This window comes from Hibiscus syriacus, unplaced genomic scaffold (assembly GCF_006381635.1).
Source record: "Hibiscus syriacus cultivar Baekdansim isolate YM2019G1 unplaced genomic scaffold, ASM638163v2 tig00011761_pilon, whole genome shotgun sequence".
NCBI lineage: Eukaryota > Viridiplantae > Streptophyta > Magnoliopsida > Malvales > Malvaceae > Hibiscus > Hibiscus syriacus.
In genome coordinates this window covers 474,747-618,925 of record NW_024062256.1, presented here as the reverse complement: position 1 = coordinate 618,925, position 144,179 = coordinate 474,747, and the positions used below count along the sequence as shown (strand labels likewise).

The 144,179-nt window shown below is 33.1% G+C and overlaps 2 protein-coding genes, 1 long non-coding RNA gene and 2 pseudogenes across 3 annotated transcripts; 3 read left to right on the top strand and 2 right to left on the bottom strand.

Moving 5' to 3' along the window:
- Positions 1-47,738: 47,738 nt before the first annotated feature.
- On the bottom strand, positions 47,739-49,257 carry LOC120204954 (caffeoyl-CoA O-methyltransferase). The gene is made up of 5 exons (XM_039204935.1): positions 49,146-49,257; positions 48,834-48,913; positions 48,495-48,639; positions 48,284-48,415; positions 47,739-48,203 (listed from the first exon to the last, which is right to left on the bottom strand). The coding sequence occupies exons 1-5, from the start codon at positions 49,236-49,238 to the stop codon at positions 47,910-47,912; spliced, it is 744 nt and encodes a 247-aa protein (XP_039060866.1). The 5' UTR covers positions 49,239-49,257; the 3' UTR covers positions 47,739-47,909.
- Positions 49,258-78,392: 29,135 nt separating this feature from the next.
- On the top strand, positions 78,393-80,137 carry LOC120204926. Its single transcript, XR_005523987.1, has 4 exons — positions 78,393-78,745; positions 79,269-79,439; positions 79,519-79,580; positions 79,936-80,137. It is a non-coding gene; the product is annotated as an uncharacterized LOC120204926 (long non-coding RNA).
- A 348-nt stretch (positions 80,138-80,485) lies between these two features.
- LOC120204953 lies at positions 80,486-85,197 on the top strand (annotated as a pseudogene).
- A 15,165-nt stretch (positions 85,198-100,362) lies between these two features.
- LOC120204951 (U-box domain-containing protein 26-like) lies at positions 100,363-123,378 on the bottom strand. Its single transcript, XM_039204934.1, has 3 exons — positions 122,002-123,378; positions 102,925-102,931; positions 100,363-100,377 (listed from the first exon to the last, which is right to left on the bottom strand). Exon 1 carries the CDS (start codon positions 123,255-123,257, stop codon positions 122,004-122,006), a length of 1,254 nt encoding a protein of 417 aa, XP_039060865.1. The 5' UTR covers positions 123,258-123,378; the 3' UTR covers positions 100,363-100,377; positions 102,925-102,931; positions 122,002-122,003.
- Positions 117,211-119,433, top strand: LOC120204952 (annotated as a pseudogene).
- Positions 123,379-144,179: the final 20,801 nt, after the last annotated feature.

The following is a 144,179-nucleotide window of genomic DNA, read 5'->3' as shown; positions in this document are numbered from 1 at the left end:
TCACAAAGAAGCACACATAGCATCATATAATTCTTGTAACATGTTTCATAGCACAAAGCATATAAATCATATATAATGTATTTATTGTTCTCTCTTTATTAGCCCATGTACACATGTGAGAACCAAAGATATGCGAGTACATAGAGGTTGTGCACATATGCTGTCACCACAGCTCGTATAATTCCCACTAGGGCCACTTAGAATTTGTCCCGAATGACCACTATATCCCGAAGGACCACATAGAACTCTCGACTCTTGGCATACCAACTATACCCCTAGCTCTCATATCACATAACATGGGCATTTATGATAGTTCATATCACTTATATTGCTTAGACAAATTCACATTACATGTAATCATGTAGCTTATTTTCATGTAGTTCATGTCATATGATTTCATATTCATATGTCACATAGCTTATATCACTTCTCATGTGTTCATATAAACATGTATGTCATATCTTGTTCACATATATTACCCATATATCACATAGCACATAAAATAACATATATACTTATACATGTACTAATGTGCACATTTTCACATAATTACATAGACCATATCACATAACATTTAACTTACATAGTGCATATTATATGGCTTATAGATATATTCTTATATCTTTTTATAGACATATAAACACCTAGATCATCATTCCCTAATCTATATTACATGTTCATATGATCATTTATATTTATACCACACAGTTTATATTTTGTTCTCTTATGCTCACCTAGATCACATAACATAGATCCCTTATATAACTTCATTTATATACTAGTTTCCTTATATTTCCCTTAGTTCATTTTCATATAATCACATAGATCATATCTCATAGAGCTCATAATCTTTCTTCTGAAATCACTTATACCGTATCATATAGCTTACCCCTGGGTTATCTTATGTTCACATATATTATATAATTCTTTAGTTCGTAGCTTATGTCACATGTTCATATCATTCCTTATGTCCTTGTCATATCTCTTATTTCATATTCTTATATAATCACATAAATCATTTATACTATTTCACCTAGCTTATCACACTAACATGTATTTACACAAATCATGTAATATTTATACACTAACATGTATTTCACCTAGCTTATCAACACATATACTCATGCACACATATAAATCATAACAAACATAACTTATATATTTGAACTCATACATTCTACTATAGGAAATATACTTGTCGCAAGTCTTATTTCCATTAAACATCATAAATTGACTAATATGCACTCACCTGGCCTCACTAGTCAATACCGATCTCTTACTTCTTCCTTGCTCAATCTTATCTCATTGATTCATCAAGTACTCGCTTCCAATCAATATCTACACAATCATACATTTGATATGCATATCAAAATTCTAAGTGTTATAATTAAATCCTAATAACTCAAACTAAACGAAATACTTAATACAATTTCCACTTTGAGTAGTATCGGTAGCACTTGAATGGTACCGATACTTCACTAGCTATGTATCGATATCAAGCCTGGGTATCGATACCCTTTTTCTATTTTGGAATCCTTATTTAAAATTGTATCGATATTTACTTAATGTTATCGATACCTCAAGTATCTATATTACTCCTTTGGTATCGATACTCTTTCAATATTTAATAAATATTTGCCTTAGGGTATCGATACTCATTCAACCAATATTGATACCCATACCCCAATTATCACTCATTTCGTCATTGAAGTATCGGTACTAAATGAACAGTACCGATACCCCTTGCCCAGAATTTATTTGTTTTACCCAAAAATTTACCAAACTTACTTAATTTTTATACCATAACCTCCTTTTAGTCCTTTAAGCTCAACTACACTTACCCAAATCATTTTATGTCCATATAACCCATCATCATCTTTAATAACTCAACTTAATTCTTGAAACCAAGAATCTTACGAAATTTCCAACATGATTGTAATTCATTTCTATTACTTTTATCTTCTTAATTATACATTTGACAAGTCAAACATGACTTCTAAATCCATTTAATCCTTCTTTTTCAATAATTCACTTAAAAACTCCTTTTACTTAATCTTTCATAACTTGAAATTCTTTTAGTATTAAACCATCCTAAGTTTCCCTTAAGCTTACTTAACATCCCAAGAATAAAACCAACTCAAAACTTGTAAGAATTAGCCAACTGAAAGCATTCTCACCTTAGCTATGGAGACACGAGAAGAGAATGAGAAGAAGCTTGCATTCTCCAGACTTTTCCTTTTTTATTTTCCATTTCCACGTGTTATATCCCTTAAAAAAAGGAAAATAAAAATCTTCTCTTAGAAAAGACATAATACCTTTATTACTTTCAAACTTTACTATTAAATCCAACATCAAAATTCTCTAATTAAATCCCAGAACTTTTCAATTTTTTGAAATTGAACACAAAGTTTTCAAAAATTCTATATTAGTCACTAGCCCTGATTTTGGGTTGTTGCAAATCTCCCCTCCTTTAAAGAAAATTCGTCCTCGAATTTTCACTGCACACATAAATGAGAATACTATTCACATATATATTCTAATGTTCACATACAGACTTAACTTTTCTCTTACTCAATTCTTCATCTACATTCATCCTTATAAATCCAATAATATCACCCATCACATCGTTAATAATCCCAATTCCTTATTATTCACGATCATGATTCAGTTAATTTCTTTTGTCCTTTTCTAATAGCTTTGTTATCTATACCAAACATTTCGCCTATTATCATTCAAAATAACATGTTTGTCCTTGATAACTTGATCAAAAAGAATATAATCATTCGACCATATTTCGAACTTCCTTAATACATATACATAAATTCCTATCTTTCTCTGACTACGTCTACTTGACCAATCTCTTTATATAACCTTACGTACTTTTCTTACTTCTGTATTAAACTTATAGTATACACCTCCATATAATCCTTGTCATATGTAATCCTTTAAATTCCGTCTCTTAACTTCCCTATTCATTTATTACTCCATAAATCAAAATCTCCTTATAATTTAAGTTATATATTTTCCTTTATACTCTCATACTCTTTCATATCACTTATACTTATTCCTGATCACCAATCTTTATTACATTTTCATAACTCTGATAGTTAACACTACTTGCATAAATCTTATTCTTTGTAAAATCCTTATTCGAATCACCATACACATATCTCTTTTTATCAACTTAAACTTTTACCAATCCTTAACTTCCTTCAAACATACTAATCTTTTTCTCCTTCATTACAACACCTTTATATGATCAAAATACATAACCATATCTAAATCCATACCATACTTGGTTAACTTAACCTGGCCTCATCTTCTAGTCTTTAACTCAATACACTTACTATCTCATAACTTTGTTAGTTAGTACCAGCTTTTTCAATCATGTATATTTTTTTCTAATCAGAATTAACTCAGCAATAATTTGTTTAAATTATCAAACTCGCTTTTTTACTTATTCACAATAATATTTCATGAGTTCAAACTCAAACATTATAACTTCCTTTATCTCACAAACAGATCATCGATGTACTCATTCTTAAACTTCTTCCGAAACAATATCTACATCACTTGATTCATTTTAAATACTTCTTCTACTTCAATTTTCATAATTTCTAATAGAACTTTTAATCGAATCCACCATTTTTATTTATAAACTTAACTTCATATATATTCTTAACTCCTTATTTAATCTTCCTACTACTTAAGTGTGTCTGACTTTCATCAGTTTTGATCTTTTGACATGGAATAGAACTAATTTAAACCAAGTCTGTAGTTGAAAACCAGAATCTCTGTCTCTCTTTGATAGTGTTGATCTCTATGAAAGATCAGTTCTCCTAATCATTCTCAACTCTCTCTAGAACTTTAGTACAATTAACCACTTCTTCAAAAGAGAACAATTCTAACACCAATAACACTCTTTTAATCTAAGCACAAGCCTTCTACCAACCAATTGCATACATCATTTTCATTTAAATTAGCTTAACAACAATTCACTCAACTTATCAAACTGCACTCTTATCCATGCACATTACGATTCCCCTGTTTCAAACCCCTGGCTTCATTTATCTGATAAACTTATACCAAGATATTTATTATCGAACTTTTCTAAATTAATAACCATAACACTGAATCTTCTATCATTCCCATGATAACATCTGTTCATTATAATTCAACTCATCCGCATATTAAGTAAACTACTTCATCTAACTTCTCCTCTTCAGAACAATGGAGACCCTATAACATTATTCTAACATTTTTTTAACTTTCTGAAAACAACCTTTGCTTTTCCAAAGCATTTCCTGAGGTGTCCCCTCTTCATCCTGGCCAGGGCAGGTAAATTACTACCACCATCAGGTTTATCATCTATTGATTCACTTCGACAATTCTTATAATCAAATTTCTACTATATCATACTAATCGTATTCTATTAGCAAGACAACATACTCCTTACACTATCAGATCAGAAATTTTTCACTTTGTGTTGACATGTACACATTTCAAAACTCATTTAACTTCGGTTTAAACCTAGAATCGATTAAACCTTAGTTCTGCTACCATTAAGTGTAACACCCGACCCTTACCCGACCCAGATACGAGTCTGAGGTGTCACATTGACTTTTCAAAATCTTTACTTTTACTAAATAATGAAAAGTTTCATCTTTCATTATAAAACTGCATAATTATTTCATTTCAATCCAAAAAGCTTACAAAACTTATCAGAGCATATTCCATTCAAATCTATCAATACATGCCAACTACATTTCATATAACAAAATACATATGATTCAAAAAAAAATTCTGATCAGATCTTCGGAAGGAGAGGCTAACCTGTCTTGCTCCTCTTTGTTCTTAACTCTTCTCTAACCTATGTGTGAAACATTCACACACTAAGTCGATGACTTAGTGAGGCATAAAAACTTATAATGTAAACTCTAACTCCTAACAATGCATGAACATTTCATAAAATAACATCACACAAAATCATATAATATTTCATATCATCAAATATATTCATATACATAACTCGTCATTTCCATCATTACCTTATTCCATTATCATTCATATGTTTTATTCATTCTTAATCAAATAATACACACACCAATGAAAACATTTTGATGTTTCGATATAACAAATAAAATGTAAATGAATTTTAAGATTTTATATTATATTTAATTATTCGAATATCAAAAATATTACTCCAAGTTGTCAAATGTCAATTTTACTCCTTACTTAAGTGTAAAATTGTGTTTTAATCTTAAAATATTTTTGAAACAATTTTTACAAAGTATTCGAACCTTAATCGAGCCAAAAACAAGTTTTATATAGGGAGGTACGATACACTCCTCGGATGTACTGATACACCCCGATTTTGAATGAAATAAGGGTACCGATACATAGCCGAATGTACCGATACCCTTATGTCTAAATTGGCTCCAAGAAACATCGAATGGCAAAAGTGTACCGATACACCTGGGAGGTACCGATACAATTGGTCAAATAACGATCGAAATATTTGAATTTTACACGGGAGGTACCGATACCCCTACGCTCCCAACAGATTTTTTAAATGGCATTCACACCACAACGGTTCTATTAACTTCACCAATGATCCCCAACGTTCAGAAGTGATCCAAGATGTATTTAAACAAGTTCTGAAGCCTATGATCAACATGAATTAACAAGAATTGAGAGATAATCAAATAGAAAGCCTTAAACTTATTGTTTGAGGATTTTCAGCCTATTTTTCATTTAATATTCATTTTTCTTTCAAGAACACCATTTTTGCTCAATTGTACTTATCCTTGAGTGTTCTTTCTTTGTTCTAGAATTGTGCAAACATCTTACCTTGTGAGGTTATTTTGTAAGTTTATGAAATTTGGAAGTTTTCTCTTTAGGAGAGAGTGTTATCAAGAATTTGAAGTATAATTCTTGAGGGAGTTGTAAGGTTACTCTTTGTCCTCAAAAGAAAGACAAATTAGTGAATTTATGGAAAATCCTTAGTGTGGATAGCTAAGGTAGGACGCAAATTTTATTGAGAAAGTCGAACCACTCTAAATCGCTGTGCAAATCTTTTTAATTTTCTGTCAAAGCTTCCACCGAAATTTTAATTACCAATTCACCCCTGGCTATTTTGTTGATTGATTAACTCAATAATTGGTATCAGAGCTACACTCATTTGAAGGTTTTACCACCTCTTGAGTAGATTCAGGAAGAGTTATATCGATATTCAAGTCATCAATGGCCTCTACTTCAAACTTCACTTCGTTATTGATTCTCAGCTGTCAACAAGCCTCTTTTCTTCAATGGAGCTAATTATGCTTATTGGAAGAATAGAATGAGGTACTTCATTCAAGCAAGTGACATGGGAGCATGAAAAATTATGATGAACGGATACTCAGAACCATCCACAAATCCAAATATGTGGAGTGAAGAAGAGAGGAGAATATTTCAGCTCAACTCAAATGTTATCCATACTCTTTTATGTTCACTTGGAGTAGATAAATACGAGAGAGTTTCATCTTGTACAACCGCCAAGGATATATGGGATAAACTATAAGTCACTCATAAAGGCATCAACGAGGTAAAAGAATCTAAAATCAGTCTTCTTACTCATAGCTATGAAAATTTCAGGATGAAACCAACTGAAGACATCAAAGCTATGACAGATAGATTTTCTGTGATTATCAATGGCCTCAAAGCATATGGAGAAATCATTCCAAATGATAAGATTATAAGGAATATAATTTATTATCTTCCAAAAGTTTGGCAATCAAAGAAGACGACGATTATCAAAACTAAAGATTTAAAGTCTTTAACTCTCGATGAACTCATCGGTTCTCTCCTCACTCATGAAATGATGATTCAAGATGAGGTAGACGTTGAAACGAATGACGAGACAAAGAAGGAGATGGAGAAAAAGAAAAACGTTGGAGTTACTCTCAAATCCATAAAAGATTAGAGTGATTATGATGATGATGATGAAGAGATGACATTATTTGCCAAATGGTTAAGAAAATTAATGAAGCCCAACAGAGGAAGAAAAATCAAAAGATATGAAGGCTTAAAAATGAACCAAAAGAAAGGAACCGATCATTTGCTATGAATGCAAAAAGGCCAGGCATGTCAAATACGATTGCCTGCAATTAAAGAAGAATGGTCAATCAAAGAAAAAGCACAAGGCACACATGGCTACTTGGAGCGATGATGATGAATCAACAATTGAAGAGGAACAAGAAGTAGTGAACCTGTTCTTGATGGCCACGGGGAAGATTCTCAGGTAACCTCTAACTCATTTGATTTAGAAGATTGTTATTTTGATGAGTAATTAGAGGAATATACTGGGTTGACTTCAGATTATGAGAAATTATTTTCGAGATACAAGAAAATATTTCAAAATTGAAAAACGAAAATAATCTCATATCCAAGACCAATAATGATCTTGAAAGTAAAATTAAAGAATTGCAAATCAAAATCGAATATTTTGAAAAGAAAAATTCTGATTTGCATAATTTACTTTCAAGAGTTCATGATGATCATCAAAAGAAAATTGATGATCTTAAAGATTATTTTAATAAAGTTGAACAAAAACATTTTGAAAAAGGAAAATTCAAAATCCAACTATATTAGAAAGAATTTTAAATTTTACAATCATAGAGGTCCCCAAAGAACCTCTAATGGAAAAATCGTTAGAAGTATATAGGTTCCTAAAGGACTCAATACTACTAAAGATAAGGATATCCTAAATAATTGGATACCCAAGGGGACTAGGATTTTAGGGACTAATGAATATGGACCCAAAAGAATTTGGGTACCAAAAATAAAAAATTAATCTATGTTTGTAGGAAAATGAGCATTGCTACAAGGCACAAAATACAAGTTCAAACTCATGGTTCCTTGATAGTGGATGCTCAAGACAAATGATCGGAGACAAGAGCCGGTTTATAGAGCTTAACAACAAAAATTGAGGACTGATAACCTTTGGTGACAACTCAAAAGGTTACATCGAATGTATAGGTACTATAGGTAATACCTCTTCCATACAAATAGAAAAAATATTATATGTGAATGGGTTAAAGCATAATCTATTGAGTATTAGTCAATTATGCGATAAAGGATACAATGTCTTATTTGAATCAAATGGTTGTAAAGTCATTGACATTGCATCTAATCGGATTATGCTTATTGGTCATAGAATAAGAAACATATACATGGTGCATATAGATTCATTAAATATGACTAATTTATGCCTAGTTGCCAAGGATGAACATGATAGTTGGTTATGGCATAGGAGACTAGGACATACAAGCATGAGTGTTTTACAAAGACTAATTCAAGAAAATTTAGTAAGAGGATTGCCAAAACTAAAATTTGATAATGATAAAATCTGTGATGCATGTGCTAAAGGAAAACATAAAAGAACTTCCTTTAAATCCATTAATTATGTATCAACTAGTAGAGTATTACAATTGATTCATATAGATCTTTTTGGGCTAATTAGGATTGTTAGCTTGGGTGGAAAACAATATGGTTTTGTATTAGTTGATGACTATTCTAGATATACTTGGGTTCTATTTTTAATTACTAAAGATGAAGCATTAGAAAATTTCATCACGTTTTCAAAAGTAATCCAAAATGAAAAGGTTACTCCATTTCAAGTGTTAGGAGTGATCATGGTACGAAATTTGAAAATCTTGGATTTACTGAATTTTGTAATTCAAATGGGATTAACCATAATTTTTCAGCACCTAGAACCCCTCAACAAAATAGAGTTGTTGACAGGAAAAATTGAACTTTAGAAGAAATGACTAGAACCATGCTTTGTGAAAATAATTTGCCAAAATATTTTTGGGCGAAAGCCATAAATACCGCTTGTTATGTTATTAACCGAGTATGATTAGGTGAATTTTAAAGAAAACTCCATATGAAACTTTCAAAAATAAAAAGCTCAACATTAGTTATTTTCATCCTTTTGGATGTAAATGTTTTGTTTTAAACAACGGTAAAGACAATTTGGCAAATTTGATGCTAAAAGTGATGAAGGAATTTTTCTGGGTTATTCCTTAAATTCTAAAGCTTATCGGGTTTTTAATAAAAGAACTTTAGTGGTAGAAAGGTCTATACATGTTGTTTTCGATGATAATCCCCTTCCGAGGAAGGATTCTTGTGTTGATGATGACGTAGGTATTATAAATACAAATGACGTTGGAGAACCATCATCAAAGGAATAAGTGAAAGATGAGGAAACTCAAGATGCCTTCAAGAATCTAACCATTGAAGAAAGGGAAGTCACTTACCCAAGAGAATACAACTATGTCAATGATGGTGAGATTATAGGTGATCCATCCAAAGGGGTAACTACTCGATCTTCTCTTAGAAATATATGTAATTATGTTGCATTTATCTCATGCATAGAGCCTAAGAATATCCAATAAGCATTAGATGATGAAAATTGGATTATGGCTATGCAAGAAGAGTTAAATCAATTTGAGAGAAGTAAAGTATGGACATTAGTTGAAAGGCCTAGTAATAAATCTACTGTAGGTACTAAATGGGTATTTAGGAATAAGCTTGATGAAAGTGGTAATATAGTGATGAACAAGGCTAGACTTGTTGCTCAAGGCTATACTCAAGAAGAAGGAATAGATTTTGATGAAACATATGCTCCCGTAGCTAGGATGGGAGCAATTAGAATGGTATTAGCATTTGCATGTTTCAATGAATTTAAATTATATCAAATGGATGTTAAAAGTGCATTTTTAAATGGTTTTATAAAATAAGAAGTGTATGTGGAACGACTTCCTAGTTTTGAATATTCAAAATTTCCAAATCATGTTTTTAAATTGACAAAAACTTTATATGGTTTAAAACAAGCTCCTAGAGCTTGGTATGAAAGATTGTCAAACTTTTTAATAGAAAAAGGTTTTTTCAAAAGGAAGGTTGAAACCACATTGTTTTTAAAGAGAAAAGGTAAAGATTTATTAGTAGTTCAAATTTATGTTGATGATATAATATTTGGTTATACTAATGTTGCTCTTTGCCAAGAATTTTCTGAGCTAATGCAGAGTGAATTTGAGATGAGCATAATGGGGGAGCTTTCTTTTTTCTTGGGGCTCCAAATCAAGCAAAGAAAGATGGCATCTTCATAAATCAAACAAAGTATGTCAAGGATATGCTCAAGAAGTTTAGATTGGAGAATGTCAAACCTTAAACCACTCCAATGAGCTCATCTACAAAGCTTGACAAAGATGAAGGAGGTAAATGTGTATATGTTAAACTTTATAGGTCTATGATTGACTCTTTGCTTTATCTAACCATAAGTAGACCAGACATTATGTTTAATGTTTGCTTATGTGCTAGATTTCAATCATTCCCTAAGGAATCTCATCTACAAGCCATTAAGAGAATCTTTAGATACCTTAAGGACACTCCTAGTTTAGGACTTTGGTATCCTAGAGACTCTAGCTTTAGCTTGCATGCCTTCTCTGATGCGGATTATGGAGGATGCAAAATAGATAGGGAAAGCACCTCCGGTACTTGTCAATTCCTAGGAAATATGTTGATTTCTTGGTTTTCAAAGAAACAAAATAGTGTTGCATTATCTACCACTGAAGCGTAATACATTTCAGCTGGTAGTTGTTGCGCACAAGTTTTATGGATGAACCAACAACTTTTAGACTATGGAATTGAAGTTGGTACAATTCCTATCAAGTGTGACAATACTAGTGCTATTTGTCTCACTAAAAATCCCATCCAACACTCTAGAACTAAGCACATTGAAATAAGACATCATTTTATTAGAGATAATGTCACTAAAGGAGATGTAGTTCTAGAATTTGTAGATACTTTGCATCAAATAGCTGACATTTTTACAAAACCGTTAGATAAAGAAAGATTTTGGACACTTAGAAGAGAATTAGGTTTAACTGACATTCCTTGACTTAGTGTTTAAAATAATTTAGCACTTTTAATTAGAAAATTAAAAATGCTTATAAAAATAACATTTTTGAATGCATTCTATGCTAATAGTTAGGGGGAGTTTATGATCTTTAGTGAAAATTAATAATATGTTCAAATAAAATTTAAGGGTAGATTTAATTGATTGAACATAATTAATTTTTTATATATGAGTTGCAATACCACTAGAGCTGATTAATTTAGCATTCTAAGTGTATAAATACAAATTTTAGACAATTTTGTACAATAGGTATCGATACGTAGGTACCGATACATGTATCGATACATTCCTTGAATGTGTATCGATACCCCTCAAGGGGGTACCGATACCTCTCGTCGGGTTTTGGCTTTAAATCCCTAAATTATCATTTTACCAAACCCCCAAAACAAAATACTCACGCCGTTCGTTCCTCTCTCTCACCCAAACTCTCCATTTGCTCAAATCAACGAATTTAAGTCAGATTTCACTCGATTTTCACCTCCTAATCCTGCTAGCATCAACAAATTAGTGTAAACAACTCAACATTCCACTAAATCTTCGATTTTTCAAGGTAAATTTTTCTAAAATACTATTTTATTGATTTTTGAACATATGACTAGTTTTAGTTAGTTCTAGTTCGAAATAGTTACTGGGCATTTGTTAGATTATAGTTTAGAACTAGAATCTACAACTAATTTCATCAAAAACACGAAATATCTTCAATTTTAAAAAAAATTCGAAATAAAAAAATGTTTTGTTTTAAATTGTTGTTTTTTATTTAATTATTTTGTTTTGAAAACTATATAATGATTTTCAAACTTAGTTTTTCAAATAATTTTCAAAATTGCCCATTAGGTTAGTTTTTAGAGAACCTTGAATATTGATGACTCGTATTGAGTTTTGGGATTGATATTGTTGCATACATATGTTTTTAATGGGAGGTATCTTATCCTATTCCGATTCATGTCTAAAAACCCTAGGTCATCGTCTAGTCGATCAAAATAACCACCAAACCGACCTCCGATTCCAACTCCAAATCCTAACCCAAATATATCCTAGATGACAATTAGAAACTCATGTTTTAGCGAACCTGGCCATAGAGATCTTTACATTAGGTTTGAACATCTATTCGAGTCTTATAACATCCGGAAGAACATATCCCTTCTATTCAAGCCATGATTGATATGAAATTTAGATATCTTCCTACCCTTCAATCTTGGTAATTTGATAAACTATTTCAGCTTGAACCTATCATTTATCACCAACTCGCCGCATTTTCTATTCCAATGCGGTTTGTGTCCAAAACGAGTCTCAAACTGCCACCGTTAGTATTCGGTCTTTTCTCCTAGGCCAATACATTCATATTGACTCAGACTCAATCGCCAACACCTTTGGTTTAGATAATGAGGGCTTAGATAACGAGATAAAAATTGTGGCTACTCGTTATAAGACCAAGTCGAGTGCGAGCGTTCTAGATCATCATGAATGTTTTCTTTATTTGATCATCTTTGGTGGTTTAAACCATCCGAAGGTAGATACTCTACTCTTAGAGCACTTGACCTTTGGTGGATATATTGTATCCAGAATAATAAGAAAATAAACCTGCCACAAATCATTTTTGTTGAACTAGTTAAAACCGTAAACAATGTCCCGTCTAAACACATAGAAACCTTAGTTTACGGTTGTCTTCTTAGTAATATATTTATCAAAACCAAGCTTAGGGTTCAGCTTGATGTAGTATCCCTCTTAAAAGCCAAATAAATCTTAAAACTTTACGCAAATCGAGATGGTTTGGGGATAAAGATCAATGGGTTCGTTCAACCCCGAAAACCGATAGTTAGCTCTTCACGAGCTACTCCGCACCGGCTACTGATGATCCAGAACTTGAAGAAATTCTACGGGATATCGATGACCCCGTGTTAACGTAGCCGAGGATGAGTCGTTCCAGCAAGAAAGTCATATGCCTCCATATTTTTGATCGTTCATGGAGACATTTGACATGAGGTTTAATCCATAGAGTCCCACTTAACCGCTATGGGGGCTTAACAATTGGAGAATCAACGGGAGATGTGAGCTACCAATGAAACAATGAATCATCGACTCATTGCTATGGACGTCAGACTCAATGCACTTACACTCGGTATAGCTGCTTTACGAGCACATTTTCCTCCTCCCGACCCACCGATGGATGACTAAATCTTTTCCTGCTTGTTTTCATAGGTTGAAGATGAACTTAAAACAATTGTTAAAACATTTTGAATGATTTGGATGATTTGGTGAATATTTGGTTTGAATTTTTATGTGTTTGAATTTATTTGTTTGATTTTTGGTTTGTTTGAATGATAGTTAGTTTTTGAACTTAAATTGAATTTTCATGTTATAATATGCATCATTACATCTTAGAGCAATTATGACCAATTCCCAATTTATATATTGTTTATGAATATTGATTATGGACTAATGGCTAACATTTCTCTTGACTGTGATCTTAGCAACTAAATCACAATAAATCAATTGGATATTTTCCTTAATAACTTGTTTAAACGTTTTTCATATAGTCTTTTTGATTTTACCAGAAGGGGGAGTAATTTTTCAAAATTGATTTAAAAAAATGATTTTTCAAAAAGAAAATCTTAAAATTACTAAAATGTTTTGTTATATAAAAAAGGGGGAGATTGTTGAAAACATTTTGATGTTTCGATATAACAAATAAAGTGTAAATGAATTTTAAGATTTTATATTATATTTAATTATTCGAATATAAAAAATATTACTTCAAGTTTTTAAATGTCAATTTTACTCCTTACTTAAGTATAAAATTTTGTTTCAATCTTAAAATATTTTTGAAACAATTTTTACAAAGTATTTCGAACCTTAATCGAGCCAAAAACAGGTTTTATATAGGGAGGTACCGATACACTCCTCGGATTTATCGATACACCCCAATTTCGAATGAAATAAGGGCACTGATATATAACTAAATGTATCGATACCCTCATGTCTAAATTGGCTCCAAGAAACATCGAATGGCAAAAGTGTACCGATACACCTGGGAGGTACCGATACACTTGGTCAAATAATGGTCGAAATATTTGAATTTTACATGGGAGGTACCGATACCCATTGAAGGTGTACCGATACCCCTACGCTCCCAACAGATTTTTTAAATGGTATTCACACCACAACAGCTCTATTGACTTCACCAATGATCCCCAACGTTCATAAGTGATCCAAGGTGCATTTAAACAAGTTCTAAAGCCTATGATCAACAAGAATTAACAAGAATTGAGAAAGAATCAAAGAGAAAGCCTTAAACTTATTGTTTGAGCATTTCAAGCTATTTTCCATTCAATATTCATTTTGCTTTTAAGAACACCATTTGTGCTCAATTGTATTTATCCTTTAGTGTTCTTTCTTTGTTCTAGAATTGTGCAAACATATTACCTTGTGAGGTTTTTCTGTAAGTTTACGAAATTTGGAAGTTTTCTCTTTGGGAGAGAGTGTTCTCAAGAATTTGGGGTATAATTCTTGAGGGAGTTGTAAGATTACTCTTTGTCCTAAAAAAGACAAATTAGTTGAATTTGTGGAAAATACTTAGTGTAGATAAGGTAGTGGATGTAGACTTTATTAAGAAAGTGGAACCACTCTAAATCGCTGTACAAATCTTTTCAATTTTCTGTCAAAGCTTCCACCGAAATTTTAATTCTTAATTCACCCCCTCTTGGCTATTTCGTCGATCGATTAACTCAATACACACAACAACTTATATTCTGTCATGCCACAATTATCCACCTTTACATATATCATCATTCACATTCTTATCATTATCATATATTATTATTATCCTTAATTCTTTTTAACATATGATCTTGTACTTCTTATTTTGTACACCAAATAACAAACATATCATTTCACAAAAAAAGCACACATAGCATCATATAATTCTTGTAACATGTTTCATAGCACAAAGCATATAAATCATATATAATGTATTTATTGTTATCTCTTTATTAGCCCATGTACACATGTGATAACTAAATATATGCGAGTACATAGAGGTTGTGCACATATGCTGTCACCACAGCTCGTATAATTCCCACTATGGGCACTTAGAATTTGTCCTGAAGGACCACTATGTCCCAAAGGACTATGTAGAACTCTCGACTCTTGGCATGCCAACTATACCCCTAGCTCCCATATCACATAACATGGGCGTTTATGATAGTTCATATCACTTATATCGCATAGAAAAATTCACATTACATGTAATCACATAGCTTATTTTCACGTAGTTCATGTCACTTTTAATATGATTTCATATTCATATGTCACATAGCTTATATCACTTCTCATGTGTTCATATAAACATGTATGTCATATATTGTTCACATACATTTCCCATATATCACATAGCACATAAAATAACATATATACTTATACATGTACTAATGTGCACATTTTCACATAATTACATAGACCATATCATATAACATTTAACTTACATAGCGCATATTATATGACTTATATATATATTCTTATATATTATTATATCTTCTTATAGACATATAAACACCTAGATCATCATTCCCTAATTTATATTACATGTTCATATAATCATTTATATTTATACCACAGTTTATATTTTGTTCTCTTATGCTCACCTAGATCACATATCATAGATCCCTTATATAACTTCATTTATATACTAGTTTCCTTATATTTCCCTTAGTCCATTTTCATATAATCACATAGATCATATCTCATAGAGCTTATAATCTTTTTTGTGTAATCACTTATACCGTATCATATAGCTTACCCCTGGGTTATCTTATGTTCACATATATTACATAATTCTTTAGTTCGTAGCTTATGTCACATGTTCATATCATTCCTTATGTCCTTATCATATCTCTTATTTCATATTCTTATATAATCACATAAATCATTTATACTATTTCACCTGGCTTATCACACTAACATGTATCTACACAAATCATGTAATATATATAATAAATGTCAACACATATACTCATGAACACATATAAATCATAACAAACACATGCTTATATCTATGAACTCATACATTCTACTATAGGAAATAGACTTGTGGCAAGTCTTATTTCCATTAAACATCAAAAACGGACTAATATGCACTCACCTAGCCTCACTAGTCAATACTGATCTCTTACTTGTTCCTTGCTTAATCTTATCTCGTTGATTCATCAAATACTCGCTTCCAATCAATATCTACACAATCATACATTTGATATGCATATAAGAATTCTAAGTGTTATAATTCAATCATTAATAACTCAAACTAAAAGAAATGCTTAATACAATTTCCACTATGAGTAGTATCGGTACCCTATGAATGGTACCGATACTTCCCTAGCTATTGTATCGACACCAAGCCTGGGTATCGATACCCTTTTTCTATTCTGAATCCTTATTCAAAATGGTACCGATATTTACTTAATGGTATCGATACCCCAAGTATCAATACTACTCCTTTGGTATCGATACTCTTTGAACATTTAATAAATATTTACCTTAGGGCATCGATACTCATTCAATCAGTTTCGATAAACATACCCTAATTATCACTCATTTACTCATTGAAGTATCAGTACTGAATGAACAATATCGATACCCCTTGCCCAGAATTTATTTGTTTTACCCGAAATTTTACCAAACTTACTTAATTCTTATACCATAACCTCCTTTTAGTCCTTTAAGCTTAACTACACTTATCCAAATCATTTTATGTCCATATAACCCATCATCATTTTTAATAACTCAACTTAATTCTTGAAACCAAGAATCTTACGAAATTTTCAACATGTTTGTAATTTATTTCTATTACTTCTATCTTTTTAATTATACCTTTGACAAGTCAAATATAACTTTTAAATCCATTTATCCTTTTTTTTCAATAATTCACTTAAAAACTCCTTTTACTTAATCTCTCATAACTTGAAATTCTTTTAGTATTAAACCATCCTAAGCTTCCCTTAAGCTTACTTAACATCCCAAGAATAAAACCAACTCAAAACTTGCAAGAATTAGCCTACTGAAAGCATTCTCACCTTAGCTATGGAGACACGGGAAGAGAAAGAGAAGAAGCTTGCATTCTCCAGACTTTTCCTTTTTCATTTCCCATTTATATCCCTTAAAAAGAGAAAAAATAAAAATCTTCTCTTAGAAAAGATCATAATACCCTTATTATTTTCAAACTTTACTATTAAACACAAAGTTTTCAAAGCTTTCATTTTAGTCACTAGTCCTGATTTTGGGATGTTACAGGTATAATTTCATATATTTTTGCACCGTATCAATTTTAATTGAGGCAGAGATTGATATAAGTTTAGTGTGTAATGGAAAATTGTGAATGTAAAAAATCATACTCGCCGTAAGTAGTGGGTAGGTGATGAGTTTAAGACCTTACCTGTTTTGCATCTGTCCGTCCACTAAATATACACCATATAAAATTTGGATTATTATGAATTTAGATATAATTTCAAAAACTATTGTATAAATCTTAAGATTTTATGGGACGTGACTTATAATTTAACCAAATATTAGGATACAAACTCAATTAATTCTTAGTTTATTTTATTATACTTCTTAATAGATGTTTTTATTTTATATTTTTGCTTGTGTAGTCTGTGAGACATGTACGAGATGAGTAGTGAGTATCTAATTGAATAGTAGGTATAGGTGGATTTAAGAATGTATCCGCGTGGGTGGGTGACTGTGAATTTAAAAAATTTACCAGTCGGGAGTGATCCGTAAGTGATAGATACAAAAATATTAGATGAATGTGAAGATGAGGAAAATGATATTGCATATGTTCCACCCGTTTACCATCCCTAGTTAAATATGAAATAATAGACAAAAAAAATTCTAATTCAACATTACTAAGAAATGATAACATTTTAATTGTTGTTTTCCCCCTCAATTTCCAGCGTGGCACCTCTGCTCGATTCATTCTCTCTTCGTTAACGGACAGCAGCACTAGCTTAGCAGTGGTTATCGGCTGTCAATAATCTTTGCTTTATTTATATTTATATCATATTTTTCTTTGTTTTTATACGTTTTTACTCTTTTTTATTAGTTTTTAATCATTCTTTTCGTTTAATTTTTTATTATTAAATTTAATATCACTTTGATTGATCAAGATAACATTTATTTATTATTATTTTAATATTTTCTACTTTGAACTCTCGTATTGACACTAGTCATTGTAAAATGGTGTTGGGTATTGACACGGGCAACCCAAACCCACACTTAGTTTTCTAAAACTTTTCACGGGTTCCCCAACAATCCCTAAGATTTATTGGCCCAATTTCTTCTTCACAAAATTAGAAAGGCCTGATGATATTTTTCTCTCTCAAAATTTTAAAAATTGTTTTTCATCCTTAGACTTTTAATTTTATCAAATTAAAACAACAGACAGAAAATAATTTTTATAATTTTTAAAATTCAAATTTTGCTACCATTTTTTTATATTCTATATGATTAAATATTTTTTAAAAAAATTTATATAAAAATAGAATTAAACTAAAAAAATAAAATAATTGGTGTCAATTCAACAAATTCCTAACTTTTTATGAGTTGATTTAATTTAATAAAGTTTAAAAGTCTATAGAAAAAGGTTGAGAGTAAATGATAAGTCGTATAATTTTATATAAATTATATTTATTTTTTTATATATTTTAGTGTCATAATTTATCTACAGGTTCATATTTTATTAAGAATTTATAGTGCATGTATTTGAATATGTTAGATATAATTTCCACCTTAAACAATAATTTTGATGGAATTAAGATATTGGAGAAGAAAATAGCTACAAGGCAAATACAACATCAATTTTAATTCTAATAATTCTTTTGTAATTTGATTAAGATAAAACTAAAAATATGTTAATTTTATATATTTTTTCTTTTACTTGATGCGAATAACCACTATTATAAATATGATCATTAGAAGAAGATAAATATATACTTTATTTTATATAATTTTATTTGTTAGTTGTTGATTTGTGAATTACATAAATACTTTATTTTATATACTTTGAATCATCCACGCTGGTGTGACTTAATTAACGGTTGAATCTCTTTAATTCATAAAACTCTTAAGAGTGTCTCTATAATCTAATTAACAAAAAGGTAAATTATATCATTTTTCATAAACTTTACTCTCTTTTTCTCATATTTTTTTCACTATACTTTCAGTTTTTTTTAATTTACTCACTGAACTTTTAAATTGTTCGTATTTTGATTATTCTGGATTATTTTATTATTATTATTTTTATATGATGAAATTTTTTATTAGGGTAAATTACAACATTCCTCACTGAACTATACTCTCTCTCTTATTTTACTCACCGTACTTTCAGTTTTTTAATTTACTCACAAAACTTTCAAATTGCTAATGTTTTTACCACTCTAAATTATTTTATTATTATTTTTAGATGACGTGTCATTTTTTTTATTATTTAACATAAAATAATTTTAACTTTACCCTTATATTTTAGACAAATACTAATTCGAGCATAAACTTTAAATAATATATCAATTTAACCTCTAAATTTTAGATAACATGTTTTAGTTATAGTTTAGTGGTTAAATTAAATTTTATCTAAATTTTAGGGTTAAACTAGTATTCTATCTAAAATTTAAGGGTTAAGTTAAAACTTAATCATTTTTAATAACCTATCACATTAGTAAACTAATGTCAATCAACTGTCTAGTTAAAATAAGATAGATCGAAAATAAAAGTGACTAGAATGTAACTTTTTTAAAATCATTAACCAAATTTAAATTGTCCAAAAATTAAGGGGGCACTAGTATCATTTATGCTTTTTTTCATTTGAATTGTATTCTAACTTATTGGAGACCTCTACCTGTCCTGTTTTCTAAATTTTTTTCCTTCAGATTTACCATATTGACAAAAAAAATCGCTCATTCTATACTCTATAAAATACATAAATATTTTTATATAATGTTTATATTGTTTAGATAATTTTCATTTATAAATTGATATTTTATTCTCATGTATAATAAATTGATAATAATATTAATACAATTAATTTTTTTTAAATGAGAAATACCATTTAAAATTGAAAGTCCATAGCTTCTTGAGAAATTAGTCCGTTTGATTCTAAAAAATATTTTTTATTTTCATTTTCTATTTTTGTTTACAGAAAATAGTTTTTATTTTTAACTTTTTGAAAATTAGAAAACATGTTTGGTTAATATAAATGAAAACTTTAATTCAAAACTAAAATAGTAAAATGTATGTTTTATCTAATTTTTTAAATAGAAATAAACAAATAGTTATTAAATAATTAAATTAAACTATAATTATTAAAAAATCATTACATAAATTTAACATGTGAATTATGAAAATATAAAAAAATAAAATTAATAAGAAATTTTATAACATAAATTTATTTTAATTTATAATAAAAATATAATATTAATGCATATTGGACATCAATTAAATTTAAAAAATATACAAAATTTGTTTTAAGCAATAGCACAAAAAGTGTCATTAACATAAAAAAAATATGTTTAGTGGTAATTGAGACTCTCAAACTTTTGGGGGAAAATAACTATAGTATAGTCTCTGAACGTTTTTTGCACCAAAATATGATTCTTAAACTTAGAAAAAAATTAACCTAACGCTTTAAATAGAGGAATCAAATATTAATAGTCACGACACTTACATGATAGTTCGTAAACTTACATGATAATATACTTAATGCTTTAAATAGAGGAATCAAATATTAATAGTCACGACACTTACATGATAATTCAGAAACTTGCATGATAATATGCTTAATGTTTTAAATAAATGAATCAAATATTAATAGTCACGACACTTACATGATAGTTCATAAACTTATATGATAATCTACAATTTTGACTTGACAGTTTATGATAATATTGTAGTTGTACTCTATGTACGATGATGTGATTGATGAACTTAATTGATTATTAAAAAAATTAAGAAATTATTTGATTTAAAGAAATTAAAAATTTATTTAGATTAAAAATATAAAATATAAACAATTATTAAGATACTAAATACATTAAATATAAAAATACTATAAAATTAAATTATTAAAAAATTTGATTTAAAGACTATATTGAATGTAAAAAATTTAAGGATCATATTAATTTTTTTTTTATAAAAGTTTATGCCATTTTAAATATCATTAAATCAAAAAGTTATTGTTAGAATGATTTAAATTTGTATAAATTAAGTTAAAAATATAGATATCATATTTCTGTCGCGACCGTCTTTCAGGTGGGCCCGTAATTAGGCTTCGACTTGGATGAATTGAGTTGGAGTCGCCACCGACCATTTAAAACGAATTTATGTGGGTCAGACACCATCTTACCTGATCTGCGTTGTACTAGAAACGTGTCGGGTTCGGGAGTCGGTTACAGTTAAGGAAGGATTAGCACCCTTGAACAACTCTTTCAGGACCAATTAATTTATCGGTTGTTTTAATTGCGAAAATTAAAAATTAAAATTAAAATTAAAATTAAAAATTTAAAAAATCTAATTTGAATTGTTTACCTTTAATTGGTTGGGATTCTTCTAGAAAAAGATCGAAAATGTTAGGGAACAAAAAATAAATAAATAAATCTTTAAATAAATAAAAAAACATAAGAATGAAAAGAAAAAAACAATAGATAAACAATAAATTTTAAAAAATAAAAGAATAAATCAAAATAAGAAAAAAGGAAAATAAATAAAAAAACGTAATAAAACAAAACAATATATATATATATATATATATATAAATTTAAAAAAAAATGAACAGTTAAAAATTAAAAGGACTAAATTGAAATAAATAAAAACTTAATTCCAAAGCTACAAATGAGGAACTATTTAATGACTTGTGTCCTAATTAAACCAAGAAAGTCTATGAAAGTTAAAAATCCATTCATTTTCACGCGTGTTTCATTTGGCATTTCTTTTTTCCTTTTCATTTTCAGACATCAAATTTTTATCACCACTGTTGATGGAAATGACGTAAAGCAAAGCAAAAAAAAAAAAACTTAAATCACAGCCATACATAGTTTCTAACCACATCAAACAATCAGGGACGTTTCTTTGTAGCCCAATTTGCTCACGGCAGTGTCAATTTAAACTAGTTTAGGGATCATTTCAAGACTTAAAATATTACAAGAGTGACCAGAATGAATTCAGTGAAACTTCAGGAGGATTACATGCAAGATTTAATCATAAAATATTAAAACCACGGGTAAAGCTTAAAACAGTGCCGCTTAAAATACCCAATTTTAACCTTGTTTCAGATTGATGGAAAATACCTTGTCTCATTTCATTTCTCCTCTCTTTGTCGTTCTCTCCCTATTCCCTCGTTACTCATTTTCTTCAATCGAGGATGGATTTTCTTTCCTCCGATAGACGAACGATGGCCGGTTTTGAAGGTAAAGGTGAGGTACTTTCTTCCTTTGTATTTTTTTCGAATGGGTTTTTGATGGTTTGGTAATCTCTCTCTTTTTGGTTTGGTTTCTCTGATCGTACAATTTGGTTTATTCGAAAAAAACTTCTTTTTTCTTTCGAATGCTCTCCTCCTTTCTCATATTTCTCTTTTATTTAGCTTCGAAATTGGTACAAAAGCTTCGATTTTTCAAGTATTTCACCGAAACTTTGTAGTATGTCTTTCGTAGGATTTTTTTGCCTAGTAATCCTGTATCTTCCGAATGAAAAAATGTGTTGTTTACAAGTCTTATTTATAATCCTATACATATCCTATTTTTAGGAGTTTAACTCCTAGTGAAATACTAATTTTCTTGTTTGTTGATGGCCTCGTGTGCTTCCTTGTGCCGGTGTTTACGGGATTGGTGGTTGTTGCGCTGAGAGAATCAGGCTTGTTGAGCGGCTGGAGACTCATGTGAAGAGAGACGTGCGAGAGGAGGACTACGACGCTGGTAAGCAACTGCTAGGGTTTGAGAAACCCTAGCTGATTTGGGTTGAGGACTTGAAGCGGGTCTCGGGTGCCAACTGGGTTCGGGTTTCTCCACCGGGTCTGTTGTAAGTGGGTCATTACTGGGCCACGGGTTTGGTTTCGGGAATGTTGGTATTTAGTCTTCAGGCCTCGAATATGTAAAAGGAAGAGAAAAAATATTATTTAGTTAATATATATATGATATATATATATAATAATAATAATAATATATGGTCAAAATTGGTGTCTACAGTTTCTCCTCTTTGTTCTTTTTCGTGGAACTAAAAATAGGGCAAAGATAAAATGTCGTAAATTTTCGTTAGGTGAAAATTGAAAACTTGACTCTGATAAATTAAGAACAACTCCCTGTCGAGTTGTATTGCAGATGACCATTCGTCGTGAAGTCGAGTCTATCTTGAAATGGAACTGAAGCCTCAGTCGAAATTTGAATTGGAATGAGGTTTCTTGTTGCCAAATTGTAGTCAACTTCGGTTTTCTTCTCGGTTTAAAGATCTCGGTTAAAAATTCGAATGGAAAGTAGTTTCTCGACTCCTCCGTGTGGTTGATAAGCCCTTGATCTGAATGAAATCGAACCCGGAAGGTCTTCGTTGATAGATAGTTTCTCTCGACTTAAGTTATGCTGTCAGAAAACAGTTTCTTGTCACTAAGGCACGACTAACACAGGTCTTCTTCTCGACTACAATCGGACAGTAGTGTGATTGATGTATCATCGAGCTGAATGAATCTAACTCGACAATTTTATTGACAGATAACCCTTCTTGCCTTGAGCTATGCTGTAAATGATGTGCCTTGGAGCTGAGTGTAATCGAACTCGAAGGTCTTCGGTGACATATAACCCTTCTAGCCTTGAGTTATGCTGTAAATGATATACCCTCGAAGCTGAGCGTAGTCGAACTCGAAGGCCTTTAGTGACAGATAACCCTTCTTGACTTAAGTTATGATGTAAATGATGTGCCCTCGAAGCTGAGTGTAATCGAACTCGAGGGTCTTTGGCAGATAGCCCTTCTTGACTTAAGCTATGCTGCAAATGATGCGCCTTGGAGCTGAGCGTAGTCAAACTCGAAGGTCTTTAGTTGGCAGATAACCCTTCTCGACTTAAGTTATGTTGCAAATGATATGTCTTGGAGCTGAGCGTAGTCGAACTCGAAGGTCTTTGGTGACAGATAACCTTCTTGACTTAAGTTATATTGTAAATGATGTGCCCTCGAAGCTGAGTATAATTGAACTCGAGGGTCTTTGGCATATAGCCCTTTTTGACTTAAGCTATGCTACAAATATGCACCTTGAAGCTGAGCGTAGTCGAACTCAAAGGTCTTTGGTTGGCAGATAACCCTTCTCGACTTAAGTTATGCTAAATGATATGCCTTGGAGCTGAGCGTAGTCGAACTCGAAGGTCTTTTGGTGACAGATAACCCTTCTAACATTGAGTTATGTTGTAGATTATGTGTCCTCGAAGCTGAGTGTAATAGAACTCGGGGGTCTTTTGGTAGATAGCCCTTCTCGACTTAAGCTATGCTGCAAATGATGTGCCTTGGAGCTGAGCGTAGTCGAACTCGAAGGTCTTTATTGGAAGATAACCATTCTAGCCTTGAGTTATACTGCAAATATTGTCTTTTTAAAAAAATGGCTTCCCTTCACAGGTCTAAGCTGGTCATAGTTCTTCAGGTGGTTCTATTGAGCTAGTTTGAACCAAATGAGACGATCTTTGAATACTCCCTTTTTACGGAAAGCCCAATGATAAATTTTGACAACCGAATATCTTCTGTTGTGGAATTGAAATATGGCTTGAAGATATTAACTGGAAACATGATGCTCATTGTTGAGTTGAGTTGAGTTGAACTGGATTTGTTATGAATTGGTTCTCGAACTTATCCAAAATTGACTCTGAGATCTGTAGATATATCAAGTCGGTTGAGGTGTAGCTTCTCACTGCTGAGTTAAGCAACCACCATCATTCTTTAAAGGAGCTTCCGAATTGAGTATCCTTCATCTTGAAGTCGAAACTTGACTCTAAAAGCTACAAAAATCATGTATGCTAAAATGATGAATGTGATGTACCTAAGTATGTCTAAGATGCATGCAACATGAGTGAAATATGTGTTATCTCTTAGATGGAGTCTCGTGTTTTGTCTGCCAATCTGGTCCATGGGATCGATCGTGCCCCATCTTTTTTCAAGCTCTGGCTTTACATACCCTTCATATCTGAGACTGTTCTGTTTGAAAATGTTTTTTTTCCTTTTTCTTGTTTTAGGAGGGAAAATGATAGAAATGCTGTAAAATATTGTTCGCAATTGAATCAAATTGTAAACATGAGTTCAAAGAATATCAAAGGAATCCAGAGCTCTTTTAATGCTTTCAGAGTTACAGCACTTTGACAAATTTTCAAATGGATGAGTTGGCTTTAGGTTGGCATCTTTTCTAAGGTTTCGGTAACCCAAAATGTCATTTTTTTGAAATATCGTAACATGCTTTGGTATTTCAATTGGGTGCGGACAAAATGACGCAACTAGCATGATCAATTACTAGACCTTTTTTCGATCCCTTGAAATATTCCATTTGTTCAAGTTTTATAAGTTCCTCTAACTAAGGTAGTGCAAAAATATCGGTCTAAAAATGAAATTCTTGAGTGCCCGTGTGAATTTAACTATAACAGGTGTTCCTTAACTCCCTTAGTCAATCATTACCGAAAATTTATTGCTTAAATAAATTTGATTTAATTTATCATTGTCTGGCTAGCTAAATCCATAAAGCGGGGCGTTTAACCAATTACTTTAGAGGGAAAGCTTAATATTATAATCACTCTTATCAAGTTAACTGAAGGGTTCATCTCATCACAAAGTCTTCAGCCTGACAATAGCAGTGGAGCAAACACCGAGTTGCCAAGTGTCCGAGCAATGTCATGGTTTGAACGTAATCTATTCATAAAGCCAGGGCTTTCGAGTTTCCTCTATAACCAATTGCCTTAGCGGAATAGCTCAGTTTTTATGGATTTAATTTCTTAAGATTGTAAAGAAGAACCTGTTATAGTCTAGGTGTTTTTTTTTAAGTCAAGGAATCTCATCTTTAGAGTTCAATTTCCAAGCAACTGATCTAAACTAGATTTACCTACTCGACTATTCCATATGTGAAGATCATGATCATCACTGAACGTCTTAAATAAAAAACATAGTAATTGTCATATGCAAATGATGCCCTATGTTGTCCGCACCTTATGAAAGGAAAATGTTGTATTGGTTAATTGTAAGAGCAGGGTACGGTGTTTGAGGGTATATTCTAGGTAAGGTCAAGATCCTTGTTTTAAAACATGTTACTTTGTCAAAGATCTGTAACTTTGAACCATTCAAGAGTTTCTTAATTCAAATGATATTCAAAGAATTGCAAGTTTGCAAATGTGATTCATTGCTCGTCATCATTAAAGTAACATAAATTTATTCAAATATTCTTACAAAAACTTGAAAAAGTGAAAAAAACAAGTTCAAACAGAGTATCTCAAATGATGAAATGATATTCCTCACTTGGATGCCCCCAAGTTGTTGAAGTCGATCCAGTTCTGGTTACGCATCTTCTGTACGACTCTTTTGAATGTGTAACAGTTCTCAATTGTGTGCCCTGGGACACCGCCGTGATATTCACAATGCGCATTCTCATCATACCACTTGGGGTATGGGGGCTTCATGGGTTCCACCGGGTATGGTGACACTATATGGGTGTCAAGTAGTTGCTGATAAAGCTCTTTGTAGGTTATCGAAATAGTGTCGAAATGCTCCCTTGCCTTCCTGGGTTCTCTGGAATCTTGTTTAGAAGTGCCTAACGGTACAACTACAGTTGATTTCGATTTGGAGATCATAACACCTTTACTGGCATGGTTGATGTTGTTAATCTCTCATCCCGCTCTCGTATAGGAGGTTTCCTATAATTTTGCCTTGCTTTATGGCCGACTCAATCATTTCTCCAGCCATAACCAAGTCTGAAAAGCTTCCTGATGTGATCGCAACCAGGTGCCCGAAGTATGGAGCCTTCAGGGTCTGTACGAAGAGCTTTCGGGTTTCCTTTTCATCCTACGGTGGATGAACTTGCACACCAAGTCCCTCCATTTTTGTGTGTATTGCCTGAAACTTTCATTATGCTTCTTTTCCATGCTTTGTAGCATAACTCGATCTGGCCTTATGTCATTAACATGCTTATATTGTTCCAGAAATGACTTGGCCAGGTCCTTTTAGGTCTTGATATTTGATCGGCTTAGCTGGTTGTACCACCGAATGGCTGAGCCTACAGACTCTCCTGGAAGCAGTGGATCAGATTTGGTCGTTTCCTCCATATCCTGTCATCTTTCGGCAGAACATGGTGATGTGAGCGGATGGACAATTGTTCCCATCAAACTTCTTGAATTCCGGGGACTTACATTTCGGAGGAAGAATTAAGTCTGGGACTAGACTGAGTTTCGCAACATCAATTCTAGGGTAGTCATGGTCTCCTTTAACTACCTTTATTTGCTCCTCTAACTGCTTGATTTTTCCTCCATCTTCTTCGCTTTGTCATCCTCATCCAAATCCGGTACATGGTAATAACCCGGATTATTCTAAGGTTAAATACAGAGGATGAGGGCTTCGCTTTTGCAGCAGATGAGTCCCCTCGAAGTTCTGGTAAGATTTCAGGTGAGATAACCACTTGTGGGTAGGTTGTATAGTTACCCTTTCCGGTGAACCTGCCCCAGGCGCACTGGTCTGTTGTAGGCCAACTAACTTGGCAATGATCTGATCAACCAAGGACTCTTGGTTCTTTGTGATTGTTTCCAGAGTATTTCGACTGCTCTAGTTTATCTTGTCTTCTAGCTCTTTCTGTAGTTTCAACATATTCTCCTCGATTTGTGTAATTTTGACTTCCATCGTCTTCTTCTTCAAACGGGTGTTATGCGGATGGGGTGTGTCCAATGCTTGAGGTGGTGTATCCAGTATGTGTTCCCTTTTGATGAGACATGCATATGTTAGTTAATGCGAATGTAAAGAAAAATAACAAAATGCAAAATATGTCTAGATGCATAATGCATGCAATGTTCGAGGCATTAATCCAAAAATGTGTCTGTTATTAGAAATAATCCTTATTGGGGACAAAAGTGTTTTATCTTTTAAGAGACAAAAAATATTCTGACATCTTCTGACATGTTGACTAGTCTTCCGCCTTCATTCGTCACCGGTTGAATAACCTTGTCGAGCCGCTCTAGCTTCTCTGGATGAACCGGGCAAATGACGAGTTGTTTACCCCCAAAAAAATCTCAAAGGACTGCACCTCCGACATTTATCTTTTGTTGAGCCTGTTCCCAACGAGTACGTCATTGGATCCCTTAATTGATAGGAACTATGTGAAGTCCATTTGTATGTTTCTTGAATTCGTCAGCAATGGTCTCCAATTTCAGTTATCGTTTTGCCATTTTCGTCTTTGAAGTGACTTCTAAGATCAGTGGTCTTCATCTTGCCCCTGCAATTTCTGCCAGTCAGTTCTTCAAAGATAGACTTTCATTGTGTTTGATGTAGACCCGGTTCATTGAGTCCTTTATAATGCAGTATAGGGATATACTCTTCAATTACAGGCACCACGTCTTCTGGATTAAACGTGACACATAGTCTCCTTGTAGACTGTCCTCTGCATTTTCATCTCTTGTATTACAACCCCTTTGTCCATTAATGCAATTATTCATGTTTAGCAAACACGTTTTTGGTGTATCAACACCTCCTTTAAATGATGTAAGTGATGAAAATAAAATGAAAGAAAAAAAAAGAGTTAGTGAGGTAAAAATAATCAAAAATAATCATGAAAAATAAAAGTCCTACCCCACATGATATATACCCGGACATGCTTAATATTCCTACCCGACATGATTTCTATCCCGCATGCTAATTTCAAACAAATCCTAACCGCATATTTGTCTAGTTCGCATGCTTTGAACAGAAAATAAAGCAGGAAACAAAACAACCTAGGGTTTGGAATGAGGTTTTGGGGTGGGCTCTAAATCCTTGTACTCTCCCGATTTAGGTTTAAAAAAAATGTACTCGAGTTCTCATTGCCGGTGCCCCCACGGGCTTGCCAGACCCTTAGTCCTAAGCCTATTACAAGCTATGTGGACTAAGTTAAACTCGAGAGGAAACATTACCTTATACCCATACGGAGAATAAATTCACACGAAGGCATAAGGTATATGAATCCTGAAGGTTACTTGCTAGGCTCATACGGTGAATAAATTCACACTAAGGCGTCGCTTTCACCCCCACTTAAAAGGGTTCGGAGCTCGGGTATAGAGCTAGAGATGACAATTTTGAAAAATTTGAAATCATTAAAAAAAAGTCAGTACAACTATTTACTTGAAAAATAATCAAAGGTAAATAATTAGAATCGAATAAATAAATTTAAATTTATAACTTTCGCTAAAAAGACAATCAAAAATTAATTTCAGCCTGACTCACTTACATGTCCCCAGCAGAGTCGCCAAGCTGTCGCGGCCGTCTTTTGGGTGGGCCCGTAATTGAGCTTCGACTTAGATGAATTGAGTTGGAGTCGCCACCGACCATTTAAAACGAATTTATGTGGGTCGGACACCATCTTACCTGATCTGCGTTGTACCAGAAACGTGTTGGGTTCGGGAGTCGGTTACGGTAAAGAAGGATTAGTATCCTTGAACCGCCCTTTCGGTACCAATTAATTTATTTGTATTTAATTGCGAAAAATAAAAATTTAAATTGAAATTTAAAAAATCCGATTTGAATTGTTTATCTTTAATTGGTTGGGGTTTTCTAGAAAAAGATCGAAAATTTCGGAACAAAAAAATAAATAAATATTTAAATAAAGAAAAAACATTAGAATGAAAAGAAAAAAACAATAGATAAAAAACAATAATTTTAAAAAATAAAAGAATAAATCAAAATAAATAAATAAAAAAACAAAAAAAAAAAAACGTAATAAAACAAAACAATATATATATATATATATAAATTAAAAAAATAACAATTAAAAATTAAAAGGACCAAATTGAAATAAAAAAAAACTTAATTCCAAAGCTACAAATGAGGAACTATTTAATGACTTGTGTCCTAATTAAACCAAGAAAGTCTATGAAAGTTAAAAATCCATTCATTTTCACGCGTGGTTCATTTGGCATTTCTTTTTTCCTTTTCATTTTCAGACATCAAATTCTTATCACCACTGTTGATGGAAATGACGTAAAGCAAAGCAAAAAAAAAAAAACTTAAATCACAGCCATACATAGTTTCTAACCACATCAAACAATCAGGGACGTTTCTTTGTAGCCCAATTTGCTCACGGCAGTGTCAATTTAAACTAGTCTAGGGATCATTTCAACACTAAAATATTACAAGAGTGACCAGAATGAATTCAGTGAAACTTCAGGAGGATTACATGCAGGATTTAATCATAAAATATTAAAACCACAGGTATAGCTTAAAACAGTGCCGCTTAAAATACCCAATTTTAACCTTGTTTCAGATTGATGGAAACATACCTTGTCTCATTTCATTTTTCCTCTCTTTGTCGTTCTCTCCCTATTCCCTCATTACTCATTTTCTTCAATCGAGGATGGAGTTTCTTTCCTTCGATAGACGAACGATGGCAGTTTTGAAGGTAAAGGTGAGGTACTTTCTTCCTTTGTATTTTTTTCGAATGGGTTTTTGATGGTTTGGTAATCTCTCTCTTTTTGGTTTGGTTCCTCTGCTCGTACAATTTGGTTTATTCGAAAAAAGCTTCTTTTTTCTTTCAAATACTCTCCTCCTTTCTCAGATTTCTCCTTTATTTAGCTTCAAAATTGGTACAAAAGCTTCGATTTTTTCAAATATTTCACCGCAACTTTGTAGTATGTCTTTCGTAGGATTTTTTTGCCTAATAATCTTGTATCTTCCGAATGAAAAAATGTGTTGTTTATAAGTCTTATTTATAATCCTATACATATCCTATTTTTAGGAGTTTAAATCCTAGTGAAATACTAATTTTCTTGTTTGTTGATGGCCTCGTGTGCTTCCCTTGCGCCGGAGTTTACGGGATTGATGGTTGTTGAGCCGAGAGAATCGGACTTGTTGAGCGGTTGGAGACTCCTGTGAAGAGAGACGTGCGAGAGGAGGACTGCAGCGCTGGTGAGCAGCTGCTAGGGTTTGAGAAACCCTAGCTGATTTGGGTTGAGGACTTGAAGCGGGTCCCGAGTGCCAACTGGGTTCGGGTTCCTCCACCGGGTCTGTTGTAAGTGGGTCACTACTGGGCCATAGGTTTTGTTTCGGGACTGTTGGTATTTAGTGTTCAGGCCTGGAATATGTAAAAAGAAGAGAAAAAAATATTATTTAATTAATATATATATATATATATGATATATATATAATAATAATAATAATAATATATGGTCAAAAATTGGTGTCTATAATTTCTTTGTTTCTCAAATTTTTAAAATAATTTTAATAAAAAATTGAAAACACTTTTTTTATGTTTTCATATTTTTCACTTATTTTTTTTCATTTTTCATAATAATTTTCTAATTTTGTAACCAAACATATTTTTCAACATTTTCTATATATTTTATATTTTCAATTTTCATAAATCATTTTCTAATTTTATAATCAAACACATTTTTTCAACATTTTCTATATATTTTTATTTTCTAAAACCAAGCTGACCCTTAAGATTTTGTATGGGGATTTTGTATGGGAATATAATCATACTTTAAGTTACCAAATTATAAGTAAAAACCATATTAATATGGTACTCTACAATGATCATCCAACGTGCATTATGATTTAAAAAAGAGAAAATAATTTCAGTGACCGAAAATGTCTTATAATATACGATTTTAATCAATTTTTTTTGGATTAACCAAAATGATCAATAAATTCGCAATGCGAACTCCAAATTCGCAATGCAAACTTTAATTTCGCAATCATTTTTCAATTTCGCAACACATAAGTCAAATTCGCAACGCGATAGTTAAATTCGCAACGCGGAATTTTAAATTCGCAACTGAATTTCAAATTCGCAACTAGATTTTCGAATTCGTAACTCGAATTTAATTTCGCAACAGGTTTTAGTTTCGCAACACAAATGTTTTGGGTATATAACAACGCGAACTCCAATTTCTATATAATTTTTCAATGATTTCTCTCCCAAATTATCAACTATCAACTTAATAAAGGTATGTTTTTCTCTAAGTTAGTGATGATATCTAGTTTATAGCTCGTTTGTTTAGTAAATTAATTTACAATTTGTAGAATGAAATCATCTAATGTTGATCATGTTTGGATAGATTTGTGTTTTGGAGGGTCATGAAGAATGTTCATGGTGTTTTACAATATGTGCCTTTACCCATGAATCTTCAACTAAAACTGTCATTAAAAAAGTTAACTTATGAAACTTTAATATTACGTGTTGCAAAGAAATTGAATTTAGAGTCTCTAAGTGGATTTAGGCTATCTTATTAGAGAAAAGGTAAAATTTATTTGTTAACCGACAATGAAGATGTTGAACGATTCATTGCTTACATTAGTGTTTCGCAAGAAGATGATGTTACATTGTATGTTGTTGAACTTAGAAGTAGTGAAGTTGGGTCAGTAGCGGGTAGTAATCAACTAAGTTCTTCAACCCCAGTTTATGGTGCTCATAATGTACAACGTTGTTATCAACCTCAAAATTTAATGGTTCCACCACAATTTCATCACCAAGAAAATTTTGTTTCACCACATTTCCAATACCAAACACAATATCAAACACAATCTCAAAACCCACAACCTTTTCCTAATCCAAATCCCAATCAACTTTCAGCACCAAATTCTGGTTTTCGTATTGACTAGTTAGACGATTATGAGCCAACAAAAAAATTGTGAGTACTAGTCAGTATTCAAAATTTGATCTTGGTCAATACCCGGACTTTGATCTTGGTCAATACTCAATTTTGATGATGTGATGGAAGAAGAAACAAACCCTGCATGTAATGATTTTGATATTGGTCAATACCCGAATTTTGATGATGAAACAGCCGCTGCCAGGAAGATATTGTTGATGATAATGAGGAGGAAGTTACGACTGTGAATGAACATGTTGAAATTCATTCTGTAATTCAATAACCCTGAAGAAGAAAAAGAATAAAAAGAAGTCCCCGAAGAAAAGAAAAATAAGAAAATACCACGGGAGTATAACAGGAATATGCCAGAATTACTTCAGATACCGGAAGAAGAGTTGGTAAAGATAGCAGTTGATTGTTACACAAAAGTTATTCATATCAAGAAAGATGATTGTTTTGATACAAAGAAGACTTGTATTTTTAAATACAAACGTTGTATTATGTGTATTTTATGTGTGAATGCATACATTTTCAGTTAGACATTCATTAGTAACATGAGTTTGAACATTGCTATGATCTATTCAGTTGTTATCATGTTAGGATTTTCTCTTGGAGAAAATAACCTCAATGACCAAAAATGCCTTATAATATACGATTTTAACCAACTTTTTTTGGATTTACCAAAATGACCAACTAAATCGCAATGCGATCGATAATTCGCAACGCGATCTCCGGTATCGCAAATCAGTTTCCAGATTCGCAACGCGATTCTGACTATCGCATTGCGATTTTCCTAATTCGCAATGCGAATACGTAAATCGCAATGCGAATTTGGAAAATCGCAATGCGATTACGTAAATCGCAATGCGATTACGTAAATCGCAATGCGATACGTAAATCGCAATAAATCGCAACGAGATTCTGACTATCACAATACTGAATTTCAAATTCGCAACTCGATTTCTGAATTCGCAACAGGTTTTAGTTTCGCAACACAAATGTTTTGGGTATATAACTACGCAGCAGCAGCAACTCATAACCTAAATCCCTAAATCGCAACTCATTCCATCTCCATCTATCACTCTCTCCGGCGACATCCGTTCCTATATCCAACGACATCCTTCCCCATCCGGCAACAGGTTTTAGTTTCGCAGCTCGTTTGTTTAGTAAATTAATTTACAATAATGAAATCATCTAATGTTGATCATGTATGGATAGATTTGTGTTTTGGAGGGTCATGGGAGAATGTTCATGGTGTTTTACAATATACCTTTACCATGAATCTTCAACTAAAACTGTCATTAAAAAAGTTAACTTATGAAACTCTAATGTTACGTGTTGCAAATAAATTGAATTTAGAGCCCCTAAGTGGATTTAGGCTATCTTATCAGAGAAATGGTAAAGTTTATTTGTTAACCGACAATGAAGATGTTGAACGATTCATTGCTTACATTAGTGTTTCAAGTGATGATGTTACATTGTATGTTGTTGAACCTAGAAGTAGTGAAGTTGGGTCAGTAGCGGGTAGTAATCAACTAAGTTTTTCAACCCCAGTTTATGGTGCTCAAAATTTAATGGTTCCGCCACAATTTAATCACCAAGCAAATTTTGTTTCACCACATTTCCAATACCAAACACAATCTCAAAACCCACAACCTTTCCCTAATCCAAATCCCAATCAACTTTCAGCACCAAATTCCGGTTTTCGTATTGACCAGTTAGACGATGATGAGCCAACAGAAAAAATTGTGAGTACTAGTCAGTATTCAAAATTTGATCTTGGTCAATACCCGGACTTTGATCTTGGTTAATACTCGGATTTTGATGATTTTTCAGAAGAAGAAACAGACCCTGCGTGTAATGATTTTGATATTGGTCAATACCCGAATTTTGATGATGAAACAGCCGTTGCCGATGAAGATGTTGTTGATGATAATGAGGATGAAGTTATGACTGTAAATGAACATGTTGAACATCCATTATATAATTCATATAACACTGAAGAAGAAAAAGAAGAAGAAGAAATCCCCAAAGAAAAGTCCCCGAAGAAAATGCCACGGGAGTATAACTGGAATATGCAAAAATTACTTCAGATACCGGAAGAAGAGTTGGTAAAGATAGCAGTTGATTGTTATACAAAAATTATTCGTATCAAGAAAGATGATTGCTTTGATACAAAGGAAGACTTGAAGATAGCTTTGTATACGAAATGTGTGGAAGATGGCTATCAACTAAAAGTTAACAAATCAAGTAAAGATCGTTTCGAAACAAGGTGTATGATTGACAAAAACTGTACGTGGCGTATGATTGCAAAGAGGATAAAAGATTGCGAAATGTTTCAAGTTAGGACTTTTATTGATAAACATACATGTTCAAGAACCCAAGTTTTTCCTCACCATAGACAGGCAAACAAAAAGGTGTTGGGTGGTTTTCTGGCTGAGTTAATGTTTTTGAATGGCAGTGTATATCGGGGACATGAAATTATGACTGACATGAATGCTCGGTTCAAGATTAGTATCTCATATTCTCAAGCTTGGAGAGCCAAATGTAATGCCTTGGAATTATTGAGGGGGTCGTCAGAAGCATCGTTTGCCCAACTGCCGGCTTATTGTCACAATTTAAAGCTGAAAAATCTGGGTCGGTAACTCATATCAAAACAGATAGAGATGGACGCTTTGAGTTGTTGTTTATCGCCATTGGTGTTACGGTTAGTAAATCAATATAATTTTGTTGACTCATTTTTGTTAGTTACATGCATTTCACATTTAAATGATTATATTTCTTGTGTATATGATTTTGTAGATTCGTTCGTTTATTAATTGCATGCGCCCAGTTATTATAGTTGATGGAGCACATTTAAAAGGTCGATACCTTGTAGTAAACTTATTAGCAGTAGCCATGGATGCTAATAATGGGATACTGCCAATAGCTTACGGGGTTGGCAAATCTGAAACCTCTTATTCATGGACATGGTTTATGGGGCATCTTAGGGATTGCATAGGTCCTATTAGCAATCTGACAATCATATATGATAGGGCAAACTCAATTGACAATGCTGTTAGAAGGTGTTTCCCAGATGCTTTTCATGGACTTTGTGGTGTTCATTTGTATAGAAATCTAAAATCAAGAATCAAGGTCTGCTGGTATAAAAAATCACAAATGGACATATTGGAAGGCTGTAAAAGCTTATCGAGAAGTGGATTTTAATAAGAATATAAACTTTTTAAGACGTGTTTTGCCTCAGTGTGCTCAAACACTAGAAGATGTCGGGTTTGAAAGATGGTCAAGAGTACATCAACTTGGAGCAAGATATGGTTTCATGACGTCTAATAGTGCAGAATCAATCAACGCTCTAAGTCGTCATTCCCGAAAATTACCCATTACTATGTTAATGGAGTTTTTTCGAGCCTCTATTCAACAGTGGTACTACAAGAAAAGAAACCATGCAGGTATTATTTCTTTAAATTCGTAACTTATCATATATTTTACTAAGTATTATTTATTTAAATTTACAGGAACATTGGAACATCGTGTTACACCATGGATAGAAAAAAAGATAACGAAACGTGTTGTGAAGTCAACGTCATGGAGAGTTGAACCATGTTCAAACACTTTGTTTGAAGTACTGGATAATAACTTAAATGGGCTTGTCGATCTAAATGCAAAGACGTATAGTTGTATGAAATGGCAAACATCTGGTTATCCATGTGGCCATGTTATAAAAGTTTCTCTTCATCTAAACCAAGATGATTCAAGCGCATACGCTATGGATTGCTACACTACAGAAGTATATCGACAGACTTATGGCGAGATTGTCTACCCTATTCCACATCCTTCTGAGTGGGACATACCAGATGACTTACAAACAGTTTTTCCACCAGCCATGGACAGAAGGCTACCTGGCCGACCAAAAAGTCACGATCGTATACCGTCTAAGGGTGAAGAGAAGAAGAGATCAATATGTAGTCGGTGCAATGAAAGTGGTCATACAAGGTTGACATGTGGATCACCAGTGCCATCACAATCATCTTTTCCTCTACCAAAATATGGATCCTCATCAAAATCCCAATCACAATCGGCTTCACCTTTTGGAACTGTTAAATTAGGTGATTTTTAAATGCAAACGTTGTATTATGTGTATATTATGTGTGAACTTTTAACATTTTCAGTTAGGCATGTATTAGTAACTTGAGTTTGAACATTGCTATGATATGTTCAGTTGTTATCACTTATTAGATATTCATTTGACTATCGCAACGCGAATATGACTATCGCAACACGAAAATGACTATCGCAACGCGGAATTGACAATCGCAACGCGGAAATGACTATCGCAACGAGAGAATCGCAACGAGAGAAATTTCGCGTTGCGATTTTCATTTTCGCATTGCGATTCACTCGTTGCGATTTTCATTTCGCATTGCGATTCTCTCATTGCGATAGTCATTTCCGCGTTGCAATTGTCTGTTTTGCATTCAACATAATGCATATTGAAATCAACAAATCAACTTTTACATTTCAATCAATTAAACAAGCAAAAATATTATGTACACATCAATTAAACAAATCAACATTTACAAATCATCTTTTACAAATCAATTAAACAATCAAAAAATAATAATGAAATCAACTTTTGCACCCATACATCCATTTCACGCAGCTCACTTCAGTATTAACCTGCAGAAACCAAACATTGAATCAACAACACTTTCTACACATCTAAAACCTACAAACAAACAAATTATTGAATTCTAGCTACTTAACCAAACATTTTCAAACCAAAAAGAGTATATATGTTTAACAACACTTGCATTTGACTTACAAATTGTTTATGGACACTTTCATAACGCGGATGCAGGTAGGCAGCGTCTCGCATATATTGCTCTAGCCATAAAATGCCGAAACCACAAGTCTACTGCACCTCTATCTCTATCGGTGGGAGGTAGAAAATGTGTACTTCCTGTCGTCAAACGCTCCAAGCACATGCATACGAGAGGACCACAATCCCCTCTGGCTTCATTCGTTTGTTGTGGATCAGTCTCGTCTCTGATAACTGTAACATTGAACTTCTTTGTCTTCTTGTTTCCAGACTTAGTCCAATAATTAATTGCATCCAAGAATTTAGCCAAATTAGAGCTCCATCCCTTAATAATATCTCTCAAATCAGACAATGATATGCAATTTATCATGCTGTCATATACTATTATCTTTAGGGATGGGAGTTGAAGCTCGACGAGTAGCCAATGAGTACGGTCCAAAACAGGGATAAATACCTGCATCGAAATGTAATAATTCAAATTGCGCACTTATTTATGAACACCTTTAAAATATTTAAACAAATATACTAACCTTATCGACCTCCCACCATGCAGGATAAAGTTTAGCTTGTCCATTAGCCAACACATATGATTCATCTCGTTGATTCTTCAAGTGAACTACGTGAAAAGACGTCGGCATAATTGTATATCGCGTTTTTTTTATATTTTTCTTCAATTTCCTTACAATTAGAAGACGTGTCACCCATGCATCAATATGTGTTTTACAAAAAAAGACATATATTAGTGAATTACATAAATTTAAAAAAAAAATTAATCAAACTGAAATATAAGAAGAAATATAATACTTACCCCCCATCGAAATAGTCGTTGTCTTCAACCCCTAATAATACACCCCACCAAGACCATTCAATCAACAAATGCATATCATCGTTGAGTTTGTATATGTCAGCGTAATACCCTTGGCTCCGCTCATGTAGATAAAAATCAACTGCGGTCTTAGCCCAAAGGGTATTATCCAGAATTGTTTCCGGTAGTTGTTTCCTCTCCACTTCATCTGCCGGAATGGTACTGGCTGGTAACTTATACGAAAGCCAACAGTCATCCATCATGTCCGGCACGTGAGGGGGCTTCTCAATAATTCGATATATTATGCTGTGTGAATCGGGCTCTAGAATGTTGGGAGGGACATCTTCAACGATGAAAGTGGCCTCTTGAACGGTAGGAGGGGACTCTTGAGGGATGATAGGGGCCTCTTGAACGATAGGGGAGGCCTCTTGAACGATGACAGGTGAGTCGGGCTTTTTCTTATGGATTCTTCGCACTATTGGGGTGAACGGAGACGTAATAGCATGTGCACGCCGTCTGATGCGTGAACTCTGTCTTACAAGAAAAACCCGACGTAGAGCATCCACCTTAGCGGGCCGCTAAAAATAAATTAATACATAAATCAGTAAATAAACAGACATGATATTAAACAGTGAAAACAAAGACAAATATATTTCAAACTTGCACGGTATTCACCCAAGTCATTATTATATCATTGTTCACAAAATGCATCAGATAACATTCCAGAAGTAAGCACTTATATAAACATTTAAAATGACAACATATAGGTTTAGTGCAGGTTCAATGATAACATAAAGAGTAATAGTTTATTCTTGAAACTTAAATTTTCAACACTGTGAAGTTAGTATTTGTCTTTTGGTTGAAGTAATGCAATTCATTCAAGTTTCAATTTGCAGAAGAAGAATAGAATCTGAAATTTAAAATCGCAACGCGAAAATGACTATCGCAACGCGAAAATGACTATCGCAACGAGAGAATCGCAATGCGAAATGAAAATCGCAACAACAAAATCGCAACGCGAAAATGACTATCGCAATGCAAAAATGACTATCGGAATGCGAATTTGACTATCGCAACGAGAGAATCGCAATGCGATTTTCATTTCGCATTGCGATTCTTTCATTGTGATAGTCAAATTCGCATTGCGATAGTCCTTTTCGCATTGCGATAGTCATTTTCGCATTGCAATTCTCTCGTTGCGATAGTCATTTTCGTATTGCGATAGTAAACTATTCTTCTTCTGCAAATTGAAACTTGAATGGATTGCATTACTTTAACCAAAAGACAACCAAAAACAAATACTAACTTCACAGGGTTAAAGAATAAACAGTTAAACAGTATTGGCAGCAACCGAATGAATTTACTAAGCAATCTAAGTGAAATTACGAGTAAATTTATCATCAAGTTAAATATGAAAAATATTAAACTTACCACATTGCGTAGAGTATGAACCTCGTTCTGCAACGATGGTACAATCTCACGTAGAGCTGCTACCTCACCACGTAAAGTAGACACCTCAACACGCCATGCACCATTATCATCGCGTAAAGTACCGACCTCCTCACGCAAGGCATTGACCTCATTACGTAACTCCCCTAACTCATCCCGTGGAGGTGGAGAACAGGGAGATAAACGTCGTGGCATCTTTGCCAGTCGCTTATCATGAGGTGATGGTGGAGAAGAGGCTCGATTATGTGACAGAATAGGTGATGACTCTCGTTGTGGAGGTGTATATTCGGGTCGATCAGGTGATCGCTCTGGGTGAGGTGATAGCTCTCGAAGTGGTGGCTGCTCATCATCCGTGCTATCAAAAAAACGCTTACTAGCTTGCCACCAATCAGTGGCAAGCTCAGCTTCCGTGGGTGTCAGCCTCTGTAATGGAGTGTTGGCCTCCTAAAAATATAAAAGCTCAAACAAAGTTAAACGTGTAATAGTAATAACTTGTTTATAAACATATGGTAGTATTTGTGTTAACTTACATTATTTATTGTAGTATACGGTAGTAAATCTTCCCATTGATGTAAAGACCGTTTCCTCTTCCAGGAAATAGCCCTAGGAATATCATTAGAAGTTTTTAATGCATATGTCTGTATGGCGGGAAAGGTCTCAAATATCCAAATCTACAAACAATATAATAACAAACATTAGTAATTGTTAAAGAATTAATTATAATTTTGGAAACATTATATAAAAATTATTACCTTAAAGGCCCAAATAAAGCTTGACAAAGTGTATTTGGAACCATCGCCACGCAAACGTTTTCGATCATCAAAGGCAGACGACAACTTATTCCATGTAGCTCTCCATAGATACGAACCCCACGGAAACAGATTCCATGCATTTAGGTCCTCTACCAATTTAATTAGATCATTAGGAATAGGTTGTCAGGCCTCTCTACCTAAAAAGCCGGCTTGCAAAAGTATTAGAAGGCATACTCGGACAACATCGACGTCGTCCATCCGAGTAAAACCATCTTTCTTATTCAATAATCTCGTCAAGTCTTCCACGTGTAAATTCGGCTTCTCCGTTGACAGCTCAGGAAAAACCCGGGAAAACCATGATAGGCGGGTAATATGTCTAGTGTACCAATCTACACCATCATGTCCGAAGCGTAGACCGGTGATTAAGCAAACCTCCTCCCGCCCAAAACACGTATACGCCGGTGGAAAATCAAACCATATCTCTTCATCGTGACGTTGTATAGTCTCTGGTAGATCGGTAGTCATGGTTTAAAGAAACAGATGGGTCAACATAGCATATCCAACCGGATGTTGTACTTTCAGCCATGGCCCGAAGCAAGTATCCTCAAATATTTTTCTTTGTGCAGGTGAAAGCTTCGACACAATTGTTTTGGCCAGGCTTACTTTATTTCTTAAGGTCAATTGAGCCGAATAAAAGTTCTGCAAAAACAATAAACATACCAATTTAGATATACCAAAAACTACACTGTGAAGATATAACAAGAACAATAAACATAAAGAGTAGTAGTTTATTCTTCAAACTTAAATTTGCAACACTGTGAATTTAGTATTTGTTTTTGTTTTTTGGTTGAAGTAATGCAATTCATTCAAGTTTCAATTTGCAGAAGAAGAATAGTTTCTGAAACTTTAAATCGCAACACGAAAATGAAAATCGCAACACGAAAATGATTATCGCAACGCGAATTTGACTATCGCAACGCGAAATAAAAATCGCAACGACAGAATCGCATTGCGATAGTCATTCTCGGTTTCAAATACTAAAATTGAAAGAAACTTTAATAGATTGCATTACTTCAACCAAAAGACAAAACAAAGACAAATACTAACTTCACAGAGTTAAAGACTAAACAGTTTAGCAGTATTGGCAGCAATCGAATGAATATAATAAGCAATCTAAGTGAAATGGTTAATCTATTATTGAAAACACCAGTAAACTTATCATCAATTTCAATATGAAAAACCTAATAATAATGCAAAAATTTCAAAATAAAAATAATTAAAAAAACTAACCCTCGGTGGTTGATTTGGTTGATTTTCCATTTCTGACCGCGAATGATTTCGCCGGAGATGGAGACTGATATCGTCATGGGGACTGATTTCGTCGGAGATGGGGACGGATGTCGCCTTAGAGAGTGAGAGATGGAGATGAGATTGAGTTGTGATTTAGGGTTTTAGGTTATGAGTTGCGATTACGGGATATATTGTGGACGGTTCAGTGTTCCGATATATTAATATATTCGTGTTTGGAATTTGAAAAACAAATACGCATTAATACGAATGGCGCTATGTAAATCGCATTGCAATTTTCCAAATTCGCGTTGCGATTTACGTATTCGCATTGCGAATTAGGAAAATCGCAACGCGAATTTGGGAAATCGCAATTCGCAATGCGATAGTCAGAATCGCGTTGCGAATCTGGAAACTAATTTGCGATACCGGAGATCGCGTTGCGAATTATCGATCGCATTGCGATTTAGTTGGTCATTTTGGCAAATCAAAAAACTTGGTTAAAATCGTATATTATAAGGCATTTTTGGCCACTGAGGTTATTTTCTTTTCTCTTGTGTTTGATTGCTTGGATAGTTGTTCTCTTGCTTCTTCAAGTATCTTTAGCTTGTATTTATAGCTTGGAATGTGTTTGATGTTGTATATAACTTGATGTTGTATGTTGCGATCAACGTGAAAGTCAAATTCGCAACGCAAAATAAGCATTGCGATAGTCAAATTCGCAACGCGAAATCGCAAACCGATGACTATCGCAACGTTTATTTCGCGTTGCAAATTTCACTTTCTCGTTGCGAATTTTACTTTCACGTTGCGAATTTACCTTTCGCGTTGCGAATTTATACCTTCAACATGTCTTTTTTGCCTTCAACATAATGCAGATTGAATTTAAAACAATAAATCAACTTTTACAAATCAATTAAACAAGAAAAAATAATTATTATTTACACATCAAATTAAACAAATCAACTTTTACAAATCAATTAAATAAGCAAAAAATAATTCTTATTTCCTCATCAATACAAATCAACTTTCAATATAAAATTCAATTAAACAAGCAAAAAAAATGTACCTCAGACTGTTGTTTATGCACAAATACATCAATTTCACGCAGCTCACGTCAGGAATAACCTGCAGAAATCAAACATTTGCACAAACAACACTTTCTACACATCTAAAACCAACAAACAACAAATTATTGAATTCTAGGTACTTAACCAAACATTTTCAAACCAACAAAGAGTATATATGTTAACAACACTTGCTCAAACTTACCAATTGTTTATGCAAACTTTCAGCAAGCGGATGCAGGTAGGCAACGTCACGCATATATCACTCGATCCATAAAATACTAAAACCATAAGCCTACTGCAGCTCTATCTCTATCTGTGGGAGGTAGAAGGTGTTTACTTAATGTCGTCAAACGCTCCAAGCACATGCATACAAGAGGACCCAATCCCCTCTGGCTCCCTCCGTTTGTTGTGGCGCGGTATCGTCTCTGTTCATTGTAACTTTAAACTTTTTTGGCTTCTTGTTTCCAGAATTAGTCCAATAATCAATCGCGTCCAAGTATTTCGCCAAATGAGCGCTCCATCCCTTACAAATAATATCTCTCAAATCAGAAAATGGTATGTAATTTAACATGCTGTTATATACCATTATCTTCAGGGATGGGAGCTGAAGCTCGACGAGAAGCCAATGACGACGTTCCAAAACAGGGATAAACACCTACAATCATAAATAATTGTGCACATCAAATAAAATTTATGAAAACCTTTAAAATATTCAAAAAATAAATACTAACCTTATCGAACTCCCACCACGCAGGATAAAGTTTAGCTTTTCCATTACCCAACATATATGAAGCATCTCGGATCCTTCAAGTGAGCTACGTGAAAAGACGTCGGCATAATAGTTCATCGAGTATTTCTTATTTTCATCAATTTCCTTATTATTAGAAGACGTGACACCCACGCATCAATATGTTGTTTTATAAAAAAATACATATATTAGTAAATTTATTAATAATTTAAAAAAATTAATCAAAATGCAATATAAGAAGAATATAAGACTTATCACCCCTTCGAGATAACCATTTTCTTCAACCCCTAATAAAATACCCTACCAAGACCAATCAAGAAACAAATGCATAACATCGTCGAGTTGGCATAGGTCAGAATAACACCCCTTGCTCCGCTCATGTAGATAAAAATCAACTGCGGTCTTAGCCCAAAGGGTATTATCCGTAATTATGTCTGATAGTGTTTCCCTCTCCTTTTGAGGAATGGTACTGGCCGGTAAAACATACGAAAGCCAACTCGCATCCATTATATCTGGTACGGGAGGGGGTTTATCAATATGTCGACATATGACGCCATGTGAATCGGGCTCTTGAACTGTCGGCGGGACCTCTTGAACGATCACAGGGGCCTCTTGAACGATAGGAGGCGCCTTTTGAATGATGATAGGTGCATCGAGCTTCTTCTTACGGAGTCTTGGCACTAGTGGGGTGAACGGAGATGTAATGACACGTACACGACGTCTGATGCATGAACCCCGTCGTGCAAGAAAAACCTGACGTAAAGCATCTACCTTATCGGGCCGCTGAAAATAAATTAATACATAAATTAGTAAATAAATAAATAAATAATGCCAAAAAAAAGTTATTTGCATTTTTAGTATAGTATTAAGCAAATTTACCTCATTGCGTAGAGTATGAACCTCATTCTGCAACGATGAAACAATCTCGCGTAGAGCGACAACCTCATCACGTAAAGTAGATACCTCACCACGTAGCGCATCATTGTCATCGCGTAAAAAATCGACCTCACCACGTAAAGACCGAACCTCATCACGCCATACACCATCATCTTCACGTAAAGTACCGACCTCATGACGCAAAGCACCGACCTCATTACGTAACTCCCGTAACTCATCCCGTGGAGGTGGAGAACAGGGACATAAATGTCGTTGCCTCTTTGCCGGTCACCTATCATGAGGTGATGGTGGAGAAGAAGAGGCTCGATGATGTGATGGAATATGTGATGGTGGAGGTGGAGAAGAGGCTCGATCAGGTGATGGCTCAGGGTGTCGAGCTGTAGAATCGGCCCGATCAGGTGATGGCTCTCGAAGTGGGAGGTGTTCATCATCCGTCCCATCAAAAAACCGCTTACTAGCTTGCCACCAATCAGTGGCAAGCTCAGCCTCTGTGGGTGTCAGCCTCTGTAATGGATAATTGGCCTCCTAACAATATAAAAGCTCAAACAAAGTTAAACTTGTACTAGTAATAACTTGTTTATATATGGTATTATTTGTGTGTTAACTTACATCATTCATCGTCTTATATGGGAGTAACTCTTCCCAATCCAACATGCGGATCCTCTTCCAGGTAATAGCCCTAGGAATATCATTTGAATTTTTTATCGCATATATCTGCATGCTGGGAAAAGCCTCAAATATCCAAATCTACAAACAATATAATACACAAACATCAGTAATTGTTAAATAATTAATTATAAATTTGGAAACATTATATAGAAATTCTAACATTAAAGGCCCAAATAAAGCTGCCAAAGTGTATTTAGAACCATCACCCCACAAACTTTTTCGGTCCTCAAAGGCAGACGACAACTTCTTCCAGGTAGCTTTCCATAGATATGAACCCACGGAAACAGGTTCTATGCATTTAGGTCCTCTACCAATAATATTAGGTCCTCAGAGATAGGTTGTCTTCCCTCTTTGCCTAAAAAGCCGGCATGCAAAAGTAATAAATGGCATACTCGGACAACATCAAGTCATCCATCCGAGTAAAACCATCTTTAACAAATAATCTCTTCAAGTCATCGACGTGTAAACTCGGCTTCGACTTTGCCAGCTCAGGAAAAACCCGAGATAACCATGATGGGTGGGAGATATGACTAGTGTACCGGGTAACTTCATCGTGTCGAAGTGTAGACCAGTGATTAAGCAAAACTCCTCCTGCCCAAAACAAGTATACGCCAGTGCCGGAGGAAATGAAACATATCTCTTCATCACCACGTTGTATCATCTTGGGTAGATCGTTAGTAATGGTTTGAAGAAACAAATGTGTCAACATAGCATCTCCACCAGTATGTTGTACTTTCAGCCATGGCCCAAAGCAAGTATCCTCAAACAATTTTCTTTGTAGAGGTGTAAGCGTCGACGCAATTTTAGTGGCTAAGCTTAATTTATTCCTTAAGGTCAATGCAGCCGAAAAAAAATTCTACAAAAACAATAAACATACCAAGTTAGATATACCAAAAACTACAAATTATACACTATAAACAGACATGACATTAAATAGTGAAAACAAAGTCAAATATGTTTCAAACTAGCACGGTATTCACATGCTCTCATTATTCCATCATAGTTCACAAAATGCATCAAATAACATTCCAGAAGTAAGCACTTATATAAACATTTAAAAGGACAACATATATGTTTAGTGCAGGTTCAATGACAACATAAAGAGTAGTAGTTTATTCTTGAAACTTAAATTAGCAACATTGTGAAGTTAATATTTGTCTTTGTTTTGTCTTTTTGTTGAAGAAATGCAATTCATTCAAGTTTCAATTTGCAAAAGAATAGTTTTTGAAACTTAAATTCGCAACACGAAAATGAAAATCGCAACACCAAAATAGCAACGAGAAAATCGCAACGCGAAATGAAAATCGCAACGCGAAACTAAAATCGCGTTGCGATTTTCATTTTCACATTGCGATTTTGGTGTTGCGATTTTCATTTTCGTGTTGCGAATTTAAGTTTCAAAAACTATTCTTCTGCAAATTGAAACTTGAATGAATTGCATTTCTTCAACAAAAAGACAAAACAAAGACAAATACTAATTTCACAGGGTTAAAGACTAAACATTTTAGCAGTATTGGCAGCAACTGAATGAATTTACTAAGCAATCTCAGTGAAATGGTTAATCTTTATATATATTGAAATTACCAGTAAATTTATCATCAATATAAGAAAAATCTAATAATAATACAAAAATTTCAAAATAAAAATAAGAGATTAAAAAACTAACCATCGGTAGTTGATTTTCCATTTCTGACCGTGAATGGTTGTGAGGGTTGCTCTGAGAGATGGAGATAGACGGATTTCGCCGGAGATGGAGACGGATTTCGTCGGAGATGGTGACAATGTCGCCGTAGAGAGTGAGAGATGGAGATGGATTGAGTTGTGATTTAGGGTTTTAGGTTATGATTTGCGATAATATTGTTTACATTTGTGTTGCGAAATTAATATTGTGTTTCGTGTTGCGAATTTGACTATCGCGTTGCGAATTTGACTTTTATGTTGCGAATTTGATTATCGCGTTGCGAATTTGACTATCGCGTTGCGAATTTGACTTTTGTGTTGCGAATTTGAAATTCAGTGTTGCGAATTTAACTACCGCGTTGCGAATTTGACTATCGCATTGCGGATTTGACTTTTGTGTTGCGGATTTGACTATCGTTGCGAATTTGACTTCTGTGTTGCGATTTACAGATTCTCGTTGCGAATTTGAAAAATCTCAACGCGAATTTGGAAACTGGGTTGCGAAATTAGAATTCGCGTTGCGAATTTATTGGTCATTTTGACAAATCCAAAAAAATTTGATTAAAACAGTATATTATAAGACATTTTCGGTCACTGAGGTTATTTTCTCTTTAAAAAAATCCACAGATAGATCTAGGGGGACTGAGTGGAGCGGTTGCCTCATAAAAATTTAAAATTATTATATATTTTAAATTTTTTCTATGTATTTTTTATTGAAAATCTATTTCCCCTCAAATTTTATAAGTTAAAGTTTATTCTCTTGAAATTTTATAAATTCAAATTCGTCTCCTAACTTAAAATCATATATCCATATATCCATATTATAATATTTTGAAAATCTGTTGACGATTATAATATTTGAAAATAAAAATTAAATAGTCTAGAGTAATTAGAAATATAAACTCATAAGGAGAGGTGATAAAATTTGGAGGGCGGCGACGGTGGTGACTATGACCGTGGTTCATTTGATGCGACGGCAAAGGGTGATTCCATCACCAATGGGAAGCATGCAAATCTCGATCCTGGGGTCAACAGCAAGAGCCTTGTTGAGTTCCAAAACGAAGTCTCTGTAATACCTAACATACTTCCTGAGAGGAGCATCAGGCGGCGCCACCACCGAGCCATTCCACAGGGTGTTGTCGTAGCCGATCAAACCACCAACTTTCACTAGCTCAATCAGCCGCTTGTGGTAGTTTATGTAGTTGTCCTTATCAGCATCCACAAAGATGAAGTCAAAGGATCCATGATTCTTTTCCTGCCATTACAGAATCAGTTAACCCACGCGATTTCTCAAACAAGAAGAAAAAAAAGATGTATGGGGATGGTAAAGTTTACATCTTGTAATAATTCGTCAAGAACAGGCATTGCAGGTCCTTCTTTGAAATCAATTTTGTGTGCAACACCAGCTTTTTGGATAACAGGCAGACCCAGCTCGTAGTTTTCTCTGTTAATATCCATGGCCAAGATCTGTAAACAAACAAAAACTGGGTTAAATTTCTGGTGTTATTTAAAGGATAAATTCAATGATTAGGTAAATAATAGATACCTTTCCATCATCAGGGAGAGCAAGTGCCGTAGCTAAGAGAGAGTAGCCGGTGTAAACACCGATCTCCATGGTGTTCTTGGCATTGATCAACTTAATAAGCATGTTCAAGAACTGACCTTCATCAGCTGACGTTGTCATGATGTTCCTGTTTGAAAGAAAGAAGAAAATAGAAATTTCAAATTATCACATAATTTCATATTTTTTTATAATTTTATGAATAATTTGAATTTATTTTAAAAATTTTATATCTAAAATTTTTAAAATTTATCCTCTAACATAAACTTTTACCTTTATCTCTGAGTGATTTAATTTGAAAAATCCGAATGAAGAAACAAATACCATGGGTGCTTGGCGGTTATCTCTCTGAGCTCCTTCATGGGTTCAGGCTCTCTAGGATACACACTAGTCTCCAGGATATACTGTCATAAAACCAAAACCCCATTAATGAAATCAAAATCTAATGCCAAAACATGGTCTAAAAATAAAAAGATTCAGAACCCATCATGCAACTTTAGGATTTATTCTTTCTAGAGGTTTCATATTTAATAAATTGTATTTACGATGTGTGCGCAATAAAGATTCTAAACAAGCGTTATCTCGTAATCAATTTAAACTATTTAAAAATAAAAAAAATGAAAAAATCCAACCTACCTGGTAAAGAGCATCACTCTGCAAAAGGCTCTTGTGGCCAACTTCTTGGTGCCTACCGGCCTGAGATTGCTGCTCTTCTGCTTTGGTTTCCATTTCCCACAATTCTTCAAAGCTTCTTTAGAGATCCCAATTGCTCTGAATAAGGGAATGGAAGGAGCTTATATGGAAGTTGGAAACCCAGGCTGGACCGACAATTTGGGGTTTACCAAGTGGGTGGAGGAGCTGGTGAAGTCACAAATTATCCAATGGGACCGGTGTCGCACTCATGGTGTGACATGTTTCAAAAGTAATATATGAGTTGATCATGAGGTCCATCCATTGAGTTGTGGTATCACTTTCTTTCTTAAGCTTTACAATAGTATATTCATAACCAAAGCCAAAGGAGCCTAATTTTAATGCTCATATTTGTTTTTTCCTATGAGGTTAGGAAAAATGATGCCAAAGTTGGTATTGGAATGGTATGGTGGGATCCACCAAGAATTTTGTTGGCTTTTGCATTATGTTAGGCAAATTCATAGCTGGTGAGAGGTTGGTAACATTGGTGGTATGTATTGACTTGTACGGATAACAAATAATAGGGTAAACTATATGTTTAGTGACTTAACTATCACTTTATTATGTTTTGATTACTCTACTATTATTTGTTTCAAAATCATACCTATTGTTACGTTTTGGGTACATTTTGGTCACCCGTCATTAAAAAATCAACAGAATAATTACTGTGGCATTTAAAAAAAAAATCAATGATGAATGCCATTACATTATGGTGATACGTCGCACGACTGTTAAAGTTTTAATGTTGGATAGCCAAAATGAAATCAAAATGGGATATATATGATTTTGAAATATAAAATAGTTGAGTGACTAAAACAAAATAAAAATGATAGTGGAATACTAGACGTGTAGTTTAAATCGTAATAACGAAGAGAAGCTCTTTTGAAATTTCTAGTGCAATAGTTTTGGGTTGTCCTTTTGTGTTTAAACAAGGTTGGGTTTAGCCGTTAATATAAATTCAATGGGCTTTTCTTCTTACTCGATTGAATTAAGTTCCAATCTGTTAGGAATATAAGATATTTAGGATAAACTAACTTGGTCCTTGAAAGTTTTCCAATTTAGTTTATGAATCTTTTTTGTCCACATTGGTCCTTGAACTTAAGACTTTTTTTTTACCCATTTTAGTCTTTTTGATGGTGTGACGCTATATCAAAGTGCCACATCATCAAGTTAAAATGGAAAAATTGGCAAGTTTAGAGATTAATATGGACCAAAATAAAAATTCAAAGATGAAATTGAGAAAGTTGTCAAGTTTGAGGATTAATGTAGGCTTAGAGATGAAATCGAGAAAAATTGTCAAGTTTGAGGATTAATGTGGATCAAAATAAAATTCAAGGGTTAAGTTGAAAAATATCGAGTTCAACTATTAAAAGTTACTTTATTCCTAAAATTTACAGCTCTATTTAGGAGAGTTTGTTTGTAAAACTCTATTAGACGATGGAAAAAAGAGAAAATTTTAAATTGTTTTATATATTTAAAAATATTACAATATTTTTTAATACAATAGCTAAACTATTTACAAATTCTTTTGGTCCTTTAAATGAGAAGAAATACATGCTTAAATGAGTTAGAACTTGGTGCATACACCATTATAAATCAAACACGTTAGAAAGGACAATGTCAAAAAACAGGAGGGTTATTTCTTGAATTGTCATATCTAAATTATCCATATAATAAATATATAATTCATAAACTTATCGTATATTTTTTAGTGTATGCTTAATATTAGATTTGAGTTGTCATTCAATGTCTAACCTAATAGTTAAATTGATAAAAGAATACGATTGATACGATAATTTGTACTTTGTTGATCCAATTATAATTTTTAACACTTAAGATCGATTTAAAATTTAGATCATAATTTGAACATATGATGAATTATGTAACGCCCCGAATTTATTTGTTTGGGCTTTAGAAAGATTTCCTTATAGTTATGAAGCTTAGAACCCAAATGGAGTTGACTTGGGCCATAGACGAGCTCAACAAGCCTTAAAATGGGTGTCCTTGAATATGGAACAAATAAGGAGAGACTAGGTAGGTAATTAACCCATTATTTCAAAACAAAGTTGAATCCCATTTATGTGGGATGATCTCACGTTTGTTATGATATCTCTTTTTCCTCCCATTGCTTTGTCTTCTTCCTCTCTTCTTTCCATCCTCTTTTCTCTCCAAGAAATCATCAAAGGTTGAAGCTTTAAGAATCCTCTTTTCTCCCTTTTGAATTCTAAGGTAAGATTCACAATCTACAACTCCTAAGCTTTCATTTAAACCCACTTTTTGCAAGTTTTGGCCAAGTTTCATAAAAACTGTTTTAGTGGAGTTTAGGAAATCCTAAGTTTTGATTCGTTTTATGAGATTTAAGTAGCAAGAAAACGTTTTTGGCTTCTTCTTAAGGTTGTAAATAAGCTAACAACTCATTAAACTTGTTTTGATTAGTTCAAGAGCAAGGGGAGAGCTCAAAAGCTAAAGGCAAGGAAAAGTTGGTCCTAGGGTGATTTGAGGACGTTTTTCAGTCACTTCGTTTCAAGGTAACACGTTTCTAACTTGTCCATACCACACGTAGATCATTGTATGTGCCTTTTGGTATGTTTTGATCATGTAAGCATACTAGAGTAATTTCATGGCAAGTTTCGTTTTTTATGTTGTAAGCTTGAAAGATGATAACTTTTATCCTCTAAGACCTCAAATAAGACTTTAATAAGATTTACTAGTCTTAAGGTAGAGTATGGGTGAGGTTTAGAGTCATTTTCATGCCCAGAACTGGGCATTCTGGTCCGTCAGTATCAGTACTGGAGGAATATTACCAATATTGTTCTTCGTGAAAGGATAAAACACAACATTTTATAAGGACAACAATGATATCCCTTCAAGGAGTATTGATACTCGGGGTCCAGTATCGATACCCAGATGGTTAGTATCAATACTGAGGCATTTTTGACAATATCGAAGTGATTTTTGTATCAATATTCATGAGAGTATTGATACTCCCCATAGGGGTATCGATATACCAAGGAAATTTTCAAAACATCGAAGCAAAATTTGGTATCGATACTCACCTGAGTATCGATACTCAAGAGTCCAATATTAATAATGTTGGCACAATATCGATACCCATGGTGATTTTTGGGCAATTTTTGTAAATTGGTTTGGTGTTCAGGCTGAGGTGTTTTAAGTTCGTATAAGCTATAAGTATCCAACACAAGTTAAAACACACAAGTTAACTCATTTCTCACCTAGAAACCAAGGAAGATAGAGTGACATGAGATTGGCCTTGTATGATGCTCGGGAAACGGCTAGGACACCCGAGTTACTCTAACATTATGACGACGTCCTTTTTTTGTGAATATCTGGATATTGTCTGTTTGGTATGCATCTGATGCACGTAAATTTCGGGTTATACGAGTACGAATTCTGATGCACATAAATTCTGAAATCATACTTTATGCTCGACTAGGTACGGGATGTGAGCTTCCGATGCACGTAAATTTTGACCTCACCCTGACCTCCTGAGGATCCGAGGTAGACTGAGGTGTTTTAAGTTCGTATAACCTATAAGTATCCAATACAAGTGAAAAACAAAAAAGTTAACTCATTTCTCACCAAGAAACCAAGCAAGATATAGTGACATAAGATTGGCCTTGTATGATGCTCATGAAACGACTAAGACACCTGGGTTAATCTAGCATTATGACGATCGTCCTTTGTTTGTGAATATCCGGATATTGTTTGTTTGGTATGCATCCGATGCACGCAAATTTTGGGTCGTACTAGTACGAATTTCGATGTAAGTAAATTTTGGAATCATACCCTATGCTCGACTAGGTACGGGATGTGAGCTTTCGATGCATGTAAATTTCATACCTCACCCCGACCTCCCGATAATCCGAGGTAGACTAAGGGCTATAAGTTCCTATGCACGTAAATTCTGATTCTTACCCCGAAGCTATCTCATTATAGATGGGCTAGCGTGAGATACATTTAAATTCCTCCGACCACTCCACTTGGCCTATCTCATGTTTGATATGTATTTTTTTTGCTTGTTCATGACTTTACATTTGGCATGGTCATGTGATGAAGGCATGTAGTATTACATAGTATTTTTCGTGGCACTGAGCTTGTGAGCTCAGCGTATGGAATATGTTTCCATGTGTAGGTTAGTAGAGGGATCATCGAGGAGCTTATCATATCCGTACATTCCATACCAGAAGATTTGCAGAGTATGTCTTGAGTCTATTTTAGAGGACATGTATTCTATATGGATCTTGTGTATTGGAGTCATAACTCTATTTAGATTTTAAACTTTATGGTGTATTGTACGTATTTTGGGAGACTCCCTTAATTTCTATACTTTATTTCGTTCCGCATATGATATGATGGATGATTTTGATAATTATAAACTATTTTGAAATGAAATTTTTGGGTTGACCATTTCGGTGGTCCCGTGTGGAATCGTAATCCACGGATCTTCGGGTCGGACTGGATTAGGGTGTTACAAATTAATTCTAAATGTAAAATATAAGGGTAAATTATAGGATCAACCTCATTTATTTTCGGTCTGATTGACTTTGGTTAATGGTTCAAAAATTAATTGTGTTTGGTCATTTATATTATCAGTTTGTTCGATTTAAGTCTCTTAGTCGTTAACTTTGGTTAACCACTTAAAGTGTTACATGACAATTAAAAAATTAAAAAAATCCACGTGTTTTGTGTCTTCTTCTTCTCGTTAACTCCTTAACAGAAATGTTACGTGATAATTAAAAATTAAAAAATATATGTTCTTCGTTCCCAACTCTCCAACATCATTTAATCTTCGTCACCACCGTCACTCTTCATTTAACAAAATCAACTCATTTTTCGGAAGCTTTCTCCTTCAGAAAAATGTTTATCGTCAACCCATATCTTTTTGAGTCCCGATCGCCCATTCTCCTCAACACTAGAAGAAGACTGTTTCTAGGGTGGCTTGTGTTGTACGACCACGACGGTGAGTTTTTGCCCTTTGTTGCAATTATCAGTGCTGTCAGTTACAAAAAAAAAAGACACGATCAAACAAACATGAAGATCGAATTTCCTTTTGTTAGGGACTGAATCGAGTCTTGGTGTTGCAGGAGAAGTAATCTTCTTTTGAAACAAATAGCATTGAGTCTGGCCCTTTTTTGTACTCAAAGACTGCAACAAAAATAAAAAGGTAACCCCAATAAAAGACTACATCAAATAATCAATTTTAAGCAAATTCATATGGAAAATGAGAGATAAATGAATATATGCTTACAGAGAGTGCCATTAACTTGAACTTTCATCCTTTTAAACCTTGAGTTAAAATGAGAAAATACAAAAAAATACCTTATGCTAGAGAGAATGATATATATATATGAATATGAAGATGCTGATCAGTTAAAGTAGATAGGTAAGGGATATATAGAAAAGGGGAATGGAGGGAGGAAGTTACCGTTGTAAAAGCATGGAAACGATGAGCGCTTTGGGTGGATTTTTATTACTAATGAAATAGGTTGTTAATGGAATAAGAAAGGCAATTCATTGGGCATCATTATTTCTTGGCTATTTGAGCTCTTATATGTTGCGAACATGCAGGTGATTTCAATGCTGAGTCAACAACAATTAGTGGTAAGGGTGATGGATGGTGGGGATTGAAGAAGAGACCAGGGATTTAAATAGCGATCATAGTCACGATTTCGGTCGCGTCGCGTTTATCCCTGTTGTGGACATAACGGATGTCATCGCAGTCACTGCGGGTGTCGCGGTCGTGATTTTTTTAAAATTTGCACAATTTATCTTAAAAATATAATTATACCTGAGGACCCATTTTTTCCATCATACATTTTAAGGCAGCTAAGTTTTCCTAAATATTCTCTTTAACATCCTCCTAAAACATCGTCACTGAAATAAATGGAAATATGGGCCGCTAAGTTTTAAAACCGCGAGTTTGTTAATTACCCCTTGAAGAAATGACCTCCCCAATGGGAGAACACAATATATTAGCTAAAATCAATTGAATCCTGATTCATCAAGCTACTGTAGCTAAAGGAATTAATAGATCCCAAACAAAAGCAAGAAACCAATAAAGCATAATCCATAAACAATGCAAATTAGAGCTTCAAAAAAATGGAGGAAAGTGATAGTACATACCATATTCAACAAGTGAAGAAGAAGATGGATGAGCAAATATGAGAAAAAAACGAAGACCCATTTGCTTACCAACCAGCTCTCAACCATTGGTAAGAGGCTTACTAACTTTCTTTGGCGTTGCTTGTTTTCTCTCTCTTTAATGTTTGCACTATTTGATGATGAAAGTAAACTAGGGTGTGGGTTCCTTTTATGCTAAAACTTATGGATAATGGGAATAGCATCATGTTATTGATGTTATTTGTCGTTAGACGCTAAATTACGGTTACGACAGACCGTTATTGTCGTGATTCTGCCGTATTTTTTTGAATATCAGTTTCGGTCGATGGTGTTACTGCGAAATAGAGGCCACTATTGCGGTTGCGCTTCACTTTTTGAATCCCTGGAAGAGATTTGTTAGCATTGAACATTTTTTGAAGGAAAAAACTTGTAGAAAGAGGAATTTATTTTGTTAAATGAAGAGTGGTGGCAGCGACACATCGTCGTCTTCGTTTAGCACGTTGGAGTGGCAGGATTGTATTGTGAGTGAAGAGGCTTAATTGCGAAAAGACTATAGGGGAAGCCTAACGGGACATTTTAGGATAACAAATCGACGGGATTCTTCAAGCTTTAGAGGTTCAGAGATTTGAAGCTCCCATATGTAGTAGTAACGAAAAAGACATGTTCGTCTTCTTAAACCATCATTCATCTTCTTCTTCGTTGTTGGTAAAAATTAATAAGAAAAAAAAGGAGATAAGAAATCAAAAGTGAAAGTAAGCGAAGAGAAACCGAAGGCGAAGAAGAGTGGTAAAACGAACTTGCCTTCTACTCACGAAAAGCTTTATGTTAAAATTAATCACAAAGGGAGGGGGCTAAATGACAGTCGTATTTGTCGTATTAGCAGGACGGGTTTTTCACTAACATCAGCTGCTTGAGCATAAATGTTCGTTCATATTAATTTTATTTCTTTTTTCTTTTTGTAAATCTTGGGAGTATATTATTTGATGCTATTTTAATTTTTAAAACACTCAAAGTGATTGAATTTGAAGTAGCATGAGGTTTTATGGTTCATTATCCTCTTTTATAATTTATGGAAGGGTTTTTTTTGGAATTTTTAATTCTAACGTCACACATCTGTTAATGGGTTAACGAATGTTAATGTTTGAAAGACAATTATATATTAAATCGATAACATAAGGGATCAAGCGCACTTAATTTTTAAACCAGTGACCAAAGTTAACCAGACTAAAAACAAATGGTACTATTCACATAATTTATCCAAAATAAAATTATAGAAAAATACAAATATTGCCCAAAAACCATGGGCATTATAAAATGATGTTGGGTATTGGCACTAGCAGTAACCCAAGCAACCCAAACCCACACTTGGTTTTCTAAAGCTTTTAGCCCAATACGGTGTACGGATTTTTTTATTTGGCCCAATAGGGTAACCTTGATTTTATTTTGGTATCTATGACATTTTCTATAGTGCAGGAAGAATTCGCACCTGCATACTTAATATTTAAATATTTTTATGGAACTCGTCACCTTGAGGTGATGAGTTTTATTAAAAAAATATTATTTTTTTAGACTATTATGTGAATTTAATTTTGAACTGGAACCCATCACCTAGAGGTGACGAGTTAAGTTAGGGTTTCCCCAAATGTGGTAGATTATGTTGAAAAGAGTAGCAAACTATGAACATTAGATTAGACCTTTAGAAATGCATATTAAGAAGAAAAAAACTACAAACTTAATACATTAACATAAGGACGTAAATAGTAATAACCTTACGAACACCATAAACATTAAATAAAATCATTAACATAACAATATTGATTAAGAAGTTTTAATCTTTGTAATCAGTAGACTTGTCAGAAGTAATATTAAGTTCTTTAATTCTCCATTATTTTTGGTATTGTTTTTCACGTCGAATTGGAACTATGCTTTAGGGTCTCCATCATCCATGTTTGTTTCTTGGTTATTTGTCTGAGTTAGTGGGATATTCGAGCTAGAAGCAAAATTCTCAATGGTACGAGTAAGGTTGAGATCATCGAACTCTACAAATAAATCGACATTAGACAAAAATTATAAAAGTATGTCTCAATCATGCTTGCAGGTCTACATCATCACTTAGATGAAACCTCGTGCATGATACTAAAATTTTATAATATAAGGAAGATACTCTTCCACTGCTTCGAGTAGAACTCTTGTTTCTATATTGAACTTTAACTTGTGTAGTTGGATAGTTTTTGAGGAACACATGGTTAGAAATTTGCAATCGTAAAAAAAGTTGCACAAATAGTTGACATGTTTGAAAAAAAACTCAAGCTTTGGAAGTGAAGATTGAAGGTGTTTTAGTTTTTTTCTTCATTATCATAGTTAAATGGCTTTCAACTCACACATATGAATAGTCGTTGAAGATGATTAAATGTGTAACATCCCCAAAACAAGGCTAATGACTAAAATATAAGTTTTGAAACTTTGTGATCAATTTCAAAAAATTAAAAGTTTAAGGACTTAATTGGAATATCTTGGTGTTGGATTGAATAGAAAAGTTTTGAAGTAGAAAAGGCATAATGGTCATTTGGTAAGGAAATAAATTAAAACTTATAATGGTGTGTATATATCCACGTGTAGTAAGTGAGAATGAAAGAAAAATCTGGAAGTCTAGCTCATTTTCTTCCTCTTCCACCGTGAGTGCTTGGTTAAAGGTAAGAATTCTTCTATTTGGTTATTTCTTGAATTTTAAGTTTGGTTTTGGTCTCTAGATGATACATAAGCTTAAGGAAACCTTAATGTTGTGTAAAACTAAAAGATGGATAAGTTATGGGAAATTTGTAAAAAGGGTTTCTGAGTGAATTATTGAGAAAGAGTTAGTAAATAAATTTTGAAGTGAAATTTGACTTGTCATAAGCTGGAATAAGAAATCTAATGTACTAGATATGGATTTCAGATATGTTGAATATTTGGTATGATTTTTGGGTTTAAGTGTTCTAGTTAGATATTGGAAGTTAAGATGAGTTAAAGTGAGATAAGTTGATTTGAATAAGTGTAGTTAAGTTTAAAGGCTTTAATGAAGAGTAAAATAGGAAATTAAGCTGAGTTTGATTGATGTTCAGGTTAAAATAAGTAAGTTATGGTCAAAGGGTATCAGTACTGGATGAACAGTATCGATACTTCAGAGTAAAATAATCAGATCGTGGTCTGGGTATTGATACTGGTTGAGCAGTATCGATACTATAGGTAAAAGTTGTTGAATAATTTAAAGAGTAGCGATATCGAATGAGTAGTATCGATTCCAGTGAGCAAGTATCGGTACCATTTTGAAGATGAAATTCTAGAATCAAAATTGGGTATCGATACTGAAGTATAATATCGATACCATACTATAGAAGTATCGGTATTGTATCTTGGGTACTGATACTATTCAAAGTGAAATAGTGAATTAAGTGCTTCGTTTAGCTCAAGTTAGTGGTGATTGATTTATAGTATTATGAATTTTGATATTTATTTAGATCGTATATTGGTGTAGATATTGATTGAACGCAAGACTCGGACGATTCAAAGTTGTAAGATCGATAAAAGGTGCTAAGTGTTTAGCTTGTGCTAAGTGAGGCTAAGGTGAGTGTATATTCTGATGTATATGGTGGTCTATGGAAATGAGACTTGCGATAAGTCTATTTCCAATGTTTTGATTGTATTATTTCATGAATACCAACATGTTATTAATGTGATTTCTATGTGTACATGAGTACATGAGTACATGCATATATCTATATGTTAAGTGCATTGCTATATATGAGCCATGTGTTTATGTGATATTATGTGACTACATGAGAAATGAAATAAGTTATGTGACTATGAGCTATTTGAGTACATGTCTATGTGATGATCTATGATTATGTGAACATGGGATATAATCTATGTGATACAGAACTATGTGAATAATTGAAAATATGAAATGTGTAAACCGTAAAGCCCATAAGTATGTGTTATGAGAGCTAAGGGTATAACTGGCATGCCAAGAGTCGAGGGTTCTACGCAGTTTTTTGGGACAATTCTACGTGGTCCTTTGGGACATTTCTATGTGGTCATTCGGACATCTATGTGGTCCTTCAAGACATTTTATGTGGCACTTCGGTGTAATTTATATGAGCTATGGTGACAACATTTGTGCACAACCTCAATGCACTCACATACCTTCAATTCTCATAAGTGAACCATAGGTTATTAAAAGAGATAACATAAATAAATTGTATGTGATGTTATGTGTTTTGATTTGTGAAATGTATTATATGATGTTTAAAAATTTTAAGAATAAGATTGTAGGATTAAAGGGATTAATGATAATAATATTGATAACGATAATGATGTTGATGATGATAATGATGATATATGTGCATGTATGCATTTTGTTATATGAAATATTCTATGGTTTATTATGATATTATTGTATGTAATGCTTATGTGTTGTTAAGTATTTAAGGTTTCTATTATACGTTTTATATGCCTCACTAAGTCAATGACTTACCGTGTGAGCGTTTCACACGTAGGTTCTAAAAGCAAGAGAAGCAAGATTAAGCAAGTCAGGTCAGCTTTTACTTTCTGAAAATCAGATCAGAAAAAAATTGAACCATATGGATTTGGTTATACTAAATGTAATTGGCATGTAATTAAGATTTGAATTAGATATGATCTGATAGGTTTTGTAAACCATATGTTTTTGTTCGTTATCCTGTAAGAGGAAATGATTTGAAAAATCAATGTGACACCTCATATTCGTATCTGGGTTGGATACGGGTTACATTAATGGTATAAGAGCTAAGGTTTAGCCGATTCTAGGCTTAAACCAAAGTCAAGTGTGTTTCAAAATATGTACATGCCAACAAAAAAGAAAATTTCTGATATGATAATATAAGGAGTGTGCTGTCTTGTTATTAGAGTAGGATTGTTATGTTATATTAGATGTGTTATCATGAGAGTTTTGAAAGTGAAGCAAGAGGTGATAGACATATGGTGGTAGCAATTCACCTGCCTTGGCCAGGCAGGACGAAGAGCGGATACCTCAGGGAGTGCCTTTATAAGATCAGTGGTTGTTTTCAGGAGGATGAAATTGTGTCAGAATAGCGTTAGAGGGTCTCCATCGCTCTGAAGTAGAGTAGTTTCTTTGCTACGCGGGTAAGCTAGAGTATAGTGGACAAATATCACCATGAGAATGTTAAAAGATCATGTAACGTGGTTATAATTTGTAGAATAGTTCAAGAATAAGTACATCGGTGACCAGTTTATAAGACAAATGAAACTAGAATTTATGAGATTGAAGCAAGGGAATTACATCGTGTATGAGTATGAATGTAAGTTTAATAAGCTAAGCAAAGTTTATGCTGTGTTAATTCTAACTGAAAAAGATGCATGTGATTGGTTGTTCAGGGCTTGCACCTTAGATTAAAAGAGTGTTGTTGGTTTTGAATATATCATTGTTTCAAGAACTGGTTAATCATGCTAAAGCTCTAGAGATAACTCAAAATGAGAGGTATAAGAAGTATTTTAAATGGATTAGGTGAGTATTTAAACCTGGTACTTGATGAATCAAATGGAAAAATGCAAGTATAAGAAATGATAAAGAATAAGGTTTTGTGCAAGTAGTGTTGACTATCAAGGTTATGAAGAAAAATTTATGACCTAGGTTGCAAGGAGATTTTGATTTGTGGAGGAATAAGGAGCTAAGGAAATTAAATGATGGAGTTTAAAGGATCAAGCATGATAAGGGTTATAATGAGGTGTAAGTTATAAGTTTGGTAGGGAAGTAAGAAATTTTTTAATTATCAGTGGGAACGAGAAAGAGTTATTATGAATTTTGTATCATAATTTCATTGGAGACTAAAGTTGACGTTTATGAAGAAATTGATTAAGTTAACACCCTTTATTATAACGAGGTGAATATTTCTTGGATAATTACGTAAGGTTATATGAAAAGATTGTTTGATTTCATGAAGTATATGTCTTAAGTATATCTAATAAAGATTTAAGGTTACCTCAAAGTTATGGAAATCTTTGAACGATGTCTCGAGAATTTGAATTAGCAGTTATATCCAGACATATACAAATAGTTAGTTTAAGCAGAATATTCAGGTTTTAAAAGGTTTTGTGATGGTAAGTGTAATAGAGTTAAAAATTTAAAGATAATGTCAGGTTAAGCTAATCAAGTATGGCGTGGATTTATGTATGGTTATGTATTTTAGCCATGTAGATGTGATGTAGTCAAGGAGATAAGGATTTGTATATATGAAGGAAACTAAAGATGTAGTAGAAAAGTTTGAGAGGATAAAAAGGAATATGTGTATTGTAATTCGAATAAGGATAGTACAAGAGTAAAGATTACGTTTATGTTGCATGATCTTGAGTGGTAAGGATTGCGGTTACTGTCTACATGGTGAGTGACTTTATATGGAATTATAAAGGTCGAATGTAGGTGAAGAATTGAAGGGGTGAAAAGACAAGTCTATTAATGGTAAACACGAAATATTAAAGTAGAGGAGCAACATGAGAACATTAGAAGATATGTGTAGACAGTATTCTCATCTATTTTTACAGTAAAAATTTGAGGATGAATTTTATTAAGGGGGAGATTTGTAACATCCTCAAAACAGGGCTAGTGACTAAAATGTAAGTTTTTGAAACTTTGTGATCAATTTTAGAAAATTTAAAAGTTTAGGGACTTAATTGGAGTATCTTGGTGTTGGATTGAATAGCAAAGTTTGGAATTAGAAAGGGCATAATGGTCATTTGGTAAGGAAATAAATTAAAAACTTATAATGGTGAGTATATATCCACGTGTAGTAAGTGAGAAGGGAAGAAAAATCTGGAAGTCTAGCTTCTTCTTCTTCTTCTTCCACCGTGAGTGCTTGGTTAAAGGTAAGAATTCTTCTAGTTGGTTATTTCTTGAATTTTTAAGTTTGGGTTTTGGTCTCTGGATGATACATGAGCTTAAGGAAAACTTAATGTTGTGTAAAACTAAAAGATGAATAAGTTATGGGGGAATTTGTAAAAAGGGTTTTTGAGTGAATTGTTGAGAAAGAGTTAGTAAATAAATTTTTAAGTGAAATTTAACTTGTCATAAACTGGAATAAGAAATCTAAAGTACCATATATGTATTTAAGACATGTTGAATATTTGGTATGATTTTTGGGTTTAAGTGTTCTAGTTAGATATTGGATGTTAAGATGAGTTAAAGTGAGATAAGTTGATTTGAATAAGTGTAGTTGAGTTTAAAAGCTTTAATGAAGAGTAAAATGGGAAATTTAGCTGAGTTTGATTGATGTTCGGGTTAAAATAAGTATGTTCTGGGAAGGGGTATCGTATTGGAAGAACAATACCGATACTTTAGAGTAAAAATAGATCAGATCGTGGTGTGGGTATCGATACTGGATGAGCAGTATCAATATTATAAGGTAAAAGTTGTTGAATCATTTAAAGAGTATCGATATCGAATGAGTAGTATCGATACCAGTGAGCAAGTATCGGTACCATTTTGAAGATGAAATTCCAGAATTGAAATTGGGTATCGATACTGAAGTATAGTATCGATACCATAGTATAGAAGTATCGGTACTGTATCTTGGGTACTGATACTATTCAAAGTGAAATAGTGAATTAAGTGCTTCGTTTAGCTCAAGTTAGTGGTGATTGATTTATAGTATTATGAATTCCGATATTTATTTAGATCGTATATTGGTGTAGATATTGATCGAACGCAAGACTCAGACGATTCAAAGTTGTGAGATCGATCGAAGGTGCTAAGTTTTTAGCTTGTGCTAAGTGAGGCTAAGGTGAGTGCATATTCCGATGTCTATGTGGTCTATGGAAATGAGACTTGCGATGAGTCTATTTCCAATGTTTTGATTGCATTTTTTTCATGAATACCAGCATGTTATTAATGTGATTTCTATGTGTACATGAGTACATGCATATGTCTATATGTTAAGTGCATTGTTATATATGAGCCATGTGTTACATGTGATATTATGTGAATATATGTTTGTGTGGTAACATATGTGAACTGATATAAATGATCTATGTGAATTAAAATAAAAGTGAGATAAACTCAAGAACATTGACCTATGTGATTACATGAGAATTGAAATAAACTATGTGACTATGAGCTATTTGAGTACATGTCTATGTGATGATCTATGTGACTATGTGAACATGGGATATAATCTATGTGATACAGAACTATGTGAATAATTGAAAATGTGAAATGTGTAAATGTAAAGCCCATAAATATGTGTTATGAGAGCTAAGGGTATAATTGGCATGCCAAGAGTAGAGGGTTCTACGCGGTTCTTTGGGACATTTCTATGCGGTCCATTGGGACATCTACGTGGTCCTTCGGGACATTCTATGTGGTACTTCGGTGCAATTTATACGAGATGCGATGACAAAATTTGTGCACAACCTCAATGCACTTACATAGCTTCTTTTCTCAGAAGTGTACCATGGGCTATCAAAAGAGATAACATAAATAAATTGTATGTAATGTTATGTGTTTTGATTTGTCAAATGTATTATATGATTTTTACAAATGTTAAGAACAAGATTATAGGATTAAAGGGATTAATAATAATAATATTGATAATGATAATGATGTTGTTGATGATGATGATAATGATGATATATGTGCATGTATGCATTTTGTTATATGAAATGTTATATGGTTTATTATGATATTATTATATGTAATGCTTATGTGTTGTTAAGTATTTAAGGTTTCTATTATACATTTTATGTGCCTCACTAAGTTAATGACTTAGCGTGTGAGCGTTTCACACGTAGGTTCTGAGAAGCAAGAGGAGCAAGGTTAAGCAAGTCAGGTCAGCTTCTCCTTTCCGAAGATCATATCAGAAAAGAATTGATCTGTATGGATTTGGTTATACTGAATATAGTTGGCATGTAATTAACATTTGAATCGGATATGCGCTGATAGGTTTTGTAAAACCATATGCTTTTATTTAATATTATTTATTCAGTTTTATTTAAATGTGAAATTAAAATTTTCGTTATCCTGTAAAAGGAAATGATTTGAAAAATCAATGTGACACCTCAGATTCGTATCGGGGTCGGATACGGGTTGGGGTGTTACAAAATGAGCACTGAAAAGTTGGTGAAGATTATTTGGCCTATGTGAAATAAACATTTTAATGACATTAAGTGATAATTAGATGGAAGGGTGCATTATTTTGCCCGAGTTAAAAACACATTTTCTAAATTGAGTTGATATATCACTAAAAGTTGCTAAAAATGATAATGCACCACTATTTCATCCGTTTTCTGAAAAGTTACTTGAATTCTGCATTAAATGACCTCTGAAAAAGCAAACTGTTGCATTATCACTACAATATGACCTCTGAAAAGTAACTGAAACGGTTTATTACTTGAGCACTGAAAAGTAGTTGAAACAGTGTCTACCGAGACGACATTTCATTGAAAAGTTATTGAATGGTAATTAATGATGGGTTGTATTTGTTTTAAATTGGCTCACTTTAGATGAATCTTCACAAGCTTTTTATTTTTACAATTACATTGAACAAGCAAAAATCAATCTCTCTCTGAAGCTATGGCAAACAAGTTTTTCAGTCGTCTACCCAAATGACCATGTTTTCGAAATTGAAGATGGTGTTCAGTTCATGTCACAGAGGCCCATGAACATGATGTTCCCAATAGATGTATCTCATTGGCAAATGAAATTGAAAATTGAAAAAAATTAGAGTTTTTGTTTCAAGTTTGAGATATCGACATATTATTTCAAAGACTCCGCTCAAATATGGAGAAATTCTGTTCGATGATGACGATGTAGATGTTATAGATGGCCTTCATCAATCTTCCAATATTCAAATGATTGAGATTATTGTCGAAACTGCATATGTTTCTAGTTCCTCAACTGCTGCACCGGTGACCGTAGAAACATGAACATTAGAAGATGTAGATAACCTCGTCGGGCAATTCGGTGAAATCTTTGCTAATTTTAGCGAAGACGATGAAACTTTTGTTTCACTTATGATGGATGATTACACACCAATAATCGATGAAACTGATATCCCCGTGGTTACTTCAGAGGAATAAATTTTGATATAGAGGGTGATGTCTGGGAGACAACTGATTCTCATGGCCAAGTAATGCAGAATGCTCTGCCAGTTTGGGCACATCCACCAATCCATGCAATCAGAAAGTTTGTAACCCCAGATGCCTCAATATCATCATGTAGTTGCAATGTATGAGATAAACTAAGATGCCATGAGGAATCATAAGATTCATGATATGTCATATATATGCACAACACACTGGGGGACCTCAGATGAAGGTTCGTGGATTTTAGAGTTTAGTTAAATGTTATAGTGGAGGATGCGCAATTAGTTGTGAATGAGTTTTGTATCGAAGCTCATATGGAATTCACTATTGTGGAGTATGACTAGAAGACATATTTTGTCAGATGTATTAATAACAAAGTCGACTCTAAGTGGAGGATATATGTATCATACCTATAGCGAAAGATGTTGTGGGAACTTACAAGGTTCTACAACCAGCACAGTTACACATTCAGCTCCTTGACACAAAACCACAAACACTTAGACTCCGATGTTATATGTGCATACATGAAGCTACTGGTGGAGAAAAATATAAGAATCCCTGTATCGATGATTATACCATCAATACGAAATACATTTGATTATATTTCATCTTATTACAAGTCTTGGATGGCCAAACGAAAAGTTATGACACTATTAAACGGTGATTGAGATAAGTCGTACAATGAGCTACCACATCTGTTACACGTAACGAAATATTTTATCCCATGAACCATTGTTCGCTCCTATACTATATTTGATGGACAAGTATCCCTGGGAAGAGAGTTTTCAAAGGCTTGTTCTGGGCTTTCAAGTCACAAATTGAAGGCTTTCGTTACTACAAACAGATGATTCAAGTGGATGACAATTTTCTGTATGACGTGTACAAATATGTCCTTATGATAACTATTGCACAAGATGGTGATAGAAAGATCTTCCCCATTGCCTTCTTCATTGTTAAAAATGAGTCGAAACGCGAAATTTCTTTCTGTGAAACTTGAACTCCCATGTTGTCATTCAAGACCGGATTTGTATGAGCTCAGATCATTCACCTAGGTTGTTGGCCACGATTGATAGACTGAGAAGTAGGTGGTTACCTTTGTATGCATTTCATGCGTATTGCATATGTCATATTGCTTCCAATGCTATAACGATGTTTATGAATAAGAAGATAAAGAAAAATATTAGCAACATGGGTAACTTATTCAGTTTTATGCTTCATTTTTTGGTCTTCATTTATAATTATATTAAGCCTAACTATTTTTTCATGCTACGCATTACTACAACCGAGCTTCCGTGCAAGACTAGAAAATTTGAGGAAGTATGGAGAAGAGGTGTATAACTTTGCAGCTGAGATACCTAGGCAAAGATGGGCACATGTATATAAAATCAAGGTCAAAGTACGGTCATATGAAAACCAATCTTGTTGAATGTATCAATTCAATGCTAAAAAGGACTAGACATCTTCCGATGGCAAGTATTGTTCAAGAGACATACTTCAGATTGGCTAAATTTTGGAAAAACAAAGGTGTCCAGGGAGAGGTAATGCTTAATTAAGGTAGAAATTGGGCTTCAGATATGGAGAAAACAATGAACAAAAATCAAACTCATGAAACATCAATGTATGTGCATAATTTCACCATATTGGAATCTGATTATATTGTCCAAGAACTTGTTTGACCACATGAGGGGGGACTTCTACCACATGCACTGGTAATATGAATAGAAGATGGTATGATTATGGTTGATTTTAAGACTTTAGATACCCATAAGCTCACGTAGTTGCTGCATGTATGCATGTGAATGTAGACCCATACATTTACGCTAATGATTGTTATAGCTTGCATACTACGTGCAACATATACAATTGCGAGTTTGAGTATCTCCCGAACGATGCATATTGGCCACCTAATGTCTCTGAAAAATGGTTGCCCAATCCATAATTACAAAGAAAGTTGTTGGGTCATCCTGAATCTAGTCGAATTCATACTGATTGGATGACCCTCAAAGAGAGCAACATCTGCTGAAGCTATGTGGCCACTGCAGAGGTGAAGGCCACAACTGAAAGCACTTTATATCTCCCAAAATATCGAGCGGACCAATAAATCATCCTTTGTAATCTCATTCCCATGTTGTATTGATTTTACAAAATTAATCAATATCAATGATGATTTTCAGTTTTTTACGTTTCATATATAATTGCAAACTATAACATTTAACTAAACTCAAATCCATACATTTATTTAAAACATTTTTTTCAACAAAATAAACAACTTCACCTCTTCTTGATCCTCTCTATTTTTACATTATTCTTTTTCTTTTTCTTATTCCTTTCGATGAGTCATTTTCTGCGTCTGCTTACTAACTCTTCGTTCTTCATCTCCGTCTTCTTCTTATTATTCTCCTCCTCATCCATTATTTTCAACTCCTTATGTTGATCAAGAATATACTTTATTGATTCTTTCACCCACTCCTCATCGGAAAATGAGTTTGAATCTGAATCATCAATATCAAAGTAATCACACCAAAAATGATTTATTCCCATTGGTTCTCTTATAACTCTATCAACTAACACAACTCCTATTTATAGTTAAAATTTGGGAAAATGAACATCGATATGATAAGTTCCAACATCTATTTTCAATTCTAAATGACTATAAATTTTAAACTAAAACCGAACTTGTCATGTATTTTTTTCAAAATTAAATTCACATAATAATTTGAAAAAAAAATATTTTTAATAGAACTCGTCACCCACAAGAAATAGTTAAATATTGTACCTGCAATATAATAATATCCCAAGGAACTCGTCACCTCGAGGTGATGAGTTCACCCTACACTGTAGAAAATGTCGTAGATCTCAAAATAAAATAATGGTTGTCCTATTGGGCCAAATAAAAAGTCGCCCGCCTTATTGGGCCAAAAAACCCCCAACAACACCAAAGATTTGTTGTCCCAATTTCTTCTTCACAAAATTAGAAAGGTCTAATGATATTTTGCTCTCAAAATTTTAAAAATCATTTTTATCTTTAGACTTTTCATTTTATCAAATTAAAACAACATATAGAAAAAAATATCTTTTTACAATATTATATATATTTAATTTCTACAATTTAAATGTTGTTATAATTTTTTATATTTTATATGTTTAAATAGTTTCAAAACTTTTTTATATAAAAGTAGAATTAAACTAAAAAAAATTATTGGTGTCAGTTTAACAAATTCCTAACTTTTTTATGAGTGGATCTAATTTAATAAAATTTAAATTTTATAGGAAAAAATTTGAGAGTAAATGATAAGTAGTATATTTTATATAAATTGTATTTACCATTTTATGTTTTAGTGTCCTAATTTATCTACAAATTCATATTTTATCAAGAATTTATATTTGCGTGTATTTGGATGTGTTAGATATAATCTCCACCTTATACAATAATTTTAATGGAATTAATACACTTGAATAGAAAATAGCTACAAAGCAAACACCACATGAATGAGGACTTCTACTTCAATTTTAATCCTAATGATTCTTTTGTAATATGATTAAGATAAAAATAAAGAGAGATTAATTTAGATATATTTCTTCTTTCACTTGATGCGAATTACCACTATTATAAATATGGTCATTAGAAGAAGATAAATAATTAATTTCAAATTTCGTTATCTTTTTTCTTAATATATTTTTTCCATGAATTATTATACTCTTTCTTTTAAGAAAAGTTATACAAAGCTCGACGAGCACCACTGAGCATCACTAGTGATGAACATCGCTAAGTATTATTAATTTAATTTATAAAAAAATAAAATTATAAAGGACTCAAAGTATAATTATAGATTAGTTAAAAATCTAAAGGTAAATTATTTAAAATAAAATATTAATTATATTATTTTCCATAATCTTTTTTAAAAATAGCTGGATCAAATACCAACCCCTAAATTAAAAAACCCCAAATATTTTTCCTTGTCATTGAAGCCATCGTTGTGTTAGCCTTTTCCGTTGGTGAGATAGTGGTTGTCGTTCGAGTTCAATCACTGTTACCCATTGTTTGCACACCCTGTAATACCCCAAATTTTAGTTAGTACCAAAATGTAAACTCTAAAAGTTTAGTGGCCAAAGTATAAAGTTTGAAAAAATTAGAGACTAAAAAGGTAATTCTCTAAAAGTTTAGAGACCAAAAGTGTAATTTTAAAAATTTAAGTGTTTTGACCCATAAATAAATAGTTCACCCCCAATAATGACGTTTTGGTGGGAATCAGATCTTTAATTCAGAATTTATGTTAAAAGTTGTAAAGTGTTAAAGTCTGATAAAATTCGGTAAATCGAATCAAACAGAAATTTTAGAAAATTTGAAGGAGATTAAATTAATCTTAGAAATATTATTTCCACATTTTATAATGATGAAAAATAATATGGACCATTGGACTTGAGAATTTATTTCCATGTTCAATTTGGATTGTTGATGAAAATGGCAAGATTGAAATTCTTGGAAAGTTGCATGGATAAAGTTGTCAAGGGTATAACATTTTGTTCATCTTTGAATTTGGAAGATGATAACCAATATGTGGCTTAGTATGGATGTAATTATCAAGTTTCATTAATGGTAAAATTGTCATTTCCTAATTAAATAAATTTTAAATTCATCTAAGCTTAATAAATGACAAATTAACATGAAATTAACTAAAAATTTCATGAAAATAAGGTCTTCTTCAACCTCCATTTTGTTCTCCTCATAACCTAGATTGTGTTCTTGAAATCGAGATCAAGCAATGTTAAAGCTAATGAGAGCTTAAGGATGAAATGTGAATTTCTAAGGAGAGTTCCAAGCTAAGGACTCTAGATGAGTGCATATTTAATTTGTATTTATGATATCGTGCAAACATTGGCTTACGATGAGCCAGTGACGAGTTGCTATGGTAAGAAGTGACTCCTAATGTTATGAAATTTTGTGATTCATGCATATATGTTCAGTTGGTATGCTACTAGAATTAGTGAATAAGCTGAAATTTAAGTTAGTGAAATCTGCCCATGTTTGTGTTCTGAACATATTAAGTTTAGAAAATCACCATAAATTCTATATAAATGGTTAGGGGATGATTTTTATTTCGTTGGATCGTATATCAGTTTAGTTTTGTTGAGAACAAATGGCTACTGATTTAAAAAAGTATATAAAAAAAGAATTTTTAATCAAGGATAGGTTAGAAAACAGGGCAACAAATTCTACTCAAAATAGCTTTTGTAAGTCAACTTTGAAAAATAGCTATAAATTGTACAAGATGAACTAGAATGAGTGTCTCATATAGTTAGATTTGTATTCAAGTCTAGTTTTTGGTGGTATAAACAGAATAATTTTAAAGTATGTATATTAATACAAAATAATATTTCTTTAAAGGTAGTGCAAACTGCCAACATATGAAACTTGTCATAAATTATGTTTTCATGTTACTCCTATGTTATATGCTATTATAAATGTTGAAATGAGTAAAATTTATTACATTTGGTATAATAGTTAAGATTATTTATTTCATGACGAATATGATGTGTTTATGTTCAAGAATGGTAATTGAGGATGATTATGATATATAAATGTTATGTGAAAATGAAATGTTTAGGGTATGAACTGTCCATTATGTTATGATATGAAAAGTCATTTATGTTGATATATTGATATCTTTGATATTCAATAATGTATAATAATTAATGGAAAATCCCATTGTATGTTGCATTGAGAGCCGTAGGTACACTTGACATGCCAAAAAGTTGAGTAAAGTTCAAGTTATGGTACATTCATGTACATTACGTATTGCACCGCTGGTGCATATGATAGTTTTGCACTTGGAGTGCATCTTATGGTGATGATTGGCACCGTGAAGTGCCTAGTGCGCACATTATGTATGACTCATGTACATTGCATTCTCATAAATATGCATTGGGTTATGAACTTTAAAATAAGCTATGAATCTGAAATAAGTTATTAGTCCTGAAACAAGTTCTGAATTTGAGAATGAGTTCTGAAATGTGAAAGTATGTATTATGAAAATGAAATGTGAAAGTGAATATGAAAGTGAAAGATGAAAATGAGATATGAAAGTTTTGTATTGTATATGAATGAAAAAGAATATGATATGCCTATTATGTATGATATTGTTTATCATGGCTTTGATATGACTATTATGTATGATATTGTTTATCATGGTTTTAATAAAATCATGAGATGATGATTTTCAAGTTCTTGATGAGGAAAAATGGCTTGAATAAACTAGTTTGGATATTTAGTGATTTTATTGGAATTTAAGTTGATGTTTTTAAATTGTTATGATATTATTAAGTTTTATATAAGTGAATATGTTGTTTAGATGTTGTTAAGATGTTTGATATTTATATTACTTTAGTTTGTTTATAATGCTTCACTAAGTGTATATTTAGCTTGTGATGATTTTCACATATAGGTAAAGAAAATCAAGTGAAGTAAGGAGCTGAGTGGGCATCAATCAATTAAGAAAAAAGTTACAGGTATCAGTAATGACATCTTACTATTTTAAATTTTCTAGATGGCATGTTTACGAATAAGAAAAATCTAAGACATGCTATTATGGATATAAATACGAATTTAAGTTTTGTGTTTTAAATGAAAATTATATTTTGACAAAGTAAAGAAATATTTTAAATTAGACAATTTATCTTATAATATGGAACAATATAGAACTATCTAGTTGTTCCCTAAAATTGATATTGATTTGGAGGCTTAAATATTGTAATATGATTTTACGTGATTACATTATTTATTGAAATGATTAAATTGAATAAATTTTAAAAGTTCAAAGTTTTACTGGATTTTGAACCTTAGAATGTATGTAAAGCTATGTTACATCTTTGACTCGTATTCGGGTACATATATGGGTTAAGGGTGTTACATAGACAATCCGGTAAGGTAAGCTTTTTTTTTCTCTATTTTGTTCAATGCTTGAACGGCGGCCACATAGGGAGGGAGGAACGACGACAACTATTTCACCGACGGAAGAGGCTAACAATAGTGGCAACTTCAATAGCAAGCAAAAAATATTTAGGGTTTTTTAATTTAGGGGTTGGTATTTGATCCAATTATTGTTAAAAAAAGATTATGAAAAATAATATAATTAATATTTTATTTTAAATAATTTATCTTTAAAGTTTTAACTAATTTATAATTATATGTTATGTATTTTAGAATTTTAAATAATTTATAAATTAAATTAATAGTGCTTAGTGGTGCTCGTCGTTAGTGATACTCAACGGTACTCGTCGAGTGTAACAGACTCGTCATTTATTTTAATCAAGGATACTTCAAGGGTTTTAAGATTTGTAAGGTTGTCTAATTTTTATATTCTTTATTATTTTTAAGTATTTTTATTTTATTTGTTAGTTATTGAATCGTGAATTGAATAAATAATTTATTCTATATACTTTAAATTATTTACATTAGTGTGAGTTAGTTAACTAAGTGTTGAATCTCTTTAATTCATAAAATTGTTAAATAGATTAAATCTTAAAACTGTCTCTATGAAATTTTTATTAATAATAAATTTAAAAAATAAATTATTAGAAAGTTTAAGTAAATATGATCAACCTATTCAAAAATGTCTTTTGAAATAATTGGATCATATATGATTTTTTTTACATTATTATTAGGGCTAAAAACAAAACAATAAAAGTGAAATTTGGAGCGTGGTCTAGGTGGACTAAGAAATGCCTTTGCTCTATGACCTAATCATCAATTTCTAGGTAATTTTATCCAAATAACACCCTAACGATGAAATATTACCTATCATACATATTTTCTCCAAGTATTAATAATCTAGCACCCTTTCTGACAAAGCGCGGAACATGAGACGCGCCTTCACAGGATTTTGTCCGAGCTGGCGCCACAGTGAAAAAGTATGGATGGGTTCTGTCCGAGCTAGCGCCACGTAGTAAAGACACGGATCATGAAGCGTGCCTTCGCTAGGAAATCCGAAAGAGTAGGGAATACGCGAAAGAGGCGCGCCTTCCATTTTATTACCCGAGTCAACTCTCTCAGTCTCTCATCCCCTTCCCCTATAAATACTCCTGAATGCAAACATCAAACCACACCAAAATTACTTTCACATTCTTTCTTTAATTAAGCTAAGTAGATTTTGTTATAGTTTTTATAAGGTAAAATAATTTTTTATTATATTATAATTATTTTATATTTAATTATTTGATCAAATTTTATTGTACTAATTATTTTGTATTATTTTTTACTGTTGTAAAATGGAAGGTGAGATCATATCTCCAAACATTTTACTGATACATAACAATATTAAATTATGTTATTTAAATTATTTTTATTTTTTATTTTTTAGCATTAGTTTATATTTTAATTTGTATACTATTTATTTAATTAGGTGTATTTCAGTTTTCGTTAACTTATACAGCATTTGAACTCTCCAATAATGATGATATTCCTATGATGGTTGATGCTCAGAATCAAAATTCAGACGCTGATACACAAATATATGCCATATTTGTTTAAGTGTCTACGGTTTGTGGTATGTCATTATACTCTCATTATGGGTTGACTCAACAAACTGATCAAGTTGATAACCCAACTCAAGTAATGTGTAATGATTTTAAATTGTTACTAGGAAATCCACATCCTGGTACCATCCCATCAAGTTAAATGGGGAGGCATTCATCAACAACTTGTTATGATCTTCACCGAGGTGGGTCTATGAACATTTCGTATGGCAACATCGCTTCCATTTCAAGGGGAACGCATTCATCTGTCAATTTCTTTGACCTGAATATGGAGATGCCCTCAACACAACAATCTATTCAGTACCCATTTAACACGATGCCTACAAGTTCCAGGGGAGGCATTCGACTACAAGCTTCTTCACCTCAATATGGAGACACAACACTCAGTTCAAAACCCGTACGATATGATACCTTCAATTTCAAGGGGGATATATTCAACTACTAGCTTGTTCGACCTAAATATCAGTATCATAGAGGAACCCTCATATTCACCAGAAGAACCTCTTCGTGAGCCAAATGCAGATGGTGCTGAGATTGGACTATTCGTTGAGCCAGAATCACTGCAGTTCAATATGGACTCCGATGATGATGGTGTAGATTACGTTCCCACGCATACGGTACACACAGAACCTCTAACATACATGTATAAAGCTAACTATGTGTAATGTATAAGCCAGAATTTACGGATATGCCTAATCTTGGTGATTATGGATTTAACTCATAAGTCAATTATGGTGAGTTATATATCGAAATTGAGTTTCCATCCGAAGAAGAAGCGATGATTGAAAATAAGAATTACAACATTTATAATTCTGTTCACTCTAGAGTAGACTGATCCACCACTGAAAAGTATGCCTGCTACTGTGTCCAACGTGATAACGGATGTAACTGGATGGTTCGTATATCGAAGAGGAAGAGGAAAAACAACATATGAGAATTAACAGTATACAAAGGTCCTCATACATGCTATGCTTGATTGTACGAAATAAAATTAGCAGAGCACGCGATCAATAGGATTCAACTCGACAATAACATAACATATCAGAGGGACCACCGCCATCCATACATCTAATGGGTCACTCAAGTGAGGTGTGATGCAACGCCTCATTTCTTCAATAAAATAAGAAGCCCGTTGAAACTAAAACAAATATATATAATTCTTATCAAAATAATATTCTAATTATATAACAATAATTAAAGGTAAATAATAAAATTGAAATACATACCTCTGTACCGGCCGTTTGAACAATGAGCAGCTGAATTTCTTCCAATTCGTCTGTATATCACGGTGTCCTTATAGATGAACACCTATTCAATGTAAAAAATCATTATATACTAAAAAAATATTTATATACAAACTCAATATTAAAATTACCTCAACAATAACAAAAAGACTAATGAGTTTTTCACGATCGGACATGAAAAAGGCATGCGATACTACGCCCATGATTGCAGAATAAAAAGACACCCACCAATAGCATTTTTTTGGATAATCAGTTACTTGACACATTTCTCTATATAGAGATGCCAAAATAGCGGAGCCCCAACTGAATGAGCCGACAACTCGAAAATTTGCGAGATGACGCAACCACATACAATGAACTTGGTTGCGAGATTTATCGGGCATCAAGATCCCTCATATGAGTTGCAATATGCAAGCCTGGGCAAATATCTGAGCATGTTCCTCAGAACAGTCATTCCTCAACCGTCAAAAATTTCTAGCCAACCATGATAACAATATCCGACCACCATTGAAATTAGGCAGGATACCTCCAATATACTCCTCACACAAGGAATGCCAATCACCATCCGACACACCAGAAATAACATCCTATCTACCAGAAGTCCCAAATGTAAGGAAACATCCTCCAGCGTAATAGTGCGCTCCCCACACGAAAGATGAAATGTGTGTCTCTGGTCTCCACCTCACAATCAGTGCAAAAATAAGGTTGGTTTCAAGGTTATAGTTCCCTTCATATTTCGCTATGTAACCGAATCCAGCCTCAGCCAAATACGGCCAGACATGACTCGGTATCTCTAATTTAGTGTTACGAATAAATTGATCTAATATACGGTCATTCACCTAATTAAATAAATAGTATACAAATTAAAATATAAACTAATACTAAATAAATAAATAAATAAAACATTCACAATAAATAAAATAACATAATTTAAAATTATTAATGTATCGGCAAAATAACTCGATATATGATTCTTATCTAAACACATCAACCCACCTACCATTTTATAACTATAAAAAATTAGTACAATAAAATATAATAAAATAATAAACTTTTAAATGATTATAATATAATAAAAAAATTTAACTTCTAAAAACAATAACTATACTTATTTAAAACTTGATAGAACGATATATAGAATGAATAAATAGAGTGTTTTTTGTATGCTATGAGTGTTGGATGAAGGGGTATTATAGGGGAGGGGGCGGGGGTTGGGCGGTATTTAAATGCAAAATGCATATCAATCTGCGTCTTCTACCACGTGTTTGATTCTTAGCAAAGACACACTTCATGATCTGCGCTTTACTACCGTGACACCAGCTCGGATAGAACCCTACGAAGGCGCGAATTATGATTGATGCTTTCCATTGTGGCGTTAGCTTAGACAAAACCCTGCGAAAGCGCGCTTCATGATCTGCTTTGTAAGAAAGGGTGTTAAATCAGTAATATTTGTAGAAAATGTACCTGATAGGTAATATTTAACTGTTATGGTGATTTTCGGGTAAAATTGGCCACTTTCTGCCTCAAAATTTGGCATTTATCTCAAAAAATCACATTTTTAATTTAATATTCCCGATCAGACATCGTTCAGACTATATTTTCTGATCTAACACCCTTTGCAGGAAGGCGCCCCCTGCACCTTGCTTTACGCCACGTGGTCGAAGGCGCGCCTTACGAAATGTGTAAAAAACTCGGGTTTTAGTTTTGTAAATATTTTTAAACGTGTGCCAAATACGTCATTAATTTATATTATGGTGACATTTGTGTAAAAACGCCAACATTTTGAATTGTGCGGACACCCCCACACTCGGTTCTAGGTTGTGAACTGACTGGGGTCTTGTCATAAGTTAATGAAGTGGGCAGTGTGTATAGTGGTTGAGTTTATTAGTATTTTAATGTCACAAGTTTATTTTTTATAATAATAAATTTTTTATAATTTTAAAAATTATAAATTTCATATATTTTGAAAAAATTATTGAATAATAATTCATTTGTTTCTTTAATTGTAATTAAAAGTTTATTTTAATATTTATATTTTTAAAACAATTTTAAAAGGTAATAATATTTTCAAAAATATATGAAATTTATAATTTTTTAAATTATAAAATATTTATCATCATCATCATCATATAAAATAAATACTAGTTATAAAACTTTTATAAAATTATTCATATTTCAAAATACTTACCCTTAAAGTTTTTATATACTAGATTATATGTATTGTGTAATTTTAATGTAAAAATTTAAATAATTTTATTAAAAATGAATAAACATTATTAACTGTTGTTAAAAATTAAAAATTAATGAATAATAATTCATTTGATCCCTCAATTGTAATTAAAAGTTTATTTTTATATTTTTTTTATATTTTTAAACAATTAATTTTAAAAGGTAATAATTTTTTCAAAAATATATGAAATTTATAATTTTTAAAATTATAAAATATTTATTATTATCATCATCATCATCATTATGTAAAAGAAATACTAGTTATAAAACTTTTATAAAATTATTCATATTTTAAAATACTTACCCTCAAAGTTTTCCTATACTAGATTATACGTATTGTGTAATTTTAAAGCAAAAATCAAAATAATTTTATTAAAAATGAATAAACATTATTAACTGGGGTTAAAAAATAAAAATTAATGAATAATAATTCATTTGATCCCTTAATTGTAATTAAAAGTTTATTTTAATATTTTTATATTTTTTAACAATTAATTTTAAAGAATTTTTTTTTCAAAATATATGAAATTTATAATTTTTTAAATTATAAAATTTTTATTATTATAAATAATAAACTTGTGACACTAAAATACTAATAAACTCAACCACTTCATACACTGTCCACTTCATTAAAACTCACTTGGAACCATGCGGCTGGGGTGTCTGCACAATTTAAAATGTTGACGTTTTTACACAAATGTCAGAAATTAATGACGTCTTTGACACCCATTTAAAAATTTTAATGACGTCTTTGATCACGTGGCATAAAACGCGGTGCAGGGGCACGTCTTATTGCAATGGGTATTAGATCGAAAAATATAATTTGAAAGATGACTGACAGGAAAATATATAGGATTAGGGTGATATTTCGAGAAAACGCCTTAAAATTTAGAAAAAAAAACCTTATTTATTTATTATTTATTTATTCACAAAATAAAAAAAATGGAAGAACGAAGGAAAACCAATGCTGCAGACCGAGTACGCATGTTCTCTTCCCCTGTCTCTCTCGGATCATCTCATCCATTTTTTCAGTGATTTGGCTCTCTCCTATTTTCATCATCATCATCCTAAATAAATAAATTCCTTTGAAAACACAGAGCAAAATAACAAGAAGGAGAGCAAGAGAAAACTCCCAAAAAAATCATAAAAAAGGAGGAAAAAAACCCTGTGACTCCTCTCCTTAAAATTTATTTCTATTAATGTGCTTGTAATCTCCAATATCCAATCTCTATTATCGTTTTTTTTTACCTGTCATGATTTGCTTTTCATCGTCGCATCTTTCTTTTTCAGGTATTTCTCTTAATCCAGGTGATTTTCTCCCCATAGATGATATATAGTGTTTTTAATAATCCAAAATAGTTTGCTTTTCTTGATCGTTTATCTTTACCCTTAATGGGAATTCTTAGTTTTTTGCTAATTTTGTTGTTATTTACGTTATTTTGATATTATAGGAGGGATCGAGATCGACCCATGTTGGGTTGTTTGTTCATTTCCTTTTTCAATTTTAATTGGGTGTTTATCTACAAGCATTTGCGATTTTAATTTTGCTTTTAAAATTTAGAAACTCGTCATATATTTGGATAAAAAGGCATTCTTCAATTTAATCATCTGATTTTTTAACTAAATTGGGGAAGAAATGGGATTGGGTTTTCTTGTTGCCTTACGTTTTTTGTCAAAAGACCAAAGCTTTACTAATACAGAAGCGAGTTACTTGATTTTTAAAAAGACCTTTATTTGGATTCGTTTCCATTTTCTTTGATGGGTTTATTAATGTGATAAAATTTGTGATTTTACACCCTTTTTTTTGATGCAGATGATTCTGCAAACTACATTTTGTTGATTTTTGTAATTTGAGGCTTCACTAAGCGAGTCTCTGATTAGTTCTCATATTTCAACATTTTATTCCCTTTGATCTGCTGATATCGCCTCAAAGTATTCTGTATAAAAGCTGGAAATTTGAACTCTTCCTGTTCGTGAGTGGAAGGTTAGTGTTAATAACAATGCTGTTCTATCCCATGTTACTTTTTCAGTGTTCATCCGTCGTTTCTTTATTCCTCTGCTAGCTTGCAGCTAGTTATGGATGTCAATGCATGGAGATTTTGACATAGTTGTATTTCGGTTGTAGGTTAGTAGCAATTGCAATATTCATTGCTTAGTTTTTATATACTTGAACTATTAGGATATCATGTTGTATGCCATCTAACATAAAGTTCTTTCCTTCACTTCCTCTCAAAAATCAATACCTGTTGTCATTAAGGTATTTATTTCTTTTGTGTTCAAATTACTGGTTGGGGTTCTCGCTTGCGGACATATGTAATCCAGTAAAGAATAACTCAGGAACGTCAAAGCTTATTTTGTAACCTAAGGTTGCAACATTTTTTTTATTATTATTACTTCATTTTCGTCATGCATTGGAAGAACCCTCACCCTCCTCTTTTATAACTGAAATGTGAATATGGATATTGTGCTTATCTTTTCAGATTTCAACTACCAGTCTGAGCTTGTGGTCCCTTTAATATTTTGACCATAGAAATGGGAGCTTGACTGGACATTTGTTTTGAAATTTGGAATAATATTTAGCGATTCTGAGATATTTGGAATATATCTTCCGTGATGCAAGGTCAGGGGGGCACCGTTGACTCCTTTCCTGAAACTGTTAACATTGATGAGGGATCTAGTCCCAATGATATTTTCTTTTTTTGATAGACCAATATTCATTGCTTAGTTTTTATATACTTGAACTATTAGGATATCATGTTGTATGCCATCTAACATAAAGTTCTTTCCTTCACTTCCTCTCAAAAAATCAATACCTGTTGTCATTAAGGTATTTATTTCTTTTGTGTTCAAATTACTGGTTGGGGTTCTCGCTTGCGGACATATGTAATCCAGTAAAGAATAACTCAGGAACGTCAAAGCTTATTTTGTAACCTAAGGTTGCAACATTTTTTTTATTATTATTACTTCATTTTCGTCATGCATTGGAAGAACCCTCACCCTCCTCTTTTATAACTGAAATGTGAATATGGATATTGTGCTTATCTTTTCAGATTTCAACTACCAGTCTGAGCTTGTGGTCCCTTTAATATTTTGACCATAGAAATGGGAGCTTGACTGGACATTTGTTTTGAAATTTGGAATAATATTTAGCGATTCTGAGATATTTGGAATATATCTTCCGTGATGCAAGGTCAGGGGGGCACCGTTGACTCCTTTCCTGAAACTGTTAACATTGATGAGGGATCTAGTCCCAATGATACGAGCATTGGTCAACCAAATTCTTTGCATAACTTGCTGAATCCAGTGGAAAATCGGTTATCCAATTATGCAGCGCCTTCTGGTGGGACAATGCATGGAAACACCACTATTCCCAATGTTCAGAGATTTAGTGGCTGGAGTTCTGGTGAACCGAGCTCTAGATTGAGAATGCAAAACCAGGTGATGCAGGATGTTCTAAATCACCAGCTTAATGATGATGGAACAAAAATAGAGTGTGTTCGGCCTTCTTATGGTGCTCATTTTGTGGCTGCTCCAAGGTCAGAAGAAAGGCGGGTTGAACCAGCAAATGCTGTTTTTCCTAGGAGACTGAATAATGGTAGAAGTGGTAATCAGGTCCGGAGTGGGCCCATATTTTTGCAAGGTTCAAGCTCTAATCATAGCCCACAAAATGTGAATCTAAATGAAAGGTTTATTAGCAGCAGTGGTAATGGAAGGTCAGACATTGGAACTGGTATAAGTCTCAATGTCCATAACTCGCTTGGACTAGAAAGAGAACAGATATCTAATGCCAGTGTTTCTTCTGATAATGTTGGTAGTTCATCTGGAGGCTCTAATCATTTGGGGGAGGAAAATATTGATGGTTCTGGCTCTTCTTTGGGCAGTTGGGGTTTATCCTGCAAAAGGAAAGTCCTTGATGGTCCTTCTGCAGAGTCTCATTCTGCTGGTGCTTCGAGCTGTTTTCAACAGATGGAAAATGCAGCATGGCATGCTGGCTCCTCACGTAACGATGCTTCTAGCAGCTTGAGTTTAACAACGCCCTCTTGGAATTTCCTTAATGTTGGTCCCGCTGATCAGACGAATTCAAGAGTCAGGCTTGGTATGGGAGGAGCAATTAGTGATGCATTTACTTCGAGTGTAAGAAGAGAAAATCCAGGAAACCAACAAGAATCTTTACCATATAGTTTATCATCAACCGGGGTTGCTGGCCATTCTATTTTTGGCTCTCCTGGTCATCCTAGAACTGCCTCATTTGGTGATTCTTTCGACTTGAGATCCACTGGGGCAACAGTTGGATATAGTTCTGTTCCAACTCAACCTCATATGAGGACCACTTGTGTTGTGCCAAGAAATGTGAATTCTTTCCCTTGGAACGATACTTCAAGTTTAAGAGCTGCCAACCCATCAGACTCTACCAATTTTGGAGAGAGAGCTTCTGCATTACAGGATGAACCAAACATAAGAAATATCCCAAGAAACAATCCAGAGCATCCCATGCTTGTACCAGCAACTGAGATGAGAAATGTAGCACAGGATTCTACAGGTTGGAATTTGGCTTCTGGAAATATTAGCTCTTCTGGAGGTGGTATGCCATCTTCTAGTCGACCTGGGCCTAGTTCAAGTACCCATCCTTTGCCCACTCATGCCTGGATTCCTCCTCACAACCCACCATTGCACAATCAACAAAGACTACCAGAATTTTCTCCGTGGTCTTTATTTCCTCCAATTGATTCTGAACCTGGTGGTCGTGGTGACCATTTTCCATCATTGTCTTCAGGTCCTTCTGCTCCCTCACGAGAGACGGTGGTACCATCTGGATCAAACATTTCAAGGTAACAATCAACCATATCCAAGGTCAGCATTCATATTGGAGAGACAAGATGATGATGTCCTCGGGATGCCCCACTCATTGCGAGCTTTGGCTGCTGACATTGAAGGGAGACACCGGCTAATATCTGAGGTTTGTTTCTGAAGATCTATTTGCTAGTTTTTAACTTCATTGTCTCTGTACATTTATGTCTAAAGCTTCCTAAGTAGGGTTTGTTTTCATTAGTAATAACAAATTTGGCTTTCGAGATAATGATGGTTAGTAGCATTCTCGAATTACCTAGTTACCCAATCTTATGATGTGCAGTTAAAGTTAGTAACTAATATTGTGCCTATATCCATATGAACTTACACCCCTGCATGCATGCATGCATACCTATGGTTTATATACTAGCACGGACAAACATAAAACCATAAATAGATTCTAAGAAGATGATTTAATTTCTAAATTGCTATTAGCATTGTTTATTTGTTTTTGGCATTTCATATTTGATGCTCTTCCCAAATTCATTTTGGGTAGGACATTTGCAAGTACCTTTATTTATCCATGTAGGTTATATTGAACCATCAAGGAAAAAAAAAGCAGATTTGTAGATTCTTTTCTTTGTATTTTTCATTTTTTTTATGTTCTCCCCAATTATCAGTTTGTAGGTGTTCCCTTTATCTGAAACTTCCATCCATTTCATCCTCATCACAATGTTTCTTTAAAATTATATCACAATCTTATGCTTATTTTGTGACAGGAATAACTTGTCGTCTAATATTTTCCTTCAGTAATTTCATACTGGGTAACTTGGCAGCTATTTATGATTTGCACTTTCAGAAATAATCATAGTTAACATGTTATTAGTTCTTAATCAAATTCAGATGTAAAATTTTGCCTTTCTGGAACATGTAATCTTCAAATATCTGAACATAATTGTAAGTTTATATGATATTCAAGCTTTAATTTAAGAATCTGTTATTTATCTTAGAGAAAAAACGGAATTAATGGAAACAGGAAAGAAATAAGACAAGCTGTGGTAAATCAGGCTCAATTGAGTGTTTGTGCAAGCTATTTGGATCATTTATAGCAATCATTTCTTCCTTTTAAGGCTTTTCTAAGCTCTATACTCTTGATCCTCGCTGATGTTCATCTTTCGTATTTAGTCTGTATCAATTTTTGCCATTAGTGTTTTCGGCCCCTCGCATGTGAGTTTTTATCATTTTACCACTTCTTTTGTACTGGACTGTTATGTTTTCTCACCTTAATATGTGTAATTGAGAAATGAGGTCTTGAGCAATCTCATTCTCAACCTAGATATAAAGCATGTTAATTTATCACATTTCAGAAAATATTGTCTATTACAGTTCTGACCAATTAAATTTTGAGATGAAAGATATGCACCGATAACTCTCCCCACCTTGTATAATGGCAATTGAACATAAGAAAATATTCTTTATTCCTTCTCATTTTCTTCTCCATGTCTCAGATACGCCAAGTCTTGAGTACCATGCGTATAGGGGAGAACTTACGAATTGAGGTTTGGTTTCTGATTTGTGCAATGTTTATATTTAAGAGTAGAGTTTTTTCTTTTAGGTCTTTCTCTTCATTGACTATAATTGATTTAGCTGGTTAAGTTTGAAAAGATTTGTTTCCTTTTCCTTTTGCCTTTTATCTTACGAAACAGTTTCAAGGTTTCACCAATTGGAACCCATTTACTGAGTTTTCCTCATACCAGGTTTTCTCTAAAATACGACAAAACTGCCATGAGTGCATTTAAATAGTTGCGATTTTTATGAAAATGAATGGATTTCTTAGGACAGGATTGAAAACTTAGTAGCTTCAAGCATTTATATGACTTTGTTGCATATGTTTCACTATAGCAGTTTGAAACATGTTGGTGCTAATGCTGGGAAACAATATTCTCATTCTTTATTGGCCTATAGATTAGGTTCTTATTGTCGATTACTAGCTTGGCCTTGAATTATCTGTCAGAGATGGTTTTCAAAAGAATATTATCGGATAATTGATGCACGGAAAGTTTGTTATGCAGATCAATGCCTAGATTGCTTCAACAGTTGGACATGCTATTGATGTAATTTTTATGTTCATATTTGCATACATTTCTAGTTACTTCCGAAACAGGTTCCCACAAATTGAGAGATAAAGAGCACCCGCGTAGAAAGACTAGAAAGAGCTATGTTGTCTGAAAATAATTTGTTTATTTCTTTATGTGATCCCGGTTCAGGATTATATGGTGTTTGATCCGTTCATATATCATGGTATGCCCGAAACACATGACAGACATAGAGACATGCGCCTTGATGTTGATAACATGTCGTATGAGGTAAAAGGAATTTCTGTCTGTTTTGCGTTCAATCACTTCACATTGGAGGTTATTCTTCTCACATTGCAAATGGAACACTAGGAATTGCTGGCATTGGAAGAACAGATTGGAGGTGTTAGCACCGGGCTGAACGAGGAAGCCATTCTGAAGTCGATGAAACAGAAAAAGTATTCATCCACCGCAACAGAATCCACACAAGAATTGGAACCATGTTGTATCTGTCAGGTACGATACTAGAAGACTGTAGATATTCCTTCCATCTTACCTGTGTGTTCGAAGTCCCGTTTACCTTGTCCAAACTTCAACCATGGCAGGAAGAATATGCAGACGGGGATGATACCGGGATACTAGATTGTGGACATGACTTCCACACATACTGCATCAAACAATGGTTAATGCTAAAAAACCTGTGCCCCATTTGTAAGACAACAGGCTTGCTCAAATGAGAGCAAAGGCAAGGCTGTTGTCGGATCGAATAATAGGGTTTATTATCTAATTCAAACCGGTTTTGCTTTCCCTTGAACTGCAACTTTCAAGGCGATAGAGCAACTGTTAATGTTATGAATAGCAGGATGAGTTTGTTCAATAACTTGCATAAAGCATCATGACAATGATGAGCATATTTGAAATAATATGGTGGTATTTTATTGGCATTATGTGCATATATCATCATCATCATCTTTTTTTATTCTTTTGCATGCATAGATTTTAGCAGCCGTTTTATCTGTAGCGTTAACAAGACGTTTCCTACACTTGATAATCCTATGTCCACATTTTGTAATTTCAGTATATTCAACTAATTACATATCGACTAAAGATTACCTAATTACTAAAATTTACTTGTAATAATGCTATATAGATGATTAAAAGCAAACATAATAACTTCTTTTAACCGTGAAATGATCTGGATATTTTTTTTGGGCTAAATAGCGGCGTTTTTACCTAAAAATCAGTCAAATTATATAATATTACATGTCCATTTCTCTAAATATTACTAATCTAGTACTCTTTCTGACAGAGTGATAATAAAGTGCATTTCAAGGGACGCGCCTTGCAGATGTGGACGGAAGTTGCGGATCAGGAAGTGTGCCTTCTTGGGGTTCTGTCTGAGTTGGCATCACGTTGGAAAGGAGCGGATCAGCAAGCGCACCTTCGCGGGAAATTCTGACACGTGGGGGAAGGTGCGAATCATGAGGCGCGCTTTACACTTAAATATCACCTACCCCTTTTAATATTGTCCAACCGCCCGTCCCCCTCCCCTATAAATACCCCTCATACAAAACTCAAACCACACAAAAAATACTCTCATTCCTTTTATCATCGTTCTATCAAGCTTTAAGTATGTTTTGTTATCGTTTTTAGAAGCTAATTTTTATTATATTATAATCATTTAATAGTTTATTACTTTATTATATTTTAATGTACTAATTTTTTTATTACTTTTGTAGTCATAAAATAGAAGGCGGGTTGCTACGTTTAGATGGAAATCATATCTCGACTCATTTTGTCGATACGATAACAATTTTAAATTTTGTTAATTATTTTGATTTTTGATTTATTTATTTTTTTAGTATTAGTTTATAATTTAATTTGTATATTGTTTATTTAATTAGGGGAATGATCATATTTTTGATCCATTTATTCGTAATGCTAAGTTAGAGATATTGAGTCGTGTCTGACCATATTTAGCCTAGGTTGGATTCGATTATATAGTGAAATATGAAGGGCAATGTAGCCTTGAACCCAATCTTATTTCTGCTAGGATTGAGAGGTGGAGATCAGAGACACACTTTCCATCTTCCGTATGGGAGTGCACTATTACGTTGGAGGATATTTCTATATATTTGGGGCTTTCGGTAAATGGAGATGTTATTTCTAGTGGGGTTGTAACATCCTCAATACCGGGTTAGTGACTAAATTGTATAACTTCAGAATTTGGTGATTAAAGTAGAATAATTGAATAGTTCAATGACTTAATGGAAATATTTTATGAAGGCTGTTTAGTAATTATTGAATGAATTTAAGGGTAAAATGGTAATTTGACAAGGAAGATTTTTATTTTTCTTTATAAGATAAGGGAACCACGTGGAAAATGAGAGATTTCTCCAGAGCCTTCTTCTTCTCCAGCCGTGAGCTTCAATAGCAAAGGTGAGTTTCTTGATTAGTTGATTATTTGCTAAATTAAAGGTTGGTTTATGATCATTAGATGATAACTAAGCTTAAGGAAAGCTTAAGTTATCTTAAAATCAAAAGATGATGGAGTTAGGAGGGATTAAAGATTAGGAGTTCTTGAATGAAATCTTGAAATAGAGTTAAAAATTAGAATTGGAAGTTGGATTTAACTTGTCATCAATCTAATTAAGAAATATGAAGTGATAGAATTGGATTTGTAATAAGTGGAAAAATTGGCATGATTCTTGAAGTCCATGTAGAGGATATGATTTTGATATTTAAGATGTGATAAATGAGTAGAAATGAGTTTAAGTATGTATATGAGCATTAAGAATATGATAGGGGATGAAATATGAAGTGTTTAAGTAGAATTGGAGTGATTTTCGGGCTTAAATATGAATTATGGGTTGGTGTGTATGGTACACATTCAACATGTACCGATACATCAAGGGTAAATTTCTAGAAAATGTTCAAAGTGTACCGATACACAGGAAGTGTATTGATACACCCCTTAAAATGAAAACATCGAATGTAATTTATGTATCGTTACACATGTTAAGGAATGTATCGATACAAACGTTAAGGAATGTATCGATACACTATAGAGTGTACCGATACCTACCTTAAATAAAAGATGAAAGTAGTCTTTCTCTTAGTCTAATAAATGAAAGATTAGAGTATAACAATTGGAATATTGATATGTATCAATACATGATTGTGTAGATATCGACTGAGAGCAACGTCCAGACAAGTTGACAATTAATAGTCATCGATAAGAGATAAGGGAACGGTATTGACTAGTGAGGCCAGGTGAGTGCATAATATTAGATATAAGTCATATGATATGCACTATATAATACATAGTCTATTTTCCATGCTAGAGCATATAAATGTAAGTGAATGTGTGTCATAAGTTATTGTATAAGTTACATGTTATGCTATGTATGTTAAATGTGTTATGTGAATGTATGTTGGTATGATAACCTATGTTAAATGAATTATATGATTCTATGAACCTAGAATATAAGTCATATGATATGCACTATATAAGAACATGTATATGTGAATGAGCCATGTGATATGTGACATGTGAACCACATGAAAATTATCTACGTGTAAGAGAACTATGTGACTATGTGAATGTGTGATAACCTAAATATTAATGCCAATGTTATGTATCATGAGAGCTAGAGGTATAGTTGGCATGCCAAGAGTCGATGGTTCTACATGGTTCTTCGGGACATATATGTAATCCTTTGGTACAAATATGTGGTACTTCGGTACACTTATTTGGTCTATTAGAATATGTATATGGTTATTAAGGAGTGGTCCTTCGAGACATATGTGTTATATATGGTCCTTCGGGACATTTCTACGTGGTCTTTCGGGATAATTTCTACGTGCCCCTAGTGGGAATTATATGGGCTGTGGTGACAACATATGTGCACAACCTCTATGTACTCACATATTTTGGTTCTCACATGTGTACATGGGCTAAATAAGAGATAACAATAAATACAATATATATGATTTATATGCTTTGTGTTATGAGATGTGTTACAAAGATTATATGATGTTATATGAGTTTTATAATGTGTATTAGTGATAAGTACAAGATCATATAATAAAAGAATTAATGATAATAACATGAATAATGGTAAAGATGTTATATGATATTAACTGATATTGTGTCTAATTTCTGGTTAAGAAGGTTAGGTATAAGAGATATAAGTGATAACATGAGAATGTAATATAAATTAGGAGATATTGACATAAATGAGTATACAAACATGTCAGATAGGTTATATAGGGAGGTATATGGGTTTAAATGAAATTATGAGGTAAACCTTAGTTTATTTCTAGGTGGAAAAAGGTATAGTACAAAGATCCAAGAAATTATATGATAAAGCATAGGAGCTGGGTGATAATAAGCCAAGGGAATATAGGAAGTTAGTATATAAGAAATATTATAACGAGAATGCGAAAATAGGAAATAAACTATATGACATTGATATAGGGAATATATGAAAATAAATACATGAACATGTGATCTAACTATGGGATAATGAGGTATATATTATATGATTTATATGAAAAAATAAGTCTATTATATCAGTTATGTGAATATATATATATATATATATGAGTAGGATATAAGTTATATATATAATTGGTATAATTGTTGAGTACATGATTAAAGGATAAGAGGGATTAATGAGAACAATATTGATAATTATAAGAAGATTAATAATGATAATGTAAATGATGTATTTAGAATAATGATGATATGTGTGCATCTTTATAGTTGATTATATTAATTGTTTTATGATGTGTGTGCATTACATGAAATATGAAACGTTATGCATTGTTAAATATCTAGAGTTTCTAGTATATGTGTTTTTATACCTCACCAAGTCATCGACTTAGTGTGTGAGTTTTTCACACATAGGTTTCTAGAAAGCGAGAAGAGACGTTAAGAGGAGCAAGACATGTCATATTCTCCTTTCCACTGATCAGATCAGAAATATATTGAAGTATATGTATTTTGTTATATAGAACATAGTTGGCATGTAGTCTAAAGATTTGAATTGTATAAACTCTGATATATTTTGTAAACCAAATGATTTTAATTAATGTAAAGTAATTATTTTTCCTGAATTATGAATTTGAATTTTTACCATTTTGTAAAGAAAAACGTTTGAAAAGTCATTGTGACACCTCGAACTCGTATCAGGGTCGGGTATGGGTTGGAGGTGTTACATTTAATGGTATCAGAGCTAAGGTTTAGCCGATTCTAGGCTTAAACCGAATGTAAACGAGTTTTAAAAATGTTTACATGCTGCCTCAAAGTGAAAATTTCTGATCTGATAGTGTAAGGAATATGTTGTCTTGCTAATAGAATAATATTAATATAATATAATAGAAATTCGATTATGAGAATTTCTAAAGCAAAGTGAGAGGTGAACCTGATGGTGATAGCAATTCACTTGCCCTGGCTAGGCAGGATGAATAACTGACACCTCAGGAAGTGCCTCGTAAGATCAAATGTTGATTTCAGAAAGTTGAAATCATATTCGAATAGTGATAGAAGATCTTCATTGTTGAATCGAAAAAGTGATATGGAGTAGTTTTGTTATTACGTGGATAAGATAGAATATGGTGAATAGGTGTCACCATAAGAACGTTAAAAGATCAAATGATATGGGTAGAATTTGTAGAAGAGTTCAAGAATAAGTGCATCAATGACAAGTTTATAAGATGAAGGAAACCAGAGTTATGAATTTGAAACAAAGAGATAATACTGTGTATAAGCAAGAGTGTGGATATGATAAGGGTTTGTATCTTAAATGGAAAGAGTTAGCGTTAGCTAACAAGATTACGTGATGAAAAATGTATTGGAATTATAAGATTTTAAGATATTGTCAGGATAAGACAATCAAAGATGAAGTGGATCTGGATACAATTGTATATTTGATCATATGAATGTGATGTAGTGAATGAGATAAAGATTCTTATGTTTAATAAAAGTTAAGGATTGATAGAAAAATGTAAGGTAATATGAAAATAGTAAGGGAGTACGAAAGAAAAGATATGACCGATGTTATAAGGATATTTTGATTTATGGACAGCAATGAAATAAGGAAAGGAAATGATAGAGTTTACAAAAATAGATATGACAAGGGTTATATAAGAAGTATCGATTATAAGTTTGATATAGAAATAAGAAAAATGCGTAAAGTAATATGAAAAGATCATGTGTATTGTAGTACATACATGGATTAAGAAATGAGTAAAGGTTGGGTTTATGTGGCAAAACAATTAGAGAATAAGAAAAGAAATTAATTGAGTTATGATATTGAGAAGTAAGGATTGGATCTTTATGTCTATATAATGAGTAACATTATATGGATTTATAAAGGTCGGATGTACATGATTGGTTAATTAGGGCTTGTGCCCTAGATTGAACAGTGCTATTGATTAGTTGTAATAGTAAAGGTGATAGAGTTGTAAGATTTGGAAAAGATATAAGATTAAGTTAATCAAGCATGATGTGGATTTGGATTTGGTAGTGTATTCTGAATATGTAAAAGAAGATAAGGAATTTGTATAAGAACAATATTTTGGGCAATTCATATGGATTATAAGAGTTATGAAAATGTAATAAAGATTGATAACTAGGGATAGGTATAAGTGATATGAAAAGAGTATGAAAATACGGGTGAAAGATATGGTTTAGTTGTGTATAAGGAGATCTTGACTATAAAAGGATTGAGTTTAAAAGATCATATATGATAAAGGTTATATAGAAGTGTAGATGATAAGTTCGATATAAAAGTAAGAAAAATGTGCAAGGTAATGTGAAAAGATTGTTTGATTCCGTAAAATATATGTTTAATCATAATTGAAGAAGATTTAAGGTTGTGTTCTTGGTCAAATAATGATGGAATAAGAGTTTGGTTATTATTATAAGGTAATTAGAGATGGATTTATGATGTTGAGTGATGAAAATGGATGTTATTGTCTACGTGATGAGTGGCATTATATGGATTTTGCAAAGGTTAAAGGAAAATGCAAAATCGAAGGAGAGAAAAAATAGAAATGGATGAGGTTATTGGTTACTGTTTATATGATTAACGATAGTAGATGAATGAATAAGGGAAAAATGTAGTTGAAGAACTAAAAGGAATGAAAGATTAAATGATAAAATGATGGGAGATTTGTTACATCCTCAATATCGGGTTAGTTACTAAATTGTAAAACTTTAGAATTTCGTGATTAAAGTAGAATAACTGAATAATTCAATGACTTATTGGAAATATTTTATGAAGGTTGTTTAGTAATTATTGAATGAATTAAAGGGTAAAATGGTTATTTGACAAGGAAGATTTTTATTTTTCTTTATAAGATAAGGGAACCACGTGGAAAATGAGAGATTTCTCCAGAGCATTCTTCTTCTCCAGCCGCGAGCTTCAATAGCAAAGGTGAGTTTCTTGATTAGTTGATTATTTGCTAAATTAAAGGTTGGTTTATGATCATTAGATGATAACTAAGCTTAAGGAAAGCTTAAGTTATCTTAAAATCAAAAGATGATGGGGTTAGGAGGGATTAAAGATTAAGAGTTCTTGAATGAAATCTTGAAATAGAGTTAATAATTAGAATCGGAAGTTGGATTTAACTTGTCATCAATCTAATTAAGAAATATGAAGTGATAGAATTGGATTTTTAACAAGTGGAAAAATTGGCATGATTCTTGAAGTCCATGTAGAGGATATGATTTTGATATTTAAGATGTGGTAAATGAGTAGAAATGAGTTTAAGTATGTATATGAGCGTTAAGAATATGATAGGGGATGAAATATGAAGTGTTTAACTAGAATTGGAGTATTTTCGGGCTTAAATATGAATTTTGGGCTGGTGTGTATCAGTACACATTCAACATGTACTGATACATCAAGGGTAAATTTCCAGAAAATGTTCAAAGTGTACCGATACACAGGAAGTGTATCGATACACCCCTTAAAATGAAAACATCGAATGCAATTTATGTATCGATACATAGGTAGTGTATCAATACACACGTCAAGGAATGTACCGATACACTATAGAGTGTACCGATACCTACCTTAAATAAAAGATGAAAGTAGCCTTTCTCTTAGTCTAAGAAATGAAAGATTAGAGTATAACAATTGGAATATTGATATGTATCAATACATGATTGTGTAGATATCGATCGAGAGCAACGTCCGGACAAGTCGACAATTAATAGTCATCGAGAAGAGATAAGGGAACAGTATTGACTAGTGAGGTCAGGTGAGTGCATAATATTAGATATATGATATTGGATTGAAATAAGACATGTGATAAGTCTATTTTCCATGATAGAGCATATAAATGTAAGTGTATGTGTGTCATAAGTTATTGTATAAGTTACATGTTATGCTATGTATGTGTAAATGTATTATGTGAATGATAACATATGTTAAATGAATTATATTATGCTATGAACCTGGAATATAAGTCATATGATATGCACTATATAAAACAATGTATATATGTATGAGCCATGTGATATGTGACATACGAACCACATGAAAATTATCTACGTGTAAGAGAACTATGTGACTATGGAATGTGTGATAACATAAATATTAATGCCCATGTTATGTGTCATGAGAGCTAGAGGTATAGTTGGCATGCCAACAGTCGAGGGTTCTACGTGGTCTTTCGGGACATATATGTAATCCTTTGGAACATATATGTGGTACTTTGGTACACTTATTTGGTCCATTGGAATATGTATATGGTTCTTAAGAAGTGGTCCTTCGGGACATATGTGTTATATGTGGTCCTTCGGGACATTTCTACGCGGTCCACCGGGACAATTTCTACGTGCCCCTAGTAGGAATTATATGAGATATGGCGACAGTATGTGCACAACCTCTATTTACTCACATATCTTTGGTTCTCACATGTGTACATGGGCTATATAAGAGATAACAATAAATACAATATATGTGATTTATATGCTTTGTGTTATGAGATGTGTTACAAGGATTATATGATGTTATATGAGTTTTATAATGTGTATCAGTGATAAGTACAAGATCATATTAGAAAATAATTAACGATAATAACATGAATAATGGTAAAGATGTTATATGATATTAACTGATATTGTGTCTAATTTCTGGTTAAGAAGGTTAGGTATAAGAGATATAAGTGATAACATGAGAATGTAATATAAATTAGGAGATATTGACATAAATGAGTATACAAACATGTCAGATAGGTTATATAGGGAGGTATATGAGTTTAAATGAAATTATGAGGTAAACCTTAATTTATTTCTAGGTGGAAAAAGGTATAGTACAAAGATCCAAGAAATTATATGATAAAGTCATAGGAGATGGGTTATAATAAGCTAAGGGAATATAGGAAGTTAGTATATAAGAAATATACTATAACGAGTATGTGAAAATATGATATAAACTATATGACATTGATATAGGGAATATATGAATATATATACATGAACATGTGATCTAACTATGGGATAATGCGGTATATATGATATGATTCATATGAAAAGATAAGGATAATATATCAGTTATGTGAATATATATATGAGTAGGATATAAGTTATATATATAATTGGTATAAATGTTGAGTACATGATTAAAGGATAAGAGAGATTAATGATAACAAGATTGATAATTATAAGAAGATTAATAATGATAATGTAAATGATGTATTTAGAATAATGATGATATGTGTACATGTTTATAGTTGATTATTTTAATTATTTTATGATGTGTGTGCATTACATGAAATATGAAATGTTATGCATTGTTAAATATCTAGAGTTTCTAGTATATGTGTTTTTATGCCTCACTAAGTCATCGTCTTAGTGTGTGAGTGTTTCACACGTAGGTTATGAAAAGCGAGAAGAGACGTTAAGAGGAGCAAGATAGGTCAGATTCTCCTTTCCACTAATCAATTTAGAAATATATTGAAGTATATGTATTTTGTTATATAGAACATAGTTGGCATGTAGTCTAAAGATTTGAATTGTATAAAGTCTTATATGTTTTGTAAACCAAATGATTTTAATTAATGCAAAGTAATTATTTTTCCTGAATTATGAATTTGAGTTTTTGTCATTTTGTAAAGAAAAATGTTTGAAAAGTCAATGTGACACCTCAGACTCGTATTTGGGTCGGGTACGGGTTGAGGGTGTTACAGGGGCGGATGACAATTGACATTCCTTGTGCGAGGAGTATCTTGGAGGTATTCCTCCTAATTTCAACGGTGGTTGAATACCGTTATCATGGTTGACTACAAATTTTCAACATTTTAGTGAAGATTGTTCCGAGGAACATGTTAAAATATTTGTCCGAACTTGCATATTACAACTCATAAGATGGATCTTGATGCCCGATAAATCTCGCAACCAAGTCCATTGCATGTGGTTGCATCACCTCGAAGATTTTTGAGTTGTCGACTCACTTAGTTGGGGCTCCTTAGTTTTGGCATCTCTGTATAGAGAAATATTTCGGGCAACTAATTTATATAAAAAATACTATCGGCGGATGTCTCATTCTTCTCCAGTTATTCTTCTCCACCTATTAATTTATCGCATTCCTTTTTTATATTCAATCGTGAATAACCCGTTAGTCTTCCTGTTATTTTTTAGGTAATTTCAATGTTGAATTTGTATAAATAATTTTTTTGTGTATATAATGAAATATTTTTTTACATTGAATAGGTGGTCATGTAAAATGAAAAATCATTATGATATACCAGACGGATTGGAAGAAATTCGGATACTCATTTATCAGAAGGCTAGTACAGAGGTATGTATTTAAATTTTATTATTTACCTTTAATTATCGTTATATAATTAAAAATTATTTTTATAAAAATTACATATATTTGTTTTAGTTTCAATGGGCTCTTTATTCCACTAAAGAAATGAGGCTTTGCATCCCATCTCACTCGAGTGGCTCATTAGATGTATGGATGATGGTTGTCCCTCTGATATATTATGCTACTGTCGAGTGGCATCCTACTGATCGCGTGCTCCGCTAGTTTGGTTTCATATAATATATTCTTGAAGCACCTAGGAATCTTGACAATATGCATAATGTCGATAGACGGGGCAAAAAGGATGTCAATTGGCTGATGAAGCACAACGACTGGATAATGATCTAGGAGGATCGATGTGGATGCGTTCCCCCTTAGGGAGCCGATTTATGTGGATCATTATTCGGTGGTGATTCACCACAGATACAGACACATTCAGTTCAGTATGGATCGCAATCATTGATGTCGATGTTTTCACAGTTTTCATGATTCTCTATTAGCAGTGGGATGGTTAGTCATACATCTCCAAGGTTCTTATTCTATGGATGAGCTACATCGTTATTCGTCCCTCATCAATAAAATATAGCTACTATTGTGGAACACATTCAAGATATATACATCGATAGACTTGTTTAGTTTGTAATGTTTTTAATTAATTGGCTTTGTTTTTCAATAAATGTAATGAATTATGGACTTTTTTATTTATTTTATTTCTTAATATTTTTATTATTTAATTGTTTGAATTGTAACATTTGTATTTAATGTTTCTATTATTTAGTTTGTAATATTTTTATTTAATTTTCTTAATGTATTTAGTGTTTCTATTTATTTGGTGATGCATAAATGACATTAATTGAAAGTAAACGAAAATGAAATAACACAATATGAGATTTCAGAAACTACAATTACATGGTGATGCTCAACGATTACGTGATGATAAAAGAGATGGACATTTTTTCCTATTGTGGCCTAGGTTTCTACAATGCCCACATATTTTTTCTTTGTACGTCTCTCGTATATCTATATCACAATGAATTCGAGTAAATTTTGGATGACCTACCTCTCTTAATAACGACGGATGTGGTACAATCGTAAGCCAATTTTGAACCTCATCCGGGTCTTTCTCATTACCTATCAGGGGGAACTCAAATTCATATACCTTAAATATGATTGAAAGTTAGTATACGGGATCCACAAAACGGTTATAGTCTTGACGGGTATAAGAGTAAACTGCTACGACATGGGAGCATGGATACTTCAGAGCATGAAAAAACCCACAGTCACACCACATTTCTTGTAGGTTAACTCTGAACAACTTAGCTTCAATCCCTTGAAGAGGTCGTGGCATTTCTGTGACACGAAATAATTCATGGGTTCGAGAAAAGCTTATTACAGACATTCCATTTGATATAACATTTTTTGTAGATACACAACTAATCTTGGGTGATAAGCACTGCCGTTTTTCATCCAAGTTAGAGCTTGTCCCCCGAGCTTGGAAAAAAGTGCTCCCAAATGAAAATACGTCATTTTAATCAAAGTTGTTACTGGTAAATGACACCCCCTTTAAGGTCGAATTGATAGACTCGGGCAAGTTGGTCGTCATATGTCGATATGGATATCCACCATCGTATACATTTGTCCACATTTCTTTGCTGACGAGGTTGATATAATTGTATTATTACTCGTTTTTTCCTCAAACATTTGAGGTAATAGTTCGTATCCCGCAAATCAAATGTGGTACTTATTGTTAGGTTCTCATAAACAATGAAAATGATTGAGAAATGAAATTAAGCATCGTGACATACCCATGTGCACAAGTAATTGGCTTTCATCGTTCTTTTTAAATTTTATGTAATATCCCAAAATCAGGGCTAGTGGGTAAAGTGAGAATTTTGAAAGTTTTGTGCTCAATTTAGAAATCAGTTAAAAGTTTAGGGACTTAAGTAAGGAAATTTTAAGGATGGATTAAATAGCATAAATGGATGAATTAAAGGGGTATTTTGGTCTTTTATGCTTAAAGGATTTTTTCCCTTTAAATAAGGGTTAAACACGTGGGTTTAGGAGAATTCTGGAAGCCTTCTTCTCCTTCCCCGTAGCTTAAGTTTAAAAGGTAAGTTTTATTTTAGTGTTGAATTCTTGGATTTATAAGTTGGTTTTGATTATTTGAGTGTTATATAAGCTTAAGGAAAGCTTATATGAACTTAAATCATCAAGTAAAGAGAATAAGAAGAGAAATTCTATTATGGGTTTAGAAATGAACTTTTGATATAAAGAGGTTTTTAAAGTTGTAATGAAGAATTTGAATTGTCAATAGTTTATTTAAGAGATATGAAATGTTAAAATTGGATTTAGAACGTGATGAAATTTGAGTATGATTCTTTAAGCCTATGTAGAGGATAGGATTTGGAGATTTAAGATATGATAATGAGTACAAATGAGCTTAAGTATGTGTGTTTGAGTTTAGGATATGAAAGGGGTTGAAGTATGGCATAATTGAGTTAAAATGAAGTAATTTTCGTGCTAAAATGTAATTTCTGGGATGTGTGCATCGATACACATTCAATGGGTACCGATGCACTCTCAACGAAATAAACATCGAATGCAATGAGTGCATCGATGCATAGGGAATGCATCGATACACCTATTAAAATGGAAACATCAAATGTAAATTGTGTACCGATGCATGGGTAGTGCATCGATGCACCTGTTAAGGGATGCATCGATACACTGTATAATGTACCGATGCACGTCAATGGGAAATGGAATAAATATTTCTTTCAATCTAAGAATTGATAGATTATAGTATATCAATTGGATACTGATAAGTATTAATACATGATTGTGTAGACATCGATTGAAAGCAAAGTTTGGATAGTCGTCAGAGTAAGATACGCAAGAAAGAGAAAGAGCTTGGTAGTGTTATTGGTGATCAGGTGAGTACATGATATGAAGTGTAGTTATATTAAGGAGTTATGACTTGCGAGAAGTCTAATTCTGATATTAGGTAATATAGTACCCAGATGTAAACATGTAGTGATATGATGTTAAGAGAAATTTGAGTCTATGCATACGTTTAGATGTCATTGCATCTCTATGTTGGTGATCTAGGTGAATATGCCTTGTTGCATTACATATTATGATATATGTGTTGTATGATAGTGATTTATGAGATATTGATAATAAGTCATAAGATTACATGCATATGTAATATAAGTTAAAAAATAAGAAGTAATATGTTATATGCATATGAGAAAAAGGTATATGTGAACTATATGAAATGGGATAAAGAAATATGTGTTGAAAACATTTTGTGTTTCGATATAACAAATTAAATTTAAATAATTTTAAGATTTTACAAATGATTTTCTAAGTATATTTGATTTAATTAATTGAATATCAAATTATTACTCCAAGTCTTTTAAGATCAATTTCAACCTTACCAAATGTGTAAAATTGTGTTTTATACTTAATATATTTTTGAAACAAATTTCACAAAGTATTTTGAACCAAAATCAAGCCTAAAATCAATTTTTCAAAGTGATGCACCGATGCACCAATCCATGCATCGATGCACCATGAATTAATTGAACATCAAATGCATTTCATGCATCGATGCACATACCATGCACCGATGCACTGAGGATTTTATGAAAACATCGAATGCATTTGATGCATCGATGCACCAGCCATGCATCGATGCACTCTGGCTATTTTGAAACATCGAATGCACTTGATGCATCGATACACTCTTAGTGCACCGATGCACTAAGGGTCCAACGATCAAAATATTTGAATTTTACACCGATGCACCGATGCACCATGGGTATGCATCATGCACTGACGCTCCCAACTGTTTTAATTAATTGTTTTCACACTTAAACGGCTATATTGACTCCATGAAGCATCCACAACGTTCAGAATCATTTGAAGCTGTATTTAAACAAGCTTAGAAGGCATTGATCAATAACAAGAAACATCAAGTAACTAGAATCAAGAGAGAATCAAAGAGAAAGCATCAAACCTCAAGTTTGAGCATTCCAAGCCTATTTTTCATTCAATATTCATTTTGCTTTCAATAACACTTATTGTGCTCAATTGTATTCATTCTTGAGTGTTCTTTTCTTTGTTCTAGAATTGTGCAAACAATCTACCTTGTGAGGATTTCCTTGTAAGTTTGCAAATTTGTATTGTTCTCTTTGGGAGAGAGTGTTTTCAAGAATTTGGGGTATAATTCTTGAGAGTTTGTAAGGTTACTCTTTGTCCTCAAAATAAAGACAACTTAGTGAATTTGTGAAAAGTCCTTAGTGTGGATAGCTAAGGTAGTGGACGTAGACTTTGTTAAGAAAGTCGAACCACTATAAATCGCTGTGCAATTTCTTTCAATTTTCTGCAAAAGCTTCCACCAAAATTTTTATTACCAATTCACCCCCCTCTTGGCCAATTCCGTCAATCGATTAACTCAACAATTGGTATCAGAGCCTCAATCATTTGAAGGTTTAATCGCCTTTGATTCGATTCGGGAAGAGTTACATCGATTATTAAGTCATCAATGGCCTCTGCTTCAAATTTCAACTCCGGTCTCGATTCGATGCCCGTCAACAAGCCTCCTTTCTTTAATGGGGCTAATTATGCCTATTGGAAAAATAGGATGATGTACTTCATTCAAGCAAGTGACATGGGAGCATGGAATGTCGTAGAAGAAGGATACTTCAAACTCACTCATCCAAGATTATGGAGTGAAGGAGAGACAAAAATGTTCCAGCTCAACTCCAAAGCCATCCATATCATATTTTGCTCTTGGACCAGATGAATACGGAAGAGTTTCATCTTGTACAACCGCCAAAGAAATATGGGACAAACTTCAAGTCACTCATGAAGGTACCGATGAAGTAAATAAATCTAAAATTAGTATTCTAACGCATAGCTATGAAAATTTCAGGATGAAACCAAATAAAGATATCAAAGCTATGACGGATAGATTCTCAACGATTGTCAATGGTCTCAAATCATATGGAGAGATCATTTCAAATGAAAAGCTTGTGAGGAAGTTAGTCTACTCCTCCCAAAATCATGGCAATCAAAGAAGACGACAATCATCGAGTCTAAGGATCTAACTCCTTAACTCTTGAAGAGCTAATCGGTTTACTCCTCACTCATGAAATGATGTTTGAAGATGAGGTGGACCTTGATAAGATTGAAGAAACACCAAAGGAGAAAGAAAGAAAACATTGGAGTTGCTCTCAAATCCACAAAAGATGAGAGTGATTCGGATGAAGATGATGATGACGGAAATGGCATTGTTTGCCAAACGGTTCAGAAAAATGATGAGACCTTATCGAGAAAGGAAATTCAAACTAAATGAAGGCCTCAAAAATGAACCAAAATAGAAGGACCTGATCATTTGCTATGAATGCAAAAAAGCTGGGGCACGTCAAATATGATTGCCCATAATTGAAGAGACAGGGTCAATCAAAGAATAAGCACAAGGCTCATGTGGCTACATGGAGCGATGAAGAAGGTTCAGATGAAGAGGAACAAGAAGTAGCAAACTTGTGCTTGATGGCATTCGGGGAAGATTCTAAGGTAACCTCTAACTCATCTGATTTTGAGGAATATAATGGGTTGGCTATGGATTATGAGAAATTGTTTTTAAAATATAAAAATGATGTTTCAAAATTGAAAAATGAAAATAAACTCATATCCAAAACCAACAACGATCTTGAAAGTAAAATCAAAGATTTGCAAATCAAACTAGAAGAGTTTGAAAACAAAAATTTGGATTTGAAAAATCTACTTTCAAATGTCAATGATGATCATCAAAAGAAAATTGATGATCTTAAAACTTCTTTTGATAAAGTTGGAACAAAACGTTTTGAAAATGGAGAAAATTCAAAATCCAACTTTGTTAGAAAAAGTATTAAAAACTACAATCATAGAGGTCCCCAAAGAACCTCTAATGGAAAAATCGTTAAAAGTATATGGGTTCCTAAAGAGCTCATTACTACTAAAGATAAGGATATCCTACACAAATGGATACCTAAGGGGACTAGGATTTTGGAAACTAATGAATATGGACCCAAAAGAATTTGGGTACCAAAAATTAGAAATTAATCTATGTTTGTAGGAAAAGAGCATTGCTACAAGGCACGGGAAACAAATCCAAATTCATGGTACCTTGATAGTGGATACTCAAGACACATGACCGGAGACAAAAATCGGTTCATTGAGCTTAACGCCAAAAATGGAGGAGAAGTGACTTTTGGTGATGATTCAAAAGGTCACATTGAAGGTATTGGTACTATTGTAATACATCTTCCATACAAATTAAGAATGTTTTATATGTGAATGGATTAAAGCATAATCTATTGAGTATTAGTCAATTTTGTGATAAGGGATTCAATGTCATGTTTGATATTAATGGTTGTAAAGTCATTGACTTGCATCTAATCAGATTATGCTTGTTGGTCATAGAATAGGAAACATATACATGGTGCATTTAGATTCTATTGATATGACTAATTTGTGCCTAGTTGCTAAGGATGAACATGATAGTTGGTTATGGAATATGAGACTAGGACATGATAGTATGAGTGTTTTGCAATGGCTAACTCAAGGTGATTTAGTTCGAGGATTGCCTAAGCTTAAATTTGATAATGATAAAATCTGTGATGCTTGTGCTAAAGGAAAACAAAAGCGAGTTTCTTTTAAATCCATTAATGACGTATCAACTAGTAGTGTATTACAATTGATCCATATAGATCTTTTTGTGCCAACTAGTACTACTAGCTTGGGTGGAAAACAATATACATTTGTCTTGGTAGATGACTATTCTAGATATACTTGGGTTCTATTCTTAAGTACTAAAGATGAAGCATTAGAAAAATTCATCACGTTTTCAAAAGTAATCCAAAACGATAAAGGTTACTCTATAACTAGTGTTAGGAGTGATCATGCACTGAATTTGAAAATCTTGGATTTACTGAGTTTTGTAATTCTAATGGTATTAGTCACAATTTTTCAGCACCTAGAACCCCTCAACAAAATGGAGTTGTTGAGAGGAAAAATCGAACTTTAGAAGAAATGGCTAGAACCATGCTTTGTGAAAATAATTTGCCAAAATATTTTTGGGCGGAAGCCACAAATACCGCTTGTTATGTTGTAAATCGAGTAATGATTAGGCCAATTTTAAAGAAAACTCCATATGAAATTTTCAAAAATAAAAAGCCTAACATTAGCTATTTTCATCCTTTTGGATGTAAATGTTTTGTTTTGAACAACGGAAAAGAAAACCTTGGCAAATTTGATGCTAAAAGTGATGAAGGAATTTTTCTGGGTTATTCCTTAAATTCTAAAGCTTATCGAGTATTTAATAAAAGAACTTTAGTTGTAGAAGAGTCTATATATGTTGTTTTCGATGATAATCCCCTTCCGAGGAAGGATTCTTGTGTTAATGATGATGTAGGTATTATAAATACAAATGACGTTAGACATGATGTTGGAGAATCATCATCAAAAGAAGAAATGAAAGATGAGGAAACTCATGATCCCCTCGAGAATCCAACCATTGAAGAAATGGAAGTATCTTATCCAAGAGAGTACAACTATGTCAAGGATGGTGAGTTTATAGATATCCATCCAAAGGGTAACAACTCGATCTTCTCTTAGAAATATTTGTAATTATGTTGCATTTATTTCATGCATAGAGCCTAAAAATATTAAAGAAGCATTAAATGATGAACATTGGATTATGGCTATGCAAGAAGAATTAAATCAATTTGAGAGAAGTAAAGTATGGACATTAGTTTAAAGGCCTAGTAATAAATCTATTATAGGTACTAGATGGGTATTTAGGAATAAGCTTGATGAGAGTGGTAATATAGTGAGAAACAAGGCTAGACTTGTTGCTCAAGGGTATACTCAAGAAAAGGGATAGACTATGATGAAACATACGCTCTCGTAGCTAGGATGGAAGCAATTAGAATGTTATTAGCATTTGCATGTTTTCATGAATTTAAATTATATCAAATGGATGTTAAAAGTGCATTTTTAAATGGTTTTATAAAGGAAGAAGTGTATGTGGAACAACCTCCAGGTTTTGAAGATTCAAAATTTCCAGATCATGTTCTTAAATTGACAAAAGCGCTTTATGGTTTAAAACAAGCTCCTAGAGCTTGGTATGAAAGATTGTCAAATTTTTTAATTGAAAAAGGTTTTTCAAAAGGGAAGGTTGACACTACATTGTTTTTAAAGCACAAAAGTAAAGATTTATTAGTAGTTCAAATTTATGTTGATGATATAATATTTGGTTCTACTAATGATGTTCTTTGCCAAGAATTTTCTAAGCTAATGCAAAGTGAATTCGAAATGAGCATGATGGGGGAGCTCAAATTTTTCTTGGGACTCCAAATAAGCAAAGAAAAGATGGCATCTTCATTAATCAAGCTAAATACGTCAAAGACATGCTTAAGAAGTTTGGATTGGAAAATGGCAAACCTCATGACACTCCAATGAGCTCTTCAACAAAGCTTGACTTAGATGAAGGAGGTAAATGTGTAGATGTTAAATTATATAGGTCAATGATTGGATCTCTACTTTATCTAACTGCAATTAGATCGAACATTATGTTTAGTGTTTGCTTATGTGCTAGATTTCAATCATGCCCTAAGGAATCACATTTACTAGCTGTTAAGAGAATCTTTAGATACCTTAAGGACACTCCTAGTTTAGGACTTTGGTATCCTAGAGACTCTAGCTTTAGCTTGCATGCTTTTTCTGATGCAGATTATGGAGGATGCAAATTATATAGGAAAAGCACCTCCAGTACTTGCCAATTCCTTGGAAATATGTTGATTTCTTGGTTTTCAAAGAAACAAAATTGTGTTGCATTATCTACCACTGAAGTCGAATATATTTCAGCTGGTAGTTGTTGTGCACAAGTTTTATGGATGAAACAACAACTTTTTGATTATGGAATTGAAGTTAGTACCATTCCTATCAAGTGTGACAATACTAGTGCTATTTGTCTCACTAAAAATCCCATCTAACACTCTAGAACTAAGCACATTGAAATAAGACATCACTTCATTAGAGACCATGTCACTAAGGAAGATGTAGTTCTAGAATTTGTTGATACTTTGCACCAATTAGCGGATATCTTTACAAAACCTTTAACAAGGAAAGATTTTGGACACTTAGGAGAGAATTAGGTTTAACTAACCTATCTTCACTTAGTGTTTAAAATAATTTTAGCAATTTTAAGAATAAATGAAAAATGCTTATAATGATACTTTTTTATTGCATTCATTGCTATTAGTTAGGGGGAGTTTATGTTATTTGGTGAAAATTAATTTTATGTTCAATTGTTGTTTAAAGATAAATTTGATTGATTGAACATGATTAATTTTCAGTATTTGAGTTGTCAATACCACTAGAGTTAATTAATTTAGCATCTTGAGTGTTTTAAAACTGATTTTTGACATTTCTATGCTTAGTGCATCGATGCATCCCTTTGAATGTGCATCGATTCATCTTGTTGATGCACCGATGCACGCCTTGAATGTGCATCGATGCACATGGTCATGCATCGATGTATCAGTCGGGTTTTCGGTTAAAATGCTTCATTTTCTTTATTTTCTCAAACCCTAAAACTATTTTCTCCAATCCGTTCATCCCTCTCACTCTAAAATCTCCATTCTTGCTCAAAATCAACAAATTTTTGTCGGAATCTTCAAGCTTTTCAACTTGCAAACCTGCTTCAATCATTAGATCGTGCAAAACAACTCCTCATCCCCTCAATCCGAATTTTCAAGGTATTTTTCTAAAAACCTCTATTTTACAAACTTTTAATTTTAGAACTAAGTTTTGATTAGTTCTAGAATGTACATATATCGGGCATTGATTGTTTGTTGGTTCTAAACTAGATTTTACTACCAATTTCGTCAAAAACAAACAATTGTTTTCCAAAAAAAATTATTTCGAAATTAAAAAAAATAAATTATGATTTCGAAAATTAGTAAGATTTTTGATTTAATTGTTTTTTTTCATGAAAACTATATTATGATTATCAAAATAGTTTTCAAAACATGCCCATTAGGATATGGTTTAGAGAACCTTGAATTATTGAGGAATCATTTGAGTTTTGGGATTGATTATGCATACATGTGTTTCAAATTGCAGGTGACATTCTTTATTCCAATTTCCTTTAATCATGTCAAATCCTAAACGACCTAGATCATCTTCGAGTCGATCAAACCAAAACCGTCCTCGTTCCTCGACCTCCTAATCCTGTTCCTCCTCCACTTTCATCTCTATTAGATCTTGTTTTAACATGCCTGAGCGTCGTAGAGACGAATTGTACTCTAGGTACAGAAACTCTTTTCAAACTTATAGAATCCGTAAAGAGCGTATTCCTTCGCTTCAAGTTATGGTTGACATCGATTTCGAATACCTTACAATTCTTAAAGCTTGGAAGTTTGATAAATTGTTTAAACTTAAACCCATCGTCTATCAACAATTGGTCCGCATTTTCTATTCCAATGCGGTATGTATTCAAAATGAAACTCAATGTGGAACTATAGCCATTAGATCCTATCTTTTAGGCCAATATATTAATATTGACCCCGAGACTATAGCTTTTTGTTTTGGGTTAGATGATAATGGTGTATATAATGAAAGTGAAAATGTTGAATATCCCTATGTTCCAAACTCAAGTGTTAGTACTCTACGATCTCATCACGATCGTTTTCTCCATTTGATGATCTCTTGGTAGTTTAGACCATCCGGAGGTAGGTACTACACACTTCGTGCTAGGGATTTATGGTGGATGTATTGTATTAAAAATAAAATCAAAATCAATCTACCCCACATTATCTTCAGTCAACTAGTTGATGTCATAAACATTGTTCCTTCAAAACATGTCGAAACATTAGTTTATGGATGTCTTCTTAGTAACCTCTTTATCAAACTTGGTCTAGACATTTCTCTTGACAATCCTATCCCACTTCAAAATCAAATCAATCTCACATCCTTAAAGAAAGCGGATTAGAAGCAAGACGAGGTTACCAGTCAATGGGTTTTTAGACCCAGAAAGCAAACTCCGGGAGCTAGTTCATCACGAGCTGCTCCTAACTTCTCTCGTACTCCTCCTCCTCTAGCTCCGGCTGATGACGATGATCCTGAATTTCAACAACTTATGCAAGACATCGATGATCACGTACCTGATGACGAGCCTGCACCGGAACCAGCTCCACAAGAAGAACAAATGCCTCCGTATTTTCGTTCGTTTTTTGAGACATTTGATTTACGGTATGCGTCCATGGATTCGCGCTTCACATTCATTGAGTCCCAGCTCTCTATCTTGGGAGCTTGACAAGAAGATATGAATGATCGTTCGGATGCACTCTCACTTGAAATGAGAGCATGTTACCCTCCTCCTCCTCCTGATCCTTCAATGGATTAATAGACTTATCTTTCTTTGATTGTTTTTGGGATGAACTTGAATTGTTAAAACATTTTGATTATCTTTCTTTAATTGTTGGATGACTATTTGATATTATATATATATATATATATATATATATATATATATATATATATATTGGTTTGTTACAACATATGCATCAGTTTTTTTTAGTTGCAAATGACCAATTTACCATTTCACATTTTTATTATGAATATTGATTATGAAACTAATTGCTAACTCTCTTTTGATTGTGATCTTAGCAGCTTAAGCTATATATATATATATATATATATATATATATATATATATATATATTTCATCAATTGGCTATGTTTTTCAAAACCTTGTTCAAATCGATTTTTAGTCTTTTTGATTTAACAAAAAGGGGGAGAAATGTTAAGTGTTAAAATGTTTTTAAAAGGGAGAAGTGTTATAGTAAGGGGGAGTAAGTAATTTTTCTAAATTGAAATTGATTTCAAATTTTTAGAAAATCTTAAAATAACACAAATTTTTTGTTATATCAAAAAGGGGGAGATTGTTAAAAACATTTTGTGTTTCGATATAACAAATTAAATTTAAATGAATTTTAAGATTTTACAAATAATTTTCTAAGTATATTCGATTTAATTAATTGAATATCAAATTATTACTCCAAGTCTTTTAAGATCAATTTCAAACCTCACTAAATGTGTAAAATTGTGTTTTATACTTAATATATTTTTGAAACAAATTTCACAAAGTATTTTGAACCAAAATCAAGCCTAAAATCAATTTTTTAGAGTGATGCACCGATGCACCAATCCATGCATCGATGCACCATGAATTAAATTGAACATCGAATGCATTTCATGCATCGATGCACATACCATGCACCGATGCACTGAGGATTTTATGAAAACATCGAATGCATTTGATGCATCGATGCACCAGCCATGCATCAATGCACTCTGGCTACTTTAAAACATCGAATGCACTTGATGCATCGATACACTCTTAGTGCACCGATGCACTAAGGGTCCAACGGTCAAAATATTTGAATTTTACACTGATGCACCATGGGTATGCATCGATGCACTGATGCTCCCAACTGTTTTAATTAATTATTTTCACACTTAAAGGGCTATATTGACTCCATGAAGCATCCCCAACGTTCAGAATCATTTGAAGCTGTATTTAAACAAGCTTAGAAGGCATTGATCAATAACAAGAAACATCAAGCAACTAGAATCAAGAGAGAATCAAAGAGAAAGCATCAAACCTCAAGTTTGAGCATTCCAAGCCTATTTTTCATTCAATATTCATTTTGCTTTCAAGAACACTTATTGTGCTCAATTGTATTCATTCTTGAGTGTTCTTTTCTTTGTTCTAGAACTGTGCAAACAATCTACCTTGTGAGGATTTCCTTGTAAGTTTGCAAATTTGTATTGTTCTCTTTGGGAGAGAGTGTTCTCAAGAATTTGGGGTATAATTCTTGAGAGTTTGTAAGGTTACTCTTTGTCCTCAAAAGAAAGACAAATTAGTGAATTTGTGAAAAATCCTTAGTGTGGATAGCTAAGGTAGTGGACGTAGACTTTGGTTAAGAAAGTCGAACCACTATAAATCGCTGTGCAATTTCTTTCAATTTTCTGCAAAAGCTTCCACCAAAATTTTTATTGCCAATTCACCCCCCTCTTGGCCAATTCCGTCAATCGATTAACTCAAAAATATGTGATGTGACCATGTGTGAAAAGGATGAATAATGTGAATTTCATGGAAAAATGCTACGTGAAAGTAAACTACGTGAACATGTGATCATATGAAATATGATAAAGAGCTATGTGAAAGAACTATGTGATATGAATATGTGAATGTGTAATGAGGTAAAAGATAATACCCATGTCATGTGTTATGAGAGCTATAGGTATAGTTGGCATGCCAAGAGTCGAGGGTCTATGCGATTCTTCGGGACATAGTGTTCATTCGGTACATATGTGTTATATGTGGTTCTTCGGGACATCTAAATGGTCCTTTGGGACAAATTCTACGCACCCCTAGTGGGAATTATACGAGCTGTGGTGACAGCATAGTGCACAACCTCTATGTACTCACATACCTTAAGTTCTCAGTAGTGTGCATGGGCTAACCAAAAAGATTAACAATAAAATGTGAGTTGTAATGAGAAATGTGTTACATGTTTTATATGATGATATATGTGAATGTGTGTATATGTTACAAGAAAGAATGTGTGTTATGGGTTATGGCATTTGTTATGTGATGTACATGAATATATGTTAATGTATATATATGAATGAATATCAATGACTCATATGATGATGTAAGAAAATGTTATAAGATATAGAATATGAAAAGAGATCATATGAACAAGAGATAAGAGATAGAAAGGATAATCATATAAGAGTATGAGAAAAATATAAATGATGACATGCATGTGTGTATGTAATTGTTACATGAAAAAGTATGTATACAAGTATGACATTGTATTACATGATATGTACACGCATTTGATAATTTACATATGTATTTATATGTCTCACTAAGTCTATGACTTAGCGTGTGAGTGTTTCACACGTAGGTTCAAGAAAGCAGGAAGAGAAGCTAAGGGGAGCAAGACAGGTTAGTTTCTCCTTACCGAATGTCAGATCATAACATAAATGAATAACATGTATTTTGTTATATAGAATCTAGTTGACATGTAGTTAAAAGATTTGTATTAGATATGCTCTGATCAGTTTTGTAAAACCATATGTTTTATATTATAGAAAGTAAATGGTTTTATTAGAAATATCAAACTGAATCTTGGGTATTTTGTAAAAGTAAATGTTTTGAAAAGTCAATGTGACACCTCAGACTCGTATCCGAGTCGGGTACGGGTTGGGGTGTTACATTTAATGGTATCAGAGCTAAGGTTTAGCTGATTCTAGGCTTAAACCGAAGGTAAAAGAGTTTTAAAATGTGCACATGCCAACTCAAAGTGAAAAAAAATTCTGATCTGATAGTGTAAGGAGTATGTTGTCTTGCTAATAGAAATAGATTATTATGTGATAATAGAAGTATGATGTGATAGCTTCAAAAGAAGTGAGAGGTAATAAACCTGATGGTGATAGTAATTCACTTGCCCTGGCCAGGCAGGTTGAAGAGTGGACATCTCAGGAAGTGCCTCGTAAGATCAAAGGTTGATTTCAGAAAGTTGAAATCATATAAGAATATTGATAAATGATCTTCACTGTTTGGAATTGGAACAGTGATATAGAGTAGTTTTGTTATTGCGTGGAAAAGATAGAATATGGTGAACAAGTGTCACCATAAAATGTTAAAGAATCTCCACTGTTTAGAAGAAGAGAAGTTAAATGAAGTAATTTAGTTAATATGTGGTTGAGTTAAAGTATAGTGAACGTATGTTATCATGAAAATGATAGAAGATTCAATGATGTGGTTATTAGTTTCGAAAAGTTTGAGAATAAGCATTCGGTGATAAGTTTATCACATGTATAAAGCCAGAGATTATGAATTTGAAACAGGGGAATCATAACGTGTATGAATAAGAGTGTATATGATTAGAAGAACTGTTGCTGACTGACAAGGGTAAGTGATGATGAATGTATTAGAGTTAAAGGATTAAAGATGATGTCAAGTTAAGCTAACAAGTTATGGCGTAGAATTTGTAAATGGTTATGTATTGTGATTCGAACAAGGATTTTACAAAGAATAAGATTTGTGCAAAGAGTGTTGACTATCAGAGTTATGAAAATGTCATAAAGATTGATGATCAATGATAAGTATGAGGGAAATGAAAAGAATATGTGAATACGGATGAAAGATACAAGTTAGTTATGTTATAAAGAGATCGTGATTATGAAAAGGATAGAGTTTAGAAAATCAGATATGATAAATATTATATTGAGGCATGGAATATGAGTATGATTAGAAGTAAAGACGGCATGTCAGATGATGTGAAAGATTAGTTGATTAAGTAATGTATATGTTTTAATCAATTATGATATGGATCTGAATATGGTTGTGTATTTTGATCAGATAAATATTATGAAGACAAGTATGTCAAAAAGAGGGATTTAAGGAAGGAAAATACTAGTATAAGAGATGGTTAAGCATGAGATTCTGTATAAGTAAAGTTATTTATCAAAGTTACGAAGATATGATGAAGATCGGTAATTAGAGATGAGTATAAGTGATAGAAAAATAGTAGGTGAACATTAAAGAAAATATATGATAAGAATATTTTGATTTATGTGGTAAAGTAATATAAAAAGATTATATGTATTGAGGTACAGAAAATGATTAAGAAATGAGGAAAGATTTGGTTAATGTGGTAAAGTAATTAGAGAATAAGAATAGAAATCAATGAGGTATGATATTGAGGTATAAGGATTAGAGTACGGGTTTATATTATAAGTGGTATTACATGGATTTACAGAGGTAAGTCTATTAACGAAAAACAAGGAATATTAAGTTAAGAAAACAATATAAGAACATTAGAAGATATCTTCTTATTGTGCGTGCCATGAAAATTCGGGATAAATTTTCTTTAAAGGATGGAGATTTGTAATATCCCAAAATCAAGGCTAGTGACTAAAGTGAGAATTTTGAAAGTTTTGTGCTCAATTTAGAAATCAGTTAAAAGTTCAGGGACTTAAGTAAGGAAATTTTAAGGATGGATTAAATAGCATAAATAGATGAATTAAAGGGGTATTTTGGTCTTTTATGCTTAAAGGATATTTTTTCCCTTTAAATAAGGGTTAAACACGTGGGTTTGGGAGAATTCTGGAAGCCTTCTTCTCCCTTCCCGTAGCTCAAGTTTAAAAGGTAAGTTTGATTTTAGTGTTGAATTCTTAGATTTATAAGTTGGTTTTGATTATTTGAGTGTTATATAAGCTTAAGGAAAGCTTATATGAACTTAAATCATCAAGGAGAATAAGAAGAGAAATTCTATTATGGGTTTAGAAATGAACTTTTGATATAAAGAGGTTTTTAAAGTTGTAATGAAGAATTTGACTTGTCAGTAGTTTATTTAAGAGATATGAAATGTTAAACTTGGATTTAGAATATGATGAAATTTGAGTATGATTCTTGAAGCCTATGTAGAGGATAGGATTTATAGATTTAAGATGTGATAATGAGTACAAATGGGCTTAAGTATGTGTGTTTGAGTTTAGGATATGAAAGGGGTTGAAGTATAGCATAATTGAGTTAGAATGAAGTGATTTTCGTGCTAAAATGTAATTTCTGGGATGTGTGCATCGATACACATTCAATGGGTACCGATGCACTCTCAACGAAATAAACATCGAATGCAATGAGTGCATCGATGCATAGGGAGTGCATCGATACACCCATTAAAATGGAAACATCGAATGTAAATTGTGTACCGATACATGGGTAGTGCATCGATGCACCTGTTAAGGGATGCATCGATACACTGTATAATGTACCGATGCACTTCAATGGGAAATGGAATAAGTATTTCTTTCAGTCTAAGAATTGATAGATTATAGTATATCAACTGGATACTGATAAGTATTAATACATGATTGTGTAGAAATCGATCGAAAGTAAAGTTCGGATAGGTCATCAGAGTAAGATACGCAATAAAGAGAAAGAGCTTGGAAGTGTTATTGGTGATCAGGTGAGTACATGATATGAATTGTAGTTATGTTAAGGAGTTATGACTTGCGAGAAGTCTAATTCTGATATTATGTAATATGAGTACCCAGATGTAAGCATGTAGTGATATGATGTTCAGAGAAATTCGAGTCTATGCATATGTTTAGATGTCATTACATCTCTATGTTTGTGATCTAGGTGAATATGCCTTGTTGCATTACATGTTATGAGATATGTGTTGTATTATAGTGATCTATGAGATATTAATAATAAGTCATAAGATTATATGTATATGTAATATAAGTTAAAAGATAAGAAATAATATGTTATATGCATATGAGAAAAAGGTATATGTGAACTATATGAAATGGGATAAAGAACTATGTGATGTGACCATATGTGAAAAGGATGAATAATGTGAATTTCATGGAAAAATGCTATGTGCAAGTAAACTACGTGACTATGTGATCATATGAAATATGATAAAGAGCTATGTGAAAGAACTATATGATATGAATATGTGAATGTGTAATGAGGTAAAAGATAATGCCCATGTCATGTGTTATGAGAGTTATAGGTATAGTTGGCATGCCAAGAGTCGAGGGTCTTCGCGGTCCTTCGGGACATAGTGGTTCTTCGGGATATATGTGTTATATGTGATCCTTCGGGACAAATTCTATGCGCCCCTAGTGGGAATTATACGAGCTGTGGTTACAGCATAGTGCACAACCTCTATGTACTCACATACCTTAAGTTCTCAGTAGTGTGCATGGGCTAACCAAAAAGATTAACAATAAAATGTGAGTTGTAATGAGAAATGTGTTACATGTTTTATATGATGATATATGTGTATATGTTACAGGAAAGAATGTGTGTTATGGGTTATGGCGTTTGTTATATGATGTACATGAATATATGTTAATGTATATATATGAATGAATATCAATGACTCATATATAATGTAAGAACATGTTATAAGATATAGAATATGAAAATAAGAGATCATATGAACAAGAGATAAGAGATAGAAAGGATAATCATATAAGAGTATGAGAAAAATATAAATGATGACATGCATGTGTGTATGTAATTGTTACATGAAAAAGTATGTATACAAGTATGACGTTGTATTACATGATATGTACATGCATTTGATAATTTACATATGTATTTATATGTCTCACTAAGTCTATGACTTAGCGTGTGAGTGTTTCACACGTAGGTTTAGGAAAGCAGGAAGAAAAGCTAAGGGGAGCAAGACAGGTTAGTTTCTCCTTACCGAAGGTCAGATCAGAACATAAATGAATAACATGTATTTTGTTATATGGAATCTAGTTGGCATGTAGTTAAAAGATTTGTATTAGATACGCTCTGATCAGTTTTGTAAAACCATATGTTTTATATCATAGAAAGTAAATGGTTTTATTAGAAATATCAAACTGAATCTTGGGTATTTTGTAAAAGTAAATGTTTTGAAAAGTCAATGTGACACCTCAAACTCGTATCCGGGTAGGGTACGGGTTGGGGGTGTTACATTTTCCATGATAGTTTGCTACAATATGTCAGATATAACACCGATGTTGGACATAGGGAGGTTTCCATATTGGACCCAAAGAGTCCATTGCTTCTTTGATCCTATCTCTGTGGTATGAAATGATGCAGATTTTCCCTCGTGACAACATGTAAGTGTAAGTTTTTTGAGGAAAAAAGACCAAGAATATATATCTTCTCCTTCAACTAGGGCAAAAACAACTAGAAGAATGTTGTGGTTAGCATCTTAGACAACTGCTAATAGTAAAACTTGCTTGTATTTTTCATACAAGAATGTCCTATCAATTTGGACCTCGGGCTTGCAGTATTTCATATCATTAATGCATTGTGGGTAAGTCCAAAAAACTTGATAGAATTGGCATTGATCGTGAATTACTCGATCATTGTGGTATGCAAGGTAAGTTTTAAAGTCGACTATTATCCTAGGATTCAGTATGCGCAATATGTTAAACCAACTTGGTAGTTCGTTGTAAGATGAATCTCATTTGTCGTGAAGTTTTTTAATGACATTTTGCTTTGCCTTCCATACTTTCCTATAGGAGATGGTGTACCCATATTGAGATTGTATAGCTAAAATCAGAACCTCAATAGCTATATGGGAGCTTGTTTTAACCATGAGCATGATGGCTTGGCAGATAATGTCAGAGTCCAAGTTGGGATGGTCCTAGTTGATCCCTCTAGCATAACATGTATGAGGACCTTTGTATACTGTTAGTTCCCATATGTAGTTTTTTCTCTTCCTCTTCGATACATAAATCATCCAGTTGCATCTGTTATCACGATAGACACAATGACAAACATACTTTTCTTTGGTGGATCGATTGACTCTGGAGTGAACATAATTATGAATGTTGTAATTCTTAATTGCAATCATCCTTCTTATTTGCATGAAAACTCCATTATGATATATAACTCACCATCATTGACTGATAAGTTAAATCCATAGTCACTAACGTTAGGCATATCCGTAAATTTTGGCCCGTACATTGCATCATAGTCACCTTCATACATGTGTGCTGGAGGTTCGATGTGACTGTATTTTTGAGAAGTTCATCTACATCATTATCATCGGAGTTCATGTTGAACTGTTGTGATTCTGGCTCAACGAATAGTTTAGTCTCAGCACCATCCGTACCTGACTCACGAAGAGGTTCTACTGGTAGAGGTGAGGGTTCTTCGTGATGCCGGTATTTAGGTCGAACAAGTTGGTTGTTGAATGTCCTCCCCTTAAACTTGAAGGCATCGTATTATACGAGTTTTGAACTGAGTGTTGTGTAGCAGGCATCTTCACATTGAGGTCGAAAAAGCTCGCAGTTAAATGTCTCCCCCTAGAACTTGAAGGCATCGTGTCAAATGGGTACTAAACAAATTGATGTGTTGAAGGCATCTCTATATTTTGGTCAAAGAAATTGGCAGATGGATGTATTCCTCTTAAACTAGAAGCGATGTTGCCATACGAATTGTTCGTGGAGCCACCTCGATATAGATCGTAACAAGTTGCTGATGAATGTCTCCTCATTAAACTTGATGGGATGATACTAGGATGTGGATTTCCCATTAACGAGGTAAAATCATTACACATTACTTGAGTTAGGCTGTCAGCTTGTTGAGCAAACCCATAGTGGGAGCATAATGACTTATCACAAACCGCAGACACTTCAACAAATGTGGTATACATTTGTGTAACAGTTTCTTAATTTTGATTCTGACCATCAACCATCATAGCAACATTGTCATCGTTGGAGAGTTATAACATTGTATAAGTTAACGAAAATAGTGCAATTAGAAATATGTACTGAAGTGAGGACAATCTTCTAGTACTTCCAACATGAACCTTTCTTAAACTTTTGGTGATTAGCTCCTCAAGAGTGACGTTTCTATTGAAGGATAAGGTGACATAATGATTTAATGCAAGACAGCGCCCCAAATTTCTCCATCATAGTAAACAATAGCTGAAATATGTCTCATTTTGAGAGTTTAAGAGTTTGAAAATTGAGTCTTTTATCTGTAAAAACGAATAATTGTTTCTAATATACGATCATTCTCCTAATTAAATAAATTGTATACAAATTAAACTATAAACTAATACTAAAAATTAAAAAATATTTACGATAATTTAAATAACACAATTTAATATTGTTACCGTATCGGCAAAATGTCACGAGATATGATCTTATCTTCCATTTTACAATTACAAAAAGTAATAAAAGAATAATTAGTACAATAAAATTTGGTCAAATAATTAAATATGAAATAAATATAATATAAAAAAATAGCTTTACATTCTAAAAACTATAACAAAATCTACTTAGCTAGGTAGAAGAAATTGATAAAAGAAATAATATGAAAGTATTTTTGGTGTGGTTTGATATTTGTATTCCAGGGGTATTTATAGGAGAGGGGAGGGAGATGGGTGATTGGTCGGGATTTAAGGCTTGTAGATGGGGTAATAATGGAAGAGGTACAATAATTAAAAGGGGATAATGGAAGGTGCGCCTCATGATCTCACATTTCCATCGTGACGCCAGTTCGAACAAAATCCTAAGAAAGTAAGCTTCTTGATCCGCGCCTTCTTTCCAAGTTTGTAAGGTGTGTTCCCTAAAATGCGCTTTATTATCATATGTTAAAAAGGATGATTGATCGATAATATTTAGAGAAAGAGTGTCTCTTAGATAATATTTTATTGTTATGGTGCTTTTAAAACGCCATAAATAGCTTGTTTGCGTGTTCATGTATACATGTAGTACATATAAAATGAACCAACCTGTAAAGGAGATACCTATTTAAATAGCTAGCATTCATGCATGCATGCATGGGATAACATTAATTTAAAAAGACAAAAATGGGTAATTGCTTTTGATAATTCTTTAGAATTTAATTTTCCTTGGTGTTATTATGCTATTAGTAAATCATTTACTATTCAGAATTAAAGTTTTAATTATCTATCTCAACAATAATATTTTTAAAATTTAGCTTATATTTTTATTATAAAAAAAAGGCGGGGTCATTATGAATTGTGGGGTTAGGAAAAAATTCTTTTTTTATTTTTCCACGGTTACAAGACTTCGTCCTGATTAATCTCAATCGATCCATGTCACACACTTAATTTTGGTAGATTTTCTACATATATATAAAGACTCAAACATGAAACCTTGATTAAGTGATATCAAGTTGCTTACTACTTGAATGAATCAAATTGGTAAAAAGAAAAAGAAATCTTTACTAGAACGCGGTTTAGAGTATATATAATTATTTATAAATCCTATATAAATACGTTTTTGTTTTGATTCAGAGTAACGGCATTGCCTTATAATTGTATTTGGGGCTCTTCTCATCCTTCTTCAAAGACAATCCTCCGTCTCTTCCCCTTTTCCTCCTTTAGTTTGCCACCTTTTAGACATCTCCTCCACTCTCTTCCTTTACCTGCAAATCTTTCGTCTTCTTCTTTTCTACCTTCATCATGTCTGAAGATGGGGGCCATGGCAGTTTCTTAGTATGGGAGAACCAGCCATGGACAGCTTCTCTATTCAACTCTGGTAATAACAATTCTCCAGCTGCTACTGTGAGTGAAGACAAATCTGCAGGCAAAAACAACGACGACCACCACCAACAACAGCAACAACCTTTGCAAGACTCGACCAATACGAAGAGCAATAACAGAGCGGCCGAATCGGAGCATGAGATGCATATATGGACCGAAAGAGAGCGGAGGAAGAAGATGAGGAACATGTTCTCTGGCCTTCATGAATTGCTTCCTCACCTACCTCCTAAGGTAAAATCATTCACACCTCTCGACTTAAATCATGTATCCGTTCTTGATTGGATCGAAGATAAGTTAATTAATCATCCATGAGTAGCTAAAGAAATAACTTTTTGGATTAATTGTTTTTCTTTTTACACGAGAAGTTAAAAAAGTTGAAAGAAAGTAAAAGAAACGTAGGTTTCAGTTACGGAAAGTGCACCTACATTGCTTCATCCACTTTTTTAAGGTTTAAATATGGAAATGTATTTATTATGGCTTAGTTGTCATCATAATCTGCATATTATCATTTTTCCAAATCACATATTCTGTTGGCGGACCAATTATATAATCACTATAATACATAATCAATTATAGTGGTTAAATACAATGTTGTTCGAATAATTACGTCTATATGAAAAATTAAAAAAGATAATGAACAAATACTACTTTGTAATCACCTTATAATATTAAAAAATTATCTTGGTATTTGATGAACAGACTGAATCATTTCTTACAGGCTGACAAATCCACCATAGTTGATGAAGCAGTGACCTACATTAAAACCCTAGAGAAAACTCTCAAAACCTACAAAAACTAAAGCTCGAGAGACTCCAAGGTTGCGTTGATCTAGGTCGTCATTCCGAGCAACCTCCGACGGCAACCACCGCCGCCCAAAACCACCGAGAAGATCTTGATTCAAGCAGCAGGAAATTATTCATGGCGGATCAAGTATCTTGTACTGACGCAACCAATAAGTTTCCGAGTTCTTCTTTGCAGTTTCAGACCTGGAGTTCTCCCAACGTTGTGTTGAACATATCCGGTAAAGAAGCACAGATAAGCATGTGTTCACAGAAGAAGGCCGGGCTCTTCACCGCCGTTTGCTGTATTTTGGAGAAGCACAAAGTAGAGGTGGTGTCTGCTCATGTTTCGTCGGATTCTGATCGGTGCATGTTCATGATTCAAGCTCGTGTAAGTCTTACAGTAACTTTTTTTTTTAATTTCTGCATCAAATTATTCTCTGCTTTATGCATGTCATTAATTTTATTAATTACACGCTCCTTGTTTGCATGCAAAGTTAGAGTAAAAGAATGTAAACCAAGCAACAATTCCGTACATAGTTTTGGACATTCTTGGTGGTGGTGATGATGGGTAGTTGTGCGGTGCGGTGGTCCAACTTAAAGTTAATTTACTATGGATTTTAGCTTAAAATATTATTCTATTCAAACTAAAAGTTATAAAATTGGTAACAATTTCAGTTAGAACCAAGAATATTATATTGCGACAGGTTTTAAACTAAAATATTATTTGTCTATTCTAAAATTTACACAATTGATAATAACTTTAGTTACAGCCGAGAATGTATTGACTACATTTTAAGTTACAATTTGAATAATTATTAATTTACATGATTTATTATAAAAAATATTATATTTTTGTTTTTAACCTAGAATATTACCCATATTTCTCTAAAAAGTTATGTTATAGATAAGTTTTTCAGTTACAACCGATTTATGTCATTTTTTTAATCTTATATTGATTTATTGTATTTTATACTCATCCTTAAGGGTGACAATATCATGTTTAGAATTAAAAACAATGTCGGCAGATAGTTTGAATTCGAAACTTGATTTGTTAGATTTAATCTCTTTTAGTGATTAACTTGGATAAATAAAAGTCTATTCAATCAGTTCAATCAAGCTAAATAAGATAATGAAGTCAGTTTTAATCAATTAAATCCATCATTTTTCAATTAATAAAATGTATAACCTCTGTGAACTTCATAAGCTTATAATAAATTGTATACTAAGCAGGTGGCAAGAACAGGAGCTTCTAATCATCAGCTGACAGAGGCATTTCAAGTCGAAGAAATATTCAAACAAGCTGCAGCTGAGATCATGTGTTGGGTTACTTCATGATATAGTCCTCGTACATGCATGCATGTATACATACATACATACTTACACATATAAATACATGTCTAATTTCTTCTTTCCATAGAAGCTATGTGCATGAGAGTTTGTTCCATGTCCTCCATAGTTGTAAGCATGTTATACAGGCATTTGTGTTTCCAGAATTTACAGTTCGAAATACTATATGTTTATTAAGATACAAAAACACATATTTTTTAATGCTCTTTTAACTTCAGACACCGTTAAATAAATTTACACTTGATGTTTTTTTTTCTATTGAAACGCCCTAGAATTTGATTCATCAATAAAATTTAAAAAAATAGTTTAAATTTTAATAAAGAATGGATTGTTTTTATAAAGATAAAACATATATAAACTGATATGAATAAGAATTATCTATATAAAATATAATCGGATTAATAATTGAGAAATATCCCAAAATACTTACATATGATTGGATTTAAATCATAATAAAATCTTCTGAAAAAAAATATTTGTTTGAGTGGTTAAAACTCCCTTCCATGTTGGGCTTGCTTGAAGTTGTTTATATTTTGTGAAACGTAAAAGTGAGATATAGAACCAAAATATGAATCTCGGCATGTTCTAGGGTTTTTTTTTTTGGCCCATTAGGTCGGGTGAAAAAATTAATTGGTCTAATAGGTTAGTTCTAACTTTATTTTGTAATTTACAATAAATGTAACAATGTATAACAAACTTGTCACATCAATGTAACGAGTTTCAAGTCACTGTAATAAATATCGTAGATTCCTAAATAATATACTTTATATTGTATTAGACTAAATAATTAACCCATTTACCTTATTGAGCCAATTATCTGTCCTAGGTGCCCGAAACATAAAAGGAATACAAACATTATTCTCAAGTTGCAGGAAGGTCAAAATTCTTCAGCCATTCAAGCTTACAAATATATTTGAGAACTTTCGTGATTTCCAAATTTGGTATTAAACTATTATGTCCCATTAAAATTATTCTTTACTAACGAATTTTTTTTAAAATATATATTTTACATTTCTATCCATTATAAATTTTAAAATAATAAGAAGTTAAAATTAGAAATTTTGACGAAAAAAATTAGTAAGATATAACTTTAGTGGGACAGAGGAAGTGTTGTGTTTTAGAATAAGATTATTAGAATGTAAAATTACTTGATATATTATTAAAAATATTATATTATTTTGTTTGGTTCACTTGATCGGAATCCACGATGCTGTATGATTGGTTAAACATAAAATTACCTAAAAATATATTTCACTTAGTAACAATTGTTACAGAGTTTATTTCTTTTTTACATGTATTGATGCATGCACCAAACCCTAAGTTGTGGCTTAACACAATATCAAACTTAGATTCCCATAAAGGCCAATCACTATTTTTTTTATATTAACCTGAAGGACAATCACTTGTTCGAGGTCTAAGTAGATTTGAGTTCATTTGAACCTTTTGATTCAAGAGATCATGACGGATTACTTTTATAGATGAAGATGCAAAATTTCAAGATTTTTAAGATTTCAAATCTCTTTGTGAGATTTCTTTCTTGTTAAACTTAGAAGCTCTCTTCTTCAAATTATAGTTTTAACGTTTGGGAAATAAAACTTTACACTTCTTTTCGCGTATTGTTGATCACAACAAGTTTATCTCATCGATTATAGGCGATTCATCCCTTATGATCTGGGTAGAGAGTCGTGATCGATGAGAAGACGATCATTGGTGTTTGGATGAAGAAGAGAGTGAGTCGTCATCAGAAAGAAGTATACTCAAGAATGATCGGTCGTGGTTATAATGGTCTTCAGCTGACAGCGTCATGTATAATATTATTATGACTATTTATAGATTGACAGGTTAAGCAATAGATCCCGTGGTTAAACCTTATATTTTCCTCTAACATATTATATGAATCAATCATAAGTCGTTTCTAAAGATCTTTTCTACGTTTTGTGGCTGGCTTGTAAGTTTTTTTCCGGAGGAATTTTGCTCTTAAAAGGCTCCAATAATTGAAGGAGAGCTTGTAGTTTATTAATTTTCGAAAATCATTCTTCGAAGACATAACATGTATCATAAAATAAATGATAGTGAATTATCATTATATTTTATAATTTTTTTCGACTCTAATGAAATATAAGTCTATTGAGACAAGAAGAATAAAGTCCGCCTACAAACTAAGTAATTCCCTGAAATGCACGAGTTAAATAATGTCGTGGGCGCACTTGTCCCCGTCACTGTCGACGTTTAAAATGTCCGTTCCGGCTGTTTCCAGGTGGGTAAGGGGTCAGAAGAGCAGCAAACTTTGGCATAGTGGTCGCCAACCTAAAGCCTATCCAGGAGACCTATACACTGCCCCCTAGACTATTTCCAGGTAAAAATGCTACCCCCATGGACATGCCTCAAGTTGAAGCCATTAATGGGTTGGACCCCAAAAGAACAGATGTATCATTCATTTGGTTTCCATGAACAAAGAGTACAATCTTCCTCTATTTGCATAGTCTAAAATAACAAACCTGGGAATTTCTTCTGTCTTTGGATTTTAAACAAGAATAGAATCGCAATCTAATCTATGTTTAAAAGGGTAGGATTTCACTGCAACCAAAATCGTCCGAGTTACCGATAGAATCATCGGGCCACGAATCCCGAAGCAATTTAAGAAGAATTTGAGCTTTCCTCTTGCCCCTCTCCGTACAATCACTCTGAACCAACAGCAGCAGCTGAGTCAGAATTCCCGCATTCACTGCGTCCCTCTGACACTGTTCCGACTCCGAACACAGCGCCATTAGCGCCCCGGCGGCGTACTCCGTCGCCCTGTCCGATATCTTTAGTATCGTTTTCACCAGGAGCGGGACGGTCAGCGCGTGCGAAGCAAACGCCGAGCATCCCGACGGGATCCGGCATAACAAATCTATCGTCGCCAAAGCCCGCTCCGCCTCGCATTTATCCAAGTCTTCCAGCCGGTCGATCAACATCTCCGGTGCCCCGGCTTGAACCGCTTTCTGCCGGGTTTGTTTCACCAAGCACAAAGCGAAAAGAGCCCAAATCCCGGTTTTTAACGCGCGTGGATACGAGTTGAGATTCCTTAACATGTCCGTCAACCCTTCAAAGATTTCATCCACATTGCTTATCTGAGTTCGTAGCTCCGACGATCTCGTTCCGGAGAGAACGAGTTCAATGAGCGAAGCCGAGTTGACTCGGACTTCGATAGAAGAATGGAACAACATACGCGCCAGGTACATCACTCTGTCTAGATCCGAGGCTATCGACTCACACTCCGATTCACAAAGTTGAAACATCACCAAAACCGCAAGCGCCTCCACGTTCAACTCCGACGAACCCGTACCCGCATCCGAAAACAAGATATCTAGCAGTATTTCCCTTGCGTTAAGTGAAGAAATAACGCACCGGTTTTTCTCAGAATCTCGAGCTAGACCCTTGAGTCTACGCAGAGCGGAAAGACGAGACTGAAACGGATTCGAAACCAGTGAAGCCTGACCCAACAAGGTCCGAACCAAGTTCGGGTCAGCAGGTTGTTTAGGCGTGGGAATTCGCTGGATTCCGAAAGCCTGGTTGGCGACACACCAATCTTGAATAAGTCGGCGAAGGGTATGATTCGGAATGAAGGTGAAATCAGTGAGGGGCACTCGAGTGACGGGACAAGTGGTGTTACCGGTGGCGACCCATGACTCGATGCTGGAGCGGTCGTAGGTTTGGCCGGTGCAGAGGGTGACAGGGTCACGCATGAGCTCAAGTGAGATTGGGCACCTGAAATGATAAGGAATTTGTAAAGCAGCCAAATCTAAAGGCTCAATAGTAGTTCCAGGCATCTCCAGTTTTGGGTCTCTGAAGATTCTCTGACCGGTGGCTGTGTTGTTTTTTGCTTAATACGAAGAAAAGAGGAGTCAGAGAGACAAGAAGGAAAGAGGAAGGAGGGAATGGTAGGACTTTGCGAGATAGAGAGAGCGGAAGAACTTATCTTATCTGACTATAGGCCACACGTGTGGCATTTATAAATCTAGACTAGAAGGAGTGGTGGGTTTGGTCAAAGGAAGTTGTACGACTTTTTTGTTGGGTCCCACTTCTTTTTGCCAGCCTATAAATGTCATCTGAGTTACGTTTATGGTGTTGTAGTAATTATTCAATTGTGAATTTTGGTATTTAATATTTAGGGTAAATTATATCATTAGATGGTTAGATTATTATTTACTTTTTTTATTATAATTATCAATTTTTTTCTTGTAAAATAGTCTCTGATATTACGTTTTTTTCGTTTTAGTATTGCAGTGGATTGGACTACATAAGGTTCAGTCTCAGCAGTGTGGTGATCTTTTTTTGTGCATGCATGAAGGTGGATCCTAACACTTCGGCGCATTATTAGTTTAAAAACCCTCCAAAAGTTCACTTTTTTAAAATAAATAATCTCCAAATGGTATTAATTGAAAAAAAATACCCCCTAAATTGTAAGATTACCTCGCGTCCTACAAAACGCGAGTCAGGACCTCGCTTTCTATAAGAAACACTTTTCGAATTTTTTTTTAATATTATGTTAAACGACCTCGCATTATACCAAATGCAAGGTACACACGATAATGAATCGTTTCAGTAATTTATTATGTGTAGTATTCAAGACACATCATATTCTGTAGAATACGAGGTTTATAGATTTTCAACCCATGCAACAAGTGTTTATGGGTATGTTTAAGGAGTATTTTGGGGTAGTAATTTATAAGATTAGAAGTGTAGTACTGGAATTTATCTTTCAGTTGAGGTCAATATTGATACATATGATATATTGTAAGCGGTTAAAAATCGAGTTGAAAAAGGTTCCAAAGCTTGTTTTGTGCATTAAGAAAAAGCTAAAATGGTTTGATAGGTATATTCAAGGGTTTTTCGGGTAGTTAATTTAAAAAAGTTTAGTAATTTATAAGATTATAGACGTAGTATTGTAACTTATCTTTCAATTGAGGGTAATATCGACACATACGAGACATTGTAAGCGGGGTAAATATAGCGTTGAAAATGGTTCCAAAACTTGGTTTTCTACATAAAGAAGAAGCTAACTTGATTTGATAAACATTTATCGACACATACGAAATATTACACTAAAGTTTTTAAAACATTACTTAATTTTTTACTCAAGTAGTACAATGAAAAAGCACAATTAATCGATACGAGGGTGTGATGAATTAGGAAATTTGTTCTTCATGTGTCTGAGATTCTTACAGATAGTGCATAGCCTCAACTATTTGGTTCTTTCTTGATGTTCGGCCAAATCCTCATCACAGTAAATCCGCGTTGATTGTGGATGACCATTTTTCGCGTCGTAGTGCAAAATCTGATCATGTTGTAGGTCCATCATCAACTTCATCCAGATCCCTTTTTTTCTAATGGGAGGAAACTTGTATTGATAACCATTTAATACGGTTTCAAGTAAGTATATCAGACCAATGAATTGCATGTTGTGAATCCGTACAGAAGAACAAGTAACAATGGTGTGTGCATAAAAGTATTTAAATGTTTGGAATACTTCATAGTCGCAGGTTTTTCTCATTGATTAACCATGTATACGTTGTGATGTATGCCTTCTAATGGCCTTGAATATTCCTAAACACATAATTTATTTTGTTTGTAAGAGACCATGTTGCATTCATTGTGTTTGAGTGTCGCATAAAGGTTTACAATTTTGTGTGGAGGTCTGGGTGAACTTTGTAGTCACCTGCCATCCAGTCAACTGCTTCATTTCCCAAGTTTGTAAATAGGGTTTCCAACCGATAATATGTCGACATCCGTACAAAAGACCATGATTTATCGTAGTCAACTGTGTAGTCGTACTGAGATGTAATTGCAATAATACAATTGGAAATTATTATACGTGGATTTTCTTTGAGTAGTGGAATAAAAACATCACAAAGCACATGCATATCCAAGTTAGGATGATCCTGATTGAGCGTGCTGATGATACATGTATAAGGTTGGTCGTATTTTGTCAGCTTCTATATGTTGTTCATCCTCTTCAAGTGTGATACATGAACCCTCTAATTACATCCATCGTACTTGAGGACACATTCAATCATATACTTATTCACATCTATTTTTTCACAGTCAATGTAATTGAGCCACGTATATTATTATTCTTAATGGCAGTTACAACAAGTTTCTTTATTCTGAACATCATTTCAATATAGAACTTGCCATCAACACGTTGGTTGTATTGTTCAATCAGTGGGAATTACGAAAAATCCATGAAAGCTTCTATATCAACCGTTGTGAAGTGAGATGGTGGCTGGTAATAAAAAGCATGAGTCTCAACATGTGGAATGTAACACCCCAATTTTTGGGCTAGTAGTTTCAGGTTTACCCGAGAGGTAAATGGACCTTGTAGATTTCATGATTTAAGTTGTTGGGTTTAATTAGGTTGGTTTTAGGCCCAATTAGCCTTAAAAATATTATGAGACAAAGTGCAAAGGACCAAAAGTGCAATTATATCGTTGATAGAATTTGAAGCTAAAAGTTGACGTTTTATTTTATTTTGGGACGTGAGCTTCCCATTTCCTCTCCACCTTCTTCATTTTTTTCTTCTTTCATTCATTCTAAGTAGCCATAACTCCAAGGTAAGGGTTGAACCTTATTCTTATTTTATTTTCTTCCTAAATGCCCCCAACAACATCATTTTATATATTCAACCTTTGGATTTTATTTTACAAGAAAAATATGCTTTTTCATCATCCAAGCATTGAGGAGGGTGATTTCTACCTAAAGGAGGTTCATTTTAGGTTTCTAAAATCAAGGTAGTGTATTTCTAATCTTTTGGAGTGTTAACTTTTCATAAATTTAAAGACTTTTCTAAGATTTGAGTATTTAAGTATTTTAGGGTTTATATTTGCTTTTATGATCAAATGACATTTTAGATGTTTTTATGCCACTTTAAGACCTTAGTTAACCCCTAAAGATTTAACACATGATTAAGAACCAAACTATGGACTTTAGGATGATTTTTTGGTGTTTTCTCAAGTATAAATAACCATTTTAAGGTTTGAGTATCGATATTGGGATGAATAGTATTGATACTAGATGAATTGGGGTAAAAATTAGTGATTTCATGTAGAGAGTATCGATACTAAGGGTTGGAGTTTCGATACTGACCCCTTGGTATCGATACTGAGGGTTTAGTATCGATACCCGATGCTCAGTATTGAGACCAGATGGTTTCCATACCGAAGGAATGGTCTTCATACCATTGGACTGGTCTCCATACCAAAAGACTGGTATCCATATCGAAGATTGAGTATCTATACCGAAGACATGATATCAATACCCAAATTTTTGAGTGACTTCAAAATGTCAAACAGACTCAAGAGTGAGGAGTTTAAGATCGGACATCTATCTCGGGTACGATAAAATGACTAAAATGCCCTTGGGGGCTAAAATTACCAATTTACCCTTATAGGCTTCACAACGAGTAAATAAGAACAAATGATCATTATAAAGGACATGTCGACAAGAGGTATGATGAACTAATTAGATTATGAAATATAAGAATCATGTACTATGAGGATGTCAATTAATGGTAGATACAATCGTCCTTCTAACTCGAGGGTGAATTAAAGAAAAATGTAGCAAGAGGGACTAGAGTGTCACTACTCAGAGTTGAACCCAAGTCAAGTATCAAGCTAACGAATAGTACATCAAATAAGCAACAAACTTAGTAATCGTTGTAAAGCCCCAAAAACACGTAAAGACTTTACTAGAGATATAAATTGACTAAAAAGCCCTTGCGTATCGAATGACTAGAATAAAACATCTTAATAAATAACAATAGTAATAGACTAATTAGTTTTCACATAATGTTCTAGATGAGAGAATAACCGAGATAGCAGTTAGTGAGAGGATAACCTCACTTTAGTGAGTCCAGCTATGCTAGGGTATAACTAGTTTACCTTAGTTGCCCTAGTGGGACATTATCAATGCGTGAGGCACTTCAAGAGCTAACTAGGTGCGAGGCCCCAACACTAGTGAGGAGTGGGTTAGCGATGTCAGTGTTGTGTGGCATTTGATCCTTAGACATGTTTGTATAATTGCATCATTTAGTACATTATATATGTTAAAGTTTGTCTTGAAGGCTATGTGAGACCGAGCCAATGCTTAAGATAGGCGAGAATTGTACCGATGTTATGTGACATTGGGTTCCCCTTTAGTGATCTACCTGATGACTATGTGAGGACCATAAGATCATTTAGTTTTTTTAGTGGGAATTGCATCGATGCTATGTGACACAAGGCTCACTCATTAACTAGTGTTTGATGCTTATGTGAGGCCAAATACTGGTCAAGTTTGCATTCAGATGATGCATAGTATGTTCACGTGTGCATTCAGATAATGCATAGTATGTTCAGGTCTATATTTAGATAATGCGTAGCAATTACAAGAATTAGAGTTAGAGACCCTTTAGAGAAGTACTCATGGCGAGGCCTTTATTAGAGGACTAAAGGATGCGTTAGACTCATACTTTAGTGATAGAACAATAAAGCCTTAAGTATGTAGCACTTGTTCTAGATCATGTATATACCTATTGCTTAGTACCATCTTTTCAACATATTTATGTTTATGAATTCTTATGTTGTTCTAGATTTATACTTCTGGTCTTTGTAAGCTCAACCTTTAGATATTTTTCGTTGGCATGTTTCTAGTATGGGTCGTTCTATAATATCCCAAAACCAGGGCTAGTGACTTAAATGAAAGTTTTTGAAATTTGGATATCAATTTAAGAAAATTGGAAAGTTCATGGACTTTAATAAGAATATTTTTAGTATTGTATTAAATAACAATGATGGAAAAAATGAAGGGTAGTATTGTCTTTTCAAATTGAAGGATATTTTCTTCCCTTTATTAAGAGATAAGTACGTGGAATTTGGGGAGAATTATTTGGAACCATTTTTTTGTCTTCTTCTTCACGATAGATCCATTTCCAAAGGTGAGTTGAGTAAAGTTGTTTAATTCTTGAATTTTTAAGTTGGTTCTTATTCCTTGGGTGTTATATAAGTTTAAGGAAAGCTTATATAAGATTAAAATAACAAGAGAAGATAATTAGAAAGGAAATTGTAATAGGGGTGTAAAAGTAAACTATTGATATGATATAGTTTTTGAAGTTTTATTAATGAATTTGACTTGTCACCAATTGAAATAAGAAGTATGAAGTGTTAGAATTGAAATTATAATATCTTGGAAATTTGGTAGGATTCTTAAATTCAAGATATATAAGATTTTGAAGATAAAGATGTGTTAGATGAATAGAAATTGGGTTGAGTATGTGTACTTGAGTTAAGAGTATAAAAGGGAATAAGATATGAAGGATTTGAGCTAGTATGAATAAATTTTTGGGTTTATAAAATGAAATCTGGGCTATGAGTATCGGTACTGCTTCATCCAGTACCGATACTTCAAGAGTAAAGAGTGATATTTGATATAGGGGTATCGATACTGGTAGAACAGTATCGATACCATAAGCCTGAATTTGACAAAGTCATTCATGGGGTATCGATACTGAGGTGATAGTATCGGTACCATGGGTATCGATACCAATAAGGTGGTATCGATACTATTTTGGCAATGAGATTACATAGTCAAATTTGGGTGTCGATACCGTGGAAGGGTATCAATACTTCAAGTATAGAGGTATCGGTACTGTGCTTGTAGTACCGATACTACTTAAGTTGGAAACTGAAATTTGTGTTTCATTTAATCTGAATTGGTAAGAATCTTTTCAAGTAATTCGAATCCTGATATTTATTGGATTGTATATGTGTGTAGATAGCGATCGAAAGCAAAGTCCTGACATGTCGACAAATTAAGAATTTCCAGGAGAGTTATTAGAGATTTGGTTTGGCAAGTGAAACCAAGGTGAATACATGATACTAGGTATAAGTTATGCTAGGGAATTAAGACTTGCGATGAGTCTAATTCCGATATTAGATTACATTAGTATCAAAATAAAATCATGTAGTGATATGATGCTTATGTGTATATGAGTATATACATATGTTTAGATGTTGAGTGCCTCTATATATATGATCTATGTGAATGCATGTGGGTGTGATAAAATATGTGACTATGAACTATGTATGAGAAGAAGTTATATGATCATAAGAGTAAAGACATATGATAAGAGATATGTGAAAGTGATCTTGTGGAAAATATGTCTATATGAATGCAAGCATCTGTGATATGATATACATGGTAACGAGATATGAGAATCTATGAGAATATTACATGACATATGTCATATGAAAGTGCATATGTGACAAGCATAAATGATAATGCCCATGTTATGTAATATGAGAGATATAGGTATAGTTGGCATGCCAAGAGTCGAGGGTTACATAGGTCCTTCGGGACATATACATAGGTCCTTCGGGACATATACATAGGTCCTTCGGGACAAATTTCACATGACACACAGTGGACCCTTATACGAGCTGTGGTGACAACATATGTGTACAATCTCAAAGTACTCGTATATCTTTAGTTCTCAGAAGTATACATGGGTTAATAAAGAGAGATAAAAACAATTGCATTGTGTATGACATATATGATAAATGATGTTACGTGTATTGTTAAATACAAGATTATATGATGATATGAATTAATGATAAGAATGTTAGTAAATGATAATATTGATATGTGTGTATAAGCCCTTTTGTTGTATGATATGTACATGCATTTATTAAGTAGTTCTAGTTTTTATTATTCTTTTACATGTCTCACTAAGTCTGTGACTTAGCGTGTGAGTGTTTCACACGTAGGATCTGAGAAGTTTAAAGGTGAAGATAAGTAACATCATATCATCATTGAAGATCAGATCAGAAGACATTATCAATATGTTCTTTTGTTGTATTATAACGTTTGCATGTATTAAAAGGATTAAATTGTATAAGCTTTGAACAGTTTTTGTAAATGTTTTGAGTTAATATATGTAAATTATTCAGTAAGTTTTAATTTAGTTTAAATTTTCCGTTATTTTATATACACAAATGATTTGAAAGGTTGATGTGACATATCAGACTCGTATTCGGGTCGAATATGGGTTGGGTGTTACACGTTCATGGTAGATCATTAGGTGTATTTTGGTAGGTTGCATGAGTTATAAAGCATGTCCATGGTAGATTGCATCTTTTGTTAAAAAAACCTTTTTATGACCCCTTTAATAATACGTAAGACTTAATTAACAGTTGGGAACCTCAATATGACATTTGGGGGTGAAATTTAATGTTTTTCGTTCCCAAAATAGTCTATTTCATAGCACAAGTATCGATACTGAAAGAACAATAATGATATTGTTCTTCAGCCAACGTAAAAATAAGACGATTTTAAGAAGAGAGTATCGATACTTGCTCATAGAGTATCGATATTGTAGGTCCGATTTCAATACCCATAGGGTGGTATCGATATCGAGGGTACAAATCAAATTCAAGAATGTATTTTTGGTATCGGTAATCAAGGGAGTATCGATACCAAGGGTAGGGAAATATCAGTACTCATAGTTTTGGTATCAATACTCGCCTGAGCATTGATACCCTAGCCCTAAAATTTCAATACTTAACCAGGAGTATCGATATTGCCTCTCCAAATCAGGTTATATCAGTTAGTATGTATCGATACCAAAAGGTGAGTATTTATACTAAAGGGATAATATTGTGTCAGTAAACAGCTTTGGATAACTAATACAGTGAGTAAGTGATTATACTTGAGGAACCCAATAATATTAGTATATTAGCATATAAAACTACAAGTGAGAACAATAATTAATATCAAAACAGAAGAAACAATAACAACTAGTATTACATAAAACTAGTCTTGTTTAGCACTCGAGAAATAGTCAGAACACCCGATTCTTTTTAGCAGAACACGACAGTTAATGGATATCTAGTCAGTGCCAAGGCACTTAAGTAGCCGACTAGGTACAGATGCCCCAAGACTCGACAAAGTAAGTTGGCAAGTGTACGTTTCTGATACAACTCCGAACCTCAACTAGATACCCAAGGGTATCTCAGATAGGCTAGAGGGATGCGTGAGCTCCGAGATGTAAAACCCTCATCCACACCATGATACCTACTTCAACATGTTAGATTATTATTTCCATATTTTTATACCTATGTCATTTGCATGCTCATCTAGTGAATGCATGTAGTACAATACATTTATTAGCGTGACACTGGGGCTTGTAAGCTCAACGTGTGGAATGTGTTTATGAGTGTAGGTTCATAGGTGACCAGTTCATGAGCATTATCATCGACAGCAGTTCTAGTTTAGCCGAGGCATTCAGAGTACGTCTTGAGTTCTTCTTAAAGAGTATGCACTATTTATGGACTCTTATGTATTCAGTCGTAACTCTTGATTTAAACTTAATATTGTATTATTTTGGATATATTTTGGGAGCTCCTCGTATTTTGTAAACTCAGATTTATTGTCACGTTTTGCTTTATTTAATGTGGATGGATTTTTATCAGCCGTTTTATAATCATTTTTAAAAGAAATTTTTGGGTTAGACATTTTGGTAGTCTCGTATGACGTCGTAATTCATGGATCTTCGAGTCAGACTGGATGAGGGTGTTACATATACTTTACAATATATATATATATATATATATATATATATATATAATAATTATTTAATTCTATAAATGACATCACATTATGCAAACCGCGAGATCCGTTTTGAAGACGCGATACTTCAAATTCTCAGGGACACTTGAAATTCTCGTGAACCTCGCGTTGCGCATAACGCTAGGTCATTTATGTTAATATTAAATTGTTTTCTTTGAAAAGTGTTTCCACTTTGGACGAGTCTCGCACCCTTTGGAACACGAGTTTTTGACATGCGTTTTGTATAATATGAGTTAATCCTATGTGTGCAATTTGAGGGTATTTTTCCAATTAATATCGTTTTGTTATTATATATATATATTTTAAAATTTATTGATTAAATTTATATATTATGTGAGTTTATTTTAAAATTAAATTGATATATTTTATGATTATATGTAACAAATTGTGTGATATTATTGGCAAACAAAAAAAATACTAGATAAATTTACTTTCTTTTATTTTTTGTGTGAACATATGAATTTTAAGAATTTATAGAATTTTTTTATTAGTATGATATTTTGATAAATACATTATTTTTTAAATATATAAAAAAATTAAATGACATCCCCAAAAGATATTGTTGAATTTCGCCACTGCAAGTAGCCATTGTTTTGTGGGCAGATTAAGAGTCTTGTTAGGTTCAGTCTTTTCTCTCTTTCTCACCTTCTTTCAGTTTTTATTTATGATTGAATGTTCGATTTTGTATTATCATTGACATGATAAATAGGAGGATATGGAATGAATATGTTTAAGCATTTAATATATTTTGATTTATGAGGAGAAATTTAGATAGTATAAATATTATACTAAATTTTGTAGGTTGGAAAAAATGACACTGAATTTTACATTAAAACAGTAGACTATTCCCTTTTTGTGATTATTGTAAAGATTTTGATTCGTTGCTTTTCCAGAAAATTTGATTCCTAAAAATTATAAAAAATAAACTCAAATTAAAAAATTTAAAAGTATATTATATATATATAATATAATATATATATATATATATATATATACTATACATCAAGTGTTTAAACTTCAAGTCTCGATTCGGGTAATTACAATTATAAAAATAAGGTAAATTATGTGTTTATTATCTAAACTATAATTTTTTTTATCTATTTTAGTGTCTAAACTTTTAATTTTTTTAAAATCAAACCTAACGTTTAATTTTTTGGGTAAATTACATTATCCATCCCTCAACCATCTTCTCACTTCTATTTTGATACTTAAGTTTAAAAATTTAACTATTTAACTTTCAAATTGCTTCTATTTTAATCACTGTAATTTATTTTATTAATAATTTTTGAGACATGACATTTTTTATTATTTTATTGACATATAATTAAAAAAAAATAAAATTGAAAGTTAGAGTGATTAAATTAGGAGTAATTTTAATGTTAAGTAATTAAATTAAAAAATTTAAAATTTAGTAATCAAAATAGGAGTGAGAAAATAGTTGAATGATGAGTGAAGCAATATACCTATTGTAGACACTCATTTTCGTCCGGAGTTATTTTGTTATATATATATATATATTATTTTATTATATATGTATACATATATGTATATAGTAATATAGGTTGTGAAGATGTTTTTGACAAAATGTAATATATAATTTTCAGAAAATGATTTTTGAAAATTTATATATTATATAAATTTTGAAAATATTTTTAAAAAATATATAATTAATATATAGTTTTGAAAATATTTTGAAAACATTTATATGTTATATAGTTTTTAAAACATTTTGAAAACTTATATAATATATAATTTTTAAAAGCATTTTTGAAAAATTATATAATGTATAGTTTAAAAAATAGTTTTGAAAATTTATATATAATATATGTTTTTAAAAAACATTTTTAAAATTTATATTATATAATTTTTTAAAATATATTTATTTATTATTATTATTTGTTATTTATTTATTTTTCTTTTTTGTTTTTCGGTTCAGGTTCAAGTTAGGGTCCAAATTGGGGCCTGAACTAGCCCAACAGAAAAACTAGAGTTCTCATTTGTCTCAACAGCACCGTACAAGTCAAGAAAACCAGATGGTCAAACGGCGCACCGGCCGGCCGGGAAAACTGGGACTGCACCATCCCGGGATTCTCGGCTACATGAACAACGTTAGCGCGAAGTACACGGGAACAACCCCGTTATCATCGAAGCAGGCCACCGGTGGGGTGGGTATAAATACCCCACCACAGCCAACAATGGAGGACCACAACGATCATCATCGGAGAACAAGACCCCCCACTGTAAACAAAGGCCATCACAGTACCAAATACATACAAAACCCACGATAAATAATATACACTGAGAAACCAGTGAACACAGTCCACCGAGAACGAACAGAGAAAACCAAACGGTACCAACATCAAACCACAACAACCACAAGAAAGCAAGAGAAAACCTGAAACAACAAATACACAACCAAAAAAACAGAATCAGAAAAACGAAGCATCATCGTCAGAAAAGCGAACGGTCGCCCGGAAAAGGTAAAAATCGAGGCTTTCAAGGCTAGATCTACTCATATCTAGTGGTTTTTTTTGTTGTTTTGTGGACATATTTGGTATCGTGGAGGCCGAGAGAGAGTTCTGGGTGAGGATTTCATTTTTCGGCAACCATCACCGGTGGCCGGAGCGACGCCGGCACGACGGAAGGGCCACTGGGCAGTGTTCTGGTTTCTACCGGGTTTGGAGCATTGAGAGAGCTTGGTGAAGGAGATGAAGATAATAATTTGAGTGAAATGAGAGAATGAGGGAAAATTGGGGGTTTTAGGCCTTTTTATATATGAGGGACTAAGTTGCAATTAGAGGAAAGTTTAATCCTTTCCATCGTCCTCATATTTCGAAGCGTAATTCATTTTGGTCACTGTATGCAATTTAGCCTCTTCATTTTTGATTTATTCAATTTGGTCCTATTTTCAATTTACATTCTTTTTTTCTTTTTTTGCAATTTGGCCCCTAATTTTTTTTCCTGTTGCAGTTAATTTTTAGTGTCAGGTTAATCCATCTATTTTAATTTATTTCGATTATGTCCTTTAAAATTTTTTTAATTATTTTTTTTCTTTTTAATTTTTTTTATTTTAGTTATTCAATTTCCCCCCAAATTTTGGTGTATTTTTGCTTTCTTATTTTTAGTTCATTGTTTTTTAAAATCTAACAATTTTATTGTTTTATTTTTCTTTTATTTTATTTTATTTCATTTTATTTTTTTATTATTCTTATTTTTTTCTTTCCCTTTGGATTTATTTAATGTTTTATTTTCTTCATTGTCTTATTATTTTATTTTATTATTATTTTTTCCTTTTCATTCCTCTCATTTATTTAACATATATATATATATATATATATATATCCTCTAACGTTTTAACTTTGTAGAGAATTTCCAATCAATCAAAGGTAAACAATTTAAATCGAAATTTTTAAATTTCAATTTAAATTTTTAATTTTCGCAAATAAAGACAACCGGTAAATTATTTGGTACCGAAAGGGCGGTTCAAGGGTACTAATCCTTCTTTGACCGTAACCGACTCCCGAGCCAGACACGTTTCTGGTAAAACGCAGATCAGATAAGATGGTGTCCGACCCACCTAAGTTCGTTTTAAAATAGTCGGTGGCGACTCCAATTCATTTAATCTAAGTCGAAGCCTAATTCCGTGGTCCAACCGAAAGACAGTCGCGACACCCATAAAGAAGGTTCTGCGTGCAAATCACCCCTTTAAGTTTTTAGTGGCAAAGTACAAAAACAAATCAAAATTAAACATTATGTATGATTTTAAAAAAATTAAAAATTTAAATACTAAAACAAATCAAAATTAATAATTTATACTGAAAAGTAATCAACCGAAAAAAAAATCGTTAACAGCCGAAGAAAAGTTGTCGTCAACCGAAAATTACGTTCAAAGCTTTGACTCCTTAAAATATGTGACCTACGCTTCGTTTTATTTTACTATAATGGAAAACAGTAAAGGTTTCTGAACAGCACCAATGGGAAGTTAAGCCTTTTATTTGAAGTAAAATGGAGTAAATAAAAAGGATACACTTTTCCTTAAGACACTTCAACCGAACGAAATCTTTTCCTTTCCATGATAACACTATGGAAAGTGCAATTATTCACTTTTCCATTATTATTTTCTATATATTTTAGTATAATATATATTTTTCACCCCTAAATCAAAGAATAATAAACGTTTAAACTCAATCAACTTTTTTTCTTATTTTTTTAATATTATACTGTTTTGATTATATACAACTTTATTAATGTCGTATCAATTAATATAACTTGTGCATGATAAATGTTAATACCAATGCTACGTAAAGCATATGAAAGTTATGACTATCAAATTATATGTACGCAATATATTGAGTGAACCATTATGAATTAACATGTTAGAAAAAATATTATTATATTATTAAATTAAGATGATTATAAAGTAGTATTTGTTATATATATTCCTAATTGTTTGACAAAGACCGTTCAATCACGCCCTCCTACAGTCGTTGATGCTTGAGCCCAGAACTTCTAGGAATAACAATCATTCCTTAATCAATAAGATGATTTTGATTTATGTTAAAAAATTATTTTTTAAAGTTAATGATATTGTTTTCTAATAGTATGAAATGATTACATGATAATATTTGTTTGGCTTAAGGGCTACTTTTGCACCGTATGAGCCTAAATTTATTACTTTTTCCCCTACGTTATTTTCACATCAATTTAGTCCCCGAATTTATTTAATTACATCATCTTAAATCTTAAACCCTAAATCTTAAATCCTAAACCAAACTTAAACCCCTAAACTCTAACCCCTAAATTCTAACTTAAAACCCTAAACAATTTAATAAATATTTTAAACATTGATGCATTTAAAAATATCATAACGACGAAAATGATAAATTGAGTCTACTACATGGACAAAAGTAGCCCTCAAGCCTATTCGTTTGTAATTCTTTTAATCTATTGACAACTCATATACACCTTACAACTGTTCGAACATGTAATCTCTAAGAAGAATAACATTTTTTACTAGTGAAGTCACTTAATGAGTCTATTGATTTTATTTTTAAATTTTAATTTTTAAAATTATATACTATATGTTTATAATCGAAAAGACGCTTTAAATATGTTTAAAATATTCAAATTGCCATTGGGTACATAAATTGAAAGTTTAAAAGTATTATTAATATAATTATATTTTGATAATTTAATTATAATTTTTTAGAGTTTTCGATTAATTTAGTGCAATTAATTGTTATAAAAATGTCATTAAATTTTAATTATTTCTATGTATCATCTTGAATGAAACGACATTAAATTTTAGTAGTAAAAGAACAGTAGGGTATTTTTATGATGGAAATGTATAATAATTAGGTTAGGAATGTGTGTTTGAATGGAGTAGTAGTTGGCAGTCAAAGGTCAAAGGGGAATAGAGAAACAGAGGATGTTCATTCGTTCGATTTAATTTACTATTTTGTGTAAACCACGAAATTAATCACTCATCTATTTCTAATTTTTAATTATTTATTTTTAATAAAATCTTTTAGTCTTAAGAAAAAAAGTAAAAATATTCAAAATTACAATAATAATTTACAATTATCATCGTAAATTAAAAATATAATTTGAACAATTTTAAAAAATTGATATAAGAAACTAGCAACCTTAGAACATATAAGGATCATATATGTGAAAAGTTAAAAACTCCATAAAAAAACTCGAACCAAAAATAGTTATGAACAAATTTAATTACATTGGTAAACGGATAAAAAAGGATTAAACTATTGAAGGACCACTCATAATCTTAAATTTGACCCGAGCCTCGTGAGAAAGTATCAACGAACGTAAAACTGTGTATACAAATTCGATTTGAATGTCCAAAATAGAGAAGATCAACAACATTAAAAATAAGTATCATTTTGATAAGTTATAGTGTCGTTAAATCATACTCCAAAAAAATATAAAATAAAAAGAGCGACCAAATGACTTAGAAAGAATATGAAAAACGTGTCACAAAAGCATATAAAAAACGTACCACAAAGACAAAATTATTCTTGTGAAAAGACTAAAAAACAAAGAAAAATGAGAATCGACTATTGACGATACATGTGTTTGTTGTTTTGTAACACCCTGAACCCGATTGGACCTAAAGTGTCACATTGAGCTACTGAGGTAACCTTAATTTTCAAAACATGTTAATTTTCTTTTTCAAACAAACAGAATGGTATCATATCAAACATAATGTAATACCCTAATTTTGTCCGGGCCATTAAATTTTCTTGAAGATGTTCGATAATTAATTTGGCGATAATCATGCTTAAATGAAGATCTATTTCAAGTGATGAAGCGTGGAAGTTTGAGTTTGGAAGTTTTGGTGCTCATTTGGAATTGTAACCGTATATGGAAAATGAGACACAAATTGAGATCCAAAATCCAAATTAAGTGTCTAGTGTCCCTTTACATCGAACCCAAACTAAATTAAAACACTAGACTAGCTAGACCCCAAATAATTACGGTCCAAATTACATATAGCCCAAGACCCGACCTAAGTTTAAGGCCCGATTCAGCAGCTTGATCCAGACCCAGTTGCAACTCGACCCGGTCACCAGCAGCCTCACGTGAGGCTCCTTTGCCCATACGAGCACCAAGCCCGAGCCCCAGCAGCCCATGCTCCCATGTTTTTGTCCCCCACGTGAATCACACAACCGAGACATCACTCTGCCCGAGCGCACAACACCCGCTGCTGTCTCTCGTGCGCCCATGTGGACCACTGCACCCGATCAGATAGAGCTCGGTTCTCCATTCCCACTAGCACCACGCCCGAGCATTCCTCGGCTCCCACATACTTGTGCACCCATGTGAAGCACTGCAACCGAGCATCACATGTGAAGACCCTGTGCCCAGGCTCCACTGAACGAGACTCCCACGTGAAGCTGCTGCCAGCACTACAACCGAGCAACACCAAGGCTCGGCTCCCCACTGCTGCCGCCTGTGACTTGCTCGTTCCCGTGACCTGCATACACACATGACAAGAAACAAAACACGAGACAGAGGGCAAAACTGCAACCATATATCACCAGAGAAGAGGAACCAGAAAGAGAGGGAGGAGGAGAAAAAAAAGAGAGGCACCAGTGAACAACGGGAGATGACCCATCAAGAACAGAACCGAAAAAACCAACAGTGAGAGGTTCGGCTTTTCTACAGAATAGGGGGAAGAAAAAGAAGGCACGAACAGAGGAAAAAAAGGGTAACAGGGGTTTCTACTTCCCATCTTGAATTTTCTGTTTGGAAAATAATGTAATGGGATCTTACCCAATATTGTTGAACGAATGAAAACGAGTTGTTTTTCTCTTTCGATGAGCACAAATCCATTTTCAGTTTATATTTCACTTCATCAAAATAACACAAAAACAAACATTTTGAAAGAATCGTGAACAAGGGAAAAAAGAATATTTTCACCTTCGAGAGCTCTCAAGCCTCTTCCATCGGAGCAAAGTAGTCTCCTTTCAAAGGTAAACACCCTGTCATCGCGAATCTGGGTTGGAGAGAGTCTCGGTCAAGGGAGAGAGGAAACGGTTAGGGTTGGTTTTTAGACTTTAAGACTAGAATCAAAATAAGAGTAAGGAAGGTGTTAGTTTTTTTACCTTAGGGAGTCTTGAGTCCTCACCGGAGTCATAGCCTCATCGAACCAAAGCTAAGGGCCCCTTTTTGTTAGGCATGTACGCGGTGATCGTAGTTTCTAGGGCTATTGGGGCAGCCAGCCATATAGGGTTGCACTAGGAGTGAGCTGCGTCGCGAGTGGCAGCCGTGGAGGTTCTGGTTTAGGTGGTGAGCGGCGGAGAGACGATGGAGAGTAAAGAGGGATGAGAGAAACGGCTGGGGGGGGGCTTTGGTCGTTTAGGCTGAGAAGATAATGAAATTAGGGTTAGAAACTTACCCTAATATCACATATATTCGGTGACCAAAACGGCACCGTTTAGAACACATGCCTAGGAGAGGTTTAACCACGCCGCAGCCCCCTCTGGTTCTTGGATATTTCGTTTTAACCCTTGCTTCAATATTCTGTAAATTTCCAATTAGGTTCTCTAGCTTTATGTTTATTACATTTCAGTCCAAACTGTTGATGTGTTTTAATTTCTGTTCTTTAGATATTAGACTTTAAGGTTTTTGCATGTTTCATCTTAGTCCTTGAACATAGTTATTTTGAATTATTATATGTTTGTACATTTTCCATGCGGTTGTTGAAATTACATTTTGGTCCAGCATGTAATTGTTGGTTTATTTCCTAGGTAGTCATGCATTTATTCAGCTTAGTCCATTTTAGTCTAAATAGAATATTTTATGCTTTTAAATTTGGTCTTCATATTTTACGTGTGTTATGTTTCAGTCCTCAATTTGATATTGCCGTGTTTTTTGATCTTGTCTTGTAAGTTTGTGATCTTTTAATTGTAGTCCCCGCATGAATTGTATTTATTTTTCTTGTTGTTTAGACATTAAGGCTTTTAATTTTTGCATGTTCCTTTTTAATCCTAGTTGCTTAGGTTTTATTTCTATGTTAGTCCTTTGTAATGTTAAGTTGTTTTATTTCAACTTTTTGGTTTATCATAGTATAATATTAGTTTTTTACCTAAATAATTATTTCATTTGTAATTAAGTCATTAAAGTTATGTTTCAGTATTTAGTCCTTCTGTTTAATAGTTGTAATTATTCTTTAAAATTTATAGTTTGAAAATGTTAAGTTTTCTTCTTTGTATTTCAGTCATGTTTGTATATTATGTGTTAATGCGCATGGTTTTAATTTTCAATTAAAATATACACGTAGATAATTTTCACATGTCACATTGCATGATAGTTTAATCATAATATTTAATTAATTTTTGCATGTTACCCTCATATGCATAACTCGATCTAATCGCATAACCGGATTAAGGGCAATATCCTTTTAATTTAAAACTGTCAGAATGGCTTTTCATAACTTACAGGAAAGTTGTTTTTGACGATTTTAAATTACAAGTGTATCCCATCAGTGACATTAAAAAGTTCGATTTATTCACTTTAAAATTTGGGAATGAAAGGAAAAGAAATATTCGGCTATTTAAATTATTTGAGAAAAGATCGTTAGAACTCACCTAAAGATCTGGTCTCAATATTTGTAAATAATCGAATATTCTTTATCTTTCTAATGGTTTGGTAATTTTAATTTAACCTATTTTGTTGCTTTTTGAATGTTATAAAATTTGCATTTATTATGGTTTTAAGGGATCATTAATCAAATTAAGCTCGAACTTGTGAAATTCGTTGCAAAGACAATAATTAATCGACTAGGTACCGATTTAGGGCGTTGTGGGAGTGCTAATCCTTCCCCACACGTAATCGACTCCCGAACTCAGATTTTGATAACGCAGACCTCTACTTGTCGTTTTAATTAAAATTAATTTTTATTTAAAATGACAAAATGTTTTTGGGTGCCCAATCACACCCTAATCAAAGATTGGTGGCGACTCCTCGAACCTTATATTTTTACCGTAACGGAATTTCCAATTTTTCGAAACGAGAGGTTTTCTAAAATTGCATCGTTTTTAATTAAAAATTCAATTGAAAAGATAATAACTAAAGATGATGCGGTTTTCAAAAATCTCGCCCCCGCCCCGTTTAAAAATCGTTTCGACAGCTTGGCGACTCCGCTGGGGAATTTTTTTTAGAGAGCCAGGCCGATAGTCGATTAATTAATTGTCTTTGCAAACGAAAGTTATAAGTTCGTTTTAATTTGGTTTTTGATCCCTTGTTTGTTTGGAATTTCTTGCTTTCATTTTTTGTGATTTGGTTTATAAATAAATAGTTGTACTAACGTGTGATCTACATGTTTCAGTTTTCTGACCTTCACTTTGTTGTGTTTCTTTGATCGAGGCAAAGGATTATGAGTTTCCCCATTGTTGCTATAACTTTTTCTAGAGCCTTCTAACTGTGCTATGTCCTATTAAGTAGGGGTGAAAGCTACGCTTACGTGAGAAAAATTATTTTTCTCCGCACGGGCTTTAGCTAGTAACCTCTGGGGTACATGCCTTATGTTTACGAGTGAAACATTGAGTTTCCTCGCATGGACATAGGGAAATGTATCCTCTCGAATTGAACTTGATCCGTTTTAAGCCTATAATGGGCGAGGATCGAGGGTCTGGCAAGCCTAAGGGGGCACCAGCAAAGGACAATTCGATGACCCTTTTAGAAATACTGAAACTCTGCCCATCTTATGTTGAATTTCTGTCAGCAGACACGAAGGGGAAACTCATTCTAACCTTTTCCTCGAATATATTTTCGCACAAAACATGTGAATTAGATACCATGCGGTTAGGATCTTTTATGAATGACAAAACATGTGGGTAGATATCATGTCGGGTAGGATCTACTAAAGCATGATTGGGTAGCCAGCATGTGAGGGTAGGTTTTATGTGATGTTTACGGTATCCACTATCCTGTTGTTTATCTTATGTGTACTAACCCGTTTTCTTTCTATGTCTATTTTATTGTGATTTTATTGCATTTGCATCCTCATGTCATCGAGGGGTGTTAATTCGAAAGTGATTGACTAACAAGAAGGCTGACCATATTGAGGCAAGAAATTCTCCACTATGTAGTCAAAACCAGGAGATCCAGAGATGTTCAAACGATCCATGAAGGACACCCGATGAATGAAGAGATCTGAAGCTGATTGAAGAAACTGTAAAGGCCAAGATGTTGAGTTAAGGGATAGATACAATTGTACCAAGGACGAGAAGAGCATTCATCAAGACGAGAATGTCATTCATCAAGACGAGAATGCCATTCATCAAGACGAGAAGGCCATTCATCAAGACGAGAAGACCTTTCATAACAACGAGAAGACCTTCATAACGACATGAAGACCACTTCACATTGGAGGTGAGAATGGAGATTTCGAGATTCAATTTAAAGACATTCGACGTCATCAAAGGTGATGAAATACGCCAACAACTTTGGAGGTGCGATACCAGATCCCATGAAGAGTACGACTCAAGGAAATGAAGAGATGAAAAATCGCAGTTGTATTTTGACTACATGGTGTACTTACGAAATTCTTGTTATCTAAGTGAACGGTTGTTCTTAAGTGGTCACTTTTGGGATTAACACCTCGTGCATTTGCATTTGCATTTTGCATTTTCGCATTGCATGTATAATTTAAGCATTTTTACATGCATCAATCATGAAAATATGAGAGTAACTCGTGAATGATGATGTGGCAGAAGCTCTGAAAGCAAATTGAAGTTATCCCGAGACGTGTTTCTGGAAAGATAGAGAGCAATGAATGAGATATTAGCACGAGTTAGTAGGATCGAGAGAATTCAAGAACGGCTCGTAAAGACCCAACAAGAAATGATTGATGAAGTAAAGAAGTTCCAAGTTGAATCTAGGGAACAAATGTCCAAGTTGATGAGCATGATGATTACAGTGATATATGGGGAGAAATCATCAGATGACCCTGTTACACAAGAAAAGATGAAGACTTCGGGTGAGAATCTGAAGGTTAGCGCTGCAGCCAATGTGATGATAGCAAATGATCAAGAACCTGTTAGGGGATGTGGTAATTCAAGTCAACTCCAAAATCAAGTAAGATTCCAGAAGATGCTACGGAGATCATACTGGGAAAAGCAGAAGTTAAGGGTGAAACTTCTAATACGAAAGTGGAGCCGAACTCAAAGAAGAGAGGCATAGAGGATGTTCAAATGCCAGTGAAGAAGGCCAAAAAGAATAGAAAGAAGAAGAAGGGGATGTCTCTGATTTCGATTCCGATCTCATATTCAGACTTGTTACCCTTTCTTTTTGAAAGTGGGCTCCTAAAGCCTTTTTCTCCGAGGTATAATACTTATTTGCGTCCAGACTGGCAAGGTGTCAAAAGATCATGCGGTTATCATTCTCAAGAGTTTAGTCACTCTACAGAAGATTGTACGATCCTGAGATATAAAGTTCAAAACTTCATCACGGAAGGGTTGTTATGCTTTGAAAATGGAAAACCTAAGCTCCCCGGAAGCTCAAAACTTGTCAATGAAGGGAGATGCAAATCAATGTCTCTCCCAAGATGTTGGTCAAACGTTAAA

Excerpts from the sequence above, each read along its gene's own strand:
- LOC120204954 (XM_039204935.1), bottom strand. The coding sequence starts at position 49,238 with ATGGAAACCAAAGCAGAAGAGCAGCAATCTCAGGCCGGTAGGCACCAA. Across the intron at positions 48,640-48,833 it reads ATAACCGCCAAGCACCCATG|GAACATCATGACAACGTCAG; the intron begins GTATTTGTTTCT and ends TCTTTCAAACAG. Across the intron at positions 48,416-48,494 it reads CTCTCCCTGATGATGGAAAG|ATCTTGGCCATGGATATTAA; the intron begins GTATCTATTATT and ends GTTTGTTTACAG.
- LOC120204951 (XM_039204934.1), bottom strand. The coding sequence starts at position 123,257 with ATGCCTGGAACTACTATTGAGCCTTTAGATTTGGCTGCTTTACAAATT.